General features: G+C 48.2%; 6 protein-coding genes and 1 pseudogene across 23 annotated transcripts; 1 reads left to right on the top strand and 6 right to left on the bottom strand.

Moving 5' to 3' along the window:
• Positions 1-9220: 9220 nt before the first annotated feature.
• Positions 9221-11454, bottom strand: AVP (arginine vasopressin). Its single transcript, XM_053574800.1, has 3 exons — positions 11219-11454; positions 9728-9929; positions 9221-9457 (listed from the first exon to the last, which is right to left on the bottom strand). Exons 1-3 carry the CDS (start codon positions 11336-11338, stop codon positions 9285-9287), a joined length of 495 nt encoding a protein of 164 aa, XP_053430775.1. The 5' UTR covers positions 11339-11454; the 3' UTR covers positions 9221-9284.
• A 15921-nt stretch (positions 11455-27375) lies between these two features.
• Positions 27376-77958, bottom strand: UBOX5 (U-box domain containing 5). Of its 4 annotated transcripts, none has more exons than XM_053574794.1 (5): positions 77847-77958; positions 38177-38271; positions 35956-37156; positions 31192-31353; positions 27376-28041 (listed from the first exon to the last, which is right to left on the bottom strand). In XM_053574794.1, the coding sequence occupies exons 2-5, from the start codon at positions 38228-38230 to the stop codon at positions 27833-27835; spliced, it is 1626 nt and encodes a 541-aa protein (XP_053430769.1). In that variant the 5' UTR covers positions 38231-38271; positions 77847-77958; the 3' UTR covers positions 27376-27832. The 4 variants fall into 4 exon arrangements, with proteins under 4 accessions (XP_053430769.1, XP_053430768.1, XP_053430770.1 ...); XM_053574793.1 differs by having other exon boundaries at positions 77799-77935; XM_053574796.1 differs by having other exon boundaries at positions 27915-28036; positions 77799-77935.
• FASTKD5 (FAST kinase domains 5) lies at positions 62052-77956 on the bottom strand. Of its 2 annotated transcripts, none has more exons than XM_053574775.1 (2): positions 77847-77956; positions 62052-64756 (listed from the first exon to the last, which is right to left on the bottom strand). In XM_053574775.1, exon 2 carries the CDS (start codon positions 64717-64719, stop codon positions 62302-62304), a length of 2418 nt encoding a protein of 805 aa, XP_053430750.1. In that variant the 5' UTR covers positions 64720-64756; positions 77847-77956; the 3' UTR covers positions 62052-62301. The 2 variants fall into 2 exon arrangements, with proteins under 2 accessions (XP_053430750.1, XP_053430751.1); XM_053574776.1 differs by having other exon boundaries at positions 77799-77935.
• A 1950-nt stretch (positions 77959-79908) lies between the features above and the next one.
• Positions 79909-91150, bottom strand: LZTS3 (leucine zipper tumor suppressor family member 3). Of its 14 annotated transcripts, none has more exons than XM_053574782.1 (7): positions 89837-91150; positions 89321-89417; positions 87611-87747; positions 85095-85257; positions 84012-84488; positions 82853-83716; positions 79909-82497 (listed from the first exon to the last, which is right to left on the bottom strand). In XM_053574782.1, the coding sequence occupies exons 4-7, from the start codon at positions 85164-85166 to the stop codon at positions 81799-81801; spliced, it is 2112 nt and encodes a 703-aa protein (XP_053430757.1). In that variant the 5' UTR covers positions 85167-85257; positions 87611-87747; positions 89321-89417; positions 89837-91150; the 3' UTR covers positions 79909-81798. The 14 variants fall into 14 exon arrangements, with proteins under 14 accessions (XP_053430757.1, XP_053430754.1, XP_053430761.1 ...); XM_053574779.1 differs by having other exon boundaries at positions 87611-89417; positions 89837-90401; positions 90534-90548; XM_053574786.1 differs by lacking the exon at positions 85095-85257 and adding an exon at positions 85287-85427 and having other exon boundaries at positions 87611-89417.
• A 1784-nt stretch (positions 91151-92934) lies between these two features.
• On the bottom strand, positions 92935-93341 carry LOC128574115 (60S ribosomal protein L32-like; annotated as a pseudogene).
• Positions 93342-106863: 13522 nt separating this feature from the next.
• On the bottom strand, positions 106864-120875 carry DDRGK1 (DDRGK domain containing 1). Its single transcript, XM_053574097.1, has 9 exons — positions 120718-120875; positions 119315-119521; positions 116670-116782; positions 116314-116415; positions 113086-113208; positions 112703-112741; positions 108102-108158; positions 107538-107586; positions 106864-107175 (listed from the first exon to the last, which is right to left on the bottom strand). Exons 1-9 carry the CDS (start codon positions 120806-120808, stop codon positions 107009-107011), a joined length of 948 nt encoding a protein of 315 aa, XP_053430072.1. The 5' UTR covers positions 120809-120875; the 3' UTR covers positions 106864-107008.
• Positions 120876-124840: 3965 nt separating this feature from the next.
• ITPA (inosine triphosphatase) lies at positions 124841-136881 on the top strand. The gene is made up of 8 exons (XM_053574479.1): positions 124841-125000; positions 127146-127203; positions 127294-127358; positions 128002-128075; positions 130204-130235; positions 131528-131643; positions 134327-134403; positions 136424-136881. Exons 1-8 carry the CDS (start codon positions 124935-124937, stop codon positions 136563-136565), a joined length of 630 nt encoding a protein of 209 aa, XP_053430454.1. The 5' UTR covers positions 124841-124934; the 3' UTR covers positions 136566-136881.
• The last annotated feature ends 2760 nt before the right edge of the window (positions 136882-139641 follow it).

Raw genomic sequence — 139641 nt, 5'->3', positions numbered from 1 at the left:
GCTTTAGACACGCAAGGCAAGAACTACCCAATAAGCAGGAAGATTCCTTTCCTTACAGGTGAACGCAAGGAAGGGAAGGAGGAAAAACAGGTGGGACAGAGGGAGAGAAGGAAGTCGGTGAGAGAAAGAGCCCCTGACTGCTACTTCAGGGCCTCTCCATGACTGGCCTCTCCATGCTAGAAGCTTCAGAGATCTGTCTCACCCTTAGGTGCACACGAGGATTTATTTCCTCCCTATTTATTAGAGTCTTAAAAATCACTTCTCGGGCAGTGCCTGTGGCTCAAGGAGTAGGGCGCTGGTCCCATATGCCGGAGGTGGTGGGTTCAAACCCAGCCCCAGCCAAAAAAAAAAAAAAAAAATCACTTCTCATGGGCGGTGCCTGTGGCTCAAAGAAGTAGGGCACCGGCCCCATATGCAGGAGGTGGGTTCAAACCCAGCCCTGGCCAAAAAAAAACTGAAAAAAAAAAATCACTTCTCGCACCACACCAGGAGAACCCAGGGGCCCCAGTTCTCTCCAGCACTCACCAAATGTTCCATTAAAGGGGCTCAGAGGCCTAAAACCCCAGGGACAGTTTCAGTGACAAAAAATAAAAGTCATCCAGGAAAAGACTGTGGTGCCTGGGAAGACTGGAAACCCAAATATAAAATTGCAAAGGGAGGTGATTAGGAGAGAGAATGAAAAGGGGACCTGACTTCGGACAGGGTGGGCAAGCAAGGCCTCTGTGGGAAGAGTGCTAACAAGCAATCGGGGCCGGCCGTGCAGAGTAGAAGGGAGGGCAAGTCCAAAGGGCAGACTGGTCTGTTATAAAGAAAGAGAAAAGACACGAGTGTGGTTTCCGAGGACATCACAGAGTAGGGCAGAATGGGGCCACTGCATGCCGGACATCAGGGGTTAGATTTCATTTTATTTATATTTTTACTTATAGGGTCTCTTTTGCCCAGGCTGGAGTGCAATGTTGAGATCATAGCTCTTTGCAGCCTCAAAACCTTGGTTCAAGCCATCCTCTTGCCTCAGCCTCTGAATTAGCTGGGATTATAGGCAGGGAGCAACATGAGTTGCTCATTTAAAAAGTTTTTTTGGGGCAGCTCCTGTGGCTCAGTGAGCAGGGCGCCAGCCCCATATACCGAGGATGGCGGGTTCGAACCCAGCCCCGGCCAAACTGCAACAAAAAAATAGCCGGGCGTTGTGGTGGGCGCCTGTAGTCCCAGCTACTCAGAAGGCTGAGGCAAGAGAATCACCTAAGCCCAGGAAGCTGGAGGTTGCTGTGAGCTGTGATGCCACAGCATTCTACTGAGGGCAATACAGTGAGACTCTGTCTTTACAAAAAAAAAAAAAAACGTGTTTTGGGCTCAGTACCTGTAATTTAAGCGGCTAAGGCGCCAGCCACATACGCCAGAAGGGTCGGGATCGAATCCAGCCTGGGCCTGCCAAACAGCAATGACAACTACAAAAAAATGGCTGGATGTTGTGGCAGGCGCCTGTAGTCACAGCTATTTGGAAGACTCAGGCAAGAGAATTGCATAAAGTGGCACCTGTGGCTCAACGGGGTAGGGCGCCGGCCCCATATGCCAAAGGTGGTGGGTTCAAACCCAGCTCCGGCCAAAAACTGCAAAAAAAAAAAAAGAATTGCTTAAGCTCAGGAGTTGGAGGTTGCTGTGAGCTGTGATGCCACAGCACACAGCATTCTACCCAGGGTGACAGCTTGAGGCTCTGTCTCAAAAAAAAAAAAAAATAATAAAAACAAAAAGTGCTTTGTATATGTAATCCAGCACTCTTGAGAGGCTGATGTGGGTGGATTGCTTGAGCTTAGGAGTTTGAGACCAACCAGAGCAAGAGTGAGACTCCATCTTCAAAAAAAAAAGAAAAATTGTTTTGTATAGAAAGGGTTTTCCGGCTCTGCGCATGTGGCTCAAGCAGCTAAGGCGCCAGCCACATACACCTGACCTGGCAGGTTTGAATCCAGCCTGGGCCTGCCGAACAATGACGGCTGCAACCAAAAAATAGCCGGGCATTGTGGCAGGCGCCTATAATCCCAGCTACTTGGGAGGTGGAGGCAGGAGAATCACTTGAGCCCAGGAGTTGGAGGTTGCTGTGAGCTGTGATGCCACAGCACTGTACTCAGTGTGACAGCTTGAGACTCTGTCTCAAAAAAAAAAAAAAAAAGAAAGAAAAGAAAAGGTTTTCCTATGATGCCTAAGAGTCAACTCCTGACCTCAAAGGATCCACCCGCTTTGGACTCCCAATGTGCTGAGATCACAGGCACATTGGAGTGCAATGTTGAGATCATAGCTCAAAATGCAGTGGCACAAAACCACCACCATTTTGACACACATGTGATTTGAGAGGTCAGGAGTGCAGATGGCATAGCACAGCGAGGGCAGCTTTGATCTACATCACCGGGGGACCTGGGGAGGGGAAACAGTGAATGGGGAGGGGCTGAAATCTTGTAGACTTCTTTGGTCACATGCCAGGGGACTGGGACCGGAGTAGCTCAAAGCCTGGGCTCAGCTGGGCCTGTGGCCTACAATCCCTGCCCTCCTTTGGCCAAACCCATGTGGCTGGGGCTTCTCCCCACTTAGTAGCTTCAGAACATTTGGATTTTCTCGTGAAGCCTTTGTTTGGTGGCTCACAACTTCAAGGCAGAATACTCCAGCAAACGAGGCAGAAGTGATGTGGCATTTCATGACTACCTCTGAAATCACTCAGGCCCAGGCTCCAGGCTCTACTGGTTAAAGCAGCCACAGGCCTGTCCAAGGTCAAGAAAACAAACAGTCCACGTGTGTCTGGGGAGATGTCCTTGATAACTGGCTGCCAGTAATTTCAAATAATCACAGTGACCTGAACAGGAGGAAAGAGGAAGACTAAGCTTTGGAATGAATTTTCCAAGAAGTACTGAGAGGCAGGACAGCAGGTGTGGCAGAGCCAGGAGGGAGGTGGCCCTAACACCTTTAGGAAAGGTTGCTGAGGGACACCACAGTGTGAGGTGACCTTCCATTCCGTTTGTGGCCGCTGAGTTTTACTCTCTGGAAGATACGCTGCAGGATCAGCATTGTGGGTTTCACATAGGCTAAGTTCCAGCAGGTTCAGCCAGGCTGGGCCCACAGCTGCCCCAGGTTCCTCTGCAGAGGAAACTTCCATGGTCTGGGCCACTCACCATTATTCCTCTCATCTCAGAGGCCAACCCCCTGAGGCCATCGCATGAATGTGCCCTGCATCTCATTTCCCCTTTTGTTCATGCTCCCAGGGGCCAGTCTCCCCCTCTCATCTCATCCTCAGGGTGGGAGGGAGGCAGGCAGGTGAGAGGGGCTCTCTCTGGAGGCGCCTGGTTTCTGACACAGACTATTAATGGGCTTCCTAATTAATGAGCCATGTGGCTACGTTTCATCAGCTGAGTCAGAGCTCATGTCTGGGCCCAGGGCTGGGGGGGAAGGGTATCTAGAATCCTGGTGGGGGCCAGGCAGGGACAGCCTATGCCTTTGTTCCTGCTCCCCCATTTTCAGCCCCCTCCCTTCTCAAGTCCAGTTCTCTCCACCTATTTAGAGGGCATCAGTGGCCCTGGCCCACCTTCCTCCCCACTCCACTCTGCTTCTGGACATCTTCCCAGGACTGTCCCCTGTGTCTCTCTTGCTTTCCCCCCCACTAGGCCAGGCAGGCCCCTTAGGTCACCAACTCTCACATAGCTTCCTAACCACACAGTTACTTTTTCAAACTGGATCTTCTTTAGCCACACACATTACATACTGTGGGACCCCCCTCCTTGACTCAGATCTTTCTGCAGCTACATAGGGTGCCCATACATGCAGGGCCCCACTTGGCAGGGCAGGGAGTCTCCACCTTTCAGTACCCCCAGCCCTGGCCGTGTGCCCCTCACTCACTCTCAAACCCAGGGGCTCTCACAGGCAGAGGAGTCAGCCCGTGCTTTCCCACCACGCAAAAGACTTCAGGGTCCTCTCACCCCTCAGTCACCCACCCACTGTCTCATTCTTTTCCTAGGATCTGAGGAACAATGGTATTTTTCTTTCAGCTTCTAAACACAAAGGGCCAAGTGGCATCTCTTTTCCTGGGGATGTCCCAGAAGTGACATCAGGTTGGCTGCTATAGGTGAGCTGAGCAGAAGAACCAGGAGATTTACTGGCAGGCTTCATTCTTCTGTGTTGCTTGGACCATGACCTCTGGTCCTCCTTGAAATGACCCCTTTCAGCCTCTGAATTGCTTCGGGAGCCATCCAGGGCAGTGGTTCCCAGCTCCCCTTTTGTGTAATACTTTGTGTGCCACTGTACAACCCTGAAATGAAATTCCTGGATAATATGCCTGCCACACACAATTTCAAAAAATATAAAATTAATCTGAACAGTAAGATAATGTATAGAAAAAGGATTCTTTCTATAATTTTCTTTAGGTAAGGTCTCACTTTATGGTCCATGCCGGAGCCCAGTGGCACCATTATAGCTCACTGCAGCCTTGAACTCCTGAGCTCAAGCAATCCTCCTGCCTCAGCCTCCCAAGAAGCTGGAACTACAGGCACATGCCACCAAGTCTTTGCCCAAGCAAAGCCCACCATTTTTTGTAGAGATGGGGTCTTTTGTTTTTTTTTTGAGGCTGGAGAATTTAATTCCTAACAGATGACCTCCAAGATTGAGACGCCATCCGAGACAGGGGCCCAAGCAGGGCTTTGCTGATTGTCATAGTTATGAGGTGCCAGGATTGAGTTTTGGGGGACCCTAGTTGGCCACCCCTGACCAGGACAAAGTGGCAGGTGCAGATACAGCTGGAGTAGCAGCAGGAGGGAGGCAGGTGGGTTTGCAAAAGTAGAGATGGGGTCTTACTATGTTGCCTAGGCTAGTCTCGAACTCCTGGCCTTAAGTAATTCTCTAGCTTTGGCATCCTAAAGTGCTGGGATTACAGCTATGAGCCACTGGGCCTGGAAGAGGAAAATATTAATAATCTATCACAAAATAGGCCTAGTGGCTCATGCCTATAGTCCAAACACTCTGGGAGGCCAAGGTGGGAGGATTGCTTGAGCTCAGGAGTTGAGACCAGCCTGAGCAAGAGCCAGGCTCCATCTCAACCAAAATCAGAAAAATTAGCCCAGCATTGTGACAGGTGACTGTAGTCCTAGCTGTTCAGGAGGCTGAGATGGGAGGATTGCTTGAGCTAAAGACTTTGGGGCTACACTGAACTAAATAGGGCCATTGCACTCCAGGATGGGCCACAGAGCAAGACCCTGTCTCAAAAAAAAAAAAAAAAAAAAAAAAGACACATTCAAAGGGCTTCAGACTACATTGCAGACTACATGATCCCATTTATAGGACATAATTACAAAAGGAAAACAGTAGAGAGAGCAGCAGATCATTGTTGCCATGGTCCAATGGAGGTGTCAGAAGGGTAGACTACAAAAGTGCAAAGAGGAATTGCAAGGGGGATGATGGCACTATCTACATCTTTTCTTTTGTTTTTTGAGACAGAGTCTCACTTTGTCACCCTCAGTGAGTAATGTGGCATCACAGCTCACAGCAACCTCCAACTTGCCTTGGTTGCCCAAGTAGCTGGGAGTACAGGAGCCCACCACAACACCTGGCTATTTTTTATTGTTGTTTTTGTTGTTGTCGTCATTGTTGTTTAGCAGACCCAGGCCAGGTTTGAACCCACCAGCCCCAGTGCATGTGACTGGCGCCTTAATCACTGAGCTTCGGGTGATCAGCCGGTACTGTCTACATCTTGATTGTGGTTGGTCTTTGTTACTGAACTGAATACCTTAAAAATGGCAAAAAGAAATTGAAAAAGACCCCAACAAAGAATGGAGCAAGGTATATCAGCAAAGTGAAGCAAATGAAAGACAGGAGGCTGGTCTTGATAATGGACAAAATATAATCAAGGGAAAATTCATTTAGGGACAACATGGTATTATATACAGGTAAAAAATAACAACATTATATAATATATAATATTAGAAAATATAATGATCATGCTACATATCTAACAATGTGCTTGAAAATGCATAAAGCAACAAATAAGAGAACAGTGGGGACTAAAAGGAAAAGCCACCATTTATGTGGAGAGCTTCGATATGCCCCTCAAACAAGCAGATAGAATGAGCAAACACAAACAGATTTTGACAACACCACAGTAACTGTGGAGGAATAGATGTACATTACACCCATCAGCTAGAGGATGTGTGTTTTTTGGCAAGAGCACAAAAGAAACATTCACAAAAGCCTACTATGTACTTGCCACAAAATAAGATGGTTTGCAAAAAAATTCACATTATACAGATTATGTTCTCTTATGTCAATGCATAAAAATAATGAGAACAAAAGGATGGCTAAAGAAAATTCATGTTTCTGTGCTCTAAACATATATTACAAAATAATTCATGGGTTTACAAGGTAAACATCATGAAATTGCCAAATACAATAGAACCTCTATGACCACATCCCTACATTGACGACCTCCATTAGTTGACCTGATTTTCCTTTTTTTTTTTTTTTTTTTTTGTGATTTTTGGCCAGGGCTGGGTTTGAACCCGCCACCTCTGGCATATGGGGCCAGCGCCCTACTCCTTGAGCCACAGGTGCTGCCCAGTTGACCTGATTTTCATACACCAGACGTGCATTACATGTACAGTAGGCCTAGTTCCATATGTTGACCAGTTGGTTGTAGTCCTTTGCCTGGTCAGCTTATAGAGGTTCTACTGTACTTAGAACAGAGGAGAATAATACTCAGTGCCACAGGGTAACAAAAGGACATGGAGGGAAATTGGTAGCTTTAGATAAGTAACATGAAACAAGAAAGATTCATTGTTTATTTTATTATTATTATTTAGAGTATTTAACTGAAGAAGCTAGGAAAAGGTCAACAGAGAAAACTAAAAAAAAAATTATAGCAATGGAAAAAAGGAAATAATTAAACAAAGGCAGAAATCACTTAAACAAAAGACAACAAAATCAATAATGTAAACAGAGAAAACACACAGAAATTTTTTAAATATTAAGGTAGGGCGGTACCTGTGGCTCAGTGAGTAGGGCACTGGCCCCATATACTAACAGTGGTGGGTTCAAACCCAGCCCCGGCCAAACTGCAACAACAACAAAAATAAATAAATAATAATAGCCGGGCGATGTGGCAGGCACCTGTAGTCCCACCTACTCGGGAGGCTGAGGCAAGAGAATCACCTAAGCCCAAAAGCTGGAGGTTGCTGTGAGTTGTGACACCACGGCACTCTACTGAGGGTGACAAAGTGAGACTCTGTCTCTAAAATAAAATAAAATAAAATATTAAGGTAATAAGCCTTGGTCATGACTATTTAAGAACTTTTCTAAAAAAGAGATGTAGCTGATGTTTCCTTTTTTGTGAAACAACAGGTTAGAGGCCTAGACACTATGTGCTGGCTCTGCCACCTCCTTGTCACACAGCCCCTTTGCCCTGGACAGACTGAGCAGACTGGGGCAGAGCTTTCTGGGACCTCTGGGCTTTTCTCTCTAAAGATGTCTGTAACTGCATCAAGGGACTCAAGGAGAGGGGAGAAGAGTAGAATGTCCAGGGAGGTGGCATTTAGGCACCTGGGGCAGATGGCCGGCGCCCTAACCGGGTGCAGATATATCATCCACGCATTCTCAGAGGTGGTGGCCTGTGTTCTGAAGACAAGTGGAGGGAGGGGGAAAGGGTCTATGGGAAGACAAGAGGCAGAGACCTCATTCTGATACTGTCCCCATGTCCAGACACCAGTACCAGATCCAAAGCAGTCAACCCAGGGGCCTCTTCCCACTTCCCTCTGTATGGGTTAATAAATTCCTTTTAGGTATGGTCTCGGTCCAGCCCTGTCCAGTAGGGGCAGTCCCTGTGTGGGCAGCATAGGCCAGAGGCAGATGGACTATGGCAGGGATAAAATCCTGCATGGCCTCTGTCCCCACCTGGCTAGACTGACTCATGCTGGGCACTGTCACTAGCAGAGGCTGCTGGAAACTCTGCTGATCGGGGTCAGAGTAAAGGGGACTTCTGAGGAAGCTGGCAGAGAGCCTGACCTTGGCACATGCCTGGACTCTGCCCAGGGTTGGCTGAGGTTGAGCTGCTTGAGTCAAGCAGCTGAGGCCTCAAGCCTGGGTATTGGGGTAAGAGGTCAGAGGGACGTCCCTCTGCCTGCATGCCCTCCCAGCCTCAAAGTCTGCAGAGGATCGCAAAGGAGATGCAGCCTTTTGTGGCCCCAAGACCCGGCAAAAAAAGCCCAAAGGAGAGGATGCAGAGAAGAGAGGGGCGAAGAGTCTGGAGGGGACAGAAGAGTCAAGGGAGGGGACTAAGACCAGGAGGAGCAGGGAGAAGACAGGAGTGAGGGGTAAAGAGAGCAAGGGGCAGATGGATGGAGGGGGCAAAGAGGGCTGTCGGGGGAGAGGCCCAATGCCGGCAGGGGCACTCAGGCACGCGTGTGCCTGCGTGTACATGTGCCTATGTTGTGTCTGTGTTTCTCTGGGTGTGTCTGTGGTTCTGAATTGGGTCTCAGGGTCTCCATCTGTGGTTGCAGTCAGGGTCATGGGCATGTGCCTCGCTATTATTTTCTTGTCTACGTTTCTGTCTGAGTGTGTGTGTGGTTGTGTGTGGCTATATCTAGGTTCCTGGTGGCATCTATCCCCTACTCTGGCTGAGGGGCTCTAATGGCGGGTGCCCTGGTCACATAGCAGATGGCACTGTCTCTGCTGGCGTGATGTTGTCCCCCTAACCCCAACACACACATGCAGTCTTGGAGGCAATAGATATTGAATTGGGAATCCCAGGACCTGGATGGGTTCCTGAGTTGTCTGTGCCTCGGTCTCCTGTAACAGTCACCCCTGGGCTTGTCCCCTCTGCTTTTCTCGTCACTCTTCCCTGCATCGCTCTCAATGTCTGTCTCTCTCCGTCGCCGTCTCTGTCTTTCTCTGCCGCGCTCACAAGACCGCCCCTCTCCGCCTTGCTTCCATCCCTCTGCAGCTGAGCCCAACCCACTCCCACCGAGGAGAGTCTTGGCCACTGGCCTTTCCCATTGCCTGTCCCCCTGGTCGTCCTGTCTCAAGGTCTAGCGACAAAAGACCGCTTCCTCTACAGAACCTGTCCCTTCCCTGGAGTGGCTCTGCCCACCACTTGGGGTACAGAGACTGGCCAAGGCTTGGTGGGGGATGAGGGTCAGTGCCGCTGCACGTTCTCTCCCCTCCCTCCTCCAGAGACGGAGACGGACACCAGGCAGTGCATTTACAGAGGTTTATTTTCCGGACTGCAGGGGCGGGGCGCGGTGGGCACGCGGGGAGTGGGGAGCAGCTCAGTAGCCGCCAGGCAGCGCCAACTCGGCGGGCTCGGGAGCTCGCGCCAGTTGCACCAGCCGCTGCAGCAAGGCCCCGGCGGGCCCGTCCAGCTGTGTGGCGTTGCTCCGGTCGCTGGCGCGGGCGCGCCGGTGAGAGCCCTCGCGGCACTCGGGAGCCACCATGCAGCTCTCTAAAGGGAGGATAGGGTGAGCGCCTGGAGCCTCACAGGTGATGGACCGGCCGCCAGAGCTGTCCGGCCAGGGACGCGCCTGCCCTGCCACGCCCCCACCTGCCCGGGTCCCTGGCAGGCCACGCCCCCACCCCGTGCCCCGCTCGGCCCTGACCCAGGTCTCCCCAGCTCGCACAGCACCCAGGATCTCCCAGCTTTCCCCCGGCCCGGTACAGGCCCAGGTTCCCCAACCACCTGTCCCCAGACCCTGGCCCGGCCCCCGCCGCTCACGGTGGTCGCAGCAGAAGCCCGCGGAGGAACAGCGACCCTCATTCCCGCAGGGCTTATGGCCGGACTGGCAGGATGACGACAGGTAGTTCTCCTCCTGGCAGCGCAGCGCCTCGGTGGTACCCATGAAGCAGCCCACGTCGTCCAAGCAGCAGATGCTGGGCCCGAAGCAGCGCCCATTGTCCTCGTGGCCGCAGGGGAGGCACTGAGGGAACCGGCGGGGATGAGAGAGAGAAGTGGGGGAGACCAGGGGTACAGGGATACCTGGCGAGGCAGGCAGTGTGTGCGGGGGCAGGGATGCTGGGTACCGGATGGGGACACAGGCAGCTGCCGGGGCTGGGGGTCAGAATCTACTAGAGTGTCTTCAGGTGACTGAGGACCAACCCTCAGTAATAGACCTCTGCATCCTGGCCCTCCTGTCAGACCAGTCTCCCATGGGCTACAACTTGTAGAGGGGAGAGGACTTTCCTTCTCAGTTCTGGGACCATCACGGTCACCACTCTGTGGGTCACACACCTCCCTTCCCTATTCCCCTTTTCCAGACCTTCCCCCAGCCCCTATCACCCTTGATCCATAGTCCATTCACCCTACCCTGCTCCCCCCAGGAGAGGTTCCCCCCCATCTAAATATATATGGCCCTTCCTCCCATTTCCTGAATCTTCTCTTGACTTATCCTCTACCCCACAGCCTTGGCTACTGGTCCTCAATTAGGGCCCAGACTCCTTGCCCACTCACCTGCCTGTTACCTACCAGTTGGGTGGCAGAGGTCTGAGCCCAGGAGGGCAGGGACAACTGGGTGCCTCAGAGCCCCAAAGGAGCCAGACAGAGGGAAGGTAGGCTGGAGGGGTTGCCCACCTGGCCACTTTAGTTTTCTCAGCAGTTCAAAATTAAGTTCAGAATTGCACATGGCAATTGGATTTCTTTTAGCTCTGCTGGAAATGGAATAAACATCTAGCATGAGAGAATCAGGGTAGTACCCAGCCGAATTTCCTTACAGGATGCTAGGGTAGCACCCAGTGCTTGGTGAGCCACAACAGTGGCCTCCTGTGTGTGGGTCGTGGGTATTTGTGATGGAGAGAGACTAGGGCTGCATGGGGAAGGCCTCAGGTACTGGTGGGACAGAGCCTCTGATATGCCAGCTGGTCCAGATGACAGGACCCCATGGGCACAGAGTAGGCCTAACACCCAGTTCTCCCTGATCTAGCCCCATGCCCAGTTATTAGAGAAGCATCTCTCACTTTCCTGCATTCCTGTCTGGATGGAGAGTGTCCAGGAGCCCCTTCACCCCTCGAAACCTGCCCAGCAGCCTGGTCTCCTCTGACCTACCCTATTGACCCTTCTACCCAGCCACACCACACTCCTCCTCCCCAGCACTTCCCCTGAAGGCTGCCTTTTCTGGAGCTTTCCCTCTTTCCTAGCCCCTCAACCCAGGAGTGCCTGTCCTGAGGAACTGTCCGTGCTGGCAACTCTGAGATGGGCCCCGGGAGGCAGTACCTGTCTCAGCTCCACATCAGGCATGGCCCTCTTGCCACCCCTTGGGCAATTCTGGAAGTAGCAAGCAGAGGAGAAGGCCAGCAGGCTGAGGAAGCAGGCAGGCAATGTGGTGTCAGGCATCCTGGTGCACGCAGGTCGGCACTGCACACAGCACTGCTCGGCGACTCTGTGCTGCTGCCTTCTCTGGCTGCCTATTTATGTCCGCAGGTGTTTCCTTGGAGGCGAGGCAGGGCTGCAACCCCCCTCCCCAGCAGCTCCCATGGCCAGATCCCAAGGCGTCAGCAGTGATTCAGGAGTCTGGGGACACACGTGGGCCTGTCTGTGCAGGGGACAGTAGAGGAGGGGTGCAGAACGCCAGGATGTCATTGGCTGCAATGTGACAGGAGCTGCCACCACTGTGACTGAGGTGCTTTGGACTCAGGGAGAGGGAGAGGCTGGCGGGGGGAGTGTCACCTGGACAACATCTCTGAGCTTTCTGGCTGCCTGGAAGAGCTGGGGTGGGGATGAGGGGGTGACAGGAACCCGAGGGGCTGGTGTATCAGGAGCAGACTCCGTCTACATGGGGACCCATTCAAGGGTGTCAGCCCTCTGACAAGACAAGTGACCAAGAACAGCGCACACCCAGGATAGCAAGGACAGAGGACTTTGTACTGGCTGCACTAAGAAAGGTAATTCCTAAATGATGGGCAAGGAAGCTGCAGACATTGAGTGAAGGGACAGACCCAGAATCAGAGGGGACTGTTCTCACAGAGTGGGTGTGCAGGCTTCTGGAGGATGCTCATGATGTGCCTTACCTTGTACACCCACGAAGCAGAAGACAGGAGGGTACAGGGACTCAGGCTCTGAGATGGGGGCCCTTGGAGTCAGCTCCTTGGCATGTCCCTTATCACCCCTCTTCCAGGCAAGAGCGTGAAGTGGGGAGCTACTGTGGTGGAATGAAGTTCACAAGTGGGGAGAGAATCCTGTGGAAACTGACAACTGTCTGCCCCAATTCCTGTCTCCTCTGGGATCCTAGTCTTTGGGGACCAGGGCAAGTATCATTCTAGGCTCTGGGCCTGGGAGAAGGTTAGCAGGGGCACCACTAAATAGGCCCAGGCTGAGAAAACAGCTTTTGGTTTCTGGCCCCAGGCCGGCAGGTCTAAAGAGGCCAGATCCCCTCTCCCCCAAGCCACTGGAGTGCCTGTCTGGTCTTGGATTCAAGCTGACCACCCTATGCCTCTCAGGTTGTGCACAGCCTCCACCTCTCACAGGCCCCCCAGGCTTGACCTCCTCTTTAGGGTGCACCTGGGTGCTTCGGGGAAGCTCCACGGGACACGGTGTTCTCCTCCTCCCTACCAAGTACAGTGAGGAGTCCAGTACCCAAGGCGGGGCCCTCCCACATTCAACACATGATACCAGGGTTTTCAGCAATGACCCCTGAGGGGCTGTGAAGACACTGTGAGAGGCAGTGCTAGGCAGCTGTCATGGCAGAGACTCTAGATTCTAATGTCCTCAGTTCCTTGGATTTCATGGCTTGGGCAGCTCCCTGAACTTCTCTGTGCCTCACTTTCTTCCAGTGTAAAGTAGGCAGTATAACACTACCCACCTCATAGGTTGCCATGACAACTGAAATAATTCAATATACGAAGGCTGACCGTTGTAAAGTTAACGAACAATGATATTGTATAATTATCTGTTATTAATGCCATTATTTTTATGAAGAGCTGAAGAGACTTTTCCAGAGACAACAGCTCCCTAGATTAGCCCAGAAGAAATATTTTTAGCCTATTAATGGCCTGAAGACAACCCTGGTCCATAGGTGTTGCTCTGTTAAGGCTCCATAGTGTAAGCCAGGCACAGTGGCTCACCCCTATAATCCTGGCATTCCAGGAGGCTGAGGTAGGAGAATCATTTGAGCTCAGGAATTCAAGACCAGCCTGAGCAAGAGTGAGACCTGTCTCTACTAAAAATAGAAAAATTGACGAGCATTGTGATAGGCACCTGTAGTCCCAGCTATTTGTGAGACTGTGTCTCAAAAAAGGGGGGCTACAGTTATGCCCTTCTTATGCTAAGTCATTCAGTATATTATGATGATCATCTTTTTGTACTTCCTGGAGTTAGTGGTCATCTTGGTTTTTCATTTGTGGCCCATCTGCCATTTTTATCCAGAAATCAACATTTCTTCTTCACTGTCCAAACCTGTCCATTTAAAGTCCTATTATCAAGGTCATAAACTGACAGGTGTCTGCCCCAGTTCTTACCTCCTCTAGGATCCTAGTCTGTGGGGACTAGGGCAGGTATCATCTCAGAGCCAGGGGCTCTGTGCCTGGAAGAAGGTTAGTTGGGGCACTGCTAAATAGGCCCAGGCTGAGAAAACAGCTTTTGGTTTCTGGCCCCAGGCTGGCAGGTGTAAAGAGGCCAGATCCCCTTTTCCCCAGGCCACTGGAGTGCCTCTCTGGTCTTGGATTCAGGCTGGCCACCTGAATTGCCAAATTTAGTGGTCATGATTATGTTCTCCTTTTACTTAATCCCCTAGCAGCATTTGACATGTTTGAAACCGTTCTCCTTTATTAAAACATGCTTTGTTTGGCTCTATTGACATAACACCCTCTGTTTTTTTCCTCCATCACACTGGCTATTTTTTCTGTCTCCTTTTCTGCCTCTTCCTCTTTCACTTTGACTTCTAAATGTTGGACTCAATCTAAATCCCAGGACTTAATATTCCTAGGTGATCTATTCTAATCCCATGCTGTTATGTACTTTCTACAAACTGATAATTCTCAACTTCATATCTCCATCTGGGGCTCTCCCCCAAGCATCAGACTTGTGGTTACAACCGCCCGATGGCACCTCACCTTGGATATCCAATAGGCCTTTCCAACCTAATGTGCTCATAGCTGAACTCCTAACACTCAGCTGCACCCCTGCTCTCTCCAGCATCCCTCACTCTGCAATCCCACCACCATCCAACTAGTTCCTCCTCCCAGAACCTGAGACTCACTGTGGCTCTTCTCTTTCCTTCATTTTTAGTCTTTCCTCTAAAGTCCATCTCAACTCTTACCTGTTTCTTTCCGCTTCTGCTTTGGGATCTGAAAACCTGCTATCCTAGAAGGCTTGACTAACTTTTACCCCACCCCAGAATTCACCTGACTGGTTTAAATGGCATCTCTTAAGAGGAACCTTCTCTGACCCTCTACCTGGAGAATCCCCTCGCCTCTGTCTTCTTCTAACTGGGTCTGTATTGGTGGGTAACCCAATGAATTTGCTATTCATTTTTTTTCTTTTTGTGTTTATGGTCTAGATGAAACCCCATTTAGGGCTAAAAGGACTCTGTCTTTCATGTTCAGTATAATAGCCCCACTCCTGGTAGGGTTTTTGCCACACAGTGGGCTTTCAATAAATTGTGCATAGAAGGGAGGGAGGGAAGTCCTGGATACCATGCTCAGCTCTTCAGGGAGTTGCTGTGTGACCTTGGACAAGTCACACCTATTCCCAGGGTTACTTACTTGATGTACTGACTCTATATCCTACTGAGGTCTTAGGGGACTCAGGAATCTTAAAGGGTTAAGATTTTCTGCAGTCCTTACATAACAAACTATTGCAAGCCTCCAGATTAAACCTCAAATCTCAGAATGTTCTTTCAAGTACTTTCTTGCCTTTGCTCTTTAGACTACCTTTTCCAAGAATAGGTAACAGGTAAGTAATCTTAGAAGAGCATCTGCCCCCGCCCCCCCACCACCACCGTGTTCTTATTCCGCTGTTGAATGTACCACATAACATCTCTCCTACTGGTAGGGAAAGCTTGGCTGCATTTTCAAACAGCTTCTCCTGCTTGCTGGAAGTCCAGCTTTCTCTCCTCTGCTTTCCAGTGGTCTTCTTTGAGAACCCTCAATCCTGTAGATGATATAAATGCTCTGTACAATGAGGTGAACAAAAGAGAGCAAACATTGTTGTAATTAGCCAGGTGCAACGGAGCACACCTGTAGTTCCAGCTAAGGTGAGGGGATCACTGGAGTTTGACACCAGCCTGGGCAACATGGCAAGACATTATCAAAAAAAAAAAAAAATTGTTGTTGGAGCCCAAGAAGTGCTTATTGAATTGAATCAAAGAGAGTCCATTGAGCAGAGATAACAAACCCATGAGAAAAATGCTGAGCCTGAGGCAGACAAGTATGGAAAAGAAATGGCTCCACACCAGCTAAGTGAAAAACTGGGGTACAGCCTGGCTTATTTTCAGACCCACACCTCGCTCCAAAGCACATTGCAGCTGGATTGAATCGCTAAATGGAATAAAAATCAGTTGGAGGGGGAGCTAGATTTGAATGTTCATGGACTCTCCTGCGGGGATTACGTTAAGCTTAAAAGAAATCAGAAATGAAAAAGACTTCATACTAATTCTTACTTGCAAAAATAAGCTAAACAAAACGTAAAACAAATGAGAAAAAATATTTTTCAACAAACTCTTGTTCTATATTAAAAGCCTGTACAGGGCGGCGCCTGTGGCTCAGTGAGTAGGGCGCCAGCCCCCATATACCGAGGGTGGCGGGAACCCGGCCCCGGCCAAACTGCAACAAAAAATAGCAGGGCGTTATGGTGGGCGCCTGTAGTCCCAGCTACTCGGGAGGCTGAGGCAAGAGAATCACTTAAGCCCAAGAGCTGGAGGTTGCTGTGAGTTGTGACTCCACAGCACCCTAACCAGAGCGACAAAGTGAAACTCTGTCTCTAAATAAACAAATAAATAAACAAAAGCCTGTACAGCAGCAAGTTGGGTAGATTCACTCAACTCCAGGTTCAAGCCCCAAGACCCAGGTGAAGTGGCTCCCCGCCCGTGGGCTGGCAGATGTTGCCTTTGCTGGCTGGGGAAGTGCTAGGGTTGTTCACACCAGCACCACCTCAAGCAGTCAGCCAACAGGGCAAGAAACGCCCGCGGTGGTAGTATCAGCAGTAAAGACAGGACATTTCGTGGGTCTGGGAACCCCCATGGGGAACAAGCGCAGAGGCGGGGGGCGGGGGGGAGTGGAGCACAAATTAGCCGGAGCAACGCTGGGCTCACGGCCCCCGTCGGCCTGCGGGCCCCTGAGGAGGCGCGCTGTGCTCAGACTGCTAAGACCTCGGTCGCCGGACCCCGCGGGTCGTCGCCACCCGGGAGCCCGGCGCCCGGAATCACTTAGCGCCATTAGGTGGGCCCGGCGAGGGAGGCGCCGCGCTCCTGGGTACCCCAACGGGGGAGCGCTGCAGCGGGAGGCTGCCCTGGCGTTCCCGCTCGCCCCCAGCCCAGCTGGGTCCCCCTGTCGGAGCCCCGGGCCCCAGGCGACGCGGAGCTGCGCGCAGGTCAGAGAAAGCAGCGCAGAGGCGGGCAGACCGGCGAGTGGTGCGCGGGGTGTGTGGGTGGGGAGCACGTGGCGGCTGCTTGGGGTTCCCAACTCCGCCTGCGGAGCTCCCTCCCCTCCTCACCCTGTTGTCCCGGGGTGCACGGGCGGGGGTCTTGGGGACAGGAAGAAGGACGCACCGCCACCACTCGGGGAAGGCTCCCCGGGGTATATTGGGAGACTGTGGTTTGGGTACTGAAGTACCCGGGAAGAGGGGACCGGGAGGGCACACCTGGCCGGATAAACAACTTGGGCAAAGATGTGTGTGAAAGAGAAGGATCCAAGCGGGTGTGTGTGGTGTGTGTGGCGGAGGGAGGACGTTACACAGGACACGCAGGCTGTAGAGCATGCTCAACCACCGGCAGCGCGAAAGACGCGCGGCGCCACGTACCTGCAGGCACTTCCATGTATATTTTTCTCTCTGAGTCGTATAAAAGCCTATGAAGGAGGAAGTATTTTAACCACCATTTGCAGACAAGGAAACTGAGGGGCAGAAAGATGGAGTAACTCGCCCTGGGACGCACAGCAGCCCCGGGACTCCAGCACAGGCCCCAGTCAGTACCATCCACACCGCTGCCCAGATCCCCGCAGTGACTGAACCACCAGGACATTTGGCATTTTCTCAGACTCAGGTTTGGAGGTTGGCGCTTGGAGGCCTGGCTCAGCATTCAGGGGTCACTCAAGGCTTTTTCACTCCCTTCTGGCACCCTCCAGGAGTCTGGGTATGTTTCCATGGCAAAGGGGGCACCACAAAATGGGTCCCCTACTCTGAGTCTCTCCTCTCAGAGAGAAAAAAACCTGCCCCCTTCCCTGCCCAAGTCCCTTTAGGATGAACAAGTTGGGCCAGTCAAGGTTCATCCCCAGGTGTGCTGGCAGGTCCTTGACAAAATGGGGTCCAGTTAGTACAGAAAAGGAGGAAGTGGTTTCAGGTCAGTAAGTGGGGTGTGTGACACTGAACCTAGGCTGGGAGGGACTTGTAGACTTGTACGGGTCTCTTCATATGTGAGGGACCTATAGCATAGAGAGACTCAGGGGCTTGCCCGGGGCCACACAGCTAAGCAGGAGCAAGAGCTACTGAACAAGGACCTGTCAGTCTAGTACCCTGCCCTCCCCCACCTGCCAACCTGCCAGCCTGTGCCAAGTCTCCCAGCTCCTTGGCTTATATCACACACCTGGTCCAAGCTCTGGCCAGCTCATCTCCAGAGCCCATCCCATTCTTCCTCCCAGACTGTCCACACTACTCCCTGTGCAAAACCTCTGCATGGCTCCCCACTGTTCAACACCCAGATATGTCCAAGAGGCCTACAGGCCTGGCTGTGCTGACCCCTCACCTTTGTCCACTTTCCCTGAACACCATACTGTTGCTCCCACCCGCTAAGGGTGTGCCTAGCTCAGGCAGTGCTGCAGGGCCCCTTCTCTAGGTGCCTTTTATTTGATTTTTTGAAGAACTGACCTCTGGTTCTGTTGAATCGCCAGTTCGTTCATTTCATTGATTTATAGCTTTGTTATTTCATTCCATCTGCTTTTTTTTTTTTTTTTTTTAGCAGTTTTTGGCCGGGGCTGGGTTTGAACCCACCACCTCCGGCATATGGGGCTGGTGACCTACTCCTTTGAGCCACAGGCGCCTCCATCCGTCTGCTTTCTTTGCGTTCACTCCACTTCTTTTCTGACTTCCCGAGAGACCCAGGTAATGTTACCAAGGGGAAAAGGGATGCTGTAGGGCTAAGCGACCCCTCCCCCAATCTGCTGAGATAGTTTTCAGTGTTTTTCATTTTTTTTGTAGAGACAGAGTCTCACTTTATAGCCCTCGGTAGAGTGCCGTGGCCTCACACAGCTCACAGCAATCTCCAACTCCTGGGCTTAAGGGATTCTCTTGCCTCAGCCTCCCGAGTAGCTGGGACTACAGGCGCCCGCCATAACGCCCGGCTATTTTTTGGTTGCAGTTTGGCCGGGGCCGGGTTTGAACCCGCCACCCTCGGTATATGGGGCCGGCGCCCTACCGACTGAGCCACAGGTGCCGCCCAGTGTTTTTCATTTTTTAATTTATGTGTTTTAAGGCTATAAAACTTTCCTTGCTCCATGAATTTTGTTTATTTATTTATTTAGACATGGAGTCTCATTATGTTGTGCAGCCTGGAGTACAATGGCTATTCACAGTCACAATCATCGTGCACAACAGTCTTGAATACGCAGGCTCAAGCAGTCTTCCTTCATCAGCTTGATGAGTAACCAGCAATACAGGTACATGCCACCATGCCTGTTCCATGAATTTTGATTGTAGTTCTCTCATTTTCAATTGGTTTTAAGCATTACTTAATTTCCATGCTCATTTATCCTCTCCCTTGTAATTATTTGTAAGAGGCTGGGCGTGGTGGCTCACACCTGTAATCCTAGCACTCTGGGAGGCAAGTGGATCACCTGAGCTCATGAGTTCGAGACCAGCCTGAGCAAGAGCGAGACCCCTGTCTCTAAAAATAGCCAGGTGTTGGGCGGTGCCTGTGGCTCAAGGAGTAGGGTGCCGGCACCATATACCAGAGGTGGCGGGTTCAAACCCGGCCGGGGTCAAAAACTGCAAAAAAAAAAAAAAAAAAAATAGCCAGGTGCTGTGGTGGGTGCCTGAGTCCCAGCTACTTGGGAAGCTGAGGCAAGAGAATTGCTTGAGCTAAAGTGTATAAGGTCACAGCATTCTACTCTACTGAGGGCAACAAAGTAAAACTCTGTCTCAAAAAAAAAAAAAAGAAAATCCTAGAAATCATATGATCCTCAAATCAACCCCTATTACCAATGAGCTGCATTTGCCTGCCTGGCTCTTTGGTTCTCAGCTGCCTCTGTGCCTGAGGGTCGCCCTGCACACACGGCCCCTTCAGGGAGCATATGCCCGTCCCTCAGGTGACTAAAGCTCTGTCAGATCGGATCCAATGGAGACAGGGAGAGGCCTGGAAAGAAACCCAGGTGATGTTACCAAGGGGAAAGGGATGCTGTCGGGCTAAGCGAACCCTCGCCCAGTCTGCTGAGATAGTTGGTAAAAGCAGAGCCAGAGTCCCTTCTTCATTCCTGCCCCCACCCCTAACTTTAGCAAAACCAAAGTCCTCCTTCAGGTCCAGGTGGAGCCCTAGAAATGTTTGATTCTCACCTTTCCCTGTCCTTGTGTCCTACTGGACCATTTCCTTCCATCACTGTGTCCCAGGACCCACAGTGGCCCTAACCGTGGGTCTTTAGTAAAGGATGACTGAGTGAACAGCTGGGGCCCATGTTCCCCCCTCCACTGCCCACAGCCAGGCTTGAAGCCTTGAACCACCGTGACTGAGCAGCACAGGGACATCGTCATCTGTCCCTTGCCCTCTCTGCTAGGGAGGATTCTGGCTTTGTCCCCCTGGTTTCTGGCCCTCCTTCCCGCAGCCCCTGCTCTAACGATTGTCTCGGATTCCGTGGTTGTTCAGTTGCTGCTGCCGAGGAAAGAATGACTCCAAAATGCAGTGGCACAAAACCACCCCATTTTGTCATGCACATGATTCAGAAGGTCTGGAGTGCAGACAGCACAGCACAGCGAGGGCAGTTTTGATCTATACCATCTTGGGGCCTGGGGCCTCCACTGGAAACAGTGAATGGGCAGGGACTGAAATCTTGTAGACTTCTTCGGTCACAAGCCTGGGCACTGGGGCAGGAGTAGCCCAAAGCCTGGGCTCAGCTGGGCCTGTGGCCTGTAGTGCCTGCCCTCTTTTGGCCACCCTATGTGCTGGAGCTTCTCCCCATTTAGTGGCTTGAAGATACTTGGATTCCCTTGTGAAGACTGAAGGCTTCAGAATGTCCTAGCAAACATTTGGGATTTTATGACTACTTCTGAATCACTCAGGCCCAGGCTCCAGGCTCTATGGTTAAAGCAGCCACAGGCCTGTCCAGGGTCAAAAAAAGAAATAGTCCGCCTGTGTCTGGGGATCTGTCCCCGATAACTGGCTGCCAGTAATTTCAAATAATCACAGTGACCTGAACAGGAGGAAAGAGGAAGACTAAGCTTTGGAATGAATTTTCCAAGAAGTACTGAGAGGCAGGACAGCAGGTGTGGCAGAGCCAGGAGGGAGGTGGCCCTAACACCTTTAGGAAAGGTTGCTGAGGGACACCACAGTGTGAGGTGACCTTCCATTCCGTTTGTGGCCGCTGAGTTTTACTCTCTGGAAGATACGCTGCAGGATCAGCATTGTGGGTTTCACATAGGCTAAGTTCCAGCAGGTTCAGCCAGGCTGGGCCCACAGCTGCCCCAGGTTCCTCTGCAGAGGAAACTTCCATGGTCTGGGCCACTCACCATTATTCCTCTCATCTCAGAGGCCAACCCCCTGAGGCCATCGCATGAATGTGCCCTGCATCTCATTTCCCCTTTTGTTCATGCTCCCAGGGGCCAGTCTCCCCCTCTCATCTCATCCTCAGGGTGGGAGGGAGGAAGGCAGGTGAGAGGGGCTCTCTCTGGAGGCGCCTGGTTTCTGACACAGACTATTAACGGGCTTCCTAATTAATGAGCCATGTGGCTACGTTTCATCAGCTGAGTCAGAGCTCATGTCTGGGCCCAGGGCTGGGGGGGAAGGGTATCTAGAATCCTGGTGGGGGCCAGGCAGGGACAGCCTATGCCTCTGTTCCTGCTCCCCCATTTTCAGCCCCCTCCCTTTTCAAGTCCAGTTCTCTCCACCTATTTAGAGGGCATCAGTGGCCCTGGCCCACCTTCCTCCCCACTCCACTCTGCTTCTGGATGTCTTCCCAGGATTGTACCAAAATGTCTCTCATGCCTCCCACCCTGCTGGGACAAAGGTTACCAACTCTCACATGGCTTATCAATTATTCAAATTCAAACTACTTTGGCTACACTTGTCACACACTGGGATCTCCCATGAATGACCCTGGCACCCGCTGCCCTGGGCCTCCAAAGGCCACTCTTGAGCCCATCAGCACCTGCTGCCGCCCACACCCTCCTCCTTCAGAAACCACAAGGGGATAAGGCCTTTTCCTTCCCTATTTCAGCCCTTCATAGGAGATGTATCCGTTTACATAAGACTGAGTCTGCTGAGCCTTTACTGGGAGGGTTTCTTTTCCTTTGAAGCCTTAGATTGTGATACAGAGTTTTCAGAAGTTCTGCTGCAGCCTGGTCACGAGGTTGTTATTTAATAATTGGACTCTGTTGTGCCTCTGGTTCAGGATTGATGTGGATGAGGGCCTGAGTGAAGAGGTTATTGTAGTTGGGTGGTCTCTGGCCAGATCAGGGCAGCTGGTGCCCAGGCTTTCCAGCAGGAGACCACCCACCCACAGAACCACAGTAACCCAGAGGAGCTCTTTGGGTAACTGAGACTTGGTTTCCTTCTAACTCCAAGAATTGGGGGCATTTAATGAGTTAATACATAGAAAGCCCTTAACACCGTGCCTAGGACGTTGTGCTCAGTATGTCGAAAATTTTTAAACTTTGCAAAGGCTTTTACTTTTTCTTTAATTATTATCATTTTTTATAGAGACAGAGTCTCACTTTACCACCCTCGGTAGAGTGCTGTGGCGTCACACGGCTCACAGCAACCTTTAGCTCTCGGGCTTACACGATTCTCTTGCCTTAGCCTACTGAGCAGCTGGGACTACAGGCGCCCGCCACAATGCCCAGCTATTTTTTTGTTGCAGTTTGGCTGGGGCTGGGTTTGAACCTGCCACCCTCAGTATATGGAGCTGGTGCCCTACTCACTGAGCCACAGGCGCTGCCCACTTTGCAAAGACTTTTAACATGCATGGACAGCCTTCATGGTCTCCATCATCTCATGGCAATACATGCAGAATTACATATGTGCAAATCACATTTCTGGGCCCACAGGCTGGGAGCAGCCAGCCCCTCCAAGGGGAAGATGTGGCTCCCCAGTCGACAGAGCAGCCTGGTTGCCTGAGCTGCTGGCTGGTGGGGCCGGGATTCCATTCGTATTTGCTCAGAGTAGGTTCTGAGACATAGAGCGCATGCATGTGTGACTGGCTAGGTATTGTCACAGTCTCCTTCACAGAGCTTGTGTCCCTTGTATGCCCACCAGCAGAGTATGACAGCCAGTTCATCTATAGCATGACCACTAGTTTGTGTTCAAAGATTGAGCTTTTTGTCAATCTTCTAAGCAAGAAATGGTGTTTCACATATTATGAGCAAGGTAGAACATGTTTCTCATGTTTCAAAGCCTTGCATTTGTGAATCTCTTATTAAGGAAGTATATATTAACCATTTAATACAGGTTGTAAATATACATTCTCAGCTGGTAATTTCTGTTTTTACTTTTCTAATGGACTTTTGTCATGTGAGAGTTCTTTTATTAATGTATTTAAATTCATGTATCTTTTCCCTTACTATGTCCGGACTGGGAGTCAGTCAGGAAAGTTTCCCTCACTCCACGTGTTACAGGAATCCTCTCCTTTTCCATCTTTCTCTGGTGCTTATTCGGTTCCATCCTCCCAGTGACTCCTGTGAAAGGCCCACATGCCCCCATTTGTTTGTACAGATGTCACCCTCATGACACACTAAACCTCCGGGAGCAGTCGGCCTTATGTCTGGGTTTCTAACTCTGTTCTGCTGACCCGTCTGTGTACCCATGGGTTAGGTCTCCCCACGTCTGGTACAAACTGTCCTTCAGGGTTTTCCTGGTTTTTCTAAAGCTTTATAATAAGAACAGCATCTAATGACATGAACAAGTGCCTATGAAATGATAGTACGAGAAATGACAGTCAAGAGAACCACATGCTGTATGCACAGATACATTTTTCTTCTTTATGGAAAAGTACTGGAAGAGAAAACATGAAAATGGTGTGTGGTTTCTCTCCACGCGTAGGTACAGATAGCATTTTCTTGTTAGTGGGACAAACCTGGATGAAGAAATGTCAACCACCACAAGAGTGCCTGCCTCTTCCTCCTGCGTGCCCACCTCAGCCCTGTGCCACTATGGAGACCGTGCCACCCCTCAGGGCTGTCAAGAGTGGCAGATGGAGTCAGTTCAGGCACCTCTTTGCAAGGGAGAGAGCGCATCAGAGAGAGCAGATATGGCCTCTGCCTGGGGTGTGTTTGTGTGTGCTGGGGACAGGTGAGGGTCAAGCCCATGTGATTCAGCACACATTGTTCTGCTCTCTTGCCCCCCATGGTGGGGTGCCTCCCTACTTTCCCAGTGGACAGCTCATAAGAGGGAAATGGAATCCCAGGGCCAGTCTCACCAAGTTTATATTTTGACCAGGGATGTCCTATAGATTGTTTTATGATGGTGGAAATGGTGTCCATCTGTGTCCCATTACAGTAGCCACCAGTGATGACCATCACCATGAAAGACACAAACCCAGACTCCATTACCTTGAACCTTGAAATCATATTTCAAAGTCTACTTAGATTGTAAAGTCTAATTTACTCCCAAACCATAATGACAGATATCTAATTAGGTATGATCAAGGCTTCTTGATTTTGTAGGATTGTGATTTCAGCATTTTAGACTGCAGAGATTTTGATCTTTCAGGATTTCGAATTTTGGTGTTCAGTATTATGTCTTTTTTAGGGTTATGGCCTAAACATAGAAGCCAATACTCGCAGATAACTATCAAGTACTTAAAAATATGACTGGTGTGATAAGGAAGTGAGCTATAAATCTAACTTACTTTCCCTTAATTTAAATAACCACATGTGGCTTGGGTGCCTTGGTTCACTCCTGTAGTCCTAGTACTCTGGGAGGCCAAGGCGGGTGGATCACTTAAGGTCAGGAGTTCAAAAGTCAAGATCAGCCTGAGCCAAGTGAGACTCCATCTACTAAAAATAGAAAAACCAGCTGCCATTGTGGTAGGTGGCTATAGTCCCTCCTACTCAGGAGGCTGAGGCAAGAAGATCACTTGAACCCAGGAGGTTGAGGCTACAGTGAGCCTTGATGATGTCACTGTACTCTAGCTGGGGGAACAGAGCAAGGCTAGGTCGAGAAAGAAAGGAGGGAGGGAGAGAGAGAGAGAGAGAGAAGAAAGGAAAGAGGGAGAAAAGAAAGAAAGGAAGGAAGGGAAGAGGAGGGGAGGGAAGGGAAAAAGAAAGAAAGAAAATTAGGCTCGGCATGCGTAGCTCAGTGGTTATGGTGCCAGCCACATACAGCAGGGCTAGCTGACAACCACAACAAAAAATAGCCTCGCTTTGACGTGGACCTCTGTAGTCAGAGTCTGAGGCAAGAGATTCGCTTAAGCCCAAGAGTTTGAGGTTGCTGTGAGATGTGATACTATAGCACCCTACAGAGGTGGACATAGTGAGACTCTATCTAAAAAAAAATAATATTAATAAAAGAAAATAAGATAAAATAATATAAAGTAAAATAAAAAATAACAATTAAATAAGCACATCTGACTAGTGGCTTCTACATCGAACAGCCTCGGCTCCTGCCCAAGCAGGCACTTCCCCTTCCCACCCAGCACTGGAAGGAAAGACCCTGCCACGGGCAGGGGGGCAGAGGCCAGGTGAGGCCCAGGGAGTTGGGAGTCATCCCAAGGGCTGGGCCCTGCTCACAGAAGGGCCGTGGGAGCTCTGTGGGAGCAGCCAGCCTGAAGCAGGGACCCCACCCCAGTGGTCCTCATAATGGCAGCAGCCCAGCAGTGTCACAATACCACAGGCAGGAGGCCCAGCAGTGGCCTTGCAGCCCAGCAGTGGCTGCCAATTTCCTCCAGGGCCAGGTCCCTTTGTCTACAGACCTACTTACAGCAGCCACAGCGTCACAGGACCCCGTTTCCTAGGGGATGGAAGAGCGTCCAGCCGCTGAGTGGCCTCAAGCTGGAGACTTACAGGAGGAGGCAGAACAGGTGTGGGGCTGGGAGAACCTGCTCAGCTCCAGGCCCCAGGTGCCACAGGGCCCGGCAGCTCCTCTGCCGGCCGGCAGAGTGCGCTGTGACCACTGAGCAGCTCCTCCTCCTCTGCCTGGCCATCTGGTTCTTCTATTTCTTCTGCCTTCAGAATTGACTCTGACTGGACTGTCCCCTGCCAGCTCGGGGCCGAGGGAGTGGGGGCCGAGCCTGAGTGGCCCAGCCCCTTCCAGGGAGGACAGCGTGGCCCAGGCCAGAGCCCTGGCTCCACACAGCAGATGGCCAGGCTGCACCTCTGCATGTGGGCAGGGGAGATGTGGAGACCGGAGCCCCCTGCGCCCCCTCCCCTCACAAAGATGAGGATGAGCCTCCTGCTTGCTGGGGGGATCCCAGTGCCCCATGGCCCTAAGGAGCTCTGTTCTTCCATCAAGTAAATGACACAGGACGGGGAAGAGAAATGTGCCCCAAAGACCCTGTGGTAGTCAGACTAGGGTGTGGACAGTCTCTGGAGGGCTGTGGCCTGTGTGTCTCAGTCACTTTGGCTCCACTCTGTCTGCTGGGAGCTGCCTGTGCCTGGCCCTGAGCTCTGATGAGAAATAAACTACCTGCAGACAAGGTGACAGCAAGAGAAATTGTATTCCCATATTCTAGGGGGACAGGGGTGCCTAGCACAATTCTGGCAAGGGTAGGGAAAACACCATGCTCTTTTGGAAGACATTTGAAAGTAAGATGAAAGTGGAAAGACCTCCAAGGATATGGGTGAGTCTCCACCTGGCCCTAGGACAGGCCCTGCCTACCCTGGTGGCTCCCATGCCTGGTTTTCCACCAGTACAGCCTGGGGAACAGAAGCTGTTGGAAATGCAGATCACCAGGCCCTGGGAGAGGTCCGGGCAGCAGCTCCAGCTCCAGGGCTGCAGGGGAGGCAGCTCTGCCCGGGTCTGGGTGCTCTGTGCAGAACACACAACCTAGGCTGGCAGCTCCTGGGTGGATTGGTGTCCCCCACAAAGAAAGGCTCCCAGAATTCAGAGCCTTGGGAGGGAAACCAGGCCGTTACCCTAAGACCATGACAGGTACTTGAGGTTCCCCACACATATGAAGAAGAGCTATTGCCACATGCTGGGGCTCACAAGGGGGGAAGGCAAGATTCTGGCTTGGCACAGACATTTAAAGAATAAGCGTATACATTTGTGTCATCCCCAGGACAGGCAGGCCATCCATGTAGACCCTGAAGTCCCATGTGTGTACTGGGTCAAGGTCAGTGCCATCGGGAACTGGAGAAGAGGGCGCAGCCACCTCTCTGCAGCAACTTTTGTGGACAAATCCTCTGGGAATTCTCATAAGTGGAAGTCTGACCCCAATCTCGGATGTCATAATGCCTGGGTTTGAACAGGAGCCCTGAGCATCCTGAAGGGACCAAGCATGTGCAACCATGACCCATCACAGGTGCCTGCAACTTATCAAGTGCAGGATAAAACACAGTAGCAAGTGTCTCTAGGCTGTTCCTTCCCAAACCTCACAGGTAGGATTTTCCCACTGACATTCTTGAGTGATTGGAAGCTCTTTCATATAGTCAGCATTTGTAGGGACACGTATTTTTCCACTGGGACCCCATAAACTTAAGTTTTAGATAGAAAACACCCACACAGCCTACGAACAGTATTTTTCCTGAAATGGGCCACAGGAGAAAAGGTACCGTCCCCCTCAGAGAGCAGCGTCAGGGGCCGGCTGAGTGGGTGCTGGCCCCTCACATAGGGAGGCTCTCGGCCCCCAAACTGTACACACATCCCAGGCCTCAGAGCCCTGACAGATTCTGGGCTCCTGCCCCAAATGGATCGGAAAACTTAAGCTTTAGTCCTCTCAGGCTGCTGACGCAAATTACAGCCAACAGGCCACAGTGACCCAGCCACTGCTCCCGGGGCCCTGTGGCAGTTTCAGGTGTTTGGGTCTAAGTGGGGACAGAAGCATGATGACACAGACAGGCATTCCACCAGGAGGAGGCCCACACAAATGACAACCATCACTTTATTAAGGCTTGGAACAGACAGCCGGTGGGGGTTGGGGCAGGCATGACACAGAACCCCCAGGTCCACATCTGGACGCCCAAAGGGCAAGGCTCTCTAGACACGGTCCACTGTGTACCTCTCACCCTGCCCAGGATGGGGCTGGCTCCAGCAGGTCCTGGGCTCAGGCAAAAGGAGGGACAGGGAGGCAAGTGTCATCGTCCCCACGCCTCCCAGCACAACCTATGGCTTTGTTATCCTATTGCCACTTGAGCAGGAGTAGAGCGGCCCCCACACCCGCTCTGGGCCTGTGCTACACTGTGAGGTGACACAGGAAAGCCCCCTGGGAGAGAGAAGGCAGCTGTGTGCCTGGGACCTGGCCACACCTCAGGGGAGGTGACCTGGCTCCTGCCACCCTCTGCTCTTGCCAGACCTGGTCTTCTCCAGCGGGGGCTGGTCACTCAGAAGTGGACCCGCAGCACATCCTGGCTGGCGACCGGCTGCTGGCAGGCTGTGCACATCATGGGCAAGGCGCGCTGCTTCTCACCCAGGCAGGGGCGGCACAGGAGGTGGCAGCAGGGAAGCTGGTACACTGGCTCCTTTTTGCAGTAGGGGGAAAAGATTCTCCTGCAGGAGGCACATTCTGGTCCCGGGATGCTCCCAGGCTGCTCTGGTGAATCAGGGAGGGAAACAGGCTGGCGTTAGGGGGCGCGGGTCCTCGGTCCAGGCTCTGTCAGAGGGGCAGGGATATCCCTCCCACGGGCCCTGCAGCTTCACCCTCCCTAGCTCGCAGTGGCTGATGTTGAGGGAAGGGCAGCAAGAGGCCTGGGAATCTCAGAGGCCTCCATTCTGTCATCTCTGACAAAACCTCAGCGCACCCTGGCTGCTGAGGACGGCAGGCAGGCCTGGGCCCTCCTGAAGAGTGGGCTGGGGGCTGGGGAGGATGAGCCCGCCCATCCTCCTTGTGGCCACTTCTTCCTTCCTAACCACCCTCTACAGGAGACCCCAAAGGGTACCTCATACCAATGTCTTTCAGAAATGCTTCTTCAAGGCCCTCCTGTCTGCCCATTTTCAGGACCACATACAGGCCACTCAGCACGTCTCTTCCTTCCTGGCCTGCTTCCTCCAGCCTTGCCCCCTCAATCTGTCCTTACACTTCCTCCATGACCCACCTGTGCAGCTTCACACCCCAGGGCTCTGCTCAGGGGCTTCTCTTAAGGGTTCCGCATGGCCTGGGACAGTGGAGACTCCCCGCACGGGCCACCCTGCCTCAGACTTTAGGGTACTGGAACCTCCAATCCTTTCATTCCTACACACACCCTGAGATTCGGCCTCATCTGCAGACCTGCCTCAGGCCCTTCTCACAACACTAGGTCACACACCTGTCCTCCCCCAGGCTTTGGAAGCCCCTGGACTGGAAGACCTATGTCTACGTTTCTCCTCTGACTATTCTCTGGACCTAGGCGGCACCTCTCATGCCATGTGCTCAGTCAGTGTGTGATAAATGTACCCGGTTGATCCTGCGGGTAACACAAATAGTAAAACACTAACAAAAAAAAAATTGTGTGGTGAAGATCTGACATTCACAAAAGAGACAATAGCAAATTGACACAGCTCAGCTCCTGAGACAGCTGGATGGAAGGGACACCCCATGCTGAGCACCCCGAGTCTTCATGGGGGAGCAGGAATTGCATTGTGGTCTGGACAGTGCTCTTCTGCGCCGACACCCCTGAAAGTCAGAGCCACAAAGATGGTCGCCTGACTTTAGACAGGGTTGGCGAGCAAAGACTCTTGTGGGAAGAGTGGTAACAAGCAATAGGGGCCAGCCATGCAGAGTGAAGGGAGGGCAAGCCCAAAGAGCAGACTGGTCTGTTATAAAGAAAGAGAAAAGAAGTGTGTGGCTTCAGAGGACATCACAGAGAGGACAGAGTGGGGCTACAGCATGCTGGACATCAGTTACAGGAGGTAATTAGATTTCATTTTATTTATTTATATTTTTAGAGACAGGGTCTCCATGTGTTGCCCGGGCTGGAGTACAGTGTTGCAATCATAGCTCATTGCAGCCTTGAACTCCTTACACTCAAGAGATCCTCTTGCCTCAGCTTACCTAGTCGCTGGTAGGTGAGTCTAGGGGTGTGCGTCACCATGTCTCGCTAATTTTTTAAATTTTTTGTAGAGAAGGTGCCTGGCTATGTTGTCTAGGCTGGTGTTGAACTCCTGCACTACAGTGATCTTCCCCACCCAAAGTGCTGTGACTATATAGGTATGAGCCACTACCCTTGATGAGAGGTTAGATTTTATTCTACATTCCATGGGATGCTATGGAAGGATTTTTAGATAAAGCACCATGATCAGTTGACATTATAAAAAGATCCTGACTCCTGTGAGAATGACAGGCAACCGATGGTGGTAGAAAGACCCATAGGGGCTACTGTAGGAGTCTGGGGGACAGAGGGCAAGAGCTGTGGCCAGGGCAGTAGCCAAGGGAAGGAGCACAGGGAGAAGTAACCTGACATTTATTATGTTTCGGAGGAATATGGAGAGGACTTGGCAATGAACAAAATGTCAGAGTGAGAGTGCTAAAGAATGACTTCCATGTTAGAACAAGCTGGCCTCTCCACAAGTTAGGTTCTTGGGAATGGTCAAGATGAGAGTGGGCAAGAGAAGGACAGAGAAATAGGAAGGAGAGGCAGAAGCAGAAGACGGCATGGGATCCAGACAACAACACAAGGGCCTGGCTTCATGTAGGCAGGAGGAATCAGGTACAGGCCTCATTAGCCCCACCAGGTCTCATCTTGTAAAAAGTGCCTCAGCATTGCGGTCGGTTCCTCTAACTCGGTACCCTGATAAAGCCTATCAGACAAAGTGGTCCCATGGCCCTTTTAGGCAAAAATCAGCCCAGAAAACTACTATAGTTTTTTTCCTAAGACACTGATGAAATGTTTATAGGAAAGGATAAAGATGACATACCCAACCCCAACCCTCTCTTCATATTTATATGAAGTGCCTGAAATGTCAAACAGGAGACAGGCTGGATTAGGGAAAAAAAAAACAGAAAAGGAGAAAAAAATCCTCAGGACAAAGATCTTAAGAAAAAACAGCAGAGGAGAGGATACATGTGAAACTTACTAAATGTAGAATATAAATGTTTTAAGACAATAACTAAGAAAAAGCCAGAAAGGCTATGCTAACCAGTGTGATGAAAATATCTCCAATTGTATATAAAACCAGCACATGGTACTCCATGATGGCATTAATGTACACAGCTATGATTTAATTAAAAAAACAAACAAACAAACAAAAAACCAGCAGAAAGCCAAGCCCTAAGTCCACAGAATTACTAAGGGTTGACTAAAGAAAGCTTTTCTTTTTTTTATGGCCCTCGGTAGAGTGCTGTGGCATCACACAGCTCACAGCAACCTCCAACTCCTGGGCCCAAGCGATCCTCTTGCCTCAGCCTCCCGAGCAGCTGGGACTACAGGCGCCCGCCACAACGCCCGGCTATTTTTTGGTTGCAGTTCAGCCGGGGCCGGGTCTGAACCCGCCACCCTCGGTATATGGGGCCTGCGCCTTACCAACTGAGCCACAGGCGCCGCCCAAGAAAGCTTTTCTTTTGAAGAGTTCAAGTTCACCAGAAGCCTCTTACCACTCTATGTTAAAGGCAAGAGAACAGGTTCTCTCCCCAGACTAGATGTTGGAACTGGGAAGGAGCCTGACCACACAGGTCTACAGGGCCCCTGAAGTCACAGCCCTGCATTCTGCACAGAGAACACACTGCCCTCTCAGAGGCTCCAAGGAGACAAAACGGGGCCCAGGTTACCTGAGCCAGTGCTGGGCCTCCAGGAAGTGCTGCTTCCTCTTGTGCCAGGGTGTTGGAGCTGTCCCCTGGTCAGCTGAGCTGTGAAGGAAGGCATGGAACCGAGGGTGGACGTCAAGGCAATTTCCAAGCTTTGTGACAGCTTTTGCTCATGGGACACTGGATCTGTCAAGAGATGTACACACCACAACATCCAGAGGCAGGTTTTGCAAAAGAGAATAAGCTACAAGTCCTTTGAGTACTACAAAAACAGCACTTCCAACTTCAGATACACATAAATGTACAGAAACTCCTTCCTAATGTCTATTGTGGTCAGTGATGACAGAACACTGGGGTGAAAGCCCTGGGAACCCTGCCTGTTCCTACCCATGCCACTTTTCTCCTGGACAAAAGGCTGGGCAGGCACAGGCCACCTTGTGGCTAAACTGCAGAAATGCACTCATCTTTCTTTTTCTTTTTTGGCCAGGGCTGGGTTTGAAACCGACACCTCCAGCATATGGGACTGGCCCCCTACCCCTTTGAGCCACAGACACTACCTGTCTTTCTAAGGCCTTGTGTGGGGCAAGCAAATACCTGTTCTAGATACCTGCTGCCTGCCAGCCCCTTCCCTCCTCAGCAGCCTTGGTCTTCTCATCCCCCAGCCTCTCCTCCTGGGGCTCCCCTACCTGCAGGTCTGCTTGACTATATGGGGTTAGGGTTCTCTCTCTCCCATGCTGGGAAGCACAGCAGCTGCTACCAAGTGGAATAACTGAGACTCCTGCTGACCACTCCACAATCTCAGGGACCACTTGGTGAACAGAGTGGTTCACCCAAGCTAAAGATAGAGGGTATCTTTAAAAGTAAATGAGGTAGGGGGACAGCTGCCCAAGAAAGGCCCCAGGGACCTGCCTGGTAGCAGAATTTGCAAGATTCCCCAAAAGAAGATAGTGGAATGTTTTGTCTCAAATTTGTGGGACATAAGACATCAGCTTGGGGCCTTGCAGGAGCACTAGTCAGCGTGGTCCTTTGTCACCAAGTCTGTCAAGACCAACACCACTGAGACCTTCACAAACAGACACTGGGGTCTAAAGACCTTTTTCCTTGTCCCATCCCATGGCACTTCTGATGCTTCCAGAAGTTTCTGGGGATCTTGTTAAACTATAATTTACTCTCAAAACCAAAGACACAGAAGTAACCATCAAGCACACTATTGCCTTTTAGGGAAAAACAGGAAGTAAAAAAAAAAAAATCTAATCTAAACAGAATAATTTCAGGTGGCGCCTGTGGCTCAGTGGGTAGGGCACTAGCCCCATATACCAAGGGTGGCAGGTTTAAACCCATCCCTGGCCAAACTGCAACCAAAAAATAGCCAGGAAAAAAAAAAAAAAAAAAAAAAATAGCCAGGCGTTGTGGCGGGCACCTGTAGTCCCAGCTACTTGGAAGGCTGAGGCAAGAGAATCGCTCAAGCCTAGGAGTTGGAGGTTGCTAGAGCTGTGTGACACCACAGCACTCTACCAAAGGCGATAAAAATATTATTATTGTCTCTACAAAAATAAATAAATAAATAAAATAAATAATAATTTCCACAAGGAAAAAGAAAAAGTTGTCAAAACTGGGGAATTCTACCAAACATGTATATGAGTAAATTATTCTAATACTATTAAATTGTTCCAAAGCCAGGTTAGTGGCTTCCATCTGCAATTTTAGTACTTTGGGAGGCTGAGGTGGGAGGATCACTTGAGGCCAGGAGTTCAGAACCAGCCTGGGCAACATAGTGACACCTGTCTCTACAAAAAATATACATACATACATACATACATAAATATTTTTTTAATTGTCCCAGAGTATAGGAGAGGAAAATTTCTAAATTCTTTTATGGAGCAAAAACACCATTCATACCAAAACCTGATCAAAGATGGCATACTAATAAACATACACACAGCTAAAGTCCAATCTCATAATGAACATAAAAATCTGAAATAAAACACTAGCAAAAAGAACCAAACAGGAAACATTAAAAGAATCACAACCAAATGCGTTTACTCCAGGAATGTAAGAATGGTTCAACATTAGAAAACTTCTCAATGTACTTTATCATATTAAAAGATCTAAGGATGCAGTGGGGTGTGATGGGTGCCTGTAGTCCCAGCTACTGGAAGGCGGAGGCAGGAGGGTTGCTTGAGCCCAGGAGTTTGAGTTCAGCCAGGGAATATGGCAAGACCTTGTCTCTAAAAAAAATTTTTAAACACTGGATAAAAACACACACTAAAATAAGAATCAATGGTGTAGGTGGTTGGCTCATGCCTATAATCCTAGCACTCAGGGAGGCCAAGGCAGGTAGAATGCTTGAGCTCAGAAGTTCCAGATCAGCCTGAGCAAGATCAAGACCCTGTCTCTAAAAATAGCCAGGCAGGGCAGCTCCTGTAGCTCAGTGAGTAGGGTGCTGGCCCCATATACCCACGGTGGCAGGTTCAAACCTGGCCCTGGCTGAACTGCAACAAAAAAATATCCGGTCCTTATGGTGGGCGCCTGTAGTCCCAACTACTTGGGAGACTGAGGCAAGAGAATCGCCTAAGCCCAGGAACTGGAGGTTGCTGTGAGCTGTGACGCCACGGCACAGAGGGTGATAAAGTGAAACTGTCTCTACTAAAAAAAAAAAAAAAAAAATCATTTTAAAAATAGCCAGGCATTATGGCAGGCACCTATAGTCCCAGCTACTTGGGAGGCTAAGGCAAGAGGATCACTTGAGCCCAAGAGTTTGAGGTTGCTGTGAGCTATGACATCCATAGTACTCTATCCAGGGCGACAAAGTAAGGCGCTGTCTCAAAAAAAATCAATGGTGTAGGAGAGTTTCCCAAAACGCTGATGGACCTTCCTCTGAATATTTATGCCCTTGGATATCCCTCCCCATGCATGTGGGCTGGATTTAGGGATGGGATCCTAACAAATAGAATACAGCCAAAGTGAGGTATGTCACATTCAAGGTCAGAGTGTGCTGCACTGTGGAGAGGCCAGTGGGGCAAGGAATTGAGGGCAGCCTCTAGCTAAGGAAAAGTTGTCATAGAACTACCCTCTGTCCCAAAATTCAGTGAGGAACTGAATTCTGAAACAATCATGTGAGTGAGACTGCAAGTAAATTCTTCCCTAGTCAAGCCTGGTGATAACGTTGGGGCCCAGACTACACTTTGATAGCAGCCTTGAAAGACTCAGAAGCAGAAGACTCAGCCAAGTTGATTTGGATTTCTGACCCCAAAGTTAAGAGATAATGAATGTTTATTGCTTTAAACCAGTAAGTTTCAGGGTAATTTGTTATATAACAATAGGTAACTAATATTTCCTTTTTAAAATTTTTTGAGGCTGGGCTCGGCGCCTGTAGCTCAGAGGCTAGGACACCAGCCATGTACACTGGAGCTGGCGGGTTCGAATCCAGCCCCAGCCTGCCATACAACAATGACAACCAAAAAATAGCTAGGCGTTGTGGCGGATGCCTGTAGTCCCAGTTACTTGTAAAGCTGAAGCAAGACAATCGCTTAAGCCTAAGAGCTTGAGGTTGCTGTTACCTGTAACACCACAGCACTCTACCTGAGGGTAACATAGTGAGACACTATCTCAAAAAACAAAATTTTTTTTTTTTTTTTTTTAAGACAGAGTTTGGCACTGTTATCCAAACTAGAGACCAGTGGCATCAACACAGCTCACTGCAAACTCAAATTTGTAGGCATGATACCATGCTCAGCTAACTTTTTTTCTTTTTTCTCTCTTCTTTCTTCTCCTTTCCCTCCCCCTTTTCATCCTCTTCTCTCCTCTCTGCTCCCCTCTCCTCTCCTTTTCTTCCTCCCTCTCTTCCTTTCCTTCCTTCCATTCCTTGCCTTACTTTCTTTCCAGACAAAGTCTTACTATGTTCACCAGGCTAGTTTTGAACTCCTAGGCTCAAGTGATCCTCCCACCTCAGCCTCCCAGAGTGCCAGGATTACAGGTGTGAGCCACTATGCAAAGCCATAACTAATACCTCTTTAACACCATAAAACCAGGTCTGTCTCAACCTAAGAGCGGACATCAGGCTTATGTTGAAGTATTCACACCAAACACGTTCAACTGCAGAGGTCACCAGGGAAACCAGGGCTGCTCTTGTCAGGAGATGGCAGCATTGCTGGTCCCAGAAATCACTGGCAATGCCCCAGGGAGGAGACAGGAAACCTAGATCTCAGACTGAAGAATGCTGTAATTCATACACATGCTTGGTAACTGTACTTCTTCTGTGTGGCTTTTCTTTTCAGTAACTCCTGACAGGAGGGCCCACAACCCAGTACTTTAATGCTTTCCTGTGAGCTCACGGTGTGGTGAGGACCTCATGTACTTACATCAACGCACCTCTACAAAGGTTAGAAACAATACCTGGAGAAGCCCACTCATAGATGAGTAACCGTAAGTGAGGTACCAGGAGGAAAACACAGTCTGCTTTAAGGGACTGGTGTCTCTCCTCCCAGCATCTCTGACCAGAGGCTTCTAGCCCAAGAAAAAGTGTTGACTCAGCCAGGGCACATAAAGGGCCCAAGGAAGGCAAAACTGCCAGAGGAACTAACATTGGAGAGAGGAACACACACACGCAGACTGAAGCCCTGGAATAGATGAGAACACATGTAAACCCCCACAAGACCTGGGCTCCACCATGAGAAACGGGAAGGAAGAAGCACGGGCACTAGCCTGAGGAATGTAAGCAGCACAGCACAAAGCAAAGAGCAAGAGTTAAGGGTGACAACAGGCCAAGGACACAGGATGGTGACATACCTGCTGAGCAGTCCATGTGTGTCAGGCTGAGCTCACTGGTGGCTTTCATTTTCTTAGCGGTATGCTCTGAGGTAGTGGGTGAGACCAGAGGGCTTGCAGTAGGAAAACAGGAAGCGTTTACACCAAGGCTACTGTCCAAGGCTCGTTCAGCCTGTTCCATCTTCCTTTTCCGAGAGGGCAGAGTGATGGAAGAAGGAGTCACTGCCAATGCAGGCTGTGCTCTCCCAAGCAAGCAGCAGCCAGGGACAGAGTGCTGGAGCAGGAAGTGGTCGATCCGGGCTTTCAGGGAGGGGTGAGGCAGGGGCTGGGAGTGTGGAGTAAAGGCTACCCCTGTGAAAGGGTCACTGGGCACTCGGCCCCATGCAGCTTCACTGCAGTTGCACTTCTCCAGCGTGCTCTGGTCAATGACCTTGCCTGAGGGCAGCAGCATGGGACAAGGCATGATCTCTAGGGTGATAGGATCCAGGAACTCCTCAGGCACATCCTGAATTACCTCGGCCAGCTCCTGAAGACCAGTGAGGACCTGCTGACCCTCGGACTTGTCACTGGGATCACAGTCACTTTCCATGGGCAAGGCCGGGGCCTGCAGAGCTGAGCCCTGAGGCAGACTCTCTGAGGCGACCAGCAGAATGCTGTCTATCACTTCCTGAGAGCAGGTCTTGGCTGGCTGACCCCACACTTCCAACCGCTTGATGCAAGGGACACCACTGCCTGTCACATGTGTGATACGAATCTTGAGGTGAGCTACATGGCTAAGAGAAAGAGCCCCTTTATTCCAAAGCTCCTGGGTCACAACAGCAGGGGAGGGAAGTGTGACTTCTACTGGGCCAAAAGGTGGCCTGGCCTTGAAGCCCCTGTGGCTAAACACCACCTGGCTCTGGTTTTTTAGTAAGACTTTGCCTACCAAGGTGAATGCCTCCTTGTCCGGGACAGATTGCTCAGCTGGGCCTGCAGTTTGGCACTCAGGTGCATTCCAAGATGGTCTGCTAGATGAAGCAGATGTATACATTTCTAGGCCAGTTCCGTTCTGCCCTCCCCCAGCTGGGAGGTCTATGACAATCCTGTATATCTCCACATTAAAGGGAAAAGAAACCGTCACATAGACTGGTGGCTTAATGAAATACTCTGTCCTAAAACCATGACTTCTCTTTGTGAGGTCTTCAGAGATGAGATTTTCTACTTCATAACCATCAGCTGATATCTAGATTTAATAACAAAGATGAGACACATTGGTCCATATGGGTCTATATGAAGACAACTAGTTTTCAAGAACTTGTCACGTCTAAGAAAAATCTTTTTAAAAAGTCTGAGGTTCTTTATTTTATTTTTATTTGTTATTTTTTTTGAGACAGATTCTCACTTTGTCACCCTCAGTAGAGTGCCATGGTGTCACAGCTCACAGCAACCTCAAACTCTTGGGCTCAAGTGATCCTCTTGCATTAGCCTCCCAAGTAGCTGGGACTACAGGTGCCCGCCACAACCCCTGGCTATTTTTAGAGACAGAGTCTCACTCTCTCAGGCTGGTCTGGAACTCCTGAACTCAAGCAATCCATCCCCCTTGACCTCCCAGAGTGCTAGAATTAGAGGTATGAGCCACCATGCCTAGCTGAAGTTCCTTATTTTAAAAGTTCCACTGAGGTGGGTAGATTGTGAGTCCATGAGTTTGAGACCAGCCTGAGCAAGAGCAAGACCCCATCTCTACTAAAAATAGAAAAACTGAGGCAAGAAGATAGCTTGATGCCATGTGGTACCATGTGACTCCAGAGGTGAGCCTGACCCATGCTTACCTAAATACCATCTGGGGGGGATCTAAAATAACGAGGGTGGTGGCACCCGTAGCTCGGTCGGCAAAGCACTGGCCACATACACCAAGGGTGGCGGGTTCGAACCCAGCCCAGGCCTGCTACACAACAATGACAACTGCAACCAAAAAATAGCCAGGTGTTGTGGAGGGCGCCTGTAGTCCCAGCTACTGGGAGGCTGAGGCAAGAGAATCACTTAAGCCCAAGAGTTTGAGGTTGCTGTGAGCTGTGACTCCCCAGCACTCTACCCAGGGTGACAGCTTGAGACTCTGTCTCAAAAAATATAAAAATAAAATAAAATAAAATGATGAGGGTAAAAGTACAGTAAGCCTACATCAAGTCCACATACACAAGGCAGAAAATGACAAAATACACAGTAAATATTTTAAAGTAAATGTGTATATATTTGTCTTGTTTACCTTGTTGCAGTGAATTCTTGGCCTGAACTGTGGAAGGCAAAGATTTATTACCATCTTTGTGGATGAAAGGATAGCTTCCAAGCATCAGAAACAGCCTTAAATAAAAAATAAAACATGGTATTAGTCAGAAAAGTTAAAATTCAATTTCAGAAATTGATTCCTAAGAGAAGACAATCCAACAGGATAACAACAAAAACTTTAAAACATACACACATATTCTCGCAGTCTATACTCATTTTCCTTATATACTACAGATGATGCTGAGAAAAATTAGTCACCGAAAAATGGCAAAGATTTCTACTGCAGTTGGCAAAGACTGCCAGCCAGACAGGGGACCTGAAGGAGACAAGGCCAGTCAGCTTCCCACAGGAAAGGGAGGGTCAAACGTGGCTGAGCTCGGAGAAAGAACAGAGCATTTAGAATAGAAAGGGTCTAGCCGGGCGTTGTGGCGGGCGCCTGTAATCCCAGCTACTTGGGAGGCTGAGGCAAGAGAATCGCCTAAGCCTAGGAGTTGGAGGTTGCTGTGAGCTGTGTGACGCCACGGCACTCTACCAAGGGCGATAAAGTGAGACTCTGTCTCTACAAAAAAAAAAAAAAATAGAATAGAATAGAAAGGGTCATAGAAAATAATCATAGTGGTGCTAAGCCTCTTTGTCATTTAATACTTGTCAATGTGATTATAGTTTCTTATTAAAATGAAAACAATTAGAAAAGTAAAAAACATTAGTGAGGGGTGATGCTTGTGGCTCAAAGGAGTAGGGCGCCAGCCCCATATGCCGGAGGTGGCAGGTTCAAACCTAGCCCCGGCCAAAAAAAAAATGCAAACAACAAACAAACAAACAAAAATTACTGAGAAACAGGAAATATTAGGGTTGGAAAGCACCTCAAAAGGACATCTAGGCCAGTAAGGTGGCTCCTGCCTATAATCATAGCACTCTGGAAGGCCGAGGCAAGGGAGGAGGATTACTTGAGCTCAGGAGTTCAAGATCAGTCTAAGCAAGAGCAAGATCTCATCTTCACTAAAAACAGAAAAATTTAGCAGGGTTTTGTGACACATGCTGTAGTCCCAGCTACTCAGGAGACTGAAGCAGGAGGATCACTTGAACCCAGGGGTTTGAGGCTTCAGGGAGCTATGAAGAAGCCACTGCCTACCTGGGTGATAGGGCAGAGACTCTGTCTCCAAAAAAAAAAAAAAAGGCATCTAATCTAAATAGTCATTTTAATGTTAATGGCCAATGTCTAATAGCTTTTTTTCTTTTTTAAAGATCTTTTAAAGAAAGATCTTGTTTTGTTACCCAGGCTGAAGTGCAGGGGCATCATCACAGCTCATGGTTCGTGTTCCTCAGCCTCATGAGGGACTTCAAGGCACATGCCACCAAGCCCAGCTAATTCTTCTATTTTTTGTAGAGACAGTCTTGCATTATGTGTCTCAGCAAACACAGGGCTTACCCTTCTAGCAAATCATTAGACAAGGACCACTTAATGGCAAAAGCTCAACTCTACCCATGGAGGCACATACATAAAACAGCTTAGAAGGGCCCATTAGGGATTTTATTTGATTTAAATCTCACTGACTAGCTAGCCATTTGAAACAAAACTTGATATACTGTACCAAAATAATTCTTGGATCAATTCAAGATTTAAATGAAAAATATACTGGAAGAAAATTTAAATTAATTCTTTTAAATCTCTGGGGCCTACCTAGGCATGGCACTAAAGCCATGATTTGGGCACATAAAAGTTTAAAATTCCTGCATACAAAAACATGATTGAGGACAAATGGATGCTATGCATGCCCTATAAAATGGTATCAGCTTCTAAAAATTTATCTTGGGGAAAAATTAGACAAATGTTCAATAATGCATGTAAAAAGATACTCATAGCATATGTCACAAACAAATGAAAGATTTCTTTATTGTTATGAAATATTTAATACAAAAAGAATAATGCATATTGTTTTGCATTTGTAGATTATAATACACAATAATAAAGCAAACACCTATAAACTCATTATCCAAAGAAGCCAAACTTTACCACATTGAAGCTTCTTGTGTGCTTTTTTCCTTGCCCTGTCCTCTCCCAACTCCCTCTCCCTAAAGGGAACCACTTTCCTAAATGTTTACTTATTGTCTCCTTGCTTTTCTTTATTGTTTTATCACGTGTGTAACCCCTAAGCAATGTAGTTCTTATTTTGCTTGTTTCTGAACTTCATGAAAATTTCTTAAATATTCTTTTGCAACTTGCCTTTTTGTATTCAACATGATGTTGGTAGGTTATGTCATGAATGTTAATAGTTAGAGTCCACTCACAAACAGGAATACAGTATAGATCACTATTCTATATATTCTATATAATATATACATAATACATAATATTATACAAGCATACCTCAGAGATATTATGGGTTCAGTTCCAGACCACCACAATAAAGTCACACGTTTTTTGTTTCCCAGTGGAAATGAAAGTTATGTTTAAACTATACTATAGTCTAATAAGTGTGCAATAGCATCATGTCTAAAAAATGTACATACCTTAATTTAAAAATACTTTTTTTATTTTTTTGAGACAGAGTCTCATTTTATCGCCCTCACAGTGCCATGGCATCATAGCTCACAACCTCAAACTCTTGGGCTCAAGTGATTCTCTTGCCTCAGCCTCCCAAGTAGCTGGGACTACAGGCGCCCGCCACAACGCCTGGCTATTTTTAGAGACAGGGTCTTGCTCTTGCTCAGGCTGGTATTGAACCCATAAGCTCAGGCAATCCACCCGCCTTGGCCTCCCCGAGTGCTAGCTAGAATTACAGGTGTGAGCCATAGCGCCCAGCCAATTTAAAAATACTTTATTGCCAATAAATGCTACCAGACATCACAACCTTCAGTGGTGCAGGGTCTTGCCTCCACATTAATGGCCACTAATGGATCAGGGTGAAAAGTGCTTGCTAACAGATGAGGTGGCTGAGGCAATTTCTTTTTTTTTTTTGAGACAGAGCCTTAAGCTGTCGCCCTGGGTAGAGTGCCATGGCATCACAGCTCATAGCAACCTCCAACTCATGGGCTTAAGCGATTCTCTTGCCTCAGCCTCCCAAGTAGGTGCCCGCTACAACGCCCAGCTACTGTTTTTTTTAGTTGTAGTTGGAATTGCTGTTTGACAGGCCTGGGCTGGATTCAAACCCAACAACTCTGGTATATGTGGCTGGTGTCTTAGCTGCTTTAAGTTAATTTCTTAAAATAACAGTGAAGTTTTGCCACATTGACTAATTCTTCCTTTCTTTTTTTAAAGTTTTTTTTTTTTGTAGAGACAGAGTCTCACTTTATGGCCCTCGGTAAAGTGCCGTGGCATCACAGCTCACAGCAACCTCCAACTCCTGGGCTTAAGCGATTCTCTTGCCTCAGCCTCCCGAGTAGCTGGGACTACAGGCGCCCACCATAACGCCCGGCTATTTTTAGTTGCAGTTCAGCCAGGGCCGGGTTTGAACCCGCCACCCTCGGTATATGGGGCCAGTGCCTTACGGATTGAGCCACAGGCGCCACCCTAATTCTTCCTTTTACAATAAATTTCTCTGTAGAATGCAATGATACTTGATAATCTTTTACCCACAGTAGAACTTTTCAAAATTAGAGTTAATCTTCTCAAAGCCTGCTGCTACTTTATCAACTAAGTATATGTAATATTCTAAATCCTTCGTTGTTACTTCGACAATGTTTAAAGCATCTTCACAAGGAGTAGATTCCATTTCAAGAAACGGTATTCTTTGCTCATCTATCAGAAGCAACTCCCTGTCTGTTCAAGTCTGATTATGAGATTACAGCACCTCAGTCAATTTTCAGGCTCCATTTCTCATTCTAGTTCTCTTGCTACTTCTACCACATCTGTAGTGACCTCCTCCACTAAAGTCCTGAGCCTCTCAAAGTCATCCACAGGGGTTGGAATCAACTTCTTCCAAATGCCTGTTAATGATGCTATTTTGACTTCTTTCCATAAATCACGAATGTTCTTAATGACATCTGGAATGATGAATCCTTTCCAGAAGGTTTTCACCTTACTTCTCCCAGATCCATCAGAGGAATCATGCCTATGGCAGATACAGCCTTAAAAAATGTATTTTTAGGGCGGCCCCTGTGGCTCAAGGAGTAGGGCGCCGGTCCCATATGCCGGAGGTGGCTGGTTCAAACCCAGCCCCAGCCAAAAACCACAAAAAAAAAAAAAAAAAAATGTATTTTTAAAATTATAAGACTTGAATGTTGAAATTACTCCTACAGAATGGATGTTGTATTAGCAGGCATAAAAACAACAAATAAATGAAATAATAGTAATAACAAGCTAATAAGCCACAGCTAATGTTTACCGAGTGCTGTGTGTCAGGCATTATGATAAATGCTTAGGAAACGTGTATTATCTATCTCACTTAATCCTTACACTAACTAAGGTGGGTACTGATATCTTTATTTGGCAATAAAGAAACTGAGGCTCAAATAGAGGTTAAGCTGGCACTTAGATTCCAAGATTTCCTTAACTACCATTTGCCTAAGGACTTTACCAGAAAGTTACATAGCTTAAAGTTAAATGTTCTACAGATACCTTATTACTTTTATGATTGTTACTTAGGTGGAGGTTGGATATCATCCATTAAAAAAATAGTTATTTAATTCAATAGACTTAAAATTAGGGCTGGGCACAGTGGCTCACATCTGTAATCCTAGCACTCTAGGAAACTGAGATGGGTGAATTACTTGAACTCAGGAGTTCGAGACCAGCATGAGCCAGAGCGAGACCCTATCTCTAAAAATAGCTGGGTGTTATGGCAGGCGCCAACTACTCAGGAGGCTGAGGCAAGAGAATTGCTTGAGTCTAAGAGTTTGAGGTTGCTGTGAGCTATGATGCCATAGCACTCTACCGAGGGCAACAAAGTGAGACTGTCTCAAAAAAAAAGAAATTGACTTAAAATTAATGTGTCTACACTCTATAATGCAGAAATGTGGAAATCTTTTTTTTTTTTTGTTTGTTTGTTTGTTTGTTTTGAGAGAGAGCCTCAAGCTGTCACTCTGGGTAGAGTGCTGTGGCATCACAACTCACAGCAACCTCCAACTCCTGGGCTTAAGCAATTCTCTTGCCTCAGCCTCCCAAGTAGCTGGGATGACAGGCACCCGCCACAACACCCGGCTATTTTTTGGTTGCAGCCGTCATTGTTGTTGGTAGGCCCGGGCTGGATTCGAACCCACCAGCTCAGGTGTATGTGGCTGGTGTCTTAGCCGCTTGAGCCACAGGCCTCACACAGCTCACAGCAACCTCCAACTCCTGGGCTTAAGCGATTCTCTTGCCTCAGCCTCCCGAGTAGCTGGGACTACAGGCGCCCGCCACAACGCCCGGCTATTTTTTTTTTTTGGTTGCAGTTTGGCCGGGGCTGGGTTTGAACCCGCCACCCTCGGTATATGGGGCCGGCGCCTTACCGACTGAGCCACAGGCGCCGCCCTTAATTTTTTCCTTTATAGACAAGGTCTTTCTCTGTCACCCATCACTGGATTACAGTGGCGCAATCATAGTTCACTATAATCTTGACTTCTTGGACTCAGGTGATCCTCCCACCTCAGTCTTCTGAGTAGCAGGGACTACAAGGATGAGCCACCACACCTAGCTAATTTTTAAATTTTCTGTATAGACGGGGTCTTTCCTTGTTGCCTTGGTTGGTATTAAACTCCTGGTCTCAAGTGATACTCCTGCCTCTGCTTCCCAAATTGTGGGATTACAGGTGTGAGCTATCACATCTGGCCCTGTTTTTTTTTTTTTTTTAAGGAAAATCTTGGTTCCAGCCACAGCTACTTTTCTTCCCCTCTGTGTTGGAGGAAAGCCAGCCTTCTGTTCAAGCATCTCACCTCATGATGCTTCTTAACCTCCATGAAAAGTTGTCAACTCCACCAATTATGAAAGCATATGGATTTATACCCGAATATGGATTACTTGCTCTCCACAGCACTTACCAAAATGTAATTTGAGAAAGTATTTACAGAGACTGTTCAGTCCAATCATGTTGAATTCTCTTCATTACCAGCCTAAGGGGCACCTCTTGCCTGGTGTCCCTGGTGGCTACTGCAGATCATAAACCACACTGCCACCTGACAGATTTCTTAGCAGTTTCAATCCTCAGCTGTTGCACAAATAAATATAACACACTGATAAAAATTCAGTGGCCAATCTGTGATGGTTTACAGGACACCAGAATGGCAGGACACATCAGGTGAGAACCACAATTTCAATCTCTAAAATATATCACTCCACTGAGCTGACTCTCAGAGCAGTGCACTGGACTAGCCTCATGCTCATCCCAGCCACAACCATCACCACCATCATCACTCCATTGCAAATACTCTTTACCAAACCGTTTACTGGCACTATGTAGTTTCTTAGCAAGGAACTTCATGAGAAACAGCTTTGTAAAGTTGACTGCTGTTTTGTTAGGATATCAAAATGATCATTTTCTTCTCTATATGCTGTTGAGACCCATTAAGACAATTTTCTCTTTGGTCTCAGTACTGGAACAGTTGTTTCTCCCAAGCAACTTGATTTTTTATGGTATTAACACGAATCATATTCCTTCTTTACTTGAGCTGCTTGAAAGCTCAGAAGAAAATCTGTATGGCTGGATGGGCGGCGCCTGTGGCTCAAGGAGTAGGGCGCCGGTCCCATATGCTGGAGGTGGCAGGTTCAAACCTAGCCTCGGCCAAAAACCAAAAAAAAAAAAAAAGAAAGAAAATCTGTATGGCTCGGGTGGTGCCTGTGGCTCAGTGGGTAGGGCATTGGCCCCATATATCGAGGGTGGCGGGTTCAAACCCAGCCCTGGCCACAAACTGCAAAAAAAAAAAAAAAAAAAAGCCGGGTATTCTGGCGGGCACCTGTAGTCCCAGCTACTCGGGAGGCTGAAGCAAGAGAATCACCTAAGCCCAGGAATTGGAGGTTGCTGTGAGCTGTGATGTCACAGCACTCTACCGAAGGCAATAAAGTGAGACTCTGTCTCAAAAAAAAAAAAAAAAAACTGTATGGCTCATCCCTCAAATTTTTCTTTGCTCCGTTTTCTTCACTTGTTTTTATGTCATATGGTGTATTATGAAAGATACCTTAAAAACGTTTTGGAACAAAATGAGGTATAAATAAACAATAAATCATTCTCATTTTAGTAGATATTTAGGCTGTTTGCAACTTAGAGATGAGTTCTCGCCAGACTGGAGTGTAGTAGCTATTCATAGTCATGATCATAGCTAACTGCAGCCTCAAACTCATATTTCCTGTCCTTTTTTGCCAAGATGTAAGCTCCATCTGAAGTTTTCTACCATTCAATATCTATATCTATATCTACTCTGTTTCCCCAAAAATAAGATATCCTCCGAAAATAAGACCTACTTACAGGAAAGATAAGGTGTCCCCTGAAAATAAGACCTAGCACATCTTTGGGAGCACACCTTAAAATAAGACACTGTCGGGAAACAGCCATAAATAAAATAGTCGTTTTATATATTTTAATGTACTTTAAATAATAATTGCTGTGGGAATCATTCTGAAATTTGCATTTCCATTAAGCATTATTATCTTAAGGTTTTCTGTGTTGAAAAGTTTATATCTTGGGCGGCGCCTGTGGCTCAGTGAGTAGGGCGCCGGCCCCATATTCCGAGGGTGGCGGGTTCAAACCCAGCCCCGGCCAAACTGCAACAAAAAAATAGCCGGGTGTTGTGGCAGGCGCCTGTAGTCCCAGCTACTCAGGAGGCTGAGGCAAGAGAATCACGGAAGCCCAAGAATTAGAGGTTGCTGTGAGCCATGTGACGCCACAGCACTCTACACAAGGGCGGTACAGTGAGACTCTGTCTCTACAAAAAAAAAAATAAATAAAAAAATAAAAATAAAATAAAATAAAAAAGTTTATATCTTGTTTATTCATTTTTAACTTCTCATAGTGTTCAACTTTATAACTAAAACAGTTTATGTCTCCATCGTCCTATTACTTAAGGTGTTTGTAATTTTTTACTATGAAAAATATGATGCAATAAATACTCTATAAGTTTTTTTGTGTGGCTTGGCACCTGTGGCTCAAGCGGCTAAGGTACCAGCCACATACACCTGAGCTGGCGGGTTTGAATCCAGCCCAGGCCAGCCAAACAACAATGACGGCTACAACCAAAAAATAGCCAGGCGTTATGGCAGGCGCCCGTAGTCCCAGCTACTTGGGAGGTGGAGGTAGGAGAATTGCTTGAACCCAGGAGTTGGAGGTTGCTGTGAGCCATGACGCCACAGCACTCTACCCAGGGTGACAGCTCTGTATCAAAAAATAAACGAATAAATAAATAAATAAAATAAAAGTTTTTTGTGGCAGAAAGAAAAAGAAATGAATAGTTCTGTCTCATGTCTTGAGGCAATAAAGGCTTCCTTCAAACAGTGATTATATACTATAAAGATTTAGGCTTGGCACCTGTAGCTCAAACAGCTAGAGCGCCAGCCACATACACCAGAGCTGGTGGGTTCAAATCCAGCCCGGCTGCCAAACAACAATGACAACTACAAACAAAAAATAGCCGGGCGCTGTGGTGGGCAATTGTAGTCCCAACTACTTGGGAGGCTGAGGCAAGAGAATCGCTTAAGCCTAAGAGTTGGAGATTTCTGTGAGCTGTGATGCCACAGCACTCTACCCAGGATGACAGCTTGAGACTGTCTCAAAAGAAAAAAGAATATAAAGATTTATGAAAGAGCTTTCTTTTTGTCTTACTTTGTCACCCTCGGTAGAATGCCGTGGTGTCACAGCTCACAGCAACCTTCAACTCCTGGGCTTAGGCAATTCTCTTTCCTCAGCCTCCCGAGAAGCTGAGACTACAGACGCTGGCCACAATGCTCAGGTATTTTTTTGTTACAATTTGGCTGGGGTCGGGTTTGAATCTGCTACCCTTGGTATATGGGGCTAGCAACCTACTCACTGAGCCACAGGCGCCACCCTATAATAGAGCTCTCTGTAGATAACATTCAGAGTGGGGAAGGATGGCCTAGATCATTGTTTTTCCATTTGTGGTTTTTAAAATCAAGTTATAGGTTAAGAAAAGAAATAATAACTAGGAAAGAATACAAAATATCAAAGATCACATAGTATGGATATTATATCATGAAACTTATATTTCAATTTCATACAAATGCATTTAATAAGTGCATATATTTGCTCTGATATAAAATATTTCTTATTGTGGCTCTTGATTAAAAAATGTGAAAGGTCGGGCACGGTGGCTCATGCCTGTAATTCAGCACTAGGGAATTACACTGGAATTCCCGGCCAAGGCAGGTGGATTGCCTGAGCTCAAAGGTTTGAGACCAGCCTGAGCCAGAGCGAGACCTCATCTCTAAAAATAGCTGGCGTTGTGGCGGATGCCTGTAGTCTCAGTTACTTGGGAGGCTGAGGCAAGAGAATCACTTAAGCCCAGGAATTTGAGGTTGCTGTGAGCTATGATGCCACAGCACTCTACCAAAGGTGACAAAATGAGACTCTGTCTCAAAAAAAAAGAAATGTGAAAAATACTCGTAAAAAGTATACTCAGAATTCAGGGAAGATTTTACAGAGGTAATACTTGAACTTAGGACAACTAGGACACATGCCTGACCTTGTGGACAATTCTGAAGAGAGACAGGTACTACATACTAATAGCACAATGGACCATATGTATATGCTCAACTATAGGAGCCAAGAAGTAAGAACATGAAGAAAGGGAAAGAGCCCTAGTGAAAGGGATCAGTCTAGTGAAGGGCACAGAGGGGGGACGGTGGGAGGTGGGTTCAGGAAATGCAGAATATGCTGCTTAGCTAGAGTTGGAGTAGGAGACAGGGCTGGAAAGGCAAATGGGGTAAGATGGGAAAAACCACCTCTCTCCTCCTCTCTCTCTCTCTTCTCTCCTCTCTCTCTCTTCTTTTCTCTCCTCCTTGGTGCTGCTCTGCAGCATCCCTCCCTCACCAATAAAAACCTTTCGTACAAAAAAAAAAAAAAAGATGGGAAAAACCTTGAATGTCATGTTAAGGGGTTCAGACTATTTCACTATTTCACTGGTGGGCTGAGGTAGTGTTTCTCCAAACTGAAGCTCATGAATTGAGAACGGAAATTACTGAGCCATAACCAATATTCAAAAAATAAAATAAGTAGAAAAATAAGGAAATGTCAGCATGCACCACACATAAGGGTGAGCACTGTTTTGTGAAACTTTGTTTCAGTTACATATACCTGTACATACACACACACACATTCATTCATTCATTCAAGGTGCTGATATAAAAGGTATTTTTCACTGAGGGTTGTAGTGTTAAAAAAAAAAAAAAGGCTTGGGCCAGGCACAGTGGCTCAGGCCTATAATTCTAACACTCTGGGTGCCAAGGCAGAAGGATCACTTGAGGTCAGGAGTTAGAGCAAAGCGAAACCCCATCTTCTACTAAATAAAAAAGAAAGAAGGAAAGAAAAAATTAGCTGGGTATGGTGGCACATGCCTGAACTACTTGGGAGGCTGAAGCAGGATTGCTTGAGCCTAGTAATTTGAGGTTGCTGTGATCTAGGCTAAGGCCATGGCACTCTAGTGCAGGCAGAAGAGGAGATTCTGTCTCAAAAAAAAAAAAAAAACAGAAGATAGCCAGAGAAGGGCAGCGCCTGTGGCTCAGTCCATAAGGCGCTGGCCCCATATACCGAGGATCGTGGGTTCAAACCTGGCCCCGGCTGAATTGCAACCAAAAAAATAGCCGGGCGTTGTGGCGGGTACCTGTAGTCCCAGTTACTCGGGGCTGAGGAAAGAGAATCACTTAAGCCCAGGAGGTGGAGGTTGCTGTGAGCTGTGTGATGCCAGGGCCATAAAGTGAGACTCTGTCTCTACAAAAAAAAAAAAAAAAAAAAAAAGATAGCCAGAGAAGGCTTATAACCAGGGAGAGAAATGACATTAATGAAAAGTCTGCCATTAACCTCCTAGATGACAACAGCAATTCTGAACCACTTAGAGGCAATGTCACCCTTCAAGGGGTTTTCCTTTCCTCTGCTAATGTGTTCCCACTGTCTTTTCTTTTTTTTTTTTGTTTGTTTGTTTGTTTTTTTGGCCAGGGCTGGGTTTGAACCCACCCGCCACCTCCGGTATATGGGACCGGCGCCCTACTCCTTGAGCTACAGGCGCTGCCCACCACTGTCTTTTCTGTACTACATGAGGGGCTATCTTTGCAAACGGCTTCCTGAAGACAGCAAAGATGCATACCAAGGTGCAAACTAAATAAACTGGTAGTCTGTTTTTCCCTTAACATTTTCTTCTAAGTTTTTTGGGGAGGAGTATTATTTAAAAGAAGGAAGGAGGAAACGGAACTACATATGATGTGGTACTGAGCATCTCACAAGAACTTCAAAGATACTTTCTAAGCAATTGTTTATTTTTAAAAGATTTAATTAAACCTTTTAAGATAACTATAGATTCACTGCAGTAGTAAGAAACAACAGAGATCCCAATTACCCTTTCTTCGGTTTCCCAAAATGGTAATATCTTGAATAGCTCTAATACAACTTAATAACCAGGAAATTGACAATGATAACAATCCACTGTTCTTATTCAGATTTCACCAATTTTGCAGGCCCTTAGTTGTATGTGCCTATCTAATTTGTTCTATGCAGTTTTATCCTGTAGGACTTTCAATGCTAAAACCAGGAAAGTCATGGGCAAACTGGGACAAGTCACCCTGGCTGGAAGGCTGCTGTCTGTGAATCCTTGGAGCTTGAAGTTTTTATTGTTGGGGTTCAGAACCTGGAGATGGGGAAGTGTGGAGAGATAATTTAAGAGTATAAGGTGACCATGACATTTTCTGAACAGCTGAGCATCCATCTTCCTTCAGCCAACAAACAAGTTACTACAGCTGAATTATGCAAGCTGACTTTGAGTCTCACAAAAATGTAATGGAAGGTAATTCTAACAGATACACATATTTTAAAGACTAGGCTCAAACAGGTTACAGAGATTAAAGAAAAAAAAAGAAGAAAAGATTACCTGTCAAATAAGAGAAAAGCATTTAACCTCAAAGAGTAAGTGGAATACCAATGCACTGAGCAATTTTATAAATTGGGTACTTCAGCTTTTAAAGCAGCACAATACTTCCTATAATTTCTAAATTGAGTTACCTGTCCATCCATGAAAAAAGTCTGACTTATATGCATTTTTCTTAGAGCTGGTTAAAATGAAAGACAGCTGTCTCAGCCTATCCTGCACAGCTACCCACCAGTGAGAGGTGTGTAGAAAGAACAGAATGCAGGTGTGGGGCCAAAAGAAGCCTGCAGTTTTATACCACACAGTGCCAAGTCACCCTTCAAAGGCTTAACGTATGCAAGACACCATGCTAGGGACAAGTGGACATAGTTTTTACTCTTAAGAAGCACACAGACTGCTAACGAGGTACCAGTAGACACTGTTTTCTTCTGAGACTCAGTCTCAAAACAAGGATTCTACAAACATTTTTAATATCATCTACTCAGCACCTTAGTAACAGTGTTAGCAAAATTCTATGGGAAGCTGGCTGAGGTGGCCATACTCTTCATTTACAAACCTGACTTTAACCCTGTCCCTCTTCTCCAGGGTCTTATTCCATCTTCTCTCACCTCCCTCCTGAATTTTCAACTTAACCTCTGACTATTAAACTCTATCTTCTGCAGCAATCAAAAATAAAAAAATGCTTGCTTAAACTTGAACTTCATTCACATAAATAATGAATTTTTAAATATAAGAACATCCCATGTACTACTTAGGACATACACACAGCAAACTAGGAATAAAAAGGAACTTCCTCAACATGATAAAGGGTTATGAAAAACCCACAGCTAACATCATACTCAATGGTAAAAGACTGAAAGCATTCCCATAAGATCAGAAACAAGCAAGACAAGGATGCCTACTTTTGCTGTTTGTATTCAATATCTTACTAGAAATTCTAGCCAGAGCAATTAGGCAAGAAAAAATAAATACAAAGAAATCTAAAGTGAAAAAGGAAGATGTAAAACTATCTTCATTCACAGATGACATGAGCCTGTATATAGAAAATCCTAAAGAATCCACTCAACAGGGCAGTGCCTATGGCTCAGGGGGTAGGGCGCTGGCCCCATATACATGGAGGGTGGCAGGTTCAAACTCAGCCCCAGCCAAACTGCAACAAAAAACAGCCAGGTGGGCTTAGCACCTGTGGCTCAAGCGGCTAAGGAGCCAGCCACATACGCCTGAGCTGGCTGGTTTGAATCCAGCGTAGGCCCACAAAACAATAATGATGGCTGCAACAAAAAATAGCCAGGTGTTGTGGCAGGCACCTGTAGTCCCAGCTACTTGGGAGGCAGACAAAGGAGAATCACTTGAGCCCAGGAGTTGGAGGTTGCTGTGAGCTGTGATGTCACAGCACTCTACCCAGGGCAACAGCTTAAGGCTCTGTCTCAGGAAAAAAAAAAAAATACGAATGAATTTTCTTGCAGAACTAGACAAGCTGATCCTAAAATTCATAGAGAATTGCAAGGACCCTGAATAGCCAAAACAATCTTGAAAAATAATAAAGTTGAAGGACTCATACTTCTCATTTTTAAGTTTACATAGCTATTATAATTAAAAGAATGTGTAGGGGCGGCAACTGTGGCTCAGTCGGTAAGGTGCCGGCCCCATATACCGAGGGTGGTGGGTTCAAACATGGCCCCGGCAGAACTACAACAAAAAAATAGCCGGGTGTTGTGGCAGGCGCCTGTAGTCCCAGCTACTTGGGAGGCTGAGGAAAGAGAATCGCTTACGCCCAGGAGTTGGAGGTTGCTGTGAGCTATGCAATGCCATGGCACTCTACCTAGGGCCATAAAATGAAACTCTGTCTCTACAAAAAAAAAAAGAATGTGTATATGAATTGGTATAAGAATAGACATACAACCTGTAGTCCCAGCTACTTGGGAGGCTGAGGCAAGAGAATCGCTCAAGCCCAAGAGTTGGAGGTTGCTGTGAGCTATGTGATGCCATGGCACTCTACCTAGGGCCATAAAGTGAAACTCTGTCTCTACCAAAAAAAAAAAAAAAGGAATAGACATACAGGGCTCGGCACCCATAGCACAGTGGTTACGGCACCAGCCACAGACACCAAAGTTGGTGGGTTCGAACCGGCCCGAGCCAGCAAAAAAACGACAATGACAACTGCAACAACAACAAAAATAAAAATAGCCGGTGTTGTGGTGGGCGCCTGTTGTCCCAGCTACTACCAAAAAAAAAAAAGAAGAAGAAGAAGAATAGACATATGGATCAATGGAATACAACTGAGAATCCAGAAATAAATCCACATCTATGGTCAAGTGATTTTCAACATGGGCACCAAGACCATTCAATGGGAAAAGGATATTCTCTTCAACAAATGGTGCTGGGACAATTAAATATCCACATGCAAATGAATGAAGTCAGATTCTTCCCTCAGGTCATATGCAAAAATTAATTCAATGTGGATTAGAGACCTAAATGTAAGAACTAAAACTACAAAACTCATAGAGGAAAACATAAGGGTAAATCGTCACATCCTTGGATCTGCCAATGGTGTTTTAGAAATGATACCAAAAGCACAGCAACAAAAGGAAAAAATAAACTGATAAATTTTAAATTTATCAAAATTAAAATCAGAAAGTGAAAAGACAACCCATCAAATGGAGAAACGACAATAGAACCTCTGTAAGTTGACGACCCAAGAGTCCGTAACAAACTGTTCAACATATGGAAGTAGGCTTACCATACTGACACCTACATGCACTTTATTTTCTTGTACAATTTTTTTTTAGAGAATATTATATGGAATCATACATAATCAACCCACAGTAAAACTACAATATACAGAATCATACAAAATCCATATATTTACTGTTTTCACACAGTTTAATCCTTCTTTCTGAAAAAAGAGTCAGTCTTGGTCTGTTTCTTGTTCTTACTACAAACGTAAGTAGAGAACGAACTCTTAGCACTGTCCACACCATACAGCATACCTAGGCATTTTTCCACAGCAATTGACTTCAACGGCATTATCAGCTGCCTGACAGCCTCTTTTTTTGAGGTCTCTGCAATTTCTTTGTCATCCTCACTTGTTTCTTCCACTTCATCAACTGCTTCATGCACTTTTACAATGGTCTATACTTTGGTTAGTACCTGGGTCAGGTTCATTACAGCTTCCCACTTTATCATCTACTCCAACAAAATCTTTAAAACCTACTCCCTTCAAATTCTGCCAACTTCATTGGATTCACCGCACACACAAGACTTCATGGGATATCTCCGGCCACAGTTTAAATTTCTCAAGCCAACAACTTAATGCCTGGAAATCTGCCACCATGAATTCCTGGCCAACAAACACATGAAAAGATGCTATTCATGAGTTAGTCATTAGGAAAGTACAAATCAAAAGATACTATTTCATACCCAGTAGGAAGGCCACAATAAAAAAATAAAGGGGAAGAGCAGCTCCTGAAACCTGGAGGGTGGTGATCAGGGCCCTGGACAAAGACCAGCTCTACCTCACTGCTGGGGCTCTCCTAAGGCATCACTTCATAAAGAGATGTGGGATAGTGGAACTCACACTTACTGAATATCTAATTATGTGTCAGAAATTATTCTGGATACTTGCTGTTTGCCTTCCATCAAATCTTCTCAACAACCATTCAAGGAGCCCTTGTACATGGTGAAGTGTAAAAGCGATGACCCTAAGGAAAAGGAGCCACCTGTGCATCAGTCTGTGTCCTCTGATTCGAAGACATCCAGCAGTGATGATGAGTGGACACTGAAAAGTTTTCAAAAGCAGAAAGGAAAAGCCAGAAAGACACAGAAGAAACCTATGAAGAAACAGGTCAACAAAACTGTTTCCTTGAGAAATCTAGACAGTTCCTATGAAGGTGAAATAACACATTCTGAAAGTAAAAGCTTCTCCTGCAGCTTAGAATCAGTCTTCCTTAGCATACAAAGAATTCTGTAATGGTCTTAGAGATGAGGTAGTCAGTGCTGATTTGGAGCCAATGATAGAGAAGGAAAGAGAATCAGAATCATCTGGCCAAATACAGAAGAGGAAGATACTGCAAAGAATATCCACTCAAAGGGTGCCTCGTCTGACAGTCCAGTGCCTGTCTCCACTGCCACCTCCTGATTCTGCTGGACCCACACCAGCATTCCTGAAGGCTCAGGAATGAAACATCCCCCTAAGATTCTCACCTTGTGGTGAAACCACCTGCCACTGTTTTGTAGTAAAAATTTCAATGATTCCTTAATATACCTTCCTCATCTCTCATATTTATCATAGTGACATGTCAAATTATTTTCACTGGCTCTCTATAGTCTTATACATGTTTTCTACAAATGAAAAATTTGAGCTTGGTACCCATAGCTCAGTGGTCAGGGCACTGGCCATATGCGACAGGGCTGGTGGACTCAAATCTGGCCACAGCCTGCTAAACAAACAAACAAACTGAAAAAAAAAAAAAAAAAAAAAAAAGCCAGGCATTGTGGCGGGTGCCTGTAGTCCCAGCTACAAGGGAGGCTGAGGCAAGAAAATCGCCTGAGCCTAAGAATTTGAGGTTGCTGTGAGCTGTGACGCCACGGCATTCTACCGAGGGCGACAAAGTGAAACTCTGTCTCAAAAAAAAAAAAGCTCTAAAACATAAATTAAAAATAGTAAGTATTAGCAAAGATGTGGAGAAACTGAAACCATAGTACGTTGCTGGTAGGAATGTAAAATGGTAGCACTAGTTGTGGAAAACAGTATGACACTTCCTCAATAAGTTAAACCTAGAATTACCATATGACCCAGAAATTTTACTCCCAGAAAAAGAACTGAAAACAGGTATTCAAAAAAAACTTATACATGAATATTCACAGCAGCACTATTCACAATAGCCAAACAGAAGAAACAACCCAAACATCTATCAACCCATAAATGGATAAACAAGATGAGGTCTATCCACATGACAGGGTATCATTCATACTAAACAGAATGAAGTACTGATACATGTTCTAAAACAAATCTTAAAAATGTGCTAAAGAAGCCAGACACAAAAGATGACGTATCATTTAGCTCCATTTACACAAAATGTCTAGAATGGGCAAATTCATAGAGGCAGAAAGCAGACTAGTAGTTGCCAGGGGCCAGAGCAGAGGGAAATGGGGAGTGACTGCTTAACAGTAATGGAGTTCATTTGGGGGTAATGAAAATATCCTAGAACCTGGATGGTGGAGATGGCTATACACTGTCGATGAATTATACACTTTATTTAAAATGGCGAACTTCATATGAGTATTTTACAATAAAAATTATTCATTGCTTACCTGAAATTCAAATCTAACTGGGTAGCCTTATCTGGCAACCACAGTCTCACTCTAACTCCTGTTTAAGTTTCCCCTTCTCTTCAAATTGTTCTCAAAGAATTGCCTGAACATTTGCAATCTATTCCTTAATTCTTATTCATTCAACAGATCTATAATCTGGCTTATAATTCAATTCAAACTACTATTGCCAGGCATGGTAGCTTGCATCTGTAATCCTGGTGCTCTGGGAGGCCGAGGTGAGAGGACTGCTTGAGCTAAGGAATTTGAGACCAGTCTTAGCAAGAGCAAGACCTTGTCTCTACTAAAAATAGAAAACTTAGCCAGGCATCATGGCATGTGCCTGTAGTCCCAGCTACTCAGAAGGCTAAGGCAAGAGGACCACTTGATCCAAGGAGTTTGGGATTTCAGTGAGCAATGACACCACCACTGCACTCTACCCAAGGCAACACAAAGAAACTCTGTCTCCAAAAAAAGTCTAATAACAAACTGCTATTACTAAGGTCATGAATAATATTCATGTTGTTAAATTCACTGGAGATCTTTCAGTCCTTGCCTAATTGCTCTCTTTGCAGCAACTAACATATAAACTCTCCTCTTTCTGAAATATCTTCCTTTCCCTTTGGTTCCTATGCAGACAGAAATGAGTTAGCTTTCAACAGGTTTGGGGCATTCAAATCCTGCACATTCCAAAGAAACTAACCCTTCACCAGCTGCTGGGAGATAAACTCTAAGCCTGTGGAACATCTTTCCTGGTAAGATTGTCCATATAAGGCTGTGCACAGTGGCTCATGCCTATAATCACAGTCCTCTGGGAGGCCAAGGAGGGTGAATTGTGAGCTTAGGAGTTTGAGACTAGCCTGAGCAATAGCGAGACCCCCATCTCTACTACAAATAGAAAAACTGAGGTAAAAGGATTGCTTGAGCCCAAGCACTTGAGGTTGCTGTGAGCTATAATTCCACAGCACTCCAGTCAGGGTGCCAGAGTGAGACTCTGTCAAAAAAAAAAAAAAAAAAAAAAAGATTATGGCCGGGAACGGTGGTTCATGCCTATAATCCCAGCGCTCTGGGAGGCTGAGGCAGGTGGATTGCCCTGAGCTCATAGGTTCAAAACCAGCCTAAGCAAGAACGAGACCCTGTCTCTAAAAATAGCCAGGCATTGTGGTGGACACCTGTAGTTCCAGCTACTTGGGAAACTGAGACTAGAGAATTGCTTAAGCCCAAGACTTGGAGGATGCTGTGAGCTATGACACCCAGGCACTCTACTGACGGTGACAAAGTGAGACTGTCTCAAAAAAAAAAAAATTGTCCATATATACCATGTCAGATAGTGTAAATATGACTTCTGGTGAAGACTAGGGGCCACGCTCTATCCATTTGACCTCTAGAGTGGCTAGGGACTAAATAACTAAAATTATTGGGAGGCCAAGGCAGGTAGATTGCCTAAACTTGTGAGTTTGAGACAAGCCTGAGCTAGAGTGAGACCTCGTCTCAAAAAATAGCTGGGCGTTGTGGCAGCCACCTGTAGTCTCAGCTGCTTGGGAGGCTGAGGCAAGACAATGGCTTAAGCCCAAGAGTTTGAGGTTGCTATGAGCTGTGATGCCATAGCACTCTACCGAGGGAGACACAGAGAGAGAAAAAAGGAAAGGAAAGAGGAAAGGAAAAAGGGAAGGGGGGGAGGGAGGAAGGAAAGACTAAAGTTAGCTATGCAGGCACTCCATGTCTATATGACTAACTTCCATAAAAACTCCATACCCCAAAGCCTAGGTAAACCTCCCTGCTTGGCAGTATTTGTATGTGTTGCTATATATTGTTGCTGGGAGAATTAATAGCTATTCATATGACTCCACTGGAAAAGGATAACTGAAAACTTGTGCCTGGTGTCTCCTATACTCTACCCTATGTGCCTTTTCCTTTGCTGATTAATCTGTCTCCTTTCACTGTAATAAACTGTAACTGTGAGTAAAACAGCTTTTCTGAGTTCTGTGAATCTTTACAGCAAGTTTGGTCTTGGGAATCCCTGACACTTCTATGTCACCATTTTTCCCTACGTCTAATTATCTGTTCTTTTTCTGTCTTAATCAGTTTTGCTCTTTGTTTTGCCTTCCTCATAAATGTTGGTATTCCATTCTTGGTTATCTACTTTTCTCCTGACTTGCATAAAGACCCGTCTGACCTGTCCCAGGCAATTTCACTTACAGTTCTATCACCTGTCCTCATCCCCAGAAGAGATCCCAGCCTGAATCTCTGAACTTTTTTAGAGGGCCTCCCTGAAGGCCCAACACCTCTGCATGACCAGGGTAGACTCATCACTAATATTCCACCCAAACATTTTTCTTGCTTTGGTCCAAATTTTAACACTGACTCCCTATCAATATAGGCACCAAAATCATTCCTCAATTCAGCCAATTCACAAGTTTTGTCATTTCCCCTTCAAAACATCTCTGTAATTCAAAATTTATATCCCTGGCCAGGGGCAATGGCTCACGTCTGTAACCCTAGCACTTTGGGAGGCTGAGGCAGGTGGACCATTTGAACTCAGGAGTTTAAGACCAGCCCAATCAAGAGCAAGACCCCATCTCTGCTAAAATAGAGAAATTAGCTGGCCTTGTGGCAGGCACCTGTAGTCCCAGCTACTCAGAAGGCTGAGGCAAGAGGAGCTTTTGAGCCCAGGAGTTTGAGGTTGCTGAGAGCTATGATGCCATAGTATTCTACTCAGGGTGACAGAGTGAAACTCTTGTCTCAAAAAAAAAAATTATGGCCAGGTGTGGTAGCGCATGCCTGTAATCCTAGCACTCTGGGAGGCCAAAGTGGGTGGACTACCTGAGCTCACAAGTTTGAGACCAGCCTGAGCCAGAGTGAGACCTCATCTCTAAAATTAGCCAGGCGTTGTGGTGGGCACATATACTCCAGGCTACTTGGTAGGCTGACACAAACAGAATCACTTAAGCCCAAGAGTTTGAAGTTGCTGTGAGCTGTGACACCATAGCACTCTACCGAGGGTGACAAGGTGAGACTGTCTCAAAAATAAATAAAAAATAAATTACATTCCTTTAATTTTGGCTCTCATTATATCTCACCTGAGCACTCACAAACTTATCTGTGAAATATTCTCTCTGACTCATACTTCATGCACCATGCCAACAATCTAGTTCTATCTTGATCTTTCACTAACATTTCTAAACATAGGACTTAGAACCTTTAGAGCAGTGGTTCTCAATCTTCCTAATGCCGTGACCCTTTAATACAGTTCCTGATGTTGTGGTGACCCCAATCATAAAATTATTTTCATTGCTATTTCATAACTGTACTTTTGCTACTGTTATGAATCGTAATGTAAATATCTGATATGCAGGATGTATTTTCATTGTTACAAAGGGGTCGCAACCCACAGGTTGAGAATCACTGCTTTTACACCCAAGCCCCATTAGACTTAGGTTCCTTTAGCAAGGCCATAAGGTGGTCCAGACATTCTCTACCTCTCTAGCCCCACCTTCTTCCTTCCTTCCACCTCCAACTCTCCAGAACTGCCTAGCTACTCAAAATTCCCAGGTCACACTCACTAAGCATTACTATCTATGGGCCAGGACTCATTCTAGGCACTGAAGATAAATAAATAATGCGACAAAGTTAATTCAAAAGGATACCTTCCAGTGGAGAAAGCAATAAGAAAACAAGGAATAATTCCTGATACTGTTGAGGTCAGTGAAGGAAATGAAGCTAAAGAGAGTGACAGAGTATGACCAAAGGCCAACAGGCATTGTTTTGGTTAGCATGGATAGGAAAATACTCTCTGAAGCAGTGACCTTTGAGAAGAGATCTGAATAATGGTGGGAGGGAATCCCTTTTAAAAGATATTCCCATCTGGCTCAATGCCTGTAGTTCAGCGACTAGCACGCTAGCCACATACACTAGGGCTGGCGGGTTTGAACCTGGTCCAGGCCTGCCAAATGACAACTACAGCCAAAAAATAGCCACACATTGTGGAGGGCGCCTGTAGTCCCAGCTACATGGGAGACTAAGGCAAGAGAATCATTTAAGCCCAAGGGTTTGAGGTTACTGTGAGCTGTGACACCTCAGCACTCTACCGAGGGTGAAGCAGAAAAAAAAAAGATATTCTCATCTTTAAAAGATAGATCTTGGCTCAGTGCCTGTAGCTCAGAGGCTAGGGTGCCAGCCACATACACCAGAGCTGGTGGGTCTGAATCCAGCCCGGGCCTGCTGAACAACAATGACAATGTCAACCAAAAGATAGCCAGGCGTTGTGGTGGGTGCCTGTAGTCCCAGCTACTTGGGAGGCTGAGACAAGAGTCTGAGGTTGCTGTGAGCTGTGTCTACCCAGATAGACATAGTAAGATTCTTGTCTCAAAAAAATAAATAAAAAATAAAGGGCGGCTCCTGTGGCTCAGTGAGTAGGGTACCGGCCCCATATGCCGAGGGTGGCGGGTTCAAACCCAGCCCCGGCCAAACTGCAACAAAAAAAATATAGCCAGGCGTTGTGGCGGGCGCCTGTAGTCCCAGCTGCTCAGGAGGCTAAGGCAAGAGAATCGTGTAAGCCCAAGAGTTAGAGGTTGCTGTGAGCTGTGTGACGCCACGGCACTCTACCCGAGGGCGGTACAGTGAGACTTTGTCTCTACAAAAAAAATAATAAAATAAAATAAAAAAATAAAAAAGATAGATCTCAAATGTTTACAAGTTAGTTGTATTACGTTACTTACATATATATAATTTCCTTATGTTTGTAGCTATAATACACCCAAACCTGAATCAATGAAACCTAAAGCACACTGGACTTCTTAGTATGACAGGTAACACATTTCCATCTCATCTGAGCTACCTGCTATGAAAAACATCCTGCCTAAATTGTCAAACTTGGGAACCATTGGCCCAACAGGCACTTATATAACTCTATTCTTCTATGTCCAATTTTATTTTTTTCCCGTTTTATGTCCAATTTTTTTTTCAGGGTAACAAAGAGAAATTTTATTTGGAAAGAACAAAGAGAAAGTTTAGAGCACTTCCAAAGAGAATTAGAAGTAGGTCCCTCTCATGAAGGAGCAGAGGTGAGAGAGACCTATGTCCAATTTTAAAAAGACCATATGGAGGGGGGATTGTGGAGTGTTTACACAAGAGGAATAGAAATGTGGAAGAGAGAGCTAAAAAACAAAAAATTCCAGTTCACGAATTCTGAAATGGTTCTTTAAAGCAGGAAAAACCAGCAACTAAGGACAATTAACCAAATCTAAACAAGAATGAGGACTTGAATTTTATTTATTATTTATTTTTATTTTTTTGAGACAGTCTCACTATATCGCCCTCAGTAGAGTGCCGTGATGTCACAGCACCCTCAAACTCTTGGGCTTAAGTGATTCTCTTGCCTCAGCCTCCCAAGGAGCTGGAACTACAGGCGCCCGCCACAAGGCCCAGTTATGTATTTTTTTTTTGCAGTTGTCACTATTGTTTTTGCTGGCCTGAGCTGGGTTCAAACCGACTAGTCTCGCTGTAACCACTGTGCTATGGGCACCGAGCATATTTATTTATTTATTTTTTAAAGACAGAGTCTCACTTTATTGTCCTTGGTAGAATGCTGTGGCATCACAGCTCACAGCAACTTCCAACTCCTGGGCTTAGGCAATTCTCTTGCCTCAGCCTCCCAAGTAGCTAGGACTATAGGCACCCGCCACAACGCCCGGCTATTTTTTGTTGAAGTTTGGCTGGGATCGGGTTCGAACCCACCACCCTCGGGATATAGGACCAGCACCCAACCCACTGAGCCACAGGCGCTGCCCCCTATTATTTTTTTTATAATTTATTTATTTTTTGTAGAGACAGAGTCTCACTGTACCGCCCTTGTAGAGTGCCGTGGCGTCACACGGCTCACAGCAACCTCCGCTCTTGGGCTTCCGCGATTCTCCTGCCTCAGCCTCCAGAGCAGCTGGGACTACAGGCACCTACCACAACGCCCGACTATTTTTTTGTTGCAGTTTGGCCGGGGCTGGGTTTGAACCCGCCACCCTCGGTATATGGGGCCAGCACCCTACTCACTGAGCAACAGCGCCACCCCCTATTTTTTATTTTTGAGACAGTCTCACTATGTTGCCCTCAGTAGAATGCCATGGCGTCACAGCTCATAGCAACCTCAAACTCTTGGGCTTAAGCTATTCTCTTGCCTCAGCCTCCCAAGAAGCTGGGACTACCGGTGCCTGCCACAACACCCAGCTATTTTTTTTGTTGTTGCAGTTGTTGTTTAGTTGGCCCCAGCCAGGTTCAAACCTACCAACCTGAGTGTACATGGCAGGTGCCCTACCCACTGAGCAACAGGCACTGCCCAGACTTGAATTTTAAAGGGTGTGAACACACATAGAGGGAAAATCCTAAAATGTAAGTGAAGCCATAGGAGATTCTTATTTTTAAACAAGGTATATGGAAATCACTTAATAAAATGGGCTTTAAACAATGTGTGACTATCCTTTAATTCTAAAAACTCAAAATAACTATGACTAAGGCTGGTGAACAGAGAAAGAAAAAAATGCACGAGGACTATAGGACATCTTAAGACATTTATTATTTGTAAAGGATAATATGTACAAATTAGCAGCAACCTGTACAACTCAACGAGATTACATTTAATTCACAGTTACATATATTAGCTGAAATCTGCCCTAGCCAAGAGCACAACTAAATCTTCTACATACACAATTTCATTACCAAACTTACACTATGGCTTTTATAATTATTTCCTTAACACTTAGCAACAGTATAGTCCTACAGCTTTTGAGTAGAAATGCCTCGAACAGCCTTTCAGAGAGCAGACGTGAATACTTTCTCATGGAGGAATGCCAGCTTTTCTAAGCGAGTTCGTTTCAATACTGGGAGCCATTCCCAGTGGGATAACTCTACCACACGATAGCCAAGCCGAATCAGCTGCCGTCTCTTCATGTTATGTAGTCCAAGCAGATCCCTGGAACCATAACAATATTGGTTCTTATTTGTTATTTGAATAGCCAGCTTTACTGCTGGGACCTGAAGGGGTCCCAACTTATCTGTCATATTGCAAAGAGAGTCCCCCAAAGGTCTGGCTGCCTTATTCTCTACCTCCATGGGCTGCTGCCCAATTTCTGATTCAATTTTCCCCTGGAAATGTCCTCTGGTTTTCCCTTTTAGTAACTGATTCATCAAATCATCTGTAAGGCTGACTCCCACATGCTTAAGCTGTAATTTGCCTACATTTTCACCTGGTATGGCTTCTCTATTAAATGGTAATGGCTTCAAGTTAACATCAAGCTGGACCTCCAAGTCAGAAGATCGGGTATGAGGCAAAATCATATGATGCTTGATGTACTGGGGCCCACCCAACATGGTTTCAAGTAAAAAGAGAGTTTCTAGGAATTCAGGCTTTGAGTTCATATCTTTTCTTGCCAAATCCCACAGCATTTCAGATCCCTCTTGCTGAAGATGAGAACAAAGACGATTACCTCCGTAATGTGGACATTCAATGCCAACTGTACCATCAAGAGTATATAATTCCTTAGTGAGTTCAAACTTGGTTCTCTCCTGAGCTAACCTGACAAACCCTGGACTCAGAGCAAAATTGATAAGCTCTATTGGAAAGTACTCAGAAAATGCCAGGCCCAGCAGGCAGGTGAGTAGATGTTCAGGGTATTGGCTGAATTCAGGCATCTTTCTGTGAATCTCATTGATCAGGCTGGAATAAAACTCTTCTGCATTGGGTGGCTTATAATTCAGGGTTCCAAATGACCACAAAATCTTGGCAATATCTTTACTTCGGCAGTGTGCTACTCTAGGAGGCAATGAAGCAGCCACAGCATTCATTACTCTTTCATCTAGGATGCGTAGTGCAGAGCAGCCAAGAGTCAGATGCATGACACCTTGAACTCCCAGGGAAGGAATGCGCTGAGGAGCAACCTCTACAAACTGCTTTATGAAATTTATGTGATCCACATGAGTGAAACGGAACATTTTAAGAATATGCACTAAAGCGTGACTACTCAAATGCTGCATGTCAGCACAAGCCAAGTCTCCAATTTTTCGCATGACAAATTCAGAGAGACTACTACTTGATTTAAAGAACCCCAAACAGATTGTACCCACCTCCTCTAAATTGATCAAATCAATATACTTAAGGATCAATGATTCCAGTTTTTGCATTAGGTCCTGAGGTACCTGACGATTTTCACCTATAATATAAATTAAGTGAACCAGTTGGGACAAGGATAGATCTTTCCAGTGCAAATTAAGAAAACTAAAAAAGATTTTTAAAAACTGAGGTACTCTGCGGCCTAAGCATCGCCAAAGATCAGCCACCAAGAGGAGCTGATCTAGACTCATCTCCCATACCTGATGGCAAAATTTGGTTTCATACACAGCCAGCATTGAATGGGAGTGAGGGATTCCTAAACTGACAAAGGCTTTCAAAATATTGATCAGATCTGGGGTATCAAAGAACTGTGTATTTTTCACACTCAGCTGGCAAAGCAAAGCAAAGCTGGTATTGGAGAGCAAAACAGGATGCTGCTCTGCAGGCAAAGAGCTCAGTTTACAGAAATAATCAGCGATGATCTGTGGCTGGAGATTACTTTGATAAACTCTGACTTTGTGCAAAATTAGTTCACCTTCTGAAATAGAAAGGGGCTGACAAGTCGCAGATCTGTTATAGCTGTGAAGCTGATACTCTGGTCTTAGCTGCAAGAAAACTCGGAGGTCTTCAAAGGAATCAAAAACTTCTACATCCTCTTCAGTAACTCTGATGGCTCCAGGTGAACCCGGCTGTAACACGCTGGCCTCAGAGGTAGAGGATTCGTTGAATTCCAAACCCAGAAGGGCACTGCTGGTTGTGAAGGTCCTCTGAGAAGAGGACCTGGTACAAATGTTCTCAATGTTTTTGGCAGGATGGTAGGAGCTACCGTGTTCTGGAGAGTCCTGTCCCCCATGCTGCCCGCTGCTTCTCACATTCCAATATACCACACTTCCGGCTGCTCTAACAGCAAAAGGAATGCAAAGTGTTCGATATATTAAAGGTTTTAATAACTTCAGCATGGCTGCCATTCTGGCGTCAGTACCGATCTTTTTGGCAGTCAGAACACTGTCCTCACAGGTTTGACCAGGCAATTTCTTGTTTATTTGGTGCTTTATCAGAGCTGGACGGGGAGGTGTTCCACAAACAGTGCCTGGAAATCTTCGGCATATCACAAGAGCCATGGATCACAAATGACTGGGCCAGAATTGGTGCCAGATACTGAAAAAAGGGTAGATGAAGAATGAGTGGCTTCTGTCAAAATATCAGATTTACACATTATAAGAAATAGATTAAAACTACTCTGCTGTACACTCCAGTAAGTTCAATGCTAGTGAATATCCAAACCACAAGACCGCATATATCCAGGATAAACTCCTGTGCTTTGCACAAAGGCATGTGAAAACCCCAAACCCAGCATACCAGTAGGAAGTTCCCAGATTGCTGCTCAATCCAGACTTCCTTCATTATAGAAGAGAAGCAGTGACAGAAAGAGGGTCACATTGCTAATGTTCAACAGGAACAAGGAAGGCAGATTTTCAGAAAGAAAGGTGGGAACAAAAATTAGCGACTCATTCCATCTTTCTGATATCAACACATAAAGGTTCCACTTGAAGAATAAGAAAGTCCATAAAAACTGCCATGCTAACAGCACAAAGTAAAAAGTGGGATTTGGGCTAGGTGTGTTGATAACACACACCTATAATCATAGCTACTCAGGAGGCTGAGGCAGGAAGATCACTGCCAGGAATTTGAGTGAGACCAGCCAGGGCAACATAGTGAGAAGCCTTCTCAAATTAAAAAAAAAAAAAGGGTGGCACCTGTGGCTCAAGGAGTAGGGTGCCGGTCCCATATGCTGGAGGTGGCGGGTTCAAACCCAGCCCCGGCCAAAAAAAAAAAAAAAGGAGTGGGATTTGGTATAATTTTTAATTATATCCACAATAACTCTGTCATTCTAATGCCATTCCTGTGCCTTTTAAAAGATGCCTATTCTCCTTTTCAGGAGGCTAAAATAGAACTTGAATCATTCTTGCAGAGTAGTCACAGAGAAGCTATACAGCTGGGAAGTATACTCAAAAACTCACTTTGACGGGGGAGCAGAAGGCTAAGGGTCTGCTCACTGTCAATTCTCGGTGAGAAGCAAAGAACATCTCAAATTGGGCTCAATGTTCAGGGAACACCAATTCACATGACAGCTCTGCTGACAAGCCAGGGGAGCAATACAGCTTTCTTAGGAAGTGGGCTGGCAGTGCGTCCAGTGAGTTGAGTGCTGATTATTCCTTATTCTGTCTGTGAGCAAGACAATCCCCATTTTCATCCCATGGTAGAAACTATGAGCAGCTATGAAACTGATCCTGCAGTACCCCTGCTTTCTTTAATGCTTTTCATTTTTTTCTGTTTTTTTTTGGAGACAGTCTCATTTTGTCGCCCTCAGTAGAGTGCTGTCGCGTCACAACTCACAGCAACCTCAAACTACTGGGTTCAAGCAATTCTCTTGCCTCCGCCTCCTGAGTAGCTGGGACTACCGGTGCCTACCATAACACCCAGCTATTTTTAGAGATAGGGTCTCGCTCTGGCTCAGGCTGATCTCGAACTCATGAGCTCAGGTGATCCACTCGCCTTAGCCTCCCAGAGTGCTAGGATTACAGGCATGAGCCACTGTGCCTGGCACTTTTTTTTCTCACTTATATGCCAAAACCTGACAAGCAAGATCCAAGAAGATCTTGGTCTACCAGTCTATAGACCTGACAGGGCTATTGCTGCAGAAAATTCCATAAGAGTTCCAAGGTACTGGGGCGGCGCATGTGGCTCAGTGGGTAGGGCACTGGCCCCATATACCGAGGGTGGCGGGTTCAAATCCAGCCCCCGGGCGTTGCGGTGGGTACCTGTAGGCCTAGCTACTTGGGAGGCTGAGGCAAGAGAATCCCCTAAGCCCAGGAGTTGGAGGTTGCTGTGAGCTATGACGCCACAGTACTCTACCAAGGGTGATAAAGTGAGACTCTGTCTCTACAAAAAAAAAAAAAAAAAAGAGTTCCAAGTTACCAAAATGACTCTCTAAAATGCCTGCCCAACCCAACTGTTAACCCCATCTTTTCAGTGCTCATATCAATGGCTCTGTTCCAGTGACCCAGCTATACAGGTTTCTCTGGATGGCAGGAATATATGTTCTTGTTTCTTTTGAGCCAGAGCAGAATTCTTTTGCACTAAATTTTTACACACTTAGTGCTTTACTATACTGTTCACCTAGTTTCACCCTCTGGGTTCAGATGCTATAGACCAGGGTCAGCAAACTATGTCCCAGAGCCTAAATATATATATATTTATTATATATATTATTATAGAGAAAGAAAGCGCGCAAGAGAGATTGTAGAGGACGCCAAGAGCCAGGTGACCTCTGAGCAAGATGATTTGCAGCTGGGGGACGGACCCTCGAGCAATTCAGCAATTCGTCCACAGGTGCTCCATGCAGAAAGAGCCCAGCCCTTGGCGATCCTTAGGCACTCAGTCATTGTCTAATACTCCCCACACCTGTCCTGTACTGTCTCAATAAAACACTACTGCAGCAGTTGCTCGGGGCTACCCTGCAATCAAGGTTAACCTGCCTCCTGTGAGATTGTACTTCTAATCCAGGGGTCCTCAAACTACCGCTCCGCCAAGGACATTGATCCGGCCCTCCAGGTGTTTTTGCCACCGCTGCCGGTCCTGCTACAGTGCGCATGTGTGGAATGTGTGCGCCATTCCCCGACTCCCCTCCTCTCTGTCTCTAGACTCCTCCTCTCATTCTCAGGACTAACTGATGCACACTTGCATCACTTGTTAGGACTAGCAGTGACAAATATGGAACCAGACACTGACCATCTCATTAGCCAAAAGCAGGCCTATAGTTCCCATTGAAATACTGGTAAGTTTGTTGATTTAACTTTAGTTTTTCTTCATTTTAAATATTGTATTTGTTCCCGTTTTGTTTTTTTAATTCAAAATATGTGCAATGTGCATAGGAATTTGTTCATAGTTTGTTTTTTTTTAAACTACAGTCCGGCCCTCCAACTGTCTGAGGGACAGTGAACTGGCCCCCTGTTTAAAAAGTTTGAGGACTCCTGTTCTAATCCATGTCAGGCCTGGTTCCTTCCTGCTGCGATCGAGATCAGGGCCATAGGGGCTGCGACATCAGGCATATCTGGCAAGATTCATAAGGACACAAAGCACACCAGGGAGGTGGACCAAAGGGGAAAGTGACACTCAGAAGTAAGCCAGGCCTTTGGCGGACAGTGGGAGGAAGTCCAAAGGGAAACTCTGCTCAGGGCAAATGGGACCTCTAGCCAATCTAGGGAACCTCCCTCTGAATAAGTGACGTCTTTCATAGATAAGTAAAGGCATTTAGAGAAAACAATGGGTAACTTCCTGTTTGGGGAGTCGGGAGAATTAGAAACTGAGAAAGAAGGCGATGTTCAAGCAGAATTTGAAAGTGAGGAGAATAGTGAGGTTCAGAGGAAATGTGGACCTACGGAGAACTGGGAATCAAGAGCATATGATACAGACACAAATAAGCAAGAAATTGCCTCTATGGCCATTGTGGTTGCTCAGATCAAACAATTGGAAGACTGGGTAAATAGTCTCACCGTCAGAAATGCCAACTTAGAGCACCCAATATTGCCCTCAGCATCTCCCTATGTAGATGAACCTCCTGTGACTTCTGTTATGAAGGCTGTATTAGAAAAGCGAAAAACCAGTGACTTTAAGTGAGAAGACACTTTGCGGCTTTTTCTGGTTACGGTCACTGATATTCCTCCTGATCCGCAACACCCTCAAGGGGGCCAATGTTTTGATCACCACATGATCACCTTTGTGGTTCTGAAAGATTTGAAACAGGCCGTAGCACAGTATGGTATGCAATCCCCGTTTTCTAGAGGTCTGTTACAGGGGCTTGCACAAGAGCAGCGGCTCATTCCTTATGACTGGGACATGATAGCCAGAACTGCTCTTGAGTCTGGACAGTATTTACAGTTCAAAACCTGGTGAACGGAGGAGGCTTGACCTGATGAGTCACCAAAACCAGCAGAGAGGAGTCCCTATAACATCAGAACAGCTCACTGGTTCTGGTCAGTGGCTGGGGATTTCCAATCAACTTCAGGACGATGACACAGCCATCGTCCAGACAAGGCTGTGTTGTCTTAGGGCCTGGGAAAGGGTTCAGGCTCCTGGAGATATCTCTAAATCTTTTATTATTAAGATAATGCAATCAGGGAATGAACCTTATACCGACTTCCTAGCCCGACTAAAAACTGCAGTCAATAAGGCCGTTGCCCAGCCAGAGCTCAGAGACCTGTTTTTCCAAACTTTACCATTTGAGAATGCTAATTCTGAGTGTCAAAAGGCCTTGCGAACTTTGAGAGCACAAAAATGCTCCCTTAGAGGAATATATACGGGCATGTGCTGATATAGGAACGGAATTCCACAAGGTTAATTTGCTTGCTGCCGCTTTAAAAGGGGTCAGTCCATACCGTCCTAAATGTCGTAACTGTGGAAAATTGGGGCATAGGAGAAAAGCTCAATTTTCTGAATCTCAGCAGTGCCAGAAAAACAGCTGCAGAACGCCACTGGACATCTCTCCTTCATCCACCATCCTCTCCAATACAACAACCTATTTTTTTTATAGAAAACCTGACATGTCAGAATGGAAACCTGGTTATATACTGCACTGGGGTCGAGGTTTAGCCCATATTATTGCAGAACACCAAGAGAAGCAGTGGTTACCAGACCGCTGGATTAAGCCTCGACACGAGCAGGAAACCTTGCCAGCACCTTAAATTTGTTTTCACTAACTTTTCTTTTATTCACAGGATTTTTGGAGCCTAGGTCATTTCATAATAGAGAAACCTTGGATCAATCTCCTCTGTGGGAACTCTAGCTGCCTCTCCCATATCACCATCCATCAGCAGCAGGAAGCAGTTAAGAGCTGTCAGCGTCCCGTTTCCCTAAGAGCCAGTTGGAGCTTCCATGCAGATTTTGATACACGATTTCATTATTTTGGGCTGAATAACAAGCCCCAGGTAAGCTTACTTCTAACCAGAGGTCCTCAAACTTTTTAAACAGGGGGCCAGTTCACTGTCCCTCAGACCGTTGGAGGGCCAGACTATAGTTTAAAAAAAAAACTATGAACAAATTCTTATGCACACTGCACATATTTTGAAGTAAAAAAAAACAAAACGGGAACAAATACAATCACACCACCACATGTGGCCCATGGACCGTAGTTTGAGGACCCCTGTAAAAACCTTTGAAGGTTATGACAACAAAGACCTCGAACAGCAGGCTTCAAGGTAACAGTTATACTGGTATTGGCCAAGGTAAGAGAATTTCACTTGTTGGATTTGTATCTGTTTCAGTTGGGCACCTGATCTTTACTTAAAATTATACTGCTCTTTGGAAAGGGTCTGAGGTCGGTACAGCCCTTTCCCCACCTAACGTAACTTGTAACTTCGGGTGGTGGTTAATACTTCCCATGGAAGCGTCATGGGCCCTGTGGGCAGCGCGTAGTTGGGTGGTGATTAGCACAAAGGGGACATATTTTCCCCTATGCCTAGTTTGGCCCTTTTGTTTCTTTTACTTAGCAAGAAGGAAAGCTCCTCAGTGAGAATGGCTGAAATAACCAATGACAGATTTTCTCCCTTACCTATCCAGAAATGTCTTTAATACACTAGAGGGGGGAAATGTAGAGGACGCCAAGAGCCAGGCGACCTCTGAGCAAGATGCTTTGCAGCTAGGGGGCGGACCCTTGGGCAATTCGTCCGCAGGTGCTCTTTGCGGAGAAAGAGCCCAGCCCATGGCGATCCTTAGGCACGCAGTCATTGTCTAATACTCCCCACACCTGTCCTGTACTGTCTCAATAAAAGGCTACTGTGGAGGTAGCTCAGGGCTACCCTGCAATGAAGGTTAGCCTGCCTCCTGCAAGCATGTACTTCTAATCCGTGTCAGGCCTGGTTCCTTCCTGCAGCGATCGAGATCAGGGCCATAAGGACTGTGACATGAGATTTTTTTTTTTCTTTTTTGAGACAGTCTCAAGCTGTCGCCCTGGGTAGAGTGTCGTGGCGTCACAGCTCACAGCAACCTCAAACTCTCGGGCTTAAGTGATTCTCTTGCCTCAGTCTCCCAAGTAGCTGGGACTACAGGCGTCCACCACAACGCCCACTATTTTTTGGTTGTAGTTGTCATTGTTGTTTGGCAGGCCCAGGCTGGATTCAAACCCAGCAGCTTCGGTGTATGTGGCTGGCACCCTAGCAAATAAGCTACAGGCACTGTCCCATTTACTATATATTGTTTGTCTGTTCTCAAACTACAAGAGTGGAACTGAGTGTGGCAAACTGTGTGGCCTGCAAAGCTTAAAATATTTACTGCCTGGCTCATTACATAAAAAAGCATGCTGATTTCTGCTATGAATCATTACCTTACTTCTATGAACGCAGCTGGCCAAAACAGAAAAGCATTAGGAAAATAGTTGAGATATTTTTAATATTTAGATAACAAATGAAGATTAATATGCCTCAAAATAGTCACTAAGGGGCGGCGCCTGTGGCTCAGTCGGTAGGGCGCTGGCCCCATATACCGAGGGTGGCGGGTTCAAGCCTGGCCCCAGCCAAACTGCAACCAAAAAAAAAAAAAATAGCCGGGCGTTGTGGCGGGCGCCTGTAGTCCCAGCTACTCGGGAGGCTGAGGCAAGAGAATCGCTTAAGCCCAGGAGTTGGAGGTTGCTGTGAGCTGTGTGAGGCCACGGCACTCTACCGAAGGCCATAAAGTGAGACTCTGTCTCTACAAAAAAAAAAAAAAAATAGTCACTAAGAATCTCAATATCACACTACAGGCAAGGTAGCAACAAAAGAGAAAGAAGGTAACAGAACTCTTTAGTTCCACAACAGAGCTCTTAAGAAGACCTGTTTTAGAACTTGGAATCTAAATTAACACAATATAATGTGCAACTAAAGTCAAACTGTTCAAATTTGTAGTCTTCATTTAATCTCAGGAACTAGATCTTAAAAGATAGCTTTTTAAAAACCCATTTTTTTACAAAATAGCTGTTATACTAAAGCAAAAAAACTGAAAACAACCCAAATCTCCATCCAGTAGGGGAGGCTGGTTTACAGGATAAATATGTGGCTAGAATTGACACATAGAAAAGTACCCACAAATATTCAGCAGAACAAATAGTACATAAACAAGAGCCATCACGTAAAATACATTTACATAAAAGGAAATTAACTATATAGCTTCTTTGCAGGAAGATTTTGTTATGTCTTTGGTAAATTAACTTTTTCCCCCTTTTAAACTTAATACAGATAAGTATATGGACTGACTTTATAAGCACACTTAAAAGTAAAATTATTTCAATTCTACCTAAGAGTACTTAACTACTGTACGTGATCCAGAAATGAACAAAAATACACTTCCTAGAATACCAATGTTTGGTGTAGATCCAATATTTTGAAATATGACTCTTTTTGATTTCTAAAAATACAGCTAAATTCCAAGGTGAAAAATCACAAGACCCACAATTGTCTTAGGGCCTCCTCCATGCCAAGGGATTAGGTAGGGACATCAAAAGACTGACTTGCCAAGTGTGGTGGTTCATGCCTGTAATCCTAGCACTTTGCGAGGATGAGCTCAATTCAAGACCAGCCTGAGCAAGAGTAAGGCCCCGTCTCTACTAAAAATTAAAAAACTAGGGTGGCGCCTGTGGCTCAGTCGGTAAGGCGCCGGCCCCATATACCAAGGGTGGCGGGTTCAAACCCGGCCCCGGCCAAACTGCAACCAAAAAATAGCCGGGCGTTGTGGCGGACGCCTGTAGTCCCAGCTGCTCGGGAGGCTGAGGCAAGAGAATCACTTAAGCCCAGGAGTTGGAGGTTGCTGTGAGCTGCGTGAGGCCACGGCACTCTACAGAGAGCCATAAAGTGAGACTCTGTCTCTACAAAAAAAAAAAAAAAACTAGCTGGGCGTTGTGGTGGGTACCTGTAATCCTAGCTACTGGGGAGGCTGAGGCAGGAGAATCTCTTGAGCCCAAGAGGAATTTGAGGTTGCTATGACACCAAAACACTCGACCCAGGGTAACAAAGTGAGACTCTGTCTCAAAAAAAAAAAAGAAAGATTGACTCCCAACCTCACATTATTAGTATACTAGAGAGACAAGAATGGGAGTCAAGAAATACAAATTTGAGGGCGGCACCTGTGGCTCAAGGAGTAGGGCGCCGGTCCCATATCCCAGAGGTGGTGGGTTCAAACCTAGCCCTGGCCAAAATCCAAAAAAAAAAAAAAAAAAAAAAAAAGAAATACAAATTTGAGGGTGGGGGTTGGGGGTAGCAGGTAAACAATCTATGGTTTTCTAAGGTTTCTAGCTGCCAGGGAGCTAAAGGGTTAGAACTGAGTAAGCTCAAAAGCCCCTCCCATCTCTAACTGTCCAGATTCTAGCTATCACTATAGGTTGAGTCTCCCTTATTCAAAATGCTTGAGACTGGAAGGGTTTTAGAGTCAGGTGTAGTGGCTCAGACCTATAATCCTAACATTTTGGGAGGCTGAGACAGGTGGAATCCTTGAGCTCATGAGCTGGAGACCAGCCTGAGCAACAGTGAGACCCCATCTCTACTAAAAATAGGAAAACTAGCCGGGCATGGTGGTGGGCACCTGTAGTAACAGCTATCTGGGAGGCTGAGGCAAAAGGATCACTTGAACCCGAGAGTTTGAGGTTGCTGTGAGCTATGATGCCATAGTACTCTACTCAGGGTGACAAAGTAAGACTCTGTCTCAAAAAAAAAAAAAAAAAAAAAAAAAGTTTTGGATTCTGATTTTTTTTTTTTTCCCGGATTTTAGAATATCTGCATTATACTTACAAGTTGAGCATTCCAAAACCAAAAATCAAAAATGCTCCAAAAAAGGCCAGGCATGGTGGCTCACACCTGTAACCCAACACTCTGGGAGGCCAAGGAAGGTGGATTCCCACTGGTTCAAGACCAGCCTAAGCTAGATTGAGACCCCATCTCTAAAAACAGCCGTGCGTTGTGGCAGACACCTGTAGTCCCAGCTACTTGGGAGGCAGAGGCAAGAGAATTGCTTGAGCCCCAGAGTTTGAGGTTACTGTGAGCTATGACACCACAGCACTCTACCAAGGGCAACAAAGTGAAACTGTCTCCCAAAAAAATGCTCTTTGAGTGTTTTGTCAGTGCCCAAAAAGTTCCACATTTTTGAGCATTATGGATTTGGGGTTTTCAGATTTGGGATACTCAGTAACAGACAAAGTAAGAAATCTTAGCGGGATGAAGAGCCAAACTGCAGGTAGCAAGCAGTAACTACTTTCTCACCACACAAACTTTTGCAGTAACTCTATCTATGCATGCAGGTCTGAAATATAATCACTTCAGCAGTTGGGGTTTGCATACTATGGAGAAGGAAAGAAAAGGAATATGCAGAGGCAGTAAAGTAGAACAGTAGGGAGAAGCTGGGGGTGGTGGCTCATGTCTATAATCCCAGCACTTTGGGAGGCTGAGGCGGCTGGATTGCTTGAGCTCAGGAGTTCAAGACCAGCCTGAGCAAGAGCAAGACCCTGTCTGTAAAAAATTTCTGGGCATTGCGGTGGATGCCTATAGTCCCAGCTACTTGGGAGGCTGAGGTAAGAGGATCACTTGAGCCCAAGAGTTTGAGGCTGCTATGAGCTATGACACCACAGCACTCTACCCAGGGTGACAGCTTGAGACTCTGTCTCAAAAAAAAAATCTGAACAGTAGGGAGAAAAAGCACTGCAAAAAGGAGAAACTCAAGATGTGTTTACCAAAAAGAGTAAACAAACTTGAGAGAGTCAGATCCTCCTTATTCGAAGGCTCCCCAAGAATCCATAAGAAAGCTAGAAAGAGAACACTATGAGATGCTCAATTAACTCCTGACTCCTTCACTAAAGGTTCAAAGACACCTCATCGTTTTACAAATCTCCTTTCTTAGTTTAACGCCTAGGTATACCTCCTTCCCATCTCCTCCTCAGGGGTCCTAATGAACCAGAGTGCAGCCTCAGAGACCGCTGGACCCTAGCAGTTCCAAAATGCACTACTCATCCCACCCTGAATGATGAGATTTCACAGAAGCAAAGACTCTTACCTTTCTACCTTTTAGATACAGGTCTGAGCAAGGCTGAACAGTTTCATTTTAAATTACAGTCCAGAAGTTAGAGGGGAGCCAGGCAGAGCCTTAATGTACATATGACACCCTAGTATATGCAATTTACCAGTTACCAGTTCTCATCCCTCAATTCTAATCCTTTTCTCAAGTCCCAATAAAATTGCTACAAGTAAATGGATACTCCAAATCCCATTGTTTCAGCAAATAATTTGTGAATGACCCTGAAAATTAAAAAAGGAAAAAAAACTTTGTAGATGGTGAGAATCTACAAAGCTTTTTTTTTTTTTTCTTTTTTAAAGTTTTTGGCTGGGGCCAGGCTGGAACCTGCCACCTCTGGCATATGGGGCTGGCACCCTACTCGAGAATCTACAAAGCTTTTTTTAAACCCCCTAGTGCACTTAGACACTGACAATAAGACCCTTAGCTGTTTTGTTTGTTTTTAAAGAGCATTAGCTGTTAATGAGGATGTTAATCCTAGGCTCTCCTCTTCAGTGCTTCTGTGTGGAAACAGAAGCAGAGACAACAAGAGTGGAGGCTACCAGTAGTATGAAGGTAAAGCACTGGTGCAAAAGTATTTAAGTTAAGCTAAGTATCACCCACAAATCCAAGTCAAAATTAAGTCCAGCAACCCATCCCTACCTCTTTGTTCTACTTTCCATGTTCACAGGAGAGAAACAGCACATCACAATCATTTGTGAAACTTTTTCAGCTTATGTAACCCTCCCCTCCTCTTCTAAGACTCTGCTATTCCTCTATCGGGATGGCAAAAAGGGTTTGAGCAGATAATAGTCTGACTCTGTTAGAGCCATTGCTTTAGAAAGGTTTCATAGCACTTTTTTTTTTTTTTAAAAGAAAATCTCTATAACAGGGAGCTGACACTCAGCCTATCTAAATGGGACTTCTGAAGGAATGACAAAATCCAGGCAGGTAAGTAGGCGCACCTATAGTCATGACAGAAAATTCCCAAACAAATGGTCTGAGTACCTATTATGATAGCTCAGCAAACAATAGGTTTTGTTTTTCCCATTTGCAAGGCTACAGGGTATAGTATTTTAGACAAGTGACAAAGGAACTTCAAAATTATTTTGTAGCAAAGTTGAATTATTCACATGATGAATGACAAGGCCTTGTTAGGGACTAGAAAAATAAACTAATGGGGCGGCGCCTGTGGTTCAGTGAGCAGGGCGCCAGCCCCATATACCGAGGGTGGCGGGTTCAAACCCAGCCCCGGCCAAACTGCAACAACAACAACAAAAAATAGCTGTAGTGGCGGGCGCCTGTAGTCCCAGCTACTCGGGAGGCTGAGGCAGGAGAATCGCCTAAGCCCAGGAGTTGGAGGTTGCTGTGAGCTGTATGACGCCATGGCACTCTACTGAGGGCAATAAAGTGAAACTCTGTCTCTACAAAAAAAGAAAAACTAATGAAAGGGGGAGAAAACCATACTGACAAATAAATATTAGACCTGCATAACATTGCCAAAGGCCTCACTTTCTCAGTTGTATTATGCAGTACAGAGTCTTCAGATTTTTTTTTTTTTTTTGGCCTACCAGGCAGGAGGAAATCATCCAAGGGTTTGCCCAAGGCCGTTCAGGGCAATGAGCTCCAAAACTTAACTCTGGAGGGCAGCGCCTGTGACTCAAAGGAGTAGGGCACGGGCCCCATATGCCGGAGGCGGCGGGTTCAAGCCCAGCCCTGGCCAAAAACTGCAAAAAAAAAAAAAAAAAAAAAAACTTAACTCTGTAAAGGTGGCTGTTCTTTCTACTCAAAGTGTGCCCAAAGTGTAGAAAAATGGATTCATCCCAGTTTTAACAAAACAAAAACAAGCCATAGTTAGTGCTAATGCACTTAGCCATCAGCCCCACAGGATGGACTACTATCTAAAGGCGAATGAGCAGTGAAGTGTCACCTGAGATGACTGATAAACATAGATGGTATAAGGGGGCCTGAGTCCCCCTGCTCTGAGTCAGTACAGAAAAGCTGTGTCATGATCTGCAGAGAAAGAGATATTATTTCTTGTCCCTGGTGAGAAAAAAAAGAAGGGACATCAATACTACCCATAGGCTTGTGTAATCAGAAACTGCTAAAAATGAGAAAAAGTATATACTGCATCATATTGATGTTTGCTGAAGATTCGCTGTGTCCCAAGAATTAAGCAAAAAACTGTAGGGCCCTGCTACTCGTTTTTATTTTATATTTTTTCCAACTCATGAATAAACAATTTTAGTTGGAGGAGTTATTTGACTCCACCTCTACAGAAGACAAAATTGTCTTTAGCCAATTGGTCAGGACTAGAAATGTTCAAACAACACCCATGCATAACAAACATGACAAACAGTTACCAGTAGAAAAACTTCTCAGGGGGCGCCTCCCCTATAATTCCTGTCCTCTTGGGGGGTGGGGGGATGGCTACACAGGAAGACGTACCCTCCACCTGGCGAACCTCGCCCAGTGTTATATCCGAAGCAGTGGCATAGAGAAACGCCAGCACAGAGTCCAAATTAAGCAAAGATCCTTTATTGATAGGCCGGACGAGAGCCTCAAAGTCTCTCGACTTTGGGGCTTTCGGTAGGGGAGGAGGAGTCCTTAATGCAAGCCGAATTTCACAAGAGCCAACACCTGGGAAAGCTGGGGGTTCTGCGTTATTACTAAACTCTTTCAGCTGAACTTCCCGTTTTAAAGGGGGAGTGTTGAAAGCCCTCCAAGATGGAGTTAGGGCATAACACTCGTAGTGTGGTCTGTGGGCCAGCAGCATCAGTCTCGCGTGGTTGGAAACACAGACTCGCGGGCACCACCCAAGACTAAAATAATCGGAATCTCCAAGCCGTTTGTTGGCACATAAAACGTTAGGAGACGCGCAGCAAAATATCTCACTACATTCTCCTAACAGCCTTGTGCGCTAAGTACTGTTAAGATCTCTATTTCACAGAGTCAAAAAATTAAGATTCAGATAAGTCCTTTGCCAAAGATCACGAACTACGGAGTGGAGAAGGATGCCGAGGTTCTCCCTAGAGGCAGGCCTGCCAGAGATGCCCACAACCGCAGTCAGTAATCACTGAACAGGGCCTCGGTGCGCGCCGGACCAGATCCGGCCAGGAGGGCGGGAAATACATACCAAGGCCCCGGTCGCTCAAGAGCGCTGGGAGCGGCCTCCGCCACTCACCTGACCTGGGCTATGGCAGGCGCCGCAACACCAAAGAAGGTTATCTGGAGAGCAGCTGTGGTTCGTATACTCCTCCTGCAACACCCGGCCTCACAGCCCCACTTCCGGCCAGCTGCTCACTACTTCCGTCTGTTGTGCGAGTGACGGGTGCCGCCGAGGTTCAAAAGACTTTGTCAGCGTTTTCCAAGGACGTTTTCCCCCGGAGGATGTTGGTGGGAAGACAAGGGGAATCTAGGACCTGTGGAGGGAAAAACACCTGCCTGAACGTATCGTTCTGAAAATAACTGACTAGCTTAGATGCCGGTCTGAATCCAGAACCGCCACTCAGTTTTATGACATTAGGGAAGTAACGTAAAGCCTCTAAGTACAGTCACGGTCATAATGCATTTATAATAGAGATTGTAATGTGCTCTTAAGAGGCGAGTTAGTGATGTGATGGATAGACGAAACTGTTAGCAGAAACGGATGTAGCGTGAGGAGGCCAGAGCTACGGCAGATGAGCCAGGGTGATCCTCCATCTCCCTAAGTAGGGAGAGTCTCTACCGAACCTCAAGCCTCAACCTTGAATGAAAGCTACTAATCATAGTCTTCATACCTTGGCAGTGCCTTGCCTACTGGCTAAAGACCGAAGAAGACCTGAGATATTATGCTTCGCCTGAGGAACCATCTTGTCAGGGAGACAAAGTCAGTGTAGGGAGAACAAGCAAGGAGAGGGAAGCCTGGGATCCCAACTCTTGAGCCCTGTGGATGGCACTGTTTGCCTGGGTATGAACATTTGGGGACCCAGCCCACTGATGCCGCTGCTTAGAGAGGGTTCTCTCACACCAGCCAAACCAGGGGAAACACTGCTAGTTGCTGATTATGACTCTATCCTTGCTAGCACAACCTAGAGAGAGCAGAGTGCCCATCCCCAATCCTGGCTCTCTTTGACAAATACTCAATTTCCCAGTCTCCTTTTAAGTGGGATGATCATGTGACTCAGTTCTGGACAACAAAATTTAAAGGGAAGGGTGAGCAGGGTTCTAAGAAAGCTTTTATTATCATGATAAAGTGATACAGCCTCAATCCCTGCACTGAGGTGTGGCAGCCACCTTGTGGTAAAGAGGGAACATGGTAAGGATGGGACAGTGAAAGGATGAAAAGCCGGGGGCGGTGGCTCACACCTTTTATTCCAGCACTTAGGAGCCCAAGTCAGGTGGATTTGTGAGCTCATGGGTTTGAGACTAGCCCGAGCCAGGGCGAGACCTAGTCTCAAAAAAAAAATAGCCAGGCATTGTGGCGGGCACCTGTAGTCCCAGCTACTCAGGAGGCTGAGGCAAGAGAATTGCTTGAGCCCAAGAGTTTGAGGTTGCTGTGAGCTATAACACCACAACACTCTACCAAGGGCAACAAAATGACACTGTCTCAAAAAAAAAAAAAAATGAAAGGATGAAAAATCTAGATCCTTGAGGAACTGATTCCTATGACACTCAAGTCCAGACTTCTTGTCAGGTGAGGAAAAATAAAATCCTCTTTGAGTCCTGTTATGTTATTTATAGTAAAAAGTCTTGAGTATGAGTAGGGCTTCATGAGGATAACAGAAGAAATAGTAATAAAGGGCAGCTCTCTGCTATGCAGCATGTTTGGGTCCCTTTTGCTGTTGGGAACCTCATCATTAATTGCAAACCCATTCTCAGCCTTCACCTCTACACACTCTGCCCTCAAACTTCTGCCAATTGCTATTGGGTGACTTTGGTGATTGCAGGCTGCATCTAGATGTCCTGTATCACCCATTTTCTACCTAGCAGCTTTGTGCCCAGATTCTGGAATCAGTTTAAAGCCCTTTTGGTGACAGACTGAACTGAAGTCTCTCCCATTGGGCCGAAACGTGGAACTACGACTCCTTCTGAGCAATGTGGAGGAGCTTGGGCTTTGGGCCAATCTCCTAGCACGGCCTAATGAGCACCTCTGGTCTCGTGTCTCCTCTGGGAAATGTTTACGAAAGCTTTGCCCTCCACAAACTCTCCCACCAAGGCCTCACCTCCCACACCTGCAAAGACACAAGAAAGCCAAAGAATGCCACTCAAGAGGCTTTCTCCAATTTATTTCTTTGGGAAAGGAAAACAAAAAAGTCTTTCCATCACATATGGTAGATATATATTTTTTAATATATTTATATATAATTTTGTGGTTGGACATCCCAAAGCTAAGTCTGTTCATATTTTTTTCTATTTTTTTTCCTACTAATGCCTTCTCTTCTCCCTGCCCCTGTGCCCCAGGGCTAGGTTCTGGGGCAGGTGCAGTGAGGGGTGAGTGGAATGGGCAGTGGTTGCCAGGATGGCTTCCCATCCAGCTCAGAGACCTGGTGAGGACCACCTAGAAGGGGCTGTGCAGAGGGTAGAGGCCACAGAGAGGGGCACTCCTGGTTTTGTGGGGGATGCACAGCTCATTAAACAGTCACCAGTCATGGGAGGAGGCTGGTCAAGGGCTGGGGGACTTGCTCACAGTAGTTGCCAGCTCTCTCCACCCTGCTCCCCAAACTTAGTCTTGGGGGTAGGAGAAAGAGAGAGTGAAAAGGAGAAATACAAGGACTGAGGGCCAAGCCTCCTCCAATTTTTATTGCTGGTGAATTAGAAATTTGTCTTTCCCTTCCTGTCTTGGGGAGATGGACTCTGAGAGGGCCCAGAGAGGAAGTGACATTAGCTAGCCTAGACCCTGATCATGGCCATGCCAGGCCTACCCTGGACAAATGCTAGGCCACCTCAGGGACCTGGGAACCAAGGGGTCAGTGTTCCTCTCAGGGTAGCCTCATTCTTCAAGGGCAATCACATCCAACCCTCCCCCGTCCCCCACACAAGGGCTCTGGGCTCAGATTTGGGCCAGTCAGTGGAGCTGGGTAGTGGCAGTGCACCAAAGATCAAGCAGAATTTTCTACTGAAAGAAAAGGTGAGACTCTGTGGACAAGGCGGCCTGGGAAGATGATGTGCTGAGCATGAAAGCAGGAGGCTGGGGAATCAGGTGGGGAAGACATTGCAGACACTCATCACAGAAACTGGGTGAGTGGAGTGCCTGAGAGGCAGGTAGCACTTAATAGCTGCAGTTAGAGCTGAACAGTGACCCTAGGTGTGGGGTTAGCCAAGCAGATGGGGCTATTGCCCTGCAGGATCCTGGCCAAAGGGTGTAGGTAGAGCTGAGAAGCCTCCAAGTTACCCAAGAACAAGTGGACATTTCTTCCCTGGGTGCTGAGATTCCAGCCCTAGCGCCCTCCCCTCCCCCAACACACACACAGGGAGGGACACACTCAGGACCTGGCCAGGCTCTGAGGCCTGAGCCCAAGAAACCTTGGGGGGGAGGGGCTGGGCAGGTAGCCCTCTCAACCACAAGCAGGCCATCTGCTCCCTCTTGTCCTGCCAATCTGCCCAGGGAGGGAGAACACTGCAGAAAGGAAAGAAACCAGGAGCCCAGGGTCAGCTTCAGCAGACCCTGTGCAGGCCCCCTCAGAGAACAGGGCTCCGCCTTTACCGCCCCCACCCCCTCCACTGCCTAGGCGGTGAGCACAGAGAGCATCACTGGACACAGGGTGGCGGACAGCAGCAGCCCAGACTCTCCAGAGGGGCTGGGGCACCTTATGGCACTGCAGGCCTGTGGTCTCCATCTCTAAGTGGGTGCCAAGAAAGGAAGCATGACTCCTCTGCTGCCTGGGCCCTCATTCCCAACTCACTCTGCCCTCCCCCATTCCCTCCTTCTAGGAGGGTCCAAGTGGGCTGCCCACAGGGGCAGCTGGAGCTGGGAGGGCACAGCACTGGGGGAAAGGAAGGGGTCGCAGGGAGGAGCCTGGTCACAGCTGCTTTGAGAACCTCTTTGGTCTGGGGATACGGGGCATATGGGGGAGAGAGATGGAGGGGTGGGGACACTGGGGACTCTGGCCTTTTAACAGGGCATTTGTCAGAAGGCCACGTGCCCAGGTCGAGGATCAGATTTCTGTGGACTCAATACGCTCAAGGCGCGAAGGGGTCCAGGCTTTCTTCTCTTCCCCATGTTGGGGAGTCGGCGTGCTCGCACCCCCAGCCGCCCCGCGCTCCCGCAGCCGGCGCTCCAGCTGCTGGTTGCGCTGGTACATCTCCACGTAACTCAGCTGCAGCTGCTTCTGGTACTCGATGACCTTCTCCTTCTCCTCCAGCCAAACGCGGCGCTCCTCCGCGAAGCTGGCACCCTGGCGCTCCCGCGCGCGCCGCTCAGCCGCCAGCTCCGCCTGCAGCCGCCCCACCTCCCGCCGCAGGGCCCGGGTCCCGCTCTCTCCGCCGGCCTCCGCGTCCCCGTCCACGGAAACCAAGGAGGCGGCGGTGGCCACACCGGCCTGACGGCGCATCTTGGCTTCGTCGCTCTCACAGGTAGCTAGCGCGTCCTGCGGCTCAGCCGGGTCCATGGGAGTCAGCGCCGGCTTGAGGCAGGTGGCGGGCAGCTCGCCCTCACCCAGCTCCAGGCTGGCCTGCTTGCTGCCGAAAGAGTCCCTCAGGCTGAGCAGCTGCTCCTCCTTCTCCCGCAGCGACGCCCGGCCCTCCCGCAGCTGCGAGCGCAGCCCTACGATCTCACTCAGCTTCTGCGACACGTCCGCCTGCGAGTCCTTCAGCTGCTGCTTCAGGAGGGAAATCTCACCAGCCTTCTGGCACACCTGGGCAGGACAGGCAGAGGAGAAGCGGGGGTGGGGGACGGTAAAGGCGGAGCCCTGTTCACCCCAACCCAGCCGTCACATCTGACACTAAAGGCACCAAGCTTCTCCAGGGCTCTGGCTCAGCCCCTCATCAAATTGGGCGGCAGTGACACAGGGGCGCCCAACCTGGACTCAGGACAGACATGGCAAACTGCACACAACCCAGGGACAGCCTCCAGTCCTCACAGACACTCCTACTGATTCTTGTCCTCCCTGCTCCTTTCATTCCCTCTTGTGATGGCGGGGCTATTGTTCTGGGGTTCCCCAGAGGGAGAGAAGGGGGATAGAGGGGGAAGCCCAAGCCCCTAGCCCGCACCTCCCACTTGGTTTCCTCCATCCGGGGCAGAAAGTCAGCCTGCTCCTTCTGGCAGGCCGCCACCTTGTCCTCTAGCTCTTCCCGCTGCCTCATCAGCCGGGCCGCCTCCTCCTGCAGCTGCTTCTTGTCCTGCTGCAGCCGCAGCACCTGCAGCTGCAGGCCCTGCTGGGCGCGCTGGGCGCGGCGGGCCACCTGCTGCAGCTTTCCGCTGCAGCCCTGTCGCAGCTCAGCCAGCTCCCGCTCCCAGGCCTTCTGCCGCTCCTCCAGTACCTGGGCGACGGCCGCCTCGCTCTGCTCCAGGCTACGCCGCAGAGCTGTCACCTCTTGCTCCTTCTCCCACAGCCGCTCCTCCAATTCCTGGATCAGTGCACTGGGCGAGGGCGGTGAGCAGGCCGCAAAGGGCAGGCCTCCACCTCCGCCCTCCCCAGAACCCAGGTGGCCTGGCCGCCCCATGGATGACGACGACCCACTCTTGCTGGAGGCCCGCCCACTGTCGGAGGTCCCCAGGTCCTGGTAGCCCGATCCCCCACCGCTACTGCCGCCACTGCCACTACCATAGCTGGCAGTGCCTATGCGATTGATGTGGCTGGTGGAGGCACTGAGGGGCGCCAGGTGCTGGCTATAGCTGGAGCTGTAGGTGGGCAGGCTGGTGAGTGAGTTCCGGCCTGAGTCTGAGAGGCCGCCCCCACTCCCGCCCGCTGGGGTCATGGTCCGGGACTTCTCCAGTCCGCCCTTGAGGCCACCAGGGCCCTGTCGTCCCTCAGGGGTCCCATTGGTCTGCGGGGGACACAAGTTCTGCATGGAGTGGAAATTCTTGGGTACAACAGGCTTGAAGGCGGATGGGCGAACTAGTGGCTCTGAGCACTGTGTAAAAGCCAGGAAGGAGGAGTGGGCATCAGAAGGAGGCCTGAGCCCAGGCCCCAACCTCTTCCCATCCACCTGTTGGATCTCCAGCCTTTGGTCCCCCATCTAGGTCTCCTCCTCATGTTTCACCCAAGCCAGGTCTCTGTCCTGGATCCATCATTTGGACTTGGCCCCAGGGTACTACTCCATGGCTTCCCAAACCAGCCCCCCCAAGAAGGCCCTCTTTACCCTCCTTTCTGGGCTGCCTTCTACCCCAAGAAATAGACTGTGAGGGTCTCAGGCCCTGGGGACTGACCTGGTCTAGTTTGCCAGAGGTGGCCAGGAGCTTGGGTGGGTGGCTGGGTTCACGATACTGAGGTGGGGCCTTGTCACTGCCACCGCTGCTGCTGCTGCCACCACTGCTACCCACCACATTGCCACAGACATCTGTGTGGTCACTGCCTCGAAGTTCACCATTGAGGTAGAGGGAGTTGGCAAGAGCCTTATCCTCTGAAGGGTAGCGGCTTGGCCTCTCCCTGCTGGCCCCACTGCCACTGCCTCGGGGGGCAGGGAAGCTTCCCTGGCTGCCCCCACCCCCTGTGCGGGTGCCCACACTTTTCATGGCAAACTCCTGGGCATGGGCCACTCCACTGCCCACACTGCCCATGGCCAGGCGGGGGTCTGGGGGTCCAAGCTCAGAAGGCCGTGGGGCAAAGGCCAGGAGGGGATCCCGCCCTGGGTCAGCACGCACAGGTAAGGTCTCCAGCTTCGCCATGACTAAGCCAGGGGGGCACTGTGGGCACAAAAGGAAAGGCAGAGATAGGTCAGACCCCGACCCCTACTCCCACTCCACAGCCAAGTCAACTCCAGCATTACCCTGCACCCCCCCACCCCCCACCCAGCGTCCCCTTTCCTACAAGGGATAAAAAGAGTTCCTAGACATTCAAGGTGGAGGAATAAGGCTGGGGTAAGATAGGGAACTTGGTAAGGGGGGACTGCCTGTAGTATACCTGATAAAGTCCAACCCCCAGAGCACCGTGCACACAGCCCCAGCCACACTTCCCTCAGTATACCACTCAACTTCTTCCTCAACCCCACCTTGTCCATGAGCCTCCAGACTCACTAGCCCTCTCAACCCTTTGCTGAAACTCCTAGAACTTAAGGGTTCTTTACCCTGGGTCTGGGCCCCTACATTCCAATCTCATGCCCATGAGAAATAGGCCTGGAAGGGGAGAGCAGGGCCTGAATCTAATAGGGAACCTCAGAAGTGAGGGCAGGGAGAAAAACATACCCCTAAACAAAAGTTGAGGGTGAGGGTCCTTCCCAGCCCCCTAACCTAGAATGTTGCAGTCAAGGGCAGAAGTGGAAGCTCACTACCAGCGCTGGCTTCTCTCCTTGCCTTTCCAAGGGGGTGGGGGGCCGATGGGTCCTCAAGCCTGGGACCCTCCGAGGCCCGGTCTGCAGGGCCCATGTGCCTCACTCTTGCAGTCGCGGCTCGGCCCGAACCAGCTGCGTGACTTTGGACCAGCCGACTGAGCCATCCTGGACTGCAGTTTTCTCTTCTGCGAAATGGGAGGAATGAAGGACCTACCTCGCGGGGCTGCGGTATGCCGGGAGCCCCAAAGCGGCGGGCACGGAGGAAATAGGAGTCTTAAGGGGTGGTGGGCTAGAGCTGCTGCTGCCGTGCGCATCTGGATCGCCAGAGGGCGCTGTCTCCGGCAGGTTCCGTCCCCTGCAGACGGACGAAGGTGGCGGGTGCAGCAGGTGGCAAGAACGCACTCTCCACTTGGCTGCACTAGAAGCCAGGCAAGAGAGGGGCTCCTCACCGAGACCAACACTCTGCGGAGTTCCCCAGGCTGGCAGAGGATGCAGGGGCGCCAGCTGCTGGCGCTGGCTGACCCTCCCTGGAGCCAGCGTTTCCCACAGGTGGGCGGGGAGGGGGCGGGGCCACCGCTCCCAGCGGCTCCTCAGAGGATCTTGTGCCTACGAACCCCGGCTAAAAATTCACTGCCACCAGGAAGACGTCCTGGACTACTCCCCTCCCCTGCTCCTTATGGACCTTGACCCTGCTCAGTTCACTGTGAAGTCCTCTGAGCCCTTTTGTGGGTGTGCGCACCCCTCTCCCGAGGCTGCCCTACAGGAGCAGGGGGAGCAAGGCCTCGGGGTATTTATGCTCTGGAAGGCCCTGCTTCCTCGTTCTTTTGTCTCAAGTCCACACCCACCCGGCAACACCTGCCCCAGAGGTGTGCATAATCCGGGCTGGCAAAGGCACCAGGCAGTGCCTGCCTCAAGTAAGACCCTCGAATATCTGAGCCAAAAACGGGAGGGAGCGCCCTTAAGGCCTTTACTCACTTCTCCCTCCAAAAAGAGGCAGGGAGCCTCCTTCCATACTAAGGTGACCCGGTTCACGTGGCACCCAATGTCTCCTGAGTGCTTGCCGGGGGTCTTCTATCCAGATACCCAGTTCTAATCTAGGCCTCAGACCAAGAAAGCCTGAAAAAATTTTCATCCTTCAAAGGGGGTTGTCAGGAAGCTCACCACCAAGCCAGTCCACTACCTTTGTAGAATTCCATTCTCTTAACGTTTATCCCCACAGGTATGAGGAACAGCACTTTGCCACCCTCCTCCCTTGGGCCAGTCTGTCCCCAACATGCAAGGGCTGGGACCAGGTTGAAGCATGAGCAGTTCCTAGGGCACAGCTGAAGTGCAGAATCAGCAAGTGTGAGACCCTGAGAGTGAGGGCCTCTTTAATTTTGTGCTTTAGGTGCTTCTCTTGCCCCTGCTCTACCCCCACTCCCCAGCATACTCCAGCCTGCTCTGCCTCAGCCTTGCAACCCCTCCCACCCCCCACACACACTTTAAGCAAGGGTCCCTTCTATTGCCAGCCCTGGGTGCAATGTACAGAGCAGCTGGGGAGGGGAAGATGAAGGCTGAATGGCTTGAGGCTTGCAACAGTGTGAAGGCCTGGGCAGTGTTTGGAAAGAAAGAACTGGCAAAACCTCATACACAGGGGGTTTAGGCAGTGGGGACAAGGGCCAATGGACACTAAGGGAGGTGTCTGAGCTGGGGCAATGGGGTGGGTGTGACACCCTTAACATAACAGAGGAAGATTGCAGGGGGCGAGGGGGGGACATAGGTGCATTTGGGAACACCAGAGGTGGCTACTTCTCAAGCACTGGATGGAGAAAGACAGGGATCAGCAGCATTTGAGGGTGGTGTGAGCAGGGCCCAGCATTAGTCTGGGGTAGCAGAGGCCTACAAGTCTGGGAGCAGAAAGAAAATCAGGAGGAGGCCCTGAAGGCCAAAGTGGGGAGCTTTTGAGTATGTGGGGTATAGCTCTCAGTGTTGAAAAGAAAGGGGCCAGGTAAAATTGGGACTGAAGATTGTGCCCTGGATTTGTCAGCTGGGGACATCACTGGTGTGATGCAAAGAAAGTGGTACAAAGCAAAGACAGACCACAGGGCTGGAGGGGTGCAGAGAAAGAGAAGGCAGAGTTCCTTCTAAAAAAGAGGCCAGAGAAGGCAGTAAATTAAAGAGGTGTGAGATCTAAGGGCTTTTTTAACTTTAAAATTAACCATGGTAGAAACCTGTGTTGATATGCTGAAGGAAGGCACCAACAGTAAGACGAAAGCTCTAGGCAAGGGGCTGCACCAGAGGCCTGGGTGTGGACAGGGACAAAACTCAGCAGTGATCATGTTGATCATGTTGAGTGACAGGGCATGTTTGGAAAGGTGCTTTGCAAACTGTAAGGTACGGTACAAACATAAAGTACCACCTTCTCTGAGATCCAGAAAAGGAGAATCTGGCTGGGCGCGGTGGCTCGTGCCTATAATCCTAGCACTCTGGGAGGCTGAGGCTGGTGGATTGCCTGAGCTCACAGGTTCAAGACCGGCCTGAGCAAAATTGAGACCTCACCTCTAAAAATAGCTGGACGTTGTGGCAGGCGCCTGTAGTTCCAGCTACGTGGGAGGCTGAGACAAGAGAATTGCATGGGCCCAAGAGTTTGATGTTGCCGTGAAGCCAGGGCCCTCTACCAAGGGCGACAAGTGAGACTGTCTCAAAAAAACAAACAAAGAAACAAAAACAGAAGAAGAGAATATGACCATAGCCACCGTCTCCCTAGAGTATGTGTGGTCCCTAGCCAGGCTCAGATCCCCAGAATACTGGATAGAAATGCAGTTCCAAGACCGTTGTCTTGCCTCCTTTTCCTGTGCTCTATCTACCTGGGGGCATCCTTGCTTATCAACCCACAGACATTCTTCCTGGAGTCTCACTCCCCAAAGAACTTGTCATAATTATAACCTGCGTAGTTAACCCCATGAAAGTATTCCCCACCCTTTGCCTCTCCCCAGCTTGTGCTGCTGCAGCTTCTTTTCTCAAAACCCCAGCAGGGAGCTGGCAGGACAAGAAGAGGGATATGTTTCCCTAATAAGCAGGAACTGAGCCAAGAGGAAGGATTTGAGTTTTGTCTGTGGGTCAGGTCCTGAACTGGCCCAGGTAACTGAGCATGGTCTGCAAAGGCAGCCTACTACAGTAGCACAACATCCTGGAATGAGAGCCTACTGCCTAGCTCAGCCCTTAGTGCCTAGGACATCACACACAGCATTAGCTGTCAGGAAAGAGCCAAATGGATTCTACCTGGGGGGTCACATGTGCAGTTCCCTCCAACCTACAGTGACCTCCCAGCCCCTCCCCATCTGTCTCTCTCAAAGCTAGGAATACTTGGGGTCTCAGAGCCCCAGGCCCAGCCCTTTCCTCCTCCTAAACATCTCAGCAGCCCCTCCTGCTGGCACCATTGCTGGGACTCTTCACTGACCTTTCTTCACCTGCACTCTCTCCTCCAAGCAGCTGCCAGGGTACACTTTTTAAAGGGCAAAGCTGATCTTGTCCCTGCTCTACCAAAATCCTTCCATGAACAGGACCAAGTGCAATAAAGAGTTCTAGTGGCATCAGTTCTGAGTGTAAATCTCAGCTCAACTGATTAGGAGTAGAACCTCATGCAGGTATTTCCTCTCATGTTCTCACACCTATCTTGCAGACATTGTAAGAGGTGAATGTATTATGGGTAAAATGCCTGGTTTTCCTCTTGGCCTCCAGAACCAGAGAAGAGCTTGCAAGGGCACTCTCTTGATGCCCATCCCATATTTCCCCTGACCTGAGCCCCTTTCCACTCCACATACAACCTCTTCTGAGCTCTCTGTGCCCTTCTTACAGCCTTCTAGAAGCAATCCAAATGCTACCTCCCAGGACAGCATCCCTGATCACACCTGGGGAGAGGGGGGAGGAGGTCTTAAAACACTTGGCTCAGGACACCCCAGTGATATTTCATTCTGAGGCCTCCCCAGGCCTGGCCGGTAGGTTTCCCAGGAGCACAGATGGCAGAGTCCTGGAGGGTCTCTGGGTCTTGACATCAAGAAAATAAATGCAGGGCAAATGTATATGTGAATACGGGCAGGGAAATCAGGTAGAGCTTCCAGGAAGAAGGATTGGAGGAGGAAAGGGATCTGGGGGCATTAAAGGGCTTTTGGGGTGCAGAGGTCTTCAGAACTTCTTGGTTGGGATGAGTAAGGGGAGATCCGTCTTCCCTCGGCACCATGGGCACTGGCAGGGGAAGGGGCCCATCACCTAGCTCCTGGCTCTGATGAAGCCGGTGTTTCAGGATCGAGGGGGCCGACAGCGCCCCCCCACTCCAAGCACACACGCGCACACACACGAGCCTCTGCTGGGTGGGGGGAAGAGAGAGGGTCGCCATTCACCAGCAGCCCACGGCCCGTAGAGCAACTGATAGAGACCCCGACCATAGGCCGTAGACTGAGGTGCCTAGGGGTTCCTTTGGTGGGGGAAATCCCGTCCGCACCTCCCTGGGCTCCCTACCAACGCGTGGGGCCCCGGGGGGCGGGGCGCGGAGGGAAGAGGTGACATAATCCGGACCGCACCCCCTCTGGCCGCCACCTCCCCCCAGGCCGGGCGAAGCATCCATGACATCATCGGCCTCATCTGCGCTCCCCTCCCCCCTGGGACCCCAGCAGCGGGACGCGCCCCCTCCTCAGCTCTGGTCCGGTCTGACGTGCGGCGCGGTGCAGCGTGCACTGCGGCGGGTCGGAGCTGGGAGGGGCGCCATGGTGGGCCTGCCTCACTTACTTGCTGCATCAAGGTCTGGCACCGGGTCTCCGATGCGGGCGCCACCGGCCCAGCTTGCTGGCGCAGCCCGAAGCCCGCCCGGCGGGGCGCGCGGCGCGGGCCCGGCTCCGCTCCGGGCCCCTCCCGCTCCCACCCGGGCCCCGCCTACCAGCGGCTGCGGCAAACGCGGGCCCGCCCTCTGGCCACGCCCCCCAGGACCACCAATCCCTGGACGGAGGCGGGGCGCAGAGCCTTAACCCGTTGGACACTGTGCCCCTCTCCGAGCGCCGGATCTCTGTCTCACAAGCTCCAGGTTGCCGCGAGTCTTCCCGGAGTCCCTCCGTTCGTCGCCTGTAACCAACCCCTCCGGTTTTTGGGCTCAGCTCCAGTCCTTCTTCTCCAGTCCCTCTTCTCCAACAAATCCAGAGGGACCGCGCACTCCCTTAATCCCACATCTTTGGAGAAGGGGAGAAGTTCCTCTGGCTTGTAGAAGGAGATCCTGACTCCGAGCTCTAAGCCGCATTCCTCTCCTGTGGCTGCTCTGTGGGATGTGGCCTCCCAGCGGACGCCTTGAGACCCTGCAAATCTGCAAGGTGGGGGCAGGATGAGCCGTCGCAGGTGGATCCGACCCCATCAAAGGAAGACCCGCCTGGGCGCGGGGACCTCAGATGGTCGTATGGGAAGTGTAGAGGGGCAGAAACTACGTCCACGAACAAACCGAGCCGATATGAAACTTGCGGCTCTTTCGTAAGCTCATCGTCCCAAAGGTGCGACGAGGAAAAAGATACACTTCACACTCCAGCAGGGTTTGAGCGCTTTCATCCTGTGCCGACTCCTGGAGTAAGGCCGGACCACCTCCCCCACGCTGCATTCCGGGGTGAGAGGGAGTGAAATGGGGACGTCGTCCTAGATCCGAAGCAACAGCTTCACTACAGGGTGTGCTCGCCTAGGACTACGGAGAAGGAGTCGGCCTTGAAACGAGCTCTTGGCCTTCAATAGGGTGGGGAAGCAAGCCAAACCGAGGGTTCAGCATTAGCAAAAGCTGTCCTAAGAACTCCAGCGCCTCCACTCTAGCTGGATTTAACCCGTTATATCTCTGCTGTTAAGAGCCTATGTGTTGGTCTCCTGTTTTTTTTTTTTTTTTTTGGCCGGGGCTGGGTTTGAACCTACAACCTCCGGCATATGGGGCTGGCGCCCTACTCCTTTGAGCCACAGGTGCCGCCCTGGTCTCCTATCTTAATTTTCTTTTTGTTTACTGAATATTTCAACATTTCCCTTTATCTTCTATAGTTATTTTTAAGGCAGAAAGTGCTTTTAATTCTCTTGGTCGTTTCCTTTAAATTTATCAAATAAAAGTACAGTTTTACCAGCCTGAGCAAGAGCGAAACCTTGTCTCCACACACACACACACACAAAAGTCCCAGCTTGTGGGGAAGCAGAGGCTTGAGCCCAAGAGTTTCACAGTTGCAGTGAGCTAGGATGACTCCACTGCATGAGAGAGACAGATGCGCTGTCTCAAAAAAAAAAAAAAAAAAGTTTATATTCTACAAATTATTATTCTTTTTTTTTTTTGTAGAGACAGAGTCTCACTGTACCGCCCTCGGGTAGAGTGCCGTGGCGTCACACGGCTCACAGCAACCTCTAACTCCTGGGCTTAAGCGATTCTCTGGCCTCAGCCTCCCGAGCAGCTGGGACTACAGGCGCCGCCACAACGCCCGGCTATTTTTTTGTTGCAGTTTGGCTGGGGCTGGGTTTGAACCCGCCACCCTCAGCATATGGGGCCGTCACCCTACTCACTGAGCCACAGACGCCACCCTATTCTACAAATTATTAAAGTCAATGACGAATGATTAATTTTTATAACCTCCTTTACATCGTGAAAAAAAAAATTACCTTTACATTTCCTGGCCTGCCACCTTCATGCCTACTTATATTTGTCCACTTAATCCAGGATGACAGATAAGCTTTTGTTTATGTTTCAAAGCCACAAATCCTCTTTTGCAAATCATTGTTTTTTGGCTTTTGCCAACTCTATGTTTTATTGGTTTCAATGTCACTGTCAGTTTTCTTTTTCTTTTTTTTTTTTTATTGTTGGGGATTCATTGAGGGTACAATAAGCCAGTTACACTGATTGCAATTGTTAGGTAAAGTCCCTCTTGCAATCATGTCTTGCCCCCATAAAGTGTGACACACACTAAAGCCCCATCCCCCTCCCTCCATCCCTCTTTCTGCTTCCCCCCCCCATAACCATAATTGTCATTAATTGTCCTCATATCAAGATTGAGTACATAGGATTCATGCTTCTCCATTCTTGTGATGCTTTACTAAGAATAATGTCTTCCACTTCCGTCACTGTCAGTTTTCTATGCTCTAATTTTTTTTTCTTTTCTTTTCTTTTTTTTTTTTTTTTTGTAGAGACAGTCTCACTTTATGGCCCGCGGTAGAGTGCCGTGGCATCACACAGCTCACAGCAACCTCCAACTCCTGGGCTTAAGCGATTCTCTTGCCTCAGCCTCCCGAGTAGCTGGGAGTACAGGCGCCCGCCACAATGCCCAGCTATTTTTTGCTTGCAGTTCAGCCGGGTCTGGGTTTGAACCCACCACCCTTGGTATATGGGGCTGGCGCCTTACCGACTGAGCCACAGGCGCCGCCCATCTTTTCTTTCTTTCTTTCTTTCTTTTTTTTTTTTTTTTGAGACAGAGCCTCAAGCTGTTGCCCGACATCACAGCTCACAGTAACCTCCAATTCCGGGGCTTAAGCGATTCTCTTGCCTCGGCCTCCCAAGTAACTGGGACTACAGGCACCCTACACAATGCCCGGCTATTTTTTTTTTTTTTTTCAATTTTGAACCCACCACCTCCAGTATATGGGGCCAGTGCCCCACTCCTTTGAGCAACAGGCACTGCCCTATTTTTTTTTTTTTTGGTTGTAGTTGTCATTGTTGTTTGGCAGGCTGGGGCTGGATTCAAACCCGCCAGCTCTGGTGTATGTGGCTGGCAACTTAGCAGCTTGAGCTACAGGTGCTGAGCCTATTCTCTAATTTTCTTTCTTTTTTTTTTTTTTTTTTGGCAGTATTTATGGTTTTATTTAAACACAAATAGAATGTGCACATGAGCCGTCTATTCATTTTTTTCGCTGCGCAGCCTGGCACATTGGGATTGGTGACTGATGGCCAGCTGAGCTGCTCTTTCCACAATGGCTTTGCGTTCTTGGAGGAAACGTTGTGAGCAATCTCTGCACAATAAGATTTGTTGCACATCAGCAGCACTTCCAGCTCCTTGACATTGTAGACGAGGAACTTCCGGAAACCACTGGGCAGCATATGCTTTGTTTTCTTGTTGCTCCCGTAACCAATGTTGGGCATCAGTATCTGGCCCTTGAATCTTCTCCGAACCCTATTGTCAATACCTCTGGATTTCCGCCAGTTACGCTTAATTTTGACATATCAATCTGACTGGTGCCCGATAAACTTCTTGGTCCTCTTTTTGACAATCTTCGGCTTCACAAGGGGTCTTAGGGCGGCCATGATGCCGAATAAGAGATGGCCCTTTCTCTAATTTTCTATTCCTCATTTGGACTCACTCCTGAATCTTGTATTCTAAATCTTTGCCCTAGGTGATAATGCCTTTGTGGTACCTTGACTGTTCAAAGAATTCTTGAGTCTCAAACTTTCCCCCTCAAAACTCCTGTCCTTATCTCATTGTCTTCTGACACTGAAAATAGTAGCAAAGCTGGGCTTGTCTGTTTAGTGTCAGCAATTTGCCTGTTCTTTGTATGGATACTTCTTTACCCTTGAAAGTCAAACTCTTTGCCAGTATGTCTCAATGTGGGCCTTTATTAATTTTCCAGAAACAAAATGGGTCTTCTTTCCATATTAAAAAAGTTTTCTTCTAATATGTTCCTGTCCACATTCTGTGAACAGATTATTTTGGTTTTTCCTTCTCCTAAAATTATCACATTAGAACACCACTGTGAAATCCATTCTTTTTTTCTACATCCTTCAAGAGTATGTCAAGTTTTTCTTCACCATTACAATTTTAATTATTTACAGTCAAGAGTACTTTGTTTTCTCCAGTAACACATTTCATTCTGCTTGTTTTATTTTTTTCATTTCAGCCGATTTCCCTTCCACCTGTGTCTTGATGTTAACTTAATCTCTTTATAGTTTTCTGTTCCTATTTCATAAAGAATGTGGTTTCTTTTTTTTTTTCTTTTTTGAGACAGAGTCTCACTATGTTGCCCTCAGTAGAGTGCGAAGGCATCAGAGCTCACAGCAACCTCAAACTCCTGAGCTCAAGCGATTCTCTTGTCTCAGCCTCCCAAGTAGCTGGAACTACAGGTGCCCGCCACAATGCCCGGCTATTTTTTTGTTGCAGCTGTCATTGCCATTTAGCTGGCCCAGCGTGTGTTTGAACCTGCCAGCTCTGGTATATGTGGCCGGCACCCTACCCCCTGAGCAACGGGCACTGCCCTAGTTTCTCATTTTTAAAAGAACACCAGGAAAATACAAGAATACTACACATGACTGTGTTCTAATGTACATGAAAACCCTGATAAAATGAATGCCATTTTCTAGGAAATAAAATTACAAAAACAAGATGTTGAAAATATTATCCAAGGGGCAGTGCCTGTGGCTCAGTGAGTAGGGCACCGGCCCCATATGCCGAGGGTGGCGGGTTCAAACCCAGCCCTGGCCAAACTGCAACAAAAAAATAGTCGGGTGTTGTGGTGGGCGTCTGTAGTCCCAGCTGCTCGGGAGGCTGAGGCAAGAGAATCGTGTAAGCCCAAGAGTTAGAGGTTGCTGTGAGCTGTGTGACGCCACGGCACTCTACCCGAGGGCGGTACAGTGAGACTCTGTCTCTACAAAAAAAAAAAAAATTAACCAAGAGGCTGGGTGAGGTGGCTCACACCTGTAATCCTAGCACTCTGGGAGGTCGAGATGGGCAGACAGCTTGAGCTCACAGGTTGGAGACCAGCCTGAGCAATAAAAATGGAGATCCTGTCTCTACTAAAAATAGAAAAACTGAGGCAAGAGGATCTCTTGACCCCAAGAGTTGGAGGTTGCTGTGAGCTATGACGCCACAGCACTGTACCCAGGGCGACAGCTTTAGACTCTGTCTAAAAATATATATATATAAATATATCATCTAAGAAATAATGTCCAAAAAAGGCTCTGGATTCAGATGGTTTAATGGAAGAACTTTCAAACTTTCACTGAATAGATAATCCTTACCCCATAAAATCTGTATCAGACCCCAGAAAAGATAGAATGGCTATTTCATTTTATGAAGCCACAGTTCCCCTTATGTTCAACTCCTGATAACAACAGCATTAAAAGAAAACTGCAGGTGGGACCACATGTACTGTGCATCTTACAAGGGTACATGTGAAACTTACTAAGTGTAGAATGTAAATGTCTTAACACACTAACTAAAAAAATGCCGCCAAGTCTATGTTAACCAGTTTGATAAAAACATTTCAAATTGTATATAAAACCAGCACCTTGTACCCCATGATTGCATTAATGTACACAGCTATGATTTAATAATAAAAAAATAGTACCCCTATGAAAAAAAAAAGAAAAAGAAAACTGCAAACCTATCACATTCATTAATTCATAAGAAAAAAATCCTAAACACAACTCAAGGAAATAAAATTAAATATTATTGTATATGGGATTAATAAACCATAAATTTCTCAAATGAGAAAAAACAATGATCTACTAGACGCAAAAAAAAAAAAAAAAAATTGTTCCAAAATCAATACCCAAAAAGAATCCTCCTAATTAACTGGATACTTGAAATTAAGATTCAGGGCGGGGTGGCGCCTGTGGCTCAGTGAGTAGGGCGCCTGTCCCATATGCCGGAGGTGGCGGGTTCAAACCCAGCCCCGGCCAAAAACCAAAAGAAAAAAAAAAAAAAAAAGATTCAGGGCGGCGCCTGTGGCTCAGTCAGTAAGGCGCCGGCCCCATATACCGAGGGTGGCGGGTTCAAACCCGGCCCCGGCTGAACTGCAACCAAAAAATAGCCGGGCGTTGTAGTGGGTGCCTGTAGTCCCAGCTACTCGGGAGGCTGAGGCAAGAGAATCACTTAAGCCCAGGAGTTGCAGGTTGCTGTGAGCTGTGTGATGCCACAGCACTCTACCGAGGGCCATAAAGTGAGACTCTGTCTCTACAAAAAAAAAAAGAAATTAAGATTCAATATCATGTGTTACCTTGACTTCTGGTAAAATGGTCTAATGACAAGTTGCCCTCCTCTGTTCCTGCGGATAAGGTCCTCTAGCCAAACAATCCTCTTATCAAATGAAGCAGGTGCAGTTCCTGCTTATCTCTCAGTATTGGGTTTCAGGTTCCCTGCCAGCCTGTGGAATTATTCAAATAGGCCAATCACATTCCCTGCAGGAACCAGGGAGCACTCCATGCTCTCACTACTACAAAGCCTGCCCCGCATAATCCCTGGATATTCACTCCATTCCTGAGTGCATCTCCCATTTGGACCTGCATGCCTTGTGGTGTCTTCCCCTGGATCAGGAGTATATGTAACTGATAAATTGCTGTCAGTCTTACCCATCCAGTGTCTGATACCCTGCTTGGTCACTCCCATCACCCTAGGGTGGGAATCCCTCCCTCACCAATGGAGGAGATTAAAGCAGAAAATTTATTTTTATTTTTATTTTTATTTTCATTTTTTTGAGACAGAGCCTCAAGCTGTCTCTAGAGTGCCGTAGCATCACAGCTCACAGCAACCTCCAATCCTGGGCTCAAGCGATTCTCCTGCCTCTGCCTCCCAAGTAGCTGGGATTACAGATGAGTGCCACAACGCCCGGCTGGTTGTTTGGCCAGCCCAGGCTGGATTGGATTCGAACCCGCCAGCTCAGGTGTATGTGGCTGGTGCCTTAGCCGCTTGAGCCACAGGCACTGAGCCTAAAGCAGAAATTTTAAAGACTTAATATCCTATGTTCCTGCAGCTACAGGGAAACAGGAACTCAGCATTTTTGTGGGAATAAATTGGTATAACCCTTGGGGAGGATAATGGGGTAGCACATAAAAAGTGAAATGTGTATACCTTTGGACCCAGAAATTCCATTTCCAGGAAGAAATACTATTGCAAGTAATATGAGATATACCCAGAGATATTATTAAAGTACTGACTGTAGGCTTGGCCCCTATAGCAAAGTGGTTACGGTGCCAGCCACATACACCGAGGGTGTCAGGTTTGAACCCTGCCTAAGCCAGCTAAACAATGACAAGTGCAACAAAAAAATAGCCAGGCGTTGTGGCAGGTGCCTGTAGTCCTAGATACTTGGGAGGCTGAGGCAAGAGAATTGCTTAAGACCAAGAGTTTGAGGTTGCTGTGAGCTGTGATACCATGGCACTCTACCCAGGGTGACAGCTTGAGACTCTGTCTCAAATAAATAAATAAATAAATAAAAGTATTGAGGGTAAAAGTAAAAAAATACAACCATCTGTTAATAGAAGATTGAACAAATTAATTACAGGGCATCCAATGCAACCTAACAGTAGTAAGCTATTAAAAAGAATGACATGGATGTCTAGGTATTGACACAGAAAGATGACTGACTATATTAAGTGAAAAAAAGCAGTGGGAGAACATAGGCATACCTACCATACTCTAATTTCTCTATTTTTTAGAGAATATATAGATAGGTTCAGCGCCTGTGGCTCAAGCGGCTAAGGCACCAGCCACATACACCTGAGCTGACAGGTTCGAATCCAGCCTGGGCCTGCCAAACAACAATAATGGCTGCAACCAAAAAACAGCCAGGCATTGTAGCAGGTGCCTGTAGTCCCAGCTACTTGGGAGGCAGAGGCAGGAGAATCGCTTGAGCCCAGGAGTTGGAGGTTGCTGTGAGCACCACGGTACTCTACCCAGGGCAACAGCTTGAGGCTTTGTCTCAAAACAAACAAACAAAAAAGAATATATAGATATATATATGGATGTATAGATGCACAGAAAAGTTAGGAAAGATACATATAAAATTTAATAAGCTCTGGGGCGGCGCCTGTGCCTCAGTCGGTAAGGCGCCGGCCCCACATACCGAGGGTGGCGGGTTCAAATCCCCCCGCCCGAACTGCAACCAAAAAATAGCCGGGCGTTGTGGCGGGCGCCTGTAGTCCCAGCTACTCGGGAGGCTGAGGCAAGAGAATCACTTAAGCCCAGGAGTTGGGGGTTGCTGTGAGCTGTGTGACGCCACGGCACTCTACCGAGGGCGGTAAAGTGAGACTCTGTCTCTACAAAAAAAAAAAAAAAAAAAAATTTAATAAGCTCTGGTACCTGTGGCTCAGTGGGCAGGGCACGCGCCCTATATACCGAAGGTAGTGGGCTCAAACCCGGCACCAGCCAAACTGCAACAAAAAAATAGCCGGACACTGTGGTGGGTGCCTGTAGTCCCAGCTACTCAGGATGCTGAGGCAAGAGAATCCTAAGCCCAGGAGTTGGAGGTTGCTGTGAGCTGTGTGATGCCATGGCACTCTACTGTGGGCGATAAAGTGAAACTCTGTCTCTACAAAAAAAAAAAAAAAAAAAAATTTAATAAGGGCTACCTTGAGATGGTGAGAATCATACAGTATAAGGCTCTAGGCACTCATGTAATTTTTGCTCTTTTTACAATAAGTAGACATTATTTTTGTAAAAATAAAAAATTAAGAAGGAAAAGGTAGGGCGGTGCCTTGGCTCAAGGAGTAGGGTGCCGGTCCCATATGCCGGAAGTGGTGGGTTCAAACCCAGCCCCGAATAAAAACCACAAAAAAAAAAAAAAAAGAAGGAAAAGCCATTTGTTTGGAAGAATATTTATATATTCAGTGAGTAAGCTCTGACAATACAGAAATAGCAGTATTGAGATATTCAGTATTTGCTCAAAAAACTCTGCCCCAGTAGAGTTTGCATGCTAGTGAGAGAAGCCAATAAGACAAGTAAGTAAAATATACAGAGGATGACAAGTATTAAGGAGAAAAGTTGGGTTTTTAGGGGGATTCCAACTCTGGATAAGGTGAAAGGTCTTAGTAAGAAGGTAAAATTTAAGTAAGGAGGGCAGGGAGTATGCCAAGTGTATATCTGCAGGTTTCTATTCATACCTATAATAAAATAAGTTCATCTTTTTCAATATTTCCTTGTTTTGTTGTACTGAATAAAGCTTCCAAATAGAAAAACTACTTAAAATTACATTTTTTATCTTTTTTTAAAATTTAGAGAAATATCCTCTTTCTGATGCCCAGGTTGGAGTGTGGTCGCCTGATCACAGGTCACTGCAGCCTCGAACTCCCGGGTTTAAGCGACAAACCTCCTGCTTCAGCCTCCCTAGCAGTGGAAATACAGGCAAGTGCCACCATACTTGATTGATTTTTAAAAATTTTTATCTAGAAACAGTGTCTTGCTATATTTCCCAGGCTGGTCTGGAACTCCTGGCCTCAAGCAATCCTGCTACCTTGGTCTCTCAAAGCACTGGGACTATAGGCATGAGCCACTGTGCCCAGCCTATAGTTTTTAATAAAACCGATCACTACAAAATGAATTAACATTGTTAAAGTTCTGTCCTCTTACATTGTACTGATCAGCTGACCTTAAAATAGGAAGATTAGCCTGAATTATCTAGGTGGGCCCCATGTAATTACAAAGGTTCTTAAAAGTCAAAGAGGAGGGCAAAAGAGAGGGAAACATGCCTATGTAAGAATGGTCGGAGAGGAAAGGACTACTAGCTAAGAAATGTGGGCGGCCTCTAGAAACTAAGAATCTCCAGAAAGTCCAGCCTTGGTGTATGTAGCCAGCACCCTACCCATTGAACTATGGACTGCCATGTGAGTCCTTCTTAAAGCCCCAAGCAGAATAATAAATTATTGTATCATGGAAATTGTGGCCATGCCCAAATCATTAATAAATCTTATGGAAACATGCAGACACCAAAAATGTTACCAGATATAATTTTTGTAAAATCTACTGTAGGCGGGGTGTGATGGCTCACACATGTAAACCTAGCACTCTGGGAGGCCAAAGTGGGTGGATCGCTTGAGCTCAGGAATTCTGAGATGAGTCTGAGCAAGAGTGAGACCCCATCTTTCTGGGGAAAAAATAAAAGAAAAAGACAAAAAAACCCCAAAAAACTAGCTGGGTGTTGTGGCAGGCGCCTGTAGTCCCAGCCACTTTGGAAGCTGAGGCAAGACGATCACTTGAGCCCAAGAGTTTGAGGATACCACAGCACTCAACTCCAGGATGACAGAATAAAATTCTGTCTCAAAACAAAAACAAAAACTGGGGTAAATCTGTCCAGCCAAAGTCATCTTCTTTATAAATTTGTTTACATTATCATTATATACAAATATGGTGGTGGCTTAATAAAACTATTACCTGCCCTCAGGTTCTCTACTTGCTATTTACCAATTCTTCCTCTCCTAACACCCAACAGGCACAGTAACTGAGATGTAGAAATGAGAATTTCCTGGTAATTATGTTCCATACGTTCACATCTATGACATTCATATTTGTTATTCCAGTCTATTTTGATATGAGGCAATATTAAAAAGACATCAAGACAACTGCCAAATCAGACATCAAGCATGTACCCACACAACTATACTGTTATGCAAACTACACAGTAACTTCTTTAGCTCAAAAACAGTGATTTGACTTACCTCATTGTTGAGAAATAAAGGAAAGTCTTTTTGGGGGGGTGGGTGGTCAGAATCTTACCCTGTTGCCCAGGCTAGAGGCTACAGTGCCACAGCCTCAGCCTAGCTCACAGCAACCTCCAACTCCTGGGTGCAAGGGATCTCCTGCCTCAGCCTCCCTCCCAAGTGGCTGGGACTAAAGGCATCTGCCACAACTCCCAGCTAATTTTTTTTTTTTTTTTGAGACACAGTCTCACTTTGTCACCCTCAGTAGAGTGCCATGGCATCACAGCTCATGGAAACCTCCAACTCTTGGGCTTAAGCAATTCTCTTGCCTTAGCCTCCCAAGTAGCTGGGACTACAGGCACCTGCCACAACGCCCGGCTATTTTTTTGTTGTAGTTGTCATTGTTGTTTGGCAGGCCCTGGGCTGGGTTCAAACCCACCAGCTCTGATGTAAGTGGCCGGCACCCTAGTCACTGAGCTATAGGTGCCGAGCCAACTCCCAGGTAATTTTTTTTTTTTTTTTTTTTTTTTAGAGACAGTCTCACTTTGTTGCTCTCAGTAGAGTGCTATGGCATCACAGCTCACAGCAACCTCCAGCTCTTGGGCTTAGGTGATTCTCTTGCCTCAGCCTCCCAAGTAACTGGGACTACAGGCATCCACCACGTCTGGCTTTTTTGTTGCAATTTGGCCGAGGCCGGGTTTGAACCTGCCACCCTTGGGATATGGGGCCAGCGCCCTACTCACTGAGCTACAGGCACTGCCCTCCACCTAATTTTTATATTTTAGTAGAGACAGGGTCTCACTGTTAGCTCAGGCTCCAATCTCAGGTACCTGCCTCAGCCTCACAGAGTGCTGGGATTACAGGCATGAGTCACTACACCTGCCAGCCAAAAATCTTTTAAAGCAACAGAGAAAAAAAAAATCTCATTTACGGGCGGCACCTGTGGCTCAGTGAGTAGGGCTCCGGCCCCATATGCCAAGGGTGGCGGGTTCAAACCCAGCCCGGCCAAACTGCAACAAAAAAATAGCCAGGTGTTGTGGCGGGCGCCTGTAGTCCCAGCTACTTGGGAGGCTGAGTCAAGAGAATCGCCTAAGCCCAGGAGTTGGAGGTTGCTGTGAGCAGTGTGACACCACGGCACTCTACTGAGGGCAATAAAGTGAAACTCTATCTCTACCAAAAAAAAAAAAAAATCTCATTTACTCAGTTCTAAAATAGAACATTAATAGCTTTCTGTTTTGGGTGGCGCCTGTGGCTCAAAGGGTTAGGGCGCTGGCCTCATATGCCAGAGGTGACGGGTTCAAACCCAGCCCCGGCCAAAAAAAAAAAAAAATAGCTTTCTGTTTTATTCTTTTCCTTTTTTGGAAAGAGTCTCATTTTGTCACCCTGGGTAGAGTGCCATGGTGTCGTAGCTCACAGCAACCTCAAACTCTTGGGCTCAAGCCATCCTCTTGCCTCCAAGTAGCTGAGACCACAGATGTCCAACAATGCCTGGCTGGGGTCTCACTCTTGCTCAGGCTGGTCTCAAACTCCTGAGCTCAGTAGATCCACCTGCCTCGGCCTCCCACAGTGCTAGGAGTACAGGCATGAACCACCATGCCTGGTTAGTTTTATTCTTATTACTGATGTGTTTTTGTATCATGTGTTAGAAATGTTAAGTTAAATTGTAAAATCATATAAAAAAACTTAAAATGACTAAAACCAATCACAGTAAATCTAGCAGGCTGTATGCAAAAGGTTAGATTTAAGTAAGGTTATGTTATAGCATTGGTTTTGGGGTATTTGATGGGTTCTCTTATAAGGTTCCCTTATCCATTTTGGTGTAATGAATAATCAGATAAGAGATAATCTTTTAACCAACAAAAAGTATGTAGGGGTGGTGCCTGTGGCTCTCTGAGTAGGGAGAGCCATATACCGAGGGTAGCGGGTTCAAACCCGGCCTCGGCCAAACTGCAACCAAAAAATAGCCAGGTGTTGTGGCGGGTGCCTGTAGTCCCAGATGCCTGGGAGGCTGAGGCAAGAGAATCGCTTAAGCCCAGGAGTTGGAGGTTGCTGTGAGCTGTGTGATGCCATGGCACTCTACCGAGGGCCATAAAGGGAGACTCTGTCTCTATAAAAAAAAAAAAAAAAGAGTTAGATTCAAAACACTAATTAAGCATTCTATCCCTCCTCCAGCCTGGTTCACCAAATGTAACACAAATCTGGGCTTGGCTCTTCCCAGCTGGGTCCCAACCTCCCTTCCCACCTGTCTCTCATTTGCCTTGGCCTTACCCCTTTGTCCATCCAACACTCCACGACCTGTCAAGTAACCACAGGCCCTTACATTCTCCACTCCAATCTGTGCACCTGTCCTGGCCATGTACTTGCTAGCTGGGTAACTGATTTCCCTCCTTGCTTTATTATTTTTTTTTTTTTGTAGAGACAGAGTCTCACTTTATGGCCCTCGGTAGAGTGCCGTGGCATCACACAGCTCACAGCAACCTCCAACTCCTGGGCTTAAGCGATTCTCTTGCCTCAGCCTCCTGAGTAGCTGGGACTACAGGCGCCTGCCACAACGCCCGGCTATTTTTTGGTTGCAGTTTGGCCGGGGCCGGGTTTGAACCCGCCACCCTCAGTATATGGGGCTGGCGCCTTACCGACTGAGCCACAGGTGCCGCCCTCTCCTTGCTTTATTAATAGGGCTGCAACCATTCCTACTTGTGGATGGGGCCATGTTTTACTCCCTACATGCCCCTGGGGTGCTTGGCATCATACCTTATACTCAGTAGGTTCACCATAAATTGTTATCCAACATGCATTCTGCACCGTGACACTGTGGCAGCCTAGAGATAGAGGCTACCTCAATTGCTATGTGAATGGAGTGACTACTGCTGGCTTCACATAGCCCAGCTTTTTAGCCCCTCTTCTGAGGTTTAGTATCAGGCAAACACAAGACCATCTAGGATTCATTTGTGTTTTTTTTTTTTTTTGAGACAGAGCCTCAAACTGTCACCCTGGGTAGAGTGCCATGGCATCACAGCTCACAGCAATCTCCAACTCCTGGGCTCAAGCGATTCTCCTGTCTCCGCTTCCCAAGTAGCTGGGACTATAGGTACCTGCCAGAATGCCTGGCTGTTTTTTTTTTTAGTTGTAGCCGTCATTGTCAAATCCCCGGCTGGATTTGAACCCACCAGCTCAGGTGTACGTGGCTGGCACTTTAGCCACTTAAGCCACAGGTGCCGAGCTGGATTCATTTAATTTTAAATGTTTCGTTATAGGGAATTTTAAACATGTAGGAAGACAGATGCACGTACCTACTACCCAGTACCAATAATTCATAACTCATGGGCAACCTTGTAAATATCATTTTGGAAAAGACAAATTGTATATTATAATATGGCCAGTCAAGCCCAGTCATAGGGCTTGTCAGTGATAGGCCTTAAAGATCCATAAAAAAGAGAAGTTGTTGGTCTCTACTGTGAACAAATCATATCAAAATAGACCTCTGCTGGATTGGGGGATGAAGAAAAGGCACCCAAGACAAGCACTGCTTGGGAGTTACATAATTAAAACTAATTCAATTGGATGAAGCCAATAGTTAGAAGTTCCAAAATCTAAGTCTGAAACAGGGACTGTCCAAAGAGTAAAGGACTCAGGTAGGATCCCTGTGAAGTCTTGGCTCCTTACTTCTGAATCATCATCCAACAGACATTATCTACATCCTCAGCCACCTGACACAGTAACCCTGGTGCTCCAGGGTGAGTGAAAACTGTACCCTCAGAAAGGAATGAAAATTAAAGTAAAGCTGATGCATAGGCAAATATACATCCGGAGTACTGAAGTATTCAAAATCAGTTTGTGTCACACAAACAGATCAATAATGTAATCATTATAATAGTAGGTGTGTCTGGTCTACATCTTCAATTGCAAAAGCATTTAAATAATTTCATACATTAAATTGGGGGATTTTAACTAAATGATTGGAAATATTTAACAGTTAATGCTTAAGTGTTTGAAAAATTATAAGCTGTTAATCAGTGTAACCTGGTTTCTTGTACCCTCAATTCCCAACAATAAAAATAAATAAATAAAAGAAAAATTATAAGTTGTTAAACCTGTAAGTTTTCATTTATTTTTATTCATTTATTTTTTTAAAGATGGAGTCTTGATCTATCACCCAGGCTGTAGTATAGTGGCACAATCACAGCTCACCACAACCCCAAGCCCTCCTGCCTCAGCCTCCTGAATAGCTGAGACTACAGGCATGTACCACCATGCCTTAGTTATTAGTTATGTAAACAGTTTGTATATGTTTAGGAAAATGTTCATTGTTTACTATCTGTTTAATGAACTATTCCAAAAAATTGAAAATTGATAATTATTACATTACTAGATTAAACATTAAATAATGCTCAAAGGATTGTAGGTTTTTTCCTTCACACTAAGCTTATAGGACATCAAGAGGGTGGCACCTGTGGCTCAAGGAGTAGGGCGCCAGCCCCATATACTGGGGGTGGTGGGTTCAAACCCAGCCCCGGCCAAAACTCCTAAAAAAAAAAAAAAAAAATCAGAGGCCGCCTCCTGGATGCAAGGAAGGGATATGCTTTTTCCCCACTTCTGGTCTGGGCACCATCCTGAGGATGGGATGCTGGCACTGGGGCTGCCTTAGCCATCTTGCTATCTGGATGGCTGGGAGAAAGATCAGAAAGCCCTGGAGCTAATGCCTTGCTCTGTAAAAGGCCTCTTCCCCTGGGGATTCTAATTACATGCAACTTTACTACCTGCCTCTCCAGCCCACCTCACCTGTTCCTGATAGCTCTCAACCTTGACTGCACACTGGCATCTCCTACTGATGCTTTCCTGATCCCATCCTCAGAGATTCTGATTTAACTGGTCCTGGGTGCAGCCTGGCTGGCAAATGACTATTGAAAAAACTCCCCAGGTGGTTCTAATGAACCACTGATCTAACTGCAAACCATCACTTCTTTTCCCCTTGCAATTTTATGTGTCTACCTCAGACTGTAGTTATCTGCCTGCTTCTTTCCTCTCCTACTGGACTACGGCCTTGAAATAGCTTTCCACACAACGCATGTGGCCCTTCACAGCTCCACGTAACTCCACATGTGGAGGTACCTATTGCTGATGAAAGTACCAGAGTCACTTTTTTTTTTTTTTGAGATAAGAGTTTCATTATGTCGCCCTTGGTAGAGTGCCATGGCATCACACCTCACAGCAACCTCAAATTCTTGGACGTAAGAGATTCTTTTGCCTCGCCTCCCAAGTAGTGGGGACTACAGGAGCCCATCATAATGCCTAGCTAGTTTTTGGTGGTGGTGTTGTTGTAGTTGTCATTGCTGTTTAGCAGACCCAGGCGCGGTTCGAACCTACCAGCCCCAGTGTATGTGGCTGGTGCCCTAACCACTGAGCTATGGGCGCTGAGCCCAGAGTTGCATCTTGAAATTTAGGTTCTACAGCCTTAGGTAAACACTTAAGGCTCCTTAGGTAAACTCTTAAGGCTGCAAGTGAGTCAAAAGCACCCTTGACAACAACTCTGGAAGGCTCCGCCCTGGAGCCTGACATACCATGTCTCCATCACCATCCATGGAGACACCTTCCTCCTGGGCTGGAACAGAAAGCTGCCTCTTCCACCAGGCACCAGAGAAAGTAGGTGGTTTATGTTTAGAGGCCATCTCCCATAAAAAAGCATTGAAACATGTGCCTTACCCTCACAGTAGGATGCTCACACCATGAACAGCCCACAGGAACCAGAATGACTGACCCTACAGGAGACACACATCTCCTATCCCACCCACTCCTGAGCATATGGTCCTCACATCCACCAGTGGGTGGAATCACCCACATGATTTAAACTTTATGTCAAGAATGTAGAGCTGAATTCATGTGATTTACTGTATGAGCAATGTCCCTCCACCTCCATCGCACATTCACATCTAGCTCAAGCAGGTCCTCCCCTTCCTCCCACTTGCCCCGCAAGTGGCTGTCCCATCCTCTCTTCTTTACTGCCCTCCCTGCCCATCCTCTCAAAGACTGATGCTCCGTAGGTCTCTACCCTTGGCAAATCTCATTAACTCTCCTCCTTGGAGCTCTCAGCCCCACTTAGGGCTCCTGAATCTGTATAAAACCATGAGACCGCCCTCCCCATTTATGAGAGACATGGCCTAAGAGGTTTCCCCACATTTGCTCTGAGGTGGAGTGGGGAAGACAAAGAATTCGACTATGCCTTGGAGGCTGGGCTTGCAGGGCAGAAAGGAACACAGCAAGTATGCAATAGGGGTTTGTTTTTGAATGAATGAATCCATGATAAGAATAAGACTTCTACCAGCTTCCAAGGGATCCACCCTACCTCTCAGATATATTCACAGGCCTCAATTTCACCTGCTCATCTGGGATGTCAGGCCTTCTGCCACACCAAGCCACACCAAGCTCAACAGTGCTCACAGGCCTTTAATCTATACCTGCCTGGCCACACTCCATCACTGCCCCAGGACGTGGGCAGGGATGAAGATGCATGGCCAGGAGGGCCAAAGAAGCTCTAAGTCCAAGAGGGAAAGGCTGGGGTCAGGCTGGGGTCAGGCTGGGGCCTGAGTAGGGGACTCCCGGCCCCAGGCGATGAGGGAGTTGCTGGCCTGGGCAAGCTCGGCAATGGTCACACGGCCCCGCTGTCGGATGAAGTTGGCCACAGCAGCCAGTTCCTCTGGTGTTATGTAGATGAACTTGCCCCGGTCATCAATCACACCTGTGGGGACATATAGGTTGTAAGGCTGGGTCCCTCTGGGCCCTCCCTGCCTGGCCTGAGAATGCCCACTTACTCCTTCATGACTAGTACAGAGCCCTCCAAGTCTTCTGCCTGCCTGGCCTTTCCTGGCTGCATCCAATTCAGGCTGGGAGATTCAAATCAGGCATCCCTGCCTGTCCTCCTCTACCACAGACATCTATCTTCAAGGCCTCAGCACGCCCTCCTTATAATTGCATCCAACTGCTCAATGCCCTTTGTTGCATACCCCTTACCCCAACCAGGGATGGTCATCCTACCGCTGCAATACGTTCCTGCAGCCCCCCTGTGACCAGATAGTCCCCAAGGCCAGGGCATCCTCTCACCTGTTAAAGTCCCTTCAGCCAACAGGTCCTGGATGCGGTTTATGGTATCCTATGAGACAAACAATTATCAGAGCAGGGATAGGCACTGTTGTCACTAGAAAAAACACCTGCAACCTCCCTCCCCCTAGAGCACAAGCTCCTCCTCTCCCTCTCACACTGCCTTTCAGTGTGATTCTGTGCTTCTTTGGTGGGACCCTGGGAAGGGGGTCTGGTCCTGAGCAATAAAGGCTCTCTTCCAGTTAGGAGGGCAGCATGGAGATGCTTGGCCACATAGGTTGGTGCAGTTTGTTTGCAAGAGTTGTTGAGGTAACTGGATTTGGACTACTATGGTAACACGGACTGGTAGACTGATGGGGTTTGGACTTTTGTTTTTCTTTCTTTCCTGTTCTTCCTAGTAAAAAAGCAGGATTCCTAGGTTGCCAAGAGATTCCCACACACTACTCACTCTTGGTTGGGGGCAGGGTGGAGCTGCATCAAGACTCTATCTTTAAGGCACGCCCCCTCTCCTAGCCACACAGATCCCTTGGCCACACTCCACATAGCAGGCCATCTTCTAGGGCTTACCTGAGTCCGCAGGCCCACCTGGGAAGCCAGATCTTCCAAGAGCACAACCTTGGACTGCTACAAGGAGAGAAACAGAAGGGAAGAGAGGCTGAGGATGAGCTTGGGCAAATTCCTCTCAGCATGGTTTTATACTCTGATCTGTTCTGAGTGGCTGGATAAACATTGTGCACATTTCTGGGGGTAAGCCTTGTTCCCCAACACACACAGAAACACACACTCCCATAACCACCCATAACAGAGGCACACACATTGATAAACTCTCTCATCCCTGCTACCATCCTCTGCATCCAGCCATTTTTTCTTTTTCTTTTTTTGGAGACAGAGTCTCAGTCGCCCTGGGGTTGAGTGCCCTGGTGTCATAGCTAAAAGCAACCTTAAACTCTTGGGCTTAAGGGATCCTCTTGCCTCAGCCTCCAAAGTAGCTGGGACTACAGGTGCCCACCACAATGCCCGGCTATTTTTTAGAGATGGGGTCTCACTCTTGCTTGCTCAGGCTGGTCTCGAATTCCTGAGCTCAGGCCATCTGCCCACCTTAGCCTCCCAGAGTGCTGGGATTACAGGCGTGAGCCCTTGTGCCTGGCCCCAGCCATGTCTTTTCAATAACATGGACAAGTTGGCAAGGGAGGCACCACAGACAGGGAGGGAGGGGGTGCCAGTCACCAAAAGCTATTTTTAAAAACTGTCACCAGGACACACATTTGCTGAGGACCAGGACAAGGTACTGAGGTGTGGGGGACACACGAAAAACGAGGTTAAGGGCTGGCTGTGAGATAGGTGAGTACATGGACAAGGAGTGAGTAAAGGGCTCCACAAGCCAGGGGCTCTCTGGAGAGGCAGGAAGACCCACTCCCTTGCTACCTTCCCAGCTTGGTGCCTATAGACCCAATGTGCCCACACTTCTTTTCACCCATTCTCTTCCCGCTGTCTGAGACATTAAGCCCACCCTTAAGATGACTGTCACTAACACTGCGAAGTGCTTTCCATCACAGCTGTGTTTCACGCTCCACAAGCTGCCCTCACACCTCCTGTAGAAATTTAGATCCCAGGGTGCAGCCAAGGGTCTGTGGCTGGGTCTGCGCAGGCATCTGCCTTCACTCCCTACCCAGACAGCACATGAAAAGGCAGTCTTTTGCATTTCTGTGAATCCTCCACAACAAATGAGCTGAGAGAAGACTGACATGGTGACACCTCCTGGGCTGCAGATGGCATGTGACTTGTTTGAAATGCCAAACTGTATGTGCAAGTAGGGAGGCAAGTGAGAGGCAGTTGGCCGGGGGTGGGCAAGTACAAGGGGACCTGGCCAGCTGGCCTTTATCTACAAAACAAGGAATGATGGCTGGGCATGGTAGCTCATGCCTATAATCCTAGCACTCTGGAAGACTGAGATGGGTGGGTTGCTTGAGCTCAGGAGTTCAAGGTCAACCTGAGCAAGAACAAGATCCCATCTCTATTAAAAATTGAAAAAAAAAAAAAGGCCGGGCGTGGTGGCTCAAGCCTGTAGTCCCAGCACTGTGGGAGGCCAAGGCGGGTGGATTGCCTGAGCTCAGAGGTTCGAGACCAGTATGAACAGCAGTGAGCCAGAGTAAGACCCCGTCTCTACTAACATCAAAAACAGCCAGACATGGTGGTGGGCGTCTGTAATCTCAGCTACTGGGGAGGCAATGGGAAAGAGCACCGCCAGAGGAAGAAGAAAATGAACAAAAAAGAAAGAGTACTTCAAACGAAGAAGAATGAACAAGCAAGCTGAAATTAAAAATAAAAAAAAAAAAATTAGCTGGGTATCATGGCAGATGCCTATAGTCCCAACTACTCAGGTGGCTAAGATATTAGGATCACTTGAACCCAAGAGTTTGAGGTTGCCAAGAGCTAGGCTGACGCCACAACACTCTAACCTGGGGCAACAGAGTAAGACTTTGTCTTAGAACAGCAACAATAACAACAAAAAAACCCCCATGGAACAGGCACAGGGCTCTCAGAACAGCCTAGAGCAGGAACACAAAGTCACCTCAGGTAGTCCCTTGAGGACCTGGCACGAGGTGCTGCTGGGACCAAAAGCGTGTTTGAAAAAACAAACAAGCTGGGCATGCTGGTACTCACCTATTGTCCCAGCTACTTGGGAAGCTAAGGCAGGAAGATGGTTTCAGTTCAGCCACGGTCAGACAGAAGAATGGACTGACAAGATCAAGCTATTCCCATACCTCACATAAACTACACTGGGTGCACAAATGTTCCTCCAGTTCTGAAATCTTGAATCAAAAGCCCCATCCCTTTAGAGCAATGGTTCTCAACCTTCCTAATGCCGCGATCGTTTAATACAGCTCTTCATGTTGTGGTGACCCCCAACCATAAAATTATTTTCATGAATTAGTAATGAAAATAATTTTATGGTTGGGGGTCACCACAACATGAGGAACTATATTAAAGGGTCACGACATTAGGAAGGTTGAGAACCACTACTTTAGAGTGAAGATGGGCCAGGCACAGTGGCTCACGCCTGTCATCCTAGCACTCTGGGAGGCCTAGGTGGGTGGATTGTTTGAGCTCAGGAGTTTGAAACCAGCCAGAGCAAGAGTGAGAGACCCTGTCTCTACTAAAATAGCAAAAAGTTGTGGCAGAAGCCTGTAGTCATAGCTACTAGGGAGGCTGAGATAAGAGAATCGCTTGAACCCAAGAGTTTGAGGTTGCTGTGAGCTATGACACCATGACACTCTACCAAGGGTATCAGAATAAGACTCTGTCTCAAATAAATAAATAAATAAAATAAGAAAAGAAAAAAATAGAGTGAGGAAGATGATGGGTGGATTGAATTTCAGGAGTCCTTCTCCCTGCAAGACAGCAGCTCTGGAACAATCAGCCAGCACAGGCTGGAAAAACTTTTTTTTTTTTTTTTTTTTTTGAGACAGAGCCTCAAGCCGTGGCCCTGGATAGAGTGCCATAACATCACCACTCATACCAACCTCCAACTCCTGGGCTTAAGCAATTTTCTTGCCTCAGCCTCCCAAGTAGCTGGGACCACAGACGCCTGCCACAACGCCCGGCTATTTTTTTTGGTTGCAACCATTGTTGTTTGGCGAGCCCGGGCTGGATTCAAACCCGCCAGCTCACATGTATGAGCTTTAGCCACTTGAACCACGGGTGCCGAGCCATAGAAAATCTTCTAAGCTCCAGGGCGGCGCTGTGGCTCAATCGGTAAGGCGCCGGCCCCATATACCGAGGGTGGCAGGTTCAAACCTGGCCCTGGCTGAACTGCAACTAAAAAATAGCTGGGCGTTGTGGCAGGCGCCTGTAGTCCCAGCTACTCGGGAGGCTGAGGCAAGAGAATCGCTTAAGCCCAGGAGCTGGAGGTTGCTGTGAGCTGTGATGCCATAGCACTTTACCAAGGGCCATAAAGTGAGACTCTGTCTCTACAAAAAAAAAAAAAAACAAAAAAAAGAAAATCTTCTAAGCTCCAAAGAGTTTAAAGAACTCCCAGAAAATGGTACCTCCAGGGAACCACTGAAAGGCCTAGAACTGGGAAACTTTACACCACTTTCTGCATAGAACACAGGGACACTGAAGGTGACCCTTGCCTCTAAATCCACCTGGGAAGGCTTCCTGGAGACGGACTTCAGGACCATGTTGCTGTCTACTGAGTAGGTGGGGACAGCAAGTTCCAAAAAACAGCAGAAAGCAGACAGAAAGCAATCCTGCCAGGGCTGCACTTCCTGGTCAAGTGTGCCAGAGTGGAGAAAGGGCTCCATCAGAGAGAAATACTTACAACCTGCATGGACAGGACCCTCTGAGAGCTGTCCATGTTTTTCCCTCTTCCTTTTAAGAATTGCTACGTCCCAGGACTGTGAGCCTAGCCCCTCACTGCTGGGATGCATCTAAACCCTATTCTCTTTTGGAAGAGGTAGAGGATTATGCAAGCCCTGACTCCTTGCCAGCCCCTAGCAGCACCCCCACCGCCACCCCCGCTCCCTCTGCACTCCTTCCCTCAGCCGCCTCTGCACCTCTGAGCTGCACTTGAAAACCTCTCCCCTCACCACATCCTTCGTGGGAGAGAAGTTGCTTAGCAGCAAACCAAAGCAGGACATGCTTATGCAACCAGAGCAGTGTGGGCCAGCCTGTACAATGCCTGCAGATGGAAGGGGACATACTGCAGCCCCATCCTAGATTCCAAAGCAAACACCATGCTGTTCCCATGGAAGACCCAAAGTCCCAGTCAGGAGCACATGGCAGAGGACGCTTGCTTCAACTCAGTGGAGCCTTAGAACTGACAGAAAACACACATGAAGAGACTTGGAAACACAGTGACTCACTGAGCGTGGGGTCTGAAGAGTAGGGAAACTGTCAAGCTCAGAGTGTGAGGAAATGATTAAAGGTTGGAGCCTCCCACAGAGACCCAAGTCCTTCTCCACCTTCGTGGTCAGAGGAGGGGATCTCCTGGCCAAGACGGCAGCAGTTCAGCCCCTCTGAGTTCCCTTGCCTGCTCCAGCATGGGTTCAAGTGAATTACCTGCAGCCCCCGCTAGGGTCTGATCCCTAGGCCCTGAGGAAGAGGTGACACGAACGCACACGAGGCAGGGAGCTGACACTATGCTCTGTTCTGCAGCTTCTTACCTTGATGTAGTTGATGAACTCTGCCAGGAAGCTGTGGGACTAGAGGAGCAGAGAAATTAGGATGCATGTCCCCCTGGCAGGGGTTGTAGGGCTCTCTGCCTATCCACCTGGCTGTGTGTACCAGCTGCCCACCTAAGGGCCACCTGTCTGTGTGCCCACCCAACCACTTGCACGTGCCACCTGCCCACCTGCCTACATGAGCAACAGAGCCTCCCAGAGTCAGGGTTTTGGGGCACCATCCTCTGCCGAGGACAAAATCTCTCTGGCCACTAAAGTCTGCTGGTACTAGCACCCACCCACCTCTCACTGGTCTGCTAGGGGTATCTGGGATGGGGTGGGTGGCTCCGAAGCACAGGGCGGCTTCCTAGGGGTGGCAGACCCACCTGCTCCTCAGTCATGGTCTCACCCACGCCCTCCTCCTCTACCACGAAGGCCTCCTTCAGTTTCAGGTATTCCTCATGCTCCCGCTGTGCTTGCTCCTCCCGGGCCTTCCTCTCTGCCTCCTCCTGTGGACACAGAGGAAGAAAGAGATGGGAATTAGATACAAATGTTCTGGTTACTGCTGTCCTTGTAGGGCCTACAGCCCAGCCCTTTCTCAGGGACAGAGCTCCTTAAAGACCTCATCCTCCTACCCCAGGTGCACAATTGGCAGAGGCCCCTCTTGTCTTCAGCTCCATCACCACCCAGATAAATGCTGCTCAGCCTCTCCCCCTGCCGTCTGTGCTCAGATCTACTTAGTAAAATCTCCTGAAAACCCCGTCATGACCCCATGCCACCATGCCCTCCAATCACCCCTCCCACTCCTCCTACCCTGTCACATCCAAACTTCATGAACAAACATACAATTCACCTACCCAGCCCCCTCCAATCTGGCTTCCATGTACCCAGCTCCACTAAAACAACTCCTGCCATAGTCTCACTCACACCCTCTGCTCAGCAGATTCAAAGGACAACCTTCAGGCCTCATAACCATCCCTGTCCTCTCAGAGGTGCTGGACACAACTGACCATCCTTTCCTGCCTTAGCTTCAGGCCCCAGCCTCTCCTGGATTTTCTCCTGCTCCCTGGGCTGTTCTTCCTGCCTTCTTCATCATTCAGCCTGTCCCTTCTCTCTCCTCCTCTCTTTCAGGGCCACCTCACCCATGCCCATAGCATCAACAACGTTTTCCTTGCCAGTGACTGCCACAGTTGTATCCCACCCAAATCTCTTCTCCCAAACACAGGACTGCCCATGTAACACACTTACTGGGCCAACTCACAGGCACCAGACAGACCCTGTGATCTACTCCCCCATGTCTGGTCCTCTTCCTGGGTCCCTGGCTTGGTGAATCACATAGCCATCTGGTCAATGGCCCTGGTCAGAAATAGGTCCCATTGATTACTTCTTTCTCTAACTTCCAGAAAGCTCCTTGGTCTTTCCATGTTGCTCCACCACCACCTAATACAATAGCCTGTCTCAACCCAACCCATTTTTCAGAGCACTCAGAAAAGTCTTTTTTAAAACATGAAGCTCTGGGCGGCGCCTGTGGCTCAGTGGGTAGGGCGCCGGCCCCATATGCCGACGGTGATGGGTTCAGACCCGGCCCCGGCCAAACTGCAGCCAAGAAGTAGCCGGGCGTTGTGGAGGGCGCCTGTAGTCCCAGCTGCTCGGGAGGCTGAGGCAAGAGAATCGCTGAAGCCCAAGAGCTAGAGGTTGCTGTGAGCCGTGTGACGCCACGGCACTCTACCCGAGGGCGGTACAGTGAGACTCTGTCTCTACAAAAAAAAAAAAAAACATGAAGCTCTGGGAGGCTGAGGTGAGAGGACTATTTGAGGTCAGGAGTTTTGAGACCAGCCTGAGCAAAAGTGAAACCCTGTCTCTACAAAAATTAGAAAAATTAGCCAGGAATTGTGGCATGCCTATAGTCCCAGCTACTCAGAAGGCTGAGCCCAGGAGTTTGAGGGCGCTATGAGGTAGGCTGATGCCACTCCACTAGCCTGGGCAACAGAGTGAGACAGCAGAGTGAGGCTGTGCAGTGACTGTTTCCAAAAAAATATGGGAAAGTGAGAAGAAAACAGTGGAGAAATTACAGTGGAGAAATCTGGCATTACAGTGGAGAAATCTGTAAATGCAGTTACAGCCAAGTGACCAAGGTTAACATCATTAGTGATAAGTCAAGTGGATAATGTGGACCCCTGGTATGCTGTGTTGAAGATGAAACTTCACTGGTCATCTTCTTCCCTCAAATGCATAACTCCAGTCTAACCAAGAGAAAAATGTCTGGCAAATTCAAAATGGGGGACATTATACAAACTACTTGCCTAGGACTCCTCAAACCTATCAGTTTCAACAAAAAACAGGAAAGCTGGCCAGGTGTGGTAGCTCACGCCTGAAGTCCCAGTGCTGTGGGACGCCGTGGAAGGTGGATTTCCTGAGCTCAGAGGTTCAAGACCAGCATGAGCAGGAGTGAGCCAGAGTGAAACCCCGTCTTTACAAAAAAAAAAAAAAAAAAAAAAAGCCGGGCATTGTGGCGGGTGCCTATAATCCCAATTACTTGGGAGGCAAAGGGCATGAGAATCACTAAAGGAAGAAAGGAAAAAAAATTAAAAAAAACTTCAAACTGAGAAGAGTAAAAGCCAGCTGAAATTGAAAGCAAAATAAAAAAAAAAAAAGGAAAGCCTAAGAAACTGTCATGACCCAGAGGAGCCTCAGGAGACATGACAACTAAATATAACATAGCATCCTGAACAGGACCCTAGAAAAAAACAAGGATACTAAGGAAAAACCAGGAAAATCTGAATAACATGTAGAGTTTAGTTAATGATAACAAGTCAGTTGTGAGCAATGTACTTCAGTAAGGGAAGATGTTAAGGATACAGGAAACCAGACACAGGGAAGAAGAGCCAGGATATTTAAAGTACATTAGGTGAGATTCATATTCAGAAAAGTAAAAAATCCCTGTGAATGCCCCCTTGCCACTGTGCTCTGCCCCATCTCTACAGCACTCACAGGCAGGCTTCCCGCCATCCTGGGTCCACAGGCAGGCTTCCCACCATCCAAGGTTCTGGGACAACAGGACAGTCAGAAGTTATAGGTCTTCCCAGCTGGGGAAGCCCTAGCCCTTACCCTGCATACCCTACATCTTTGTGCTGTTCCCTTTCTTGGGAACCCAGTTCTCAGAACAGAGGAAGCATCTGGCCAACAAACATCTGTCAACCACCTTTAGTGCAATGACCCCCATTCCCTGAGCACCTCCCCTATGTCAGGCACTCAGCAGATCTACCATCTCTTACAATGACCTTTAACAGACTCAAGGCCTTCAGGATCAGAGCCCCCTCACATCTCTGCCCTCTGGCTCACTGTGCCCAGCCACCCTGACCATATCAGTGTCCTTCACATGTCCCAGGCACATGCAATAGTCACATACACAGAAATCCCCATCTCTGGCTCCACTTTTCAGCAGTAGCTTTCACAGGCCATGTCTAAAGGCTATGTCCAGCAACCAAATAAACCTGGACCTGCCCTTGTGCCAGGTCCGTGGCCCACCTGTAGGTTGGAGGTGTTGGGGAACTGCACAAAAAGCACGATTGCTTGGTCAGGAGTTAGAGGTCAGAGTTAAAGGCTGGTCTCACCTTCTGCTCCTCTTCCAGGCGAAGCCGCTCCTCCTCCTTTTTCCACTCTGCTTCACGCTGGGACTCCAGGCGTTTCCGTTCCTCACGTTCAGCTTCCTCTGCCTAAAGAGAGGTCTTCACAGGGGCACATTCCCCATACCCTACTAGAGGGTGCCTTCCCAGACAGGCAAGGGAAGGAAATGCCTGGGCCAGGACACAGGCCAGGAAAACAGCTGCAGGAAACAGCCAGGCAAGCAGCAAACACTAGCCCAAAGGGCAAGGAGCTGGTGTTTGCTACTTAGGGAGTCTGCCTCAGTGAACAGGGAAAACAGGCTCTTTCCCACTTCCCAGAACTGCACCCCATCCCTCTTGCTTGCCTCACGCTGGGCTTTTCGTGCTTGTTTCTCCTCCAGCTTCCGTAGTTTCTTGGCTCCAATTTTCCCTGACAGGTGAGTTTCTACTGGCTTTTCCATGTCTTCTTCCTCCTGGGCTGGGTATAGTCAAAAACAGTTTAAAAGGCAAGCGTGGTGGCTCAAGCCTGTAATTTTAGCACTTTGCGAGGCTGAGGCTGAATTCAAGACCAGCCTAAGGAAGAGTAAGACCTACTCTCTAAAAATAGCAGAGCGTGGCGGCGCCTGTGGCTCAGTCCGTAAGGCGCCGGCCCCATATACCGAAGGTGGCGGGTTCAAGCCCAGCCCCGACCAAACTGCAACCAAAAAATAGCCAGGCGTTGTGGCGGGCGCCTGTAGTCCCAGCTGCTCGGGAGGCTGAGGCAAGAGAATCGCTTAAGCCCAGGAGTTGGAGATTGCTGTGAGCTGTGTGAGGCCACGGCACTCTACCGAGGGCCATAAAGTGAGACTCTGTCTCTACAAAAAAAAAAAATAGCAGAGCGTTGTAGTGGGCACCTGTAGTCCCAGCTACTTGGGAGACTAAAGCAAAAGGATCACTTGAACTCAAGAGTTTGAGGTTGCTGTGAGCTATCATGCCAGGGCACTCTACCAAGGGCAACAAAGTGAGACTGTCTCAAAAGAAAAAAAAGGTCCCAGCCAGCGAGGACTATGATGATAGATCTACCCTTATCAATCCCCTTCAACTTCTACTCACCTGCAAATGTCACTAGCCCAGGTCTGTCCTCCACAGGCATCTGCCATGATTGCACATGTGTGTCGTGTGCATGTGTATGTTAGTGTACTTGTGTTAGGGGTGGGAGAGAAGTGAGGGGACCATGGAGCAAGAAAACAGAAGAGAAGTTTAGATACTGCAAAGCCATAAAGAGGGAGATACCAGGCTTGGCACCTGTGACTTAAGTGGCTAAGGTGCCAGACACATACACCTGAGCTGGCGGGTTCGAATCTAGCCTGGGCCTGCCAAACAATGACGGCTGCAACCAAAAAATAGCCGGGCATTGTGGCGGGCGCCTGTAGTCCCAGCTACTTGGGAGGCAAAGACAGGAGACTTGCTTGAGCCCAGGAGTTGGAGGTTGCTGTGAGCTGTGATGCCACAGCACTCTACCCAGGGCGACAGCTTGAGGCTCTGTCTCAAAAAGAAAAAAAAAAAAGAGGGGGCGGCGCCTGTGGCTCAGTCGGTAAGGCGCCAGCCCCATATACCAAGGGTGGCGGGTTCAAACCCGGCCCCGGCCAAACTGCAACCAAAAAATAGCCGGGCGTTGTGGCAGGCGCCTATAGTCCCAGCTACTCGGTAGGCTGAGGCAAGAGAACCTCTTAAGCCCAGGAGTTGGAGGTTGCTGTGAGCTGTGTGATGCCATGGCACTCTACCAAGGGCCGTAAAGTGAGACTCTGTCTCTAAAAAAAAAAAAAGAGGGGGCGGCGCCTGTGGCTCAGTGAGTAGGGCGCCAGCCCCATATACCAAGGGTGGCGGGTTCAAACCCGGCCCCGGCCAAACTGCAACCAAAAAATAGCCGGGCGTTGTGGCAGGCGCCTATAGTCCCAGCTACTCGGTAGGCTGAGGCAAGAGAACCTCTTAAGCCCAGGAGTTGGAGGTTGCTGTGAGCTGTGTGATGCCATGGCACTCTACCAAGGGCCGTAAAGTGAGACTCTGTCTCTAAAAAAAAAAAAAGAGGGAGATACCAGGTTCCATACCAGGCAAGACTGTCTGGGCTTACAAAGTTCTCTCTTTTCTGTCTCTGTACCAAACCTGGAGTCAAAAGGATGACTCCATGGGGGAATTTAATCCAGCATCAAATATGAAATCCTCCTTGCTCAGAAGTGCTGAGAGTTCTGTCTTTAGCCCTTGGCCAGAATTATCCCTTTGTCCCACCAGAGCCAGGCCAAAAAGACAACCCCAACTGCAGGACTACCCCAAGGCTGGATGAAAGTTAAAGACCTACTGATACCTGAGCAAAAACAGTGTCTAAACCTAAATCTGAGACAGGAGGGATGACACAACACAGGGCCTCTTTTTGAGCCAAGGAGCTAATCTGCAAGGGTACAAAGAAAAAGCCCCCAGTTTCTGGGAAAGGCCCAGATCTCCTTGGGCTCAAGTCAGCCATCCAATATAAAGACTTTTCCCCCAAGTCCTGAGGGCACTGTTGGTCTCCCAGAACCAGGGATATGGAGACCTCTGTATCAACAGAATGTCTCTATCCCCAAACCATTCTCCTGGGGTTACAGGTGACCCCACTCCAGGAACTGCAGAAGCTCTTGGCCAGGTACTCTGTCGTAGGGCAAGGTCCTCAGGGAATGAATTTGTGCATACCAGAAAAGATACTGGAATGTAAGGAGTGGACTGAGGAATATTCTGCTTCAATCAGCCCTCTTACTTGAATAGTGATAGCCAAAATGAAGAAAGAGGAGGTTGGCCCAGTGGAATTGGGGTCAAGACCCAGTGCTGTTGTCCCCAGAACCAAAGGCCAGGTCCCAAGTCTCCCTTCACTCTACCTGTGGCTCCCATATGTCCCTCTCACACTGAAGCTTCACACCCTATTCCTTCGCTTAGCTTTGGGGACCCCCTCACCCTATCCTCCAATTCAGCCTCCTTCCCAATGAACCTGGGGCCCTCTCACCTGGGATGACAGCTTCATCCTCATTCTCATCTGCTTCTGCCCAGGCCACTCGCTGGGCTCGCCGCTGGGCCTGTAGGCGGCTGCCTAGGTCCCTCCGGTGCCGAGCCCTGCCTCCAGCTCTCTGCTCTTCAGGCTCCAGGGGCCGAGGCTGGGCCACCCGGCCTGCTACTACTGGCTCTTCCTCATTACGCAGTGGCTCTTGGCCAGCTGTAAGGAAGAGAACTGTGTCACCCAGGCAGCCCAGTCCGCCAAATGGCAGGGGGTGCAGTAGCCTGGAAGCCTCGCTCTCCTCTGCTCAGCCTCCTTCAGGCTCCTTCTGCCCACAGTAAAGCCCCAACTTCTCAGTTTGACTGGTAAGGCCTTTTCAACAAGGCCCACACCTTGTTTGTTTTTTGTTTTTTGCAGTTTTTGGCCGGGGCTGGGTTTGAACCCACGACCTCCGGCATAAGGGGCCAGCGCCCTACTCCTTTGAGCCACAGGCGCTACCCAACAAGGCCCACACCTTAATCCTATACAGCAAGCTCACCCCCACCTGTGTTGATACTTTCTGTTCTCTCCCAAGGCCGTACCTTTCCAGGTGGCCTCTCAGGAGGCTCCCATCCTGACATGTCCAGATCTCATCCAATGCCCACCACAGGACTATGTTTATTTCTTGCCTAACACCACCTGCCCTGGTTTCATCTGGCGCCTCAACCAGAGTACACTCTAAGATAGAAGCTAAGTCTCTCCTCCTATGAAGATTTGTTGGCTTTCTGCCTTACCTTAGCTTCTTTCTCCCCTGCTCTTGGACAATGCATGTGCCCTGACATAGCTTGTGGGCCTAGGGAGGGGGAGAGACACATACGTGATCATATGGCTGATGATCACGGTACAGAACAGGGTGGAAGGGAGGCCAAGGCAACCTGGGTGCTCTCCTTGGGCCAGGGAGGTGAGGGGGCGGGGCTGGAGGGACAGCACTTCAGAGGGTTTCCTGGAGCCTCCTTCACCTTCCTCCACCTCATAGGCAAGCAGAAAAAACTCGGATGCCCGCCTCCTGGCACCCAGTCTGGAGCCAGGCCCAGATCATGAGGAAGTCCACCAGGGACTGACCCCTTTGTGTCTGCAAGTGTGGAGGGCCAAAAGGTGAAGAGCGAAATGGAGCAAGGATCTCGTCTGGGGCCCAGAGAAACGTGAGGGTGGGCTGCTACACGGTTCCCAGACAGAGTTCTAGTACTGTAGAATATCCAGCAGTCCCTCAGCGCACGCACGTACGCACACGCGCAAGTCCTGGCTGACGTGTGCCAAGATCTTCAGCCCGGCTAGGCATGCCAGCGCATGCGCATGAGCCGCTGCAGGCCGGCCTGCAAAGGCTTAGAAGGCCGGAGATCTGCCCCCACGAGACCCGCCGCGGCAGCATCTCCTACCTTCTGCCTCCCGGCTCCGGTTGCGAGTTAGGAAGAAGATAAAGCACACAAGCAGAGCCGCTGCCGCTAAGTATACCAAGAGCGCCACCATGACGACGGCCTCCCAGTAGAAACACGGTCTCCACCAGAGGCCCCAGAGCGCCTAGGCCCCGCCCACCGACCTACGGCTCTTTCCCTTGCTCCCCCCCGTTAGACTCCGCCCACCATTCGGGTCCCGCCCTGGCCTCTTCACCTGGAGGACTTGATTTTTACTGAAATGTTGGCTGAACAGAGTGGTTCACGAGACAATTTTGGAAGGCAGAGAGGCAGGGGAGGATCTTTAGAGGTCAAGAGTACCGGACCAGCCTCGGCAACACAGCGCAGACCCTGTCTAAAAAAAAGAAAAAAAAAAGGCATGTAAAAATGCTTGGGAATGATACCAACTTCAGGATGGTAGTTACCTCTTGGGAGGGAGGAAGTGACTTGAGGTTAATCGCTAAGCTTTGTTATCTGTGAAGCTTGATTTTTTTTTTTTTTTGAGGCAGAGCCTCAAGCTGTCACCCTGGGTAGAGTGCTGTAGCATCACAGCTCACAGCAACCTCCAGCTCCTGGGCTCAGAACGATTCTCTTGCTTCTGCCTCCCAAGTAGCTGGGGCTACAGGCACCTGCCACAACGCCTGGCTAATTTTTGGTTGCATTAATAAATAAATTTCTGGGCGGCGCCTGTGGCTCAGTGAGTAGGGCGCCGGCCCCATATACCGAGGGTGGTGTGTTCAAACCCGGCCCCGGCCAAACTGCAACCAAAGAAATAGCCGGGCGTTGTGGCGGGCGCCTGTAGTCCCAGCTACTTGGGAGGCTGAGGCAAGAGAATCGCTTAAGCCCAGGAGTTGGAGGTTGCTGTGAGCTGTGTGATGCCACGGCACTCTACCGAGGGCCGTAAAGTGAGACTCTGTCTCTACAAAAAAAAAAAATAATAAATAAATAAATAAATAAATAAATAAATTTCTGCTTGGTTTTTTCTTTTTTTTCTTTTGAGCAGAGCCTCAAGCTTTTGCCCTGGGTAGAGTGCTGTAGCATCACAGCTCACAGCAACCTCCAACTCCTAGGCTCAAGCCTCCCAAGTAGCTGGGACTACAGGCGCTTGACACAACGCCCAGCTATTTTTTGGTTGCAGCTGGCTACAGGCACACTCCACAACGCCTGCTAATTTTTGGTAATTGTTGTTTGGCAGGCCCGGGCTGGATTCGAACCCGCCAGCTCAGGTGTATGTGGCTGGCGCCTTAGCCGATTGAGCCACAGACACTGAGCTGCTTGATTTTTTTTTTTTTTTAAAGGAAAAGTGGAGTGACCAAATCTTCCTTTTGAGTAAATGGTAATATGCTTTTCTTACTTTTATCTTCTAATTTATATAGGGGCCAAGAAAAAAAATTAGCCAGGTGTTGTGGCAGCCACCTGTCCCAGCTACTTGTGAGGCTGAAGCAGGAGGATTACTTGAATCCAGGAGTTTGAGTTTGCTGTGAGCTAGCCTGATGCCACAGCACTCTAGCCTGGGCAACGAAGTGAGACTGTCTCCAAAAAAAAAGAAGACTTAAATGTGCATATAATTTGCATGTGCACAGAAAGTTGTCTGGAAGGGCACAACAACAAATTGTCAGTAGGGAGAATTGTTCCTTTCTACCTCATACAGATTATATAGTTCTTATAGCTTTCATTTGGAGTTTTCACATCCTCAGAGTCCTGGGTTCTAGGCACATCATTTAAGGTTTGTGGGTAGACTGGAGGTAGGAAAGATGGAAGGGAGAGTAGTGAGAGAGCTTGCTGCATTGATCCAGGTTGGAACAGAATATGGCTGGATTCATGACAGTAGCAGTGGCGATGGAGAGGAGACTAATTGAAGATCTTTTTTAGAGATAGAATTGATAGGACCTGGGCAGCACCTGTGGCTCAGTGAATAGGGTGCTGGCCCCATATACCTAGATGGCAGGTTTGAACCTGGCCCTGGCCAAACTGCAACAAAAAATAGCTTGTGGTGGGTGCCTATAGTCCCAGCTACTTGGGAGGCTGATGTAAGAGAATTGCCTAAGCCCAAGAGCTGGAGGTTGCTATGAGCTGTGACACCATGGCAAACTCTACCAAGGGCAACAAAGTGAGACTGTGTCTCTAAAAAAAAACAAAAAACAATTGATAGGACCTGACAAGATCCTCTGAGGGCATAGAGGAGAAAACATAATTTCTTTTCATTCCCTTTTTTAGGTTCTTAGTTGAGACACCCTCCTGAAAACAAAAGTCAAATTAAAAAAAAAAAAAAACAAGAAACCTCGGCACCTGTGGCTCAAGCGGCTAAGATGCCAGCCACATACACCTGGGCTGGCGGGTTGGAATCCAGCCTGGCCTGCCAAACAACGACAGCTGCAAAAAAATAGCTGAGCGTTGTGGCAAGCGCCTGTAGTCCCAGCTACTTGGGAGGCAGAGGCAGGAGAATTGCTTGAGCCTAGGAGTTGGAGGTTGCCTTTAGCTGTGATGCCACAGCACTCTACCCAGGGCAAAAGCTTGAGGCTCTGTCTCAAAAAAAAAAAAAAGAAACCAAGCAGAAATTTATTTATTAATACATGGTGTACCCATTACTAAGGGGAGGCCTCAGTTCAAAAGTATTTATCTTAAAGCAGTGGCTTAGGGGCCTTGCTTAAATAGTATTTTTTTTTTTTTTTGTAGAGACAGAGTCTCACTTTATGGCCCTCGGTAGAGTGCCGTGGCCTCACACAGCTCACAGCAACCTCCAGCTCCTGGGCTTAAGCGACTCTCTTGCCTCAGCCTCCCGAGTAGCTGGGACTACAGACGCCGGCCACAACACCCGGCTATTTTTTTTTTTTTTTTGGTTGCAGTTTGGCCAGGGCCGGGTTTGAACCCGCCACCCTCGGTAAATGGGGCCAGTGCCCTACCAACTGAGCCACAGGCGCCGCCCTAAATAGTATTTTAATATAGTCATAAATTTTGTATAGTGACAAGACAAACGATAAAGCAGCTCTATTATTTTAAAAGGCAGAAAAATGTAGAATCACCCAGATTCCTCTGGTGCCTGCTGGTACCTTCTCTGAGCCTATAAACTGTCTCTAGTAGAAGATTTATGTCCTGCCATCAGGCAATTAGAGGCTGAAGTAGAGTATTTCCCTGCAATATTTTAGAGAGAATTTTTTTTTTTTTTTGAGACAGTCTCACTTTGTTACCCTTGGTAGAGAGCTGTGGCATCATAGCTCACAGCAACCTCAAACTCCTGGGCTTAAGCGATTCTCTTGCCTCAGCTTCCCAAGTAACTGGAACTGCAGGCGCCCGCCACAACGCTGGCTTGGCTTGGCTTAGAGACGAGTTCTGGCTTGGCTCAGAATGGTTTCAAACCATGAGCTCAGGCAATCCACCTGCCTCAGCGTCCCAAGTGCTGGGATTACGGGCGTGAGCTACTGCGGCCAATCTAGGAGAAATATTTTTACTTTCTTTAAGTGCAAGAAGTGTCCTTTGCTTAACTGGGTAGTTGATGTCCTCCTGCATTTCTGGCCCTCCTCTGCCCCCAAGGGGCCACTCCTGGCCACTCCTCCAACGGCTCTACGTGAGTGGATGGTTAGTGTTTCTACTTCAGTAACAGAAAACAGGTCACCACTCAAAGAAGTGGGTTCCACACTTTGATGAGCATCAGAATGACCTTGAAGAGCCTGATAAGAACACTGACCCCTCCTGGGCAGAGGTGGCTATTCAAGAGCTACTGCTACAGGGTTCCAGGTGGCAAGCAGAGTGCAGTGTCCAGGATGCAAATTATAATGCAGAGTTGGCAGCAAGGAGAGCTCAGGGAGCGGAGCTGAAGACGAGGTCAGGATGAAGATTTCGGAGCTTTTGCCTAGAAGACTGTTTTCTGACGCAGTCACAAATTTCCCAGAGCACCTAACCGGTATCTGCTTCCCTCGGAGCCCCCATCAAAGAGAAGAAAGCAGGAGTGGACATGGTCCCTTTTAGCATCGAATATTGCATTTCTAGGCGGGAGGGGGGAGTCTTTCGTATTAAAAGGCTCCAGTCTTGCGAAGCCGCCAGCACGCAAACGCACGTCCCCAAGCGCGTCTAGGTATACCAGTCAGCCTTCCAAGCTTCTCAGACCGGAAACTAGGGCTCCCTCTTCCGCTACCAGACGGAAATGTCCTGAGACTGGAGGCTGAGGGGCTTCCGGTGGCTCCGCGGGATAACTTGGGCTCACCATGACGGCTTCCTTAGCCGGGAAAAAGATCGTGTTTGTCACAGGGAACGCCAAAAAGCTGGAGGAGGTGTCGGAGGGCGTTCGGTGCCGACCGGGAGGCGGCTGGGAATAGAGAGGGGGCTTCCAGCTGGAGGGAGGCACGTGGGCAGAGGCGTGGAGGGGGAACTCTGTGCTCGTCTCGGGAAGGAGGGGGCGGGACCCCGCTGTGTGGAAGGGCCTGGGGCACCCTGGGGTTGGCAAAAGCTTAAGGGCCTGACAGATCCTAGCACAGGGCTTGCGAGGTCAGCGGCTGGGGGAGCCAGAGTAGTGGCTGGGGCCCTTAGCTGCTTTCTCAAATATCACTATTGAGCTAGACCCCATATCGGGGCCTCGAATACCTTTCTGGGACTGATAAAGGTCTCACTGTTGGTCTGGGGGTTGCAAAGGCCAGAAAGGGCGTGGAATTAGGTTCCAAACTGAATATACGCCCCATCACGGTCCAGAAATGTTCCAGCTTCTTTCTGCATCTGTGAAATAGGGATAATGTGAGACGTCTGCTTCGCAGCGTTATAGAGAGAAGTAAAGGAGGGATGGAGCCGGCCGTAGTGCTTCCGCCTGTAATACCAGCACTCTGAGAGTCCGAGGCGGGTGGATAGCTTGAGCTGAGGAGTTCGACACCTGCCTGAGCAAGACCCGGTCTCTAAAACTAGCCGGGCGTTGTGGCGGGAGCCTATAGTCCCAGCTACTTGGGAGGATGAGAAAAGAGAATCGCTTGAGCCCAAGAGTTTGAGGTCGCTGTGAGCTGTGACGCCACGTCACACTACCGAAAGCAACAAAGTGAGACTGTCTCAAAAAAAAAAAAAAAAAAAAATGAGGGAGTGGGATGCTACAGGAACTTTGTAGCTAGTTGAGAGGACTCTTAGGGTTTATAGAACGTCTCTGCCTGTAAGTAACAGACACATAGGGAGCTTTTATAAGCCACCACGTGTCTTTTGTCCAAATAAATTGTTATGGTGTCCCACAGGACCTGAGTATTCCCATAGCTATGATGCTAGCACTCTACTGGGGGCTATCCTGTCCTTGTAGGTTTGCTTATCCCTAGACCTATTGGGATTTTCCTGCTTTCTCCCCTGCTGGTGTAGAGGACAGTGAGGCTTCTGCCAGACATCAGCCCCTTTTCTGTCAGCCACAGCCAAGGAGATAAGGTCATGTATCTGATTAGAGGATGACACCCATCGGTTATATTTGAGGCAGACCAATGAGGTACATTCTGAGAGAAACTTCATTTGTCCCTAGCATAGGGACGGATGGCATTTTTTTGCCTCCTCAGGAGCCGGAGCCTTATACTGATTAAAGGTTTGGGGTTTTGGGATCAGACCAGTCAAGTAGACAGGCAGGGCCACTCTGAACAGAGCCCATGTGGGATGGTGCGCACCAGATCCCAAATCTCTGGCTGAGAACATTGCCTTCTCACATTTAAAGACACGTAGGCTGGTGGTGTTGGCTCATACCTGTAATCCCAGCACTTTGGGAAGCTGAGGTGGGTGGATTGCTTGAGCTCACCAGTTCCAGACCAGCCTGAGCAAGAGTGAGATGCCCTCTCTAAAAATAGGTGGGTGTGGTGGCAGACACTTGTAGTCCCAGCTACTTGGGAGGCTGAGGCAAGAGGATCACCTGAGCCCAAGAGTTTGCTGTGAGCTCTGATGCCATGGCACTCTACCGAGGGCAACAACCTGAGACTCTGTCTCAAAAAAAAAAGAAAAAGAAAGAAAAACAAAAGTCACAGGAACTGCTAATACTATTTTGTTTTGTTGTCTTTATTCATAATTGGAAAGGTGCAAAATTTCAGTTAAGGGTTAGTAAAAATAAAGAGGTATTTTTCCCATCCAAGTTTCAGGCCTTCTAAATTCTAAGTAACCTCTGATAGGGTATTCCAGGCCTAAGAGGACAGGTAAGGTTTCTGGGAGCACTGAGAAGAAAGAGGGTGTTTGGATTGGGATGGGGTGGTTAGCACAAGCAGAGGTCTAAAGAAGAAGGAATAGAGAAGTAAGGTGGAGGGGGCTGGCTTTCTAGGGGGGGACCCTAATAGCTGGGGTGGAGAGCTCATGGGCCTAACTTGGTAAGCTCTGGGGGACTGGCAGGAGAGTCAGTGATGGGAAAGGTAGATGACAGCTCATATAGTAATGGTGAATCATTAGCAGATGGTGATAAATGTTCTTTCATTTTGGAACAGGTCATTCAGATTCTAGGAGATAAGTTACCATGCACTTTGGTGGCACAGAAAATTGACTGTACGTCTCCATTTTGTTTTATCTTTAAAAGATGGTTCCATTTCTTTGTCTCCCTGTGACTTGACTTTGTGTATCTGTTTTCTTGATAAGTGCCAGAGTACCAGGGAGAGCCAGATGAGATTTCCATACATAAGTGTCAGGAGGCGGCTCGCCAGGTACCTACTCTGCCCTTGTCCCACATTGACATCTCTTGTCCAGGTGGTTCCTGGGGCCTCTGCATGCTGGGGATGGGCAGGGAACAACAGAGTAGGCACAGTTTGTTGTGACTTCTAGAACCTGCTCAGATCCATCCAGTCTGGAGTCAGTTAATATTGGCCTTGGAACACTGCCTTCCTTTCCCAGTCTTAACGGCATGATGTCTCCCCCAGACCACCACTATACAGTCTCTTTTTCTCTCTCTGTTTCTTTTTCTTTGTCCCCTTTCCCTCTTCCCCTCCTCCCCCAGTTCTTAGATACATACATTTCAGACCTATGTTCTCCCTACATGCAAATCTACCCCCACACTCCACACATCTCTGTGGAGCTGAGAAGGAGCAGGTTAAGAGTCAGGCTACTTGGGTGTGATCTCAGCTGTCCCATTGCTGTGCCTGGAGTAAGCTTTACAACCTACCAAAGTTTTTGTGTCCCCATCTCTAAACTGAAGATAAAAGATTAACTGCTCTTAATATGAAACTGTCTACTATGCAGATCTCAGCTAGCTGTGAACCTGGCCCCAGCCTGGGTGACCTGGGAGTTTAGGGGGGGGACTGAGTCTAATGTTGGTAATGAGTCTCAGGGCTGCATGTCCTTGTGCTGCAGGTACAAGGGCCTGTACTGGTTGAGGATACCTGTCTGTGCTTCAATGCCCTGGGAGGTCTCCCTGGCCCCTACATGTAAGTTCCCTCTTTGTCCCCCTACAGGGCCCCAGGCAGGAAACTACTAGAACTGCAAAATGGTTACTCTATAGGTCATGTTGTTCATTATATTGGCATCAACACCAATATTTCACAGTGTCCTGAGGAAAAATTAGAGATGGGGAGAGGCAATGCCTTTCGTTTGTAAAGTGTGAGAATGAGATTGTGTAAATGGAGATGGGAAAGGGGACCCTCCCATTTGAGAAGTACATTTATAGGCAGATAACTTTCAGGAAAGAGAAAAAAGCAAGTTGAGATCTGAAAACTGATTTCCTTAAAACTATTCAATGCCCAGGCCAGGTGCGGTGGCTCACACCTGTAAACCTAGCACTCTGGGAGGCTGAGGCAGGTGGATTGCTTGAGCTTATGAGTTCGAGACCAGCCTCAGCAAAAGCAAGAACCTATCTCTACTAAAAAAAAAAATAAAGACTGAGTTGGGCGGCGCCTATGGCTCAGTCAGTAAGGCGCCAGCCCCATATACCGAGGGTAGCGGGTTCAAACCCGGCCCCGGCTGAACTGCAAACAAAAAATAGCCAGGCGTTGTGGCGGGCGCTTGTAGTCCCAGCTGCTCGGGAGGCTGAGGCAAGAGAATCGCTTAAGCCCAGGAGTTGGAGGTTGCTGTGAGCTGTGTGAGGCCACAGCACTCTACTTGGGGCCATAAAGTGAGACTCTGTCTCTACAAAAAAAAAAAAAAATAAAAATAAAGACTGAGTCAAGAGGATCACTTGAACCCGAGTTGGAGGTTGCTGTGAGCTATGACATCACAGCATTCTATCCAGGGCAATAGCTTGAGGCTCTGTCTCAAAAATAAAAAATAAAAATAAAAAAACTATTCAGTGCCCTAAACCCCCTTAGAAAGTTTTTGTGTATTTCTAGGGCATTGAAACACCAGTTTGAAGACTCCTGCATGGGGCATAAGTGCTGTTCCTGGGTTTTCTTTAACTCTTGGGTGACAAATCTGTTTCCAGGGCAATAGCCACCATTTATGCTTATGCTTACAGTGTATGTTGTTCCACCTCCTCACCAGCACTGACTATTATGACTTTTTACTATTTTGCAAATTGAGGATGTGATATGGTACCACATGCAGTTTTTTGTTTTTTTTTTTATTGAGACAGAGTCCCATGATGTCGCCCTCAATAGAGTGCTGTAGCATCACAACTCACAGCAACCTCCTGGGCTCAAGCGATTCTCTTACCTCAGCCTCCCAAGCAGCTGGGACCACAGGCGCCCACCACAATGCCTGGCCATTTCTTGTTGCAGTTGTCACTGTTGGTTAGCTGGCCCAGGTTGGGTTCGAACCCACCAACCTCCATATATGTGGCTGGCACCATAACCACTGTGTTATGGGCATCAAGCCATTTGTTTTTTTTTCTCTTTTGAGACAGAGTCTCAAGCTGTCACCCTGGGTAGAGTGCTGTGTCGTCACAGCTCACAGCAACCTCAAACTCTTGGGCTTAAGCAATTCTCTTGCCTCAGCCTCCCAAGTAGCTGGGACTATAGGTGCCCCCACAACACCCGGCTATTTTTTTTTTCTGTTGCAGTTGTCGTTTTAGCTGGCCTGGGCCAGGTTAGAACCCACCAGCCTCAGTGTATGTGGCCAGCATCCTACCCACTGAGCTATGGACACTGCCCCAGAGTCTTACTTTGTTGCCCTTGGTAGAGTGCCCTGGCGTTACAGTTCACAGCAATCTCAAACTCTTGGGCTCAAGTGATTCTCTTGCCTCACCTATAGTAGCTGGGACTATAGGTGCCTGTCACAATGCCCGGCTAGTTTTTTGTTTAGCAGGCCCAGGCCAGGTCTGAACCCACCAGCCCCAGTGCATGTGGCCAGCACCCTGAGCTATAGGCGCTGAGCCCACATGCAGTTTTAATTTGCATTTTCCTATATACCAGTGAGGTTGAGTCCTTCATTTGTTTATTGATTCTTTGGTGTCTTGCATGTTTGTGTCTATTTCCTTTTTCCTGTTGGATTACTTTTCTTTGTTTTGATTTGAGACATTACTTTTCATTTCTCCATGGCTGCCCATGGGGCACATCCTACGTAAGAAGGTGTAAGAAGATCCGTCTGTTCCCAGTGTCTGACTTCCTTGTATTTCTCTTGCAGAAAGTGGTTTCTTGAGAAGTTAAAGCCTGAAGGTATCATCCTTTTTTTTCTTCTCTGAGGGTGGTCTAGGAAAAGGACCCCAGTTAGTAATTGAGTTCCAGCCTCTACTCTACCATGGAACCTCAGTTTTCCCATCTATAAATGCCTTTTTATAGTTGGTTAGTTTACAGGCTGAACACAGTGGCTCATGCCTGTAGTCCCAGCGCTCTGGGAGGCCGAGGCAGGTGAATCACTTGAGCTCACGAATTTGAGACCAGCCTGAGCAAGTGCAAGACCCTGTCTCTGGGTGGCGCCTGTGGCTCAGTCGGTAAGGCGCCAGCCCCATATACCAAGGGTGGTGGGTTCAAACGCAGCCCCGGCCAAACTGCAACCAAAAAATAGCCGGGCGTTGTGGCGGGCGCCTGTAGTCCCAGTTACTCGGGAGGCTGAGGCAAGAGAATCGCTTAAGCCCAGGAGTTGGAGGTTGCTGTGAGCTGTGTGAGGCCACGGCACTCTACCGAGGGCCATACAGTGAGACTCTGTCTCTACAAAAAAAAAAAGACCCTGTCTCTAAAAATAGCCAGGCATTGTGATGGGTGCCTATAGTTCCAGCTACTTGGGAGGCTGAGGGCAAGAGGATCACTTGAGCCCAAGAGTTTGAGGTTGCTGTGAGCTATGATGCCACGCACTCTACGGGGGCAAGAAAGTGAGACTCAGTCTCAAAAAAAAATGCCTTTACAGTTGGTTAGTTTTGAATGGGACCACACTGCATTGGCTGATTTTCTTTTTTTCTTTTTTTTTGTAGAGACAGAGTCTCACTTATGGCCCTCAGTAGAGTGCTGTGGCCTCACACGGCTCCCAGCAACCTCTAACTCCTGGTCTTAAGCGATTCTCTTGCCTCAGCCTCCCGAGTAGCTGGGACTACAGGCGCCCGCCACAACGCCCGGCTATTTTTTGGTTGCAGTTTGGCCGGGGCTGGGTTTGAACCTGCCACCCTCGGTATATGGGGCCGGCGCCTTACCGACTGAGCCACAGGCACCTCCCATTGGCTGATTTTCTGACATACCAAAGCCCAAAGCTGTGTGTTAGTTTGTGTCAGAGGGAGGTATGGATACCAGACCACCTTCAGTTTCAAACCTACCCCTGCCTTGGGCTTGGCTCCCTCTCAGAAGTTAAGAGTGAAGGGCGGTGCCTGTGGCTCAAAGGAGTGGGTGCCGGCCTCGTATACCGGAAATGGTGGGTTCAAACCCAGCCCTGGCCAAAACTGCAAAAAAAAAGAGTTAGAAGCTATAGCTGCCTTCTCCACCCCCAGTTGGAGCCTAATTTTCCCTGTCCCCACCTGCAGGTCTCTACCAGCTCCTTGCCGGCTTCCAGGACAAGTCAGCCTACGCACTTTGCACATTTGCACTCAGCACTGGGGACCCGAGTGAACCTGTGCACCTATTTAGGGGCCGGACCTTGGTGTGTACCCACCTGATCTCCAATCCCCCATGTAATGCCTGGGGCTCTGCTGCCAGCCATGCCTGGGGTCCTCTGCATGGCAGTGGTGGGAAGGGCATCCTGGGACCAGAGTTAGTTACTGAAGGCTTGGCTGAAAGGCGCCCCTGGGCAGAGTAATTAAAAATGCTGTCAATCTCAGGACAGTGGCAGGAATGGCTCCTGAGACAGTTATCTAAATTCTTGAGAGGCGCCCCTGGACAAACACAATTGTGCTGTCAATCCCCAAGACTCTTTGACCCTGGGGCTGGTGTTTCAGGGACTAAACAGCTGTTAGCTGTTGGCTAACAGCTAGTGAGGACTGATGGACCCAGACTGCAAACTGAAGGTGACAACTCCCAAAGCTACTCTGTAGCCTAGACTTCTCTAAGCTCAACTCTCCTTATCCACTGCCAAGGTGCTTGAATGTCTCACAGCCTTTCCAGCTTGTGTTCATATAGGGTCTTTATCCTTTGCCTAGCGGCATTCCTTCTCCAGCTGCCATTCAACACCACACTGCCTGTCTGATCCTCAGGTCCAGCTGCTTCTCCCAGGGTCCAGACCACCCTCCTGGCTGGCCTGCTCACCCTATGGCAAGATTGTGCCTTGTGGTACATCACTCCTGCTAAGGGTATAATCCAGAGGTGCCACTGGGAACCTGTCCATAGCTGTTTTATCTAACCCTGCCTGGTTAAATTTTTTGGTGATGATGGTAGTGGTGGTAAAAAATATAACATTTACCATCTTTTTTTTTTTTTTTTTTTTGTAGAGACAGAGTTTCACTTTACTGCCCTCAGTAGAGTGCCATGGCGTCACACAGCTCACAGCAACCCCCAACTCCTGGACTTAGGCGATACTACTGCCTCAGCCTCCGGAGTAGCTGGGACTACAGGCGCCCGCCACAACGCCCAGCTATTTTTTTGTTGCAGTTGGGCCGGGGCAGGGTTTGAACCCGCCACCCTCGGTATATCAGGCCAGCGCCCTACTCACTGAGCCACAGGCGCCGCCCAACATTTACCATCTTAACTATTCCCCCCCACATCTCCTCAAATTCGTTTTTAACCATCTCAACATTTTTTTTAAGTGTACAGTAGTGTTAATTATATGCTTGTTGTTGTACAACAGATCTCTAGAACCTTTTCATTTTGTAAAATTGACTATACCCTTTGAAAAACTCCCTTTTTGGGCGGCGCCTGTCGCTCAGTGAGTAGGGTGCCGGCCCCATATGCCGAGGGTGGCGGGTTCAAACCCAGCCCCGGCCAAACTGCAACCAAAAAATAGTCGGGCGTTGTGGCGGGCGCCTGTAGTCCCAGCTACTCGGGAGGCTGAGGCAGGAGAATCGCCCAAGCCCAGGAGTTGGGGGTTGCTGTGAGCCGTGTGACGCCACGGCACTCTACCGAGGGCAATAAAGTGAAACTGTCTCTACAAAAAAAAAAAAAGAAAAACTACCTTTTTTCCTGGCAACCACCATTCTACCAAACTTTTTTTTTTTGTTTGTTTTTACCAAACTGATTTTAAGAATTTGACTGCTGGTGGGGTGTGATAGCTTATGCCTCTAATCCTAGCGCTTTGGAAGGCTGAGACAGGTGGATTCCCTGAGCTCAGGAGTTCAAGACCAGCCTCAGCAAGAGACAGACCCCATCTCTAAAAAAAAAAAAAGTAGCCAGGTGTTGTGCCAGGTACCTGTAGTCCCAGCTGCCTGGGAGGCTGAGGCAGGAGGATCTCTCGAGCACAAGAGTTTGAGGTTGCTGTGAGCTGTGATGTTAGGGTACTCTACCAAGGGCATCAAAATGAGACTCTGTCTCAAAAAAATAAAAAATTATTGCTGTGATGCCTATGTTGAGACGTCCATTATGTGAGAACAAGACCAGGCCTTAGTTCTAATAACAGTGCCTGGCCCACTGTAGGTGGTCAAAAAACACTGCATGGGTGAGGTTCAGAGTTGTTTGGTTATTGGCCTTGGTCACACAGCTCCCCATAGTGGAAAGAGAATTTGCCTTTTGGGCAAATGACTTGGCATTTATGTGGCTAATCCCCATTATCTACCACCTCCCTTATGATTTTCCAGTGAGTTTTTTTTTTTTTTTTTTACTTTGATGGCAACATGACATTTCATGTCACTGGATTATAGTTTGTTCTCTTTATAGCATTTCGTTTTGGAATTTGCCTATTACAGCTAGTACTTACTGGGCTCATTTACGTGTTGGCGGCTGGGATGAGTACCTCCTATTATGGTATCTCACTTCACTGTTAGAACCTTTCTGTATTTTGAGGAATATTGTTAACAGTAGCAGGCCTGGGGCTTGCATACAAAGTCCAGAGCTCTTAACTTGCCATTAGGAGGAAATGCTTTCTGTCCAGTTTTCAAAGCTGACTCATTTTTCTTCAGTGAAGTCACAGTTTGTCCAAGGTATAGAGGGAAAGTGGCCCCAGAGATGTTGGTAGACAGATCAAGTACATAGTTCCTCCCTGTGAGGCAACAGCTGCCCCACGGCATTTTATTTATGACTTAGCAAACATTTGCAGGTCCTGTAGACCCCTTGAAACTATATCTTGAGTAAATAGGGTCTCCTCAAGTTCATAAACTAACCAAACTCAGCCTGGCGGCTGCCCTCTTAACCCACCCCCTCTATCCCTGGTTACACACCTGTCCTCTTTCCTGTGGCAGGGCCAGATTGTGATGCCACGAGGCTGCCGGGACTTTGGCTGGGACCCCTGCTTTCAGCCTGATGGATACAAGCAGACGTGAGGAGCCCCTGTTTCTTCCCTGGGATGTGGGGTCAGGATAGCTGTGGTCTGGGTTGGGTGGCTGCCCCGCCTAAGGGCAGGCATGCAGATGTGGGTGGGGCAGGCTCTGAAGGTGCTGTTCCAGCTGGAGGCAGCTCTGCTGGGGTGAACCACAAGGAATCTGGGTGGCCTAGTGCACAGTGTGGAGGAGGCGACTAGGCAGGGCTGGGAGTGTGGAGCTCTTGGGCACCAGCTTACCCCAGACCAGCTGTGTGACCAGTAGCTTCCCCTCCCTTGCCTTGGCTTATTTATATAGAAACTTGACAATTTTGTAGGATGATTTTCTGACTGTGCCATCTAGATGGGGAAAATGTTAGCACTTTTACATCCTCTGGTAGGTACCACATTAAGTCTTCAAGTACCAGATCTGAGTATTTCACACTAATATCCCTATATTTACACGGGACATTATTGGAAACAGGCTTCCCTTAGGGAATGTGGCCTCTGAACTCATAGTAGCCAGGCAAGGCTGAGGACATTGTGAAAAAGCATTGTCCAAGATGGCTTGGTGCCAGTATCACAGTGGTTACGGCGCCAGCCACATACACTGAGGCTAGCAGGTTCAAACCCAGCCTGGGCCAGCTAAACAATAATGACAAAAAATAGCCGGGCATTGTGGCGAGTGCCTGTAGTCCCAGCTATTTGGGAGGCTGAGGCAAGAGAATCACTTAAGCCCAAGGAGGTTGCTGTGAGCTGTGACGCCATGGCATTCTCCCAAGAGCAACATAGTGAGATTCTGTCTCAAAAAACAAACAAAAAAACCAAAGCATTGTCCAGGAAACCCTTTGGTGACAGAAATGTTTTCTTTCTTTTTCTTTTTTTTTTGAGACACAGTTTCACTCTGTCGCCTTCTGTAGAGTGCTATAGTGTCACAGCTCACAGCAACCTCCAGCTCTTGGGCTTAAGCGATTCTCTTGCCTCAGCCTCCCAGTAGCTGGGATGACAGGCACCCACCACAACACCCAGCTATTTTTTGTTGCAGTTTGGCCGGAGCCGGGTTTGAACCCGCCACCCTTTGTATATAGATCTGGCGCCATACTCACTGAGCCACAGGCACCGCCCAACAGAAATGTTTTCTATCTGTGCTGTCCAGTTGCGTGGCCACTAGCCATATATATGCCTTTGGAGTACTTGAAATGGGGTTAGGCTAAGGGACTAAATTTATTTTATTATTTTTTTAATTTTTATTTATTTATTTATTTTGAGACAGTGTCTTAAGCTGTGGCCCTTGACAGAGTGCTGTGGCGTCATAGCTCACAGCAACCTCAAACTCTTGGGCTTAAGCGATTCTCATGCCTCAGCCTCCCAAGTAGCTGGGACTACAGGCATCCGCCACAACTCCCGGCTATTTTTTGGTTGTAGTTGCCATTGTTGTTTGGCAGGCCCGGGCTGGATTTGAACCCGCGAGGTCTGGTGTACATGGCTGGCGCCCTAGCCACTGAGCTACAGGTGCAGATCCAAATAAATTTATTTTTATTCAATTGTGGTTAATTTAAATAGCCACAGGAGGCCAGTGGCTACTGTATTGGACGGTGCAAGTCTGAAGACCACAGGTGGGTGTGAGATTTTCATGTCACCAGAGTCCTGGCACAGAGGATGGGCCCCTGCCCCCAGCACATTAGAGAGGACTGCTGTGTTTGCTTTGTCAAGCCCCAGTGCTTCCTGTCAACAGATGACAAAGCTGATCAAACATGCAGTTCATCCCCTCTCCCCAGCTTCCCTAGGGACTTTTGGGCACATGAAAGCAAGTTTAATATCCCTCCATGCTCATTATTATGGGTTCTACCTACAGGGAAATTGAACGCTCTGATTTTATTTTTAAAAAGTAACTGGCTGCCAGGAGCTGGTGTTCCCTATTCCCCTTTCCCAGGGGCTCTGTGAGCTTCAGGTTTCCCAGGTGGGATGGTGTAGAGTGGGGGTACACTTCCTCCCTGAATCTGGGATCCCTCTTCTCTGAGCTGCAATTGTCATCCCTCAGGTACGCGGAGATGCCCAAGGCTGAGAAGAACGCCATCTCCCATCGCTTCAGGGCTCTGCTCAAGCTGCAGGAGTATTTTGGCAGCTTGACTTCCCCTGAGGCTGGGGGAGGCCACCTGGACAAGGGATTTGGGGAGGACTAGCTTGAGACCTCCCCCATCGGACAGGCACCCCTCAAGTACTTCCTTCAGGTTTGCCCCTTCCGGGGGTGTTAAGGCAGCCTCACCAGCCCTGTCTGAAGGAGCAGCTGGCTCTGCTTAGAGGAAGTTGATACCATCCTTGTGCCCTCAAGGATTCAGTGATCTCCCCTACAGCTTCCAGGCCTAAGAACCCGAAGAGAGCTTGGGTGTTAAAACTGGCCTGGCAGGATTGAGGGTTTGGGGGAATAACCATATAGTCTTAGATGTTTTTAAAGTGAAGCAAATAAAATTTCTGAATGGCTTATGTTTCTAAAATAAAGCAGGTATGTCTGTATTTTTTTTTTTTTTTTTTTGAGACAGAGCCTCAAGCTGTCACCCTGGGTAGAGTGCCTTGGCATCACAGTTCACAGCAATCTCCAACTCCAGGGCTCAAGCGATTCTCTTGCCTCTGCCTCCCAAGTAGCTGGGACTATAGGCGCCTGCCACAATGCCCAGCTACTTTTTGGTTGCAGCCATCGTTGTTTGGTGGGCCCAGGCTGGATTCAAACCTGCCAGCTCAGGTGTATGTGGCTGGCACCTTAGCCGCTTGAGCCACAGGCGCCGAGCCTGGTATGTCTGTTTTGAACCCTCCTGTAGGTAGGTTCCTGTCTCCTAAGTCCCCTTGGTGGGTGCCAGAAGCTTTAGGGATGGAGGTGGAGGACAAGGGAGGCACTGAGTGGAAGGTGACATCGTGAGCTGAAGCATTGCATCTCCACCTGTGTTCTTACTGCATTCTTTTTTTTTTTTTTGTAGAGACAGAGTCTCACGGGTAGAGTGCCGTGGCGTCACACGGCTCACAGCAACCTCTAACTCTTGGGCTTACGCGATTCTCCTGCCTCAGCCTCCCGAGCAGCTGGGACTACAGGCACCCGCCACAACGCCCGGCTATTTTTTTGTTGCAGTTTGGCCGGGGCTGGGTTTGAACCTGCCACCCTCGGCACATGGGGCCGGCACCTTACCGACTGAGCCACAGGCACTGCCCCTTACTGCATTCTTTAAGTCATAGATCATGGGCTGACCTCCACGCCAGATCTGTGCTGTTCACCCAGCCATGGAGGGGTGCCCCTGCCCAGGCAGACTCCATGGCCTTTGCTGGGCAGGGCGGGGCTGTGTGGAGTGTCCAGTGTTTTTGCTTTATGCTGTTACACATTCAGGCAGTTAAAACGTTACTTCATGATTAATGCCGAGTTTTTTATTTTTACTTATTTTTGTTGTTGTTGTTGTTGCATTTTGGCCGGGGCCGGGTTTGAACCCACTACCCTTGGTATATGGGGCCAGCACCCTACCCACTGAGCCACAGGCGCTGCCCCAATGCCAATTTTTTTTTTTTTTTTTGTAGAGACAGAGTCTCACTTTATGGCCCTCGGTAGAGTGCCGTGGCCTCACACAGCTCACAGCAACCTCGAGCTCCTGGGCTTAAGCGATTCTCTTGCCTCAGCCTCCCGAGTAGCTGGGACTACAGGCGCCCGCCACAACGCCCGGCTATTTTTTGCTTGCAGTTTGGCCGGGGCCGGGTTTGAACCCGCCACCCTCGGTATATGGGGCCGGCGCCTTACCGACTGAGTCACAGGCGCCGCCCCCCAATGCCAATTTTTAAAAATAGGTTCTCACTGTGTTGCCCAGGCTGGGTCTCCTGTGTTTAAATGATCCTCTCATCTGAGCCTCCAAATTACAGGCACATGCCACCCCACCAGGTTAATTATTATTATTTTTTGGAGATAGGGTCTCACTGTGCTGCCCAGGCTAGTCATGAACTCTTGTCCTCAGTGATCCTCCTGCCTCACCTTCCCAAAGTGCTGGGATTATAAGCATGAGCCACTACTATGCTGTCCCCAAGTTCATTTTTATGGTGGGAAAGGGGATGGAGTCCTTAACCCCAGCCGGGTTGACATACTTCAGTTGAGTCTGGAGATTAAGGCCCTTCAGGAGGCTGGGCTCCTTGCTGGGACTAGTGAGGTTGTTCCTTGGGAGGGACTTTGGGGACCCACATAGACCTCCTTGTGTTTCCTGCAGGTGATTCTTTAGTAAGGAGGTCAGGTAGGAAGCAGATGGGGCTGGTATCCCTCAGCCTGGAGGGTCACCCCCAGGCTTTTGTCTGTGCTCACCAGCAGCTCTAGAGAGTTCCCTGCGGTCCCCATCAGTCCTGGCAAGGTGGCCCATGGCCTGGGTTAAACAGTTCAACATTTCTGAAAACTTTTTTCCCATAAACTCAGGTGGTGTATGAGGGTAAGGACAGAACATTCTTTTTTTTTTTTCATTAATATCATTATTATTATTTTTTTAAGGCAGAGTCTCACTTTGTCACCTTTGGTAGAGTGCAGTGGCATCATAGCTCACAGCAACCTCAAAGTCCTGTGCTTAAGTGATTCTCTTGCCTCAGCCTTCCAAGTAGCTGGGACCACAGGCACCTACCACAATGCCTGGCTATTTTTAGAGACAAGGTCTGGCTCTGGCTCAGGCTGGTCTCAAACCTGTGAGCTTAGGCAATCCACCCGCCTTGGCCTCCAGTCGTGGGATTACAGGTGTGAGCCACTGCACCCGGCCTTCTGTCCCCGTTTTTGACTTTAGCTACTGCAATACTGTGAAATATACTGGGGGTGCCAAAAATATATATACACATTTTAAGAGATCTTGTTGCAAAAGTGTGCAAATTGCAGGTAAAATGGATATGTGTAGAATGTCTAGGTATACTTAAACAATAACAGTACTTTCAATTCAACTTTGGAAAGTAACACATAGGTAACATCATTTTTTCTTTTTTTTTTTGAGACAGAGTCTCACTATGTCACCCTTGGTAGAGTGCTGTGGTGCAACAGCTCACAGCAACCTCATACTCTTGGTCTTAAGTGATTCTCTTGCCTTAGCCTCCCAAGTAGCTGGTACTACAGGTGCCTGCCACAATGCATGGCTATTTTTTGTTGCAGTTGTTTAGCTGGCCGTGGCCTGGTTTGAACCCGCCAGCCTCAGTGTATGTGGCCAGCACCATAACCACTGTGCTACAGGTGCCCAGCAAATAGGTAACATCACTTAAAATGTGTAT

This window comes from Nycticebus coucang, chromosome 21 (genome assembly GCF_027406575.1).
Source record: "Nycticebus coucang isolate mNycCou1 chromosome 21, mNycCou1.pri, whole genome shotgun sequence".
NCBI classification, from domain to species: Eukaryota; Metazoa; Chordata; class Mammalia; order Primates; family Lorisidae; genus Nycticebus; species Nycticebus coucang.
This window is presented reverse-complemented; position numbering and strand designations above follow the sequence as displayed.

What these genes read in the sequence shown, in the direction of transcription:
- AVP (XM_053574800.1), bottom strand. Translation starts at nt 11,338, where the DNA reads ATGCCTGACACCACATTGCCTGCCTGCTTCCTCAGCCTGCTGGCCTTC. An exon ending in CTGATGTGGAGCTGAGACAG is followed by an intron (nt 9,930 to 11,218) that starts GTACTGCCTCCC and finishes CGGTTCCCTCAG; the next exon opens with TGCCTCCCCTGCGGCCACGA. An exon ending in GGGCTTCTGCTGCGACCACC is followed by an intron (nt 9,458 to 9,727) that starts GTGAGCGGCGGG and finishes TCCTCCCTTTAG; the next exon opens with AGAGCTGCATGGTGGCTCCC.
- UBOX5 (XM_053574794.1), bottom strand. Translation starts at nt 38,230, where the DNA reads ATGGTAATAAATCTTTGCCTTCCACAGTTCAGGCCAAGAATTCACTGC. An exon ending in CAAGAATTCACTGCAACAAG is followed by an intron (nt 37,157 to 38,176) that starts GTAAACAAGACA and finishes TATTAAATCTAG; the next exon opens with ATATCAGCTGATGGTTATGA. An exon ending in GAGGCCCAGCACTGGCTCAG is followed by an intron (nt 28,042 to 31,191) that starts GTAACCTGGGCC and finishes CTGATTCACCAG; the next exon opens with AGCAGCCTGGGAGCATCCCG.
- FASTKD5 (XM_053574775.1), bottom strand. Translation starts at nt 64,719, where the DNA reads ATGGCTCTTGTGATATGCCGAAGATTTCCAGGCACTGTTTGTGGAACA.
- LZTS3 (XM_053574777.1), bottom strand. Translation starts at nt 89,496, where the DNA reads ATGGTCGGGGTCTCTATCAGTTGCTCTACGGGCCGTGGGCTGCTGGTG. An exon ending in TCATCAGAGCCAGGAGCTAG is followed by an intron (nt 85,258 to 89,320) that starts GTGATGGGCCCC and finishes CCCATTTCGCAG; the next exon opens with AAGAGAAAACTGCAGTCCAG. An exon ending in CCTCTGGCAAACTAGACCAG is followed by an intron (nt 83,717 to 84,011) that starts GTCAGTCCCCAG and finishes GCTTTTACACAG; the next exon opens with TGCTCAGAGCCACTAGTTCG.
- DDRGK1 (XM_053574097.1), bottom strand. Translation starts at nt 120,808, where the DNA reads ATGGTGGCGCTCTTGGTATACTTAGCGGCAGCGGCTCTGCTTGTGTGC. An exon ending in GCCTGGAAGAGGAGCAGAAG is followed by an intron (nt 113,209 to 116,313) that starts GTGAGACCAGCC and finishes CTGTGTCCACAG; the next exon opens with GAGGAGGCAGAGAGGAAGGC. An exon ending in AGGTGGGCCTGCGGACTCAG is followed by an intron (nt 107,587 to 108,101) that starts GTAAGCCCTAGA and finishes TTTGTCTCATAG; the next exon opens with GATACCATAAACCGCATCCA.
- ITPA (XM_053574479.1), top strand. Translation starts at nt 124,935, where the DNA reads ATGACGGCTTCCTTAGCCGGGAAAAAGATCGTGTTTGTCACAGGGAAC. An exon ending in ACGCCAAAAAGCTGGAGGAG is followed by an intron (nt 125,001 to 127,145) that starts GTGTCGGAGGGC and finishes ATTTTGGAACAG; the next exon opens with GTCATTCAGATTCTAGGAGA. An exon ending in TATTTAGGGGCCGGACCTTG is followed by an intron (nt 131,644 to 134,326) that starts GTGTGTACCCAC and finishes TTCCTGTGGCAG; the next exon opens with GGCCAGATTGTGATGCCACG.